The 144,179-nt window shown below is 35.6% G+C and overlaps 12 protein-coding genes, 1 long non-coding RNA gene and 1 pseudogene across 16 annotated transcripts; 6 read left to right on the top strand and 8 right to left on the bottom strand.

Annotated features, from left to right (window-relative positions):
- Positions 1 to 2,742: 2,742 nt before the first annotated feature.
- LOC140838517 (polyphenol oxidase I, chloroplastic-like) lies at positions 2,743 to 4,736 on the top strand (annotated as a pseudogene).
- A 6,629-nt stretch (positions 4,737 to 11,365) lies between these two features.
- LOC140838516 (uncharacterized) lies at positions 11,366 to 13,762 on the top strand. The gene is made up of 2 exons (XR_012119609.1): positions 11,366 to 11,849; positions 12,964 to 13,762. It is a non-coding gene; the product is annotated as an uncharacterized lncRNA (long non-coding RNA).
- Positions 13,763 to 35,205: 21,443 nt separating this feature from the next.
- Positions 35,206 to 37,587, top strand: LOC140838514 (uncharacterized). The gene has a single exon (XM_073204876.1). It carries the CDS (start codon positions 35,233 to 35,235, stop codon positions 37,585 to 37,587), a length of 2,355 nt encoding a protein of 784 aa, XP_073060977.1. The 5' UTR covers positions 35,206 to 35,232.
- An 829-nt stretch (positions 37,588 to 38,416) lies between these two features.
- On the bottom strand, positions 38,417 to 38,707 carry LOC140838065 (VQ motif-containing protein 1-like). Its single transcript, XM_073204154.1, has one exon. It carries the CDS (start codon positions 38,705 to 38,707, stop codon positions 38,417 to 38,419), a length of 291 nt encoding a protein of 96 aa, XP_073060255.1.
- Positions 38,708 to 42,455: 3,748 nt separating this feature from the next.
- On the bottom strand, positions 42,456 to 48,208 carry LOC140838515 (uncharacterized). The gene is made up of 18 exons (XM_073204877.1): positions 48,093 to 48,208; positions 47,355 to 47,652; positions 46,641 to 47,053; positions 46,093 to 46,165; positions 45,950 to 45,991; positions 45,744 to 45,806; positions 45,493 to 45,542; positions 45,398 to 45,425; positions 45,255 to 45,329; positions 44,841 to 44,951; positions 44,692 to 44,752; positions 44,315 to 44,428; positions 43,823 to 43,944; positions 43,636 to 43,705; positions 43,461 to 43,508; positions 43,334 to 43,374; positions 43,115 to 43,241; positions 42,456 to 42,741 (listed from the first exon to the last, which is right to left on the bottom strand). The coding sequence occupies exons 2-18, from the start codon at positions 47,580 to 47,582 to the stop codon at positions 42,623 to 42,625; spliced, it is 1,785 nt and encodes a 594-aa protein (XP_073060978.1). The 5' UTR covers positions 47,583 to 47,652; positions 48,093 to 48,208; the 3' UTR covers positions 42,456 to 42,622.
- A 13,951-nt stretch (positions 48,209 to 62,159) lies between these two features.
- On the top strand, positions 62,160 to 64,459 carry LOC140838512 (9-cis-epoxycarotenoid dioxygenase NCED1, chloroplastic-like). The gene has a single exon (XM_073204875.1). It carries the CDS (start codon positions 62,255 to 62,257, stop codon positions 64,064 to 64,066), a length of 1,812 nt encoding a protein of 603 aa, XP_073060976.1. The 5' UTR covers positions 62,160 to 62,254; the 3' UTR covers positions 64,067 to 64,459.
- Positions 64,460 to 75,059: 10,600 nt separating this feature from the next.
- LOC140837702 (uncharacterized) lies at positions 75,060 to 75,992 on the bottom strand. Its single transcript, XM_073203815.1, has 3 exons — positions 75,815 to 75,992; positions 75,651 to 75,726; positions 75,060 to 75,454 (listed from the first exon to the last, which is right to left on the bottom strand). Exons 1-3 carry the CDS (start codon positions 75,989 to 75,991, stop codon positions 75,150 to 75,152), a joined length of 558 nt encoding a protein of 185 aa, XP_073059916.1. The 5' UTR covers position 75,992; the 3' UTR covers positions 75,060 to 75,149.
- Positions 75,993 to 76,868: 876 nt separating this feature from the next.
- Positions 76,869 to 80,099, bottom strand: LOC140838511 (pyruvate dehydrogenase E1 component subunit beta-3, chloroplastic-like). 2 transcript variants are annotated; one of them, XM_073204873.1, is made up of 4 exons: positions 79,754 to 80,099; positions 79,002 to 79,100; positions 78,833 to 78,873; positions 76,869 to 78,113 (listed from the first exon to the last, which is right to left on the bottom strand). In XM_073204873.1, exons 1-4 carry the CDS (start codon positions 79,844 to 79,846, stop codon positions 77,141 to 77,143), a joined length of 1,206 nt encoding a protein of 401 aa, XP_073060974.1. In that variant the 5' UTR covers positions 79,847 to 80,099; the 3' UTR covers positions 76,869 to 77,140. The 2 variants fall into 2 exon arrangements, with proteins under 2 accessions (XP_073060974.1, XP_073060975.1); XM_073204874.1 differs by having other exon boundaries at positions 79,002 to 79,084; positions 79,753 to 80,098.
- Positions 80,100 to 80,593: 494 nt separating this feature from the next.
- Positions 80,594 to 86,219, bottom strand: LOC140838510 (bystin-like). 2 transcript variants are annotated; one of them, XM_073204872.1, is made up of 11 exons: positions 85,778 to 86,219; positions 84,939 to 85,065; positions 84,148 to 84,199; positions 83,686 to 84,013; positions 82,957 to 83,036; positions 82,220 to 82,267; positions 81,884 to 82,030; positions 81,558 to 81,630; positions 81,405 to 81,480; positions 80,907 to 81,008; positions 80,594 to 80,821 (listed from the first exon to the last, which is right to left on the bottom strand). In XM_073204872.1, exons 1-10 carry the CDS (start codon positions 86,111 to 86,113, stop codon positions 80,935 to 80,937), a joined length of 1,341 nt encoding a protein of 446 aa, XP_073060973.1. In that variant the 5' UTR covers positions 86,114 to 86,219; the 3' UTR covers positions 80,594 to 80,821; positions 80,907 to 80,934. The 2 variants fall into 2 exon arrangements, with proteins under 2 accessions (XP_073060973.1, XP_073060972.1); XM_073204871.1 differs by having other exon boundaries at positions 80,907 to 81,014; positions 85,778 to 86,218.
- A 1,682-nt stretch (positions 86,220 to 87,901) lies between these two features.
- LOC140838509 (probable sugar phosphate/phosphate translocator At3g14410) lies at positions 87,902 to 91,966 on the top strand. Of its 2 annotated transcripts, none has more exons than XM_073204869.1 (7): positions 87,902 to 88,161; positions 90,093 to 90,200; positions 90,280 to 90,314; positions 90,460 to 90,572; positions 90,693 to 90,954; positions 91,038 to 91,306; positions 91,523 to 91,966. In XM_073204869.1, exons 1-7 carry the CDS (start codon positions 88,060 to 88,062, stop codon positions 91,639 to 91,641), a joined length of 1,008 nt encoding a protein of 335 aa, XP_073060970.1. In that variant the 5' UTR covers positions 87,902 to 88,059; the 3' UTR covers positions 91,642 to 91,966. The 2 variants fall into 2 exon arrangements, with proteins under 2 accessions (XP_073060970.1, XP_073060971.1); XM_073204870.1 differs by lacking the exon at positions 87,902 to 88,161 and adding an exon at positions 89,964 to 89,984.
- A 2,137-nt stretch (positions 91,967 to 94,103) lies between these two features.
- LOC140837701 (serine/threonine-protein kinase WAG1-like) lies at positions 94,104 to 95,650 on the bottom strand. Its single transcript, XM_073203814.1, has one exon. It carries the CDS (start codon positions 95,608 to 95,610, stop codon positions 94,186 to 94,188), a length of 1,425 nt encoding a protein of 474 aa, XP_073059915.1. The 5' UTR covers positions 95,611 to 95,650; the 3' UTR covers positions 94,104 to 94,185.
- A 5,315-nt stretch (positions 95,651 to 100,965) lies between these two features.
- On the bottom strand, positions 100,966 to 108,895 carry LOC140838508 (translation initiation factor IF-2, chloroplastic-like). Its single transcript, XM_073204868.1, has 12 exons — positions 106,955 to 108,895; positions 106,833 to 106,865; positions 106,575 to 106,688; positions 106,263 to 106,412; positions 106,072 to 106,170; positions 105,929 to 105,991; positions 105,439 to 105,594; positions 105,296 to 105,361; positions 102,954 to 103,190; positions 102,132 to 102,407; positions 101,457 to 101,645; positions 100,966 to 101,372 (listed from the first exon to the last, which is right to left on the bottom strand). The coding sequence occupies exons 1-12, from the start codon at positions 108,413 to 108,415 to the stop codon at positions 101,223 to 101,225; spliced, it is 2,994 nt and encodes a 997-aa protein (XP_073060969.1). The 5' UTR covers positions 108,416 to 108,895; the 3' UTR covers positions 100,966 to 101,222.
- A 1,438-nt stretch (positions 108,896 to 110,333) lies between these two features.
- On the top strand, positions 110,334 to 117,569 carry LOC140838507 (uncharacterized). Its single transcript, XM_073204866.1, has 8 exons — positions 110,334 to 110,540; positions 111,369 to 111,618; positions 112,757 to 112,880; positions 113,777 to 114,117; positions 114,207 to 115,974; positions 116,344 to 116,600; positions 116,929 to 117,025; positions 117,254 to 117,569. Exons 1-7 carry the CDS (start codon positions 110,443 to 110,445, stop codon positions 116,998 to 117,000), a joined length of 2,910 nt encoding a protein of 969 aa, XP_073060967.1. The 5' UTR covers positions 110,334 to 110,442; the 3' UTR covers positions 117,001 to 117,025; positions 117,254 to 117,569.
- A 22,887-nt stretch (positions 117,570 to 140,456) lies between these two features.
- Positions 140,457 to 141,586, bottom strand: LOC140838506 (CASP-like protein 2A1). The gene is made up of 3 exons (XM_073204865.1): positions 141,295 to 141,586; positions 141,034 to 141,151; positions 140,457 to 140,836 (listed from the first exon to the last, which is right to left on the bottom strand). The coding sequence occupies exons 1-3, from the start codon at positions 141,510 to 141,512 to the stop codon at positions 140,594 to 140,596; spliced, it is 579 nt and encodes a 192-aa protein (XP_073060966.1). The 5' UTR covers positions 141,513 to 141,586; the 3' UTR covers positions 140,457 to 140,593.
- Between the last annotated feature and the right edge of the window lie 2,593 nt (positions 141,587 to 144,179).

Raw genomic sequence — 144,179 nt, 5'->3', positions numbered from 1 at the left:
CGTGTGGATTTCCATCCCAAATTTCTTTTTCGGCTGATTTAATGCATTCATACAATGATTTAATATAACTGTTTGGACTTTCAGGATCTTCAGGAACATTATTTATTGTTGGATTTTCTTCACCAAAATTCACATTCTCATTTTCTGGGTTCTCTTCAAAGTTAACATTTTGTTGAAGAAAATTCAAAAATTCCGGAGCTGTAGTTTGAGCAGTTGGTGGTGCTACACGAGACCTAGATGACGAAGGAACTTCCATATTAAAATTAGGAAAGACCGGGGGAATATAATCCTCTCCATGAAAATACCAGTTGTAATAATCCGGTACAAATCCATAACGACCGAGATGTACCTTCACAGTATCTTCATCTAAATATGTTTGGTTCTGACATTTTTTTCTATTGCAAGGACAACGGATATTTCCATCTAATAAACACTCAGGATGACTAAGTGCAAATGCTACAAACGACTCTACACCAACACAATATACAGCCGTTACAAATCCATTCTCCAACCGATGATACATCCAATTTCTATCGTTATCCATTTTATCCTACAAAATAAAAAGTACGATGTATTTTACTTTTCAAATTAAATCTTGTATGTAATATTAGTCATTTTCAAACAAATATGTATATCATATCACATTATTATAATGACGTGTCATAATTTATTTTGTTTAAAAACTTTATAGACTTTTATACTTGTCGTATCTCTTACCGGGAGTGTGGGATGTCGTCTTAACATCCTCCTAGGATTTATAACAAGTTTTCCAAAAAATTATTATATACATACTAACAGTTGAATTGCAAAAAAACTTACTTGAGTAGAAGCAAAAATCGTACACGAGAGAAGACTTGTTTATCGCTCGCAAATGTGAGCGAAGGGAGAGGAGAGGTGTGAAGAAAATCAGTTGAAGACGCGACAATTTATAGACACATTGCTAATAGCGACGGATTTTCAAAATCAGTCGCTAATAGCGACAGATTTTAGAAACCGTCGCCGATTCAGATCGGCGACGGTTAACTTTGAACGTCGCCAAAAGTGACGACGGTTTTTTTAAAAACGTTGCTATTTTTGAAGATAACGACGGTTTAATTAAACCGACGTTAAATATAGCTACGGTTTTTTTTTTCGTCGCTAATATAGCGACTATTTAATATTAAACTGTCGCTTCACACAAGCGACGGTGTTTAATAAAACCGTCGTCTGTTTAGTTTAGCGACATTTTTTGAAAATTTGTCGCTATAGTAGCGACGGTAGGACACAAGACCGTCGCTTTTGTTTAACCTGTTGCACAAAATAGCGACGGGTGTGTGGAACAGTCGCAATAATAGCGATCGGTTTTATAAAACCGTGGCTATTATAGCGACGGTCTTTTAAAACCGTGGCTATTACAGCGACGATTTTTTAAAACCGTGGCTATTTTAACGACCGGTTTTATAAAACCGTTGCTATAATTTAAAAAGCGACGGTGTATATAAGAACCGTCGCTATATAGCAACGGAAAATAAAAACCGTCGTTATTTGAGCGACGGTTTTTCATGAAAGCGTCGCTAATCATACCGTTTTTTTGTAGTGAATCTCGCTGGCCGAGGTTCACGAAAAGTAATCCATGTCTAATCTGCATCAACCCAGCACCCCGTCCGTTCGATAAAACCACCGGGGCCGTCGAACGGAAAACCATCTCCATGTTCCAATCTCGTACAGTCGTACTATAGCACCAGAGGAACCCGAGTATCGGAATTTAATCGGCACAAATTTTTCCCATTTCTCCATTGCAATCGCGAGACTTAACTCGTGTCTGAAAATTTGAGATCTCTCCAGCCTGGTTGCCTGGCTCTCATAGCGAGATGACATGTTTGATATGTGAGTGTTTTTATGTTTCAACGAACCGTCGTAGTCTATGTTAGAATTTGAGGTGATCATAAGATCTGCTACCCCACAACGCACGAAGTCTAAATAACAGCTACACTGTTTCTTGGTCAAGAAATCCATCGATTTTGTGGTTGTAATAGCTTGATTGCTTTTTTATGGCTGATTCTAAGTTGTCGTGGAAGAAATCGTCATTTTCTTGTGAATCGAGTTACTCGGGTTGTTGTAGTTAATGTATCCAAGAGTTCCAGCCTCCAGGTATTTCTTCAACACAATCAAGCCATTTGCATGCATGGTTTCCTCCTTTAGAAAGTATTCAGGTGATGATATTGAGTTCGACGAATGCAGAGCAAAGAAGAAAAGATTGTATGAAGAAGCAACTTTGGAGGTCATGATTTCAATTTCGACGTGTTTTACATCTTTCTTTTCATATATTAATGAAGTAATTGGTAGATAGAATTGCAAAAAGAATGATAAGATTAACCAGCATCGGAGCGTGATATATTCAAATAATTGGTTGGTTTAAAGTATCGAATTTTATGGGCCATGAGATCCATTAAGATTTGAGAAGCCCAAAGAAAGGTATCCATCCATACTATATGATTAAAAAATGACAAAAACTTGTGTGAGACGGTCTCGCGGATCGTATTCGTGAGACGGATCTCTTATTTGGATCATCCATGAAAAAATATTACTTTTTATGCTAAGATTATTGCTTTTTATTGTGAATATGGGTAGAGTTGACCCGTCTCACAAATTAAGATCCATAAAACGATTTCACATGAGACTCACTCTTACAAAAAATATATATTAGTATTAAACAGCTGACAGAAGCCCATTTCCCAAATCCTCTCTCATCCTCATTCCTCGTTGTATAAATAAACCGAAACTGAAGCGCATTACCTCATCCCAAGCCATGGCTTCTCTTCAACTTCCATGCACCCACTCCACTTCCTGCTCCGACCACCACCGTGCCTCTCCTCGCCGGATATTCCCCAAGCCATCACACTTCACTACCCGTTCAAAGCGCACCCACCGCCTGCAAGTTTCTTGCACCGCCGCAGCAAACGGTGGCCAAAACCAGAAAGAACCGTCCTTCCAAAATGTCGAAGCTGCTTCTGAAGGGAAGGTAGACAGAAGGAACATGCTTATGGGTTTAGGCGGCCTTTACGGCGCTGCCAACCTTGTTCCTACTCCGGCCGCCTCAGCCAATCCCATTCAAGCACCGCAACTAGACAAGTGTGGCACCGCTACCAACTTGAATACCGGTAAGCAGCTAGACACCAGTTGCTGCCCCCCTATAGCAGCGAGCATCATTGATTACCAACTCCCTCCAGTTTTTCAGATGAGAAGAAGGCCAGCTGCTCATAGAGTTACTCCTGAATACATTTTTAAGTACAATTTAGCCGTCGATCGGATGAAGCGTCTCCCGGCGGACGATCCACGTAACTTCATGCAACAAGCTAACATCCACTGCGCTTACTGCAATGGCGCTTATGATCAACCTGGGCAAGGCACACTGGATCTTCAAGTCCACAATTCATGGCTGTTCTTTCCTTTCCACAGGTGGTACCTTTATTTCTACGAAAGAATCCTTGGAAAACTGATTAATGATCCCACTTTCGCGTTACCATTCTGGAACTGGGACAATCCTAAAGGCATGACGATCCCACCCATGTTCGTAGATCCTAAATCTGCTATCTACGACGCGAAACGCAACCAGAAAAATTTGCCTCCCGCTGTGATAGATCTTGGCATGACCGGGAACACCGACCCTCTTCAAGTTGTGGCCAACAACCTTACTGTAATGTACACAGAGATGGTTCGTAGCAACTCTGATGCGTATGATTTCATGGGCAAGGCTTATCGGGAAGGAACTCCAGTTAATCCAGGTCCTGGTGCATCCGAGCGCGGCTCTCACACCGCTGCCCACGTTTGGGTCGGAGATCCGAGAGAGCCCAGCGGAGAAGACTTGGGTAACTTCTACTCAGCAGGACGGGACTCTTTATTTTACTGTCATCACGCAAATGTCGACCGAATGTGGACTCTTTGGCAATACTTTTTGCCTAGCATCAAAATTCCGGAAAAGAATATTACAGACCCCGATTACCTCAACACTTCGTTCCTGTTTTACGATGAGAATGCGCGGCTCGTTCGCGTCGCTGTGAAGGACTGTATAGATAATCTGAAAATGGGATTCGAATACGAGAGAATCGATCTTCCATGGTTGGACTACAGGCCTCCACCCCAAACTTCTAAGGCTAGAATCGCAAGAATTGCCTCTACGGCACCGAAAGCGGAAACTTTGTTTCCATTGAAGCTGGAACAAGTTGTCAGGTTCGAAGTCACCAAGACCAAGAAAGGAAAAGCCGACGAATTGCTGGTCTTGGAAAACATAACACTGGACACATCTAAATTCCTGAAGTTCGATGTATTTGTGAACGATGAAGATGACAATCCAGGGAGCTGGACAAGGCCGCTTATGCTGGAACTTACGCACAGGTGCCACACAAAACGAATACCCCATCGGCCACCACTTCAATCCGGCTGAAGCTCACGGATTTGTACGAAGACATGGACCTCGCAGATGATGACTCTATTGTTGTGACCTTGGTGCCTAGGCACGAGGGCCCTGGAGTTACCATTGGTGGTATCAAAATCATTGAAAATCCTACCAAAACAAGTTAATTATCAGGTCCCGGTTTCTTCTTTCGAAGGTTCCTTGGGTTATCGTTTGTATGAATAAAATTTCCTTGGCATGCACCATTCGCCCTGGGGTGCTCTTGTTTGATTGCGTGTATCAATCGTATCGTTTTCTCCATCTTTTTGCTATGAATAAACTTTGTATTATTATGTTCGAATCACTTTTGTCTGCTGCTCTTTTTCCTAAAGTTGAAATATCTCGAAAGGGGCTTATTTATTTAATAAACTGTAGAGTAGAACAAAGGCGAGTCCCGCATAGAGATGGACATCTCCAAGAGCTTCTCATGTCTGTGTGTCTAAAAATTACATTTAGTTCCTCAACCAAAACAAAATTTACAATTTGTACCACACATTTGTCTCCATGACCAAATATATATTGCTACATCAGATCTACAATATATGTATACTTTTGTTTTACATGAGTCATCTTCGAGTTTCCACGTAAATATGTTCGGTTTTGTTAATGCTCCTGTGTCCACTCAAGACATGATGCGTATGTTTATTTAATATGGATTAATATACATGATTTATCTCTCAAACACATGGAGACGGGAATATTAGTTATATAATTAACATACACGAAACATATTCAACTTTCTTTCCGGCAAAGTGTGCAAATTAAGTGTTTCTTTATTTATTATTCAACTTTCCTTCTTGCAAAGTGTACAAATTAAGTGTTTCTTTATTTATTATTCGCTTGGATGTACACTACACACACCCACTTTACAAATTTCATTTTTAATAATTTTGTGGTTGAAATATTAAAAATATGGGTCAAAAGTAGAAAAGTTTTGTAAAGGCGATCATATTTCGACAAATTCAAAACATTTCACGATAATTGCCCCCACGTGGTGTCAGTGGTGGAGCCACATGGATTGATACTCGGGATTTAGTCTGGATAGTACATTTTATATAATTTTAGATCAACATGATATTATTTTGAGTAGATTAATTTAAAGTATTAAAAAAATTTAGAGTTTAAAATTCTAATCCGAACAGAACAATATTTCTGACTCCACAAATGATGTTCTTGGCTCTTTGGTAAGATTAGGGCCATAACCCAAAGATCCCATTTATTCATATCATATTTAAACCAAAAGCTTACAGTACTGAAGCTAAGCTTAGGATTAATAAATAAATCGATTTTAAATTTCTTTGTCGACACATACTCTTTCCATGCTGGTTTAGTTACACTTACAATATTACGGTAAAGTTGTGTTTGCTTATGTAACGATGTATGGTTTGTTTTTATTCCAACTCAAAATATATATCTACATTTCCATATTCTAATATCACATGTCGATAAAATAAGAAAAAAAAAAAAAAACAAGTTCGTATATATAACAAATCAACTCTATGAATGTTTAGAAAAACAAATATGTATCTTATGAGAAGGTCTCGATCATCTTTTATTTGTCAGACGAATCAACTCTTCTCATATTTATAAAAAAAAATTGACATAAAAAATAAAATTTTTTAACGACTCGTCTAAATAAAAGAACTGTAACACAAAATGTACTTATAAACCATCTTACAACAGTTATGTATGGAAAATAACATGGCTATGTCTCGAATTTGAATGCAGGTTATTTGACTTAAACATATTTTTGTAACCTATACCAAAAAAAGCTCTAAAAAGTCGTCGATCCGCGTCGAGTTTCTGAAGCATTCTTCCACTTTTGTCTAAAAATTTAGCTCGTGAATCGAAGTGGTTAGGTGGTCGAATTTTGCATCGAGGGTAGGTGTGTGCGAATGGGACTCTGAGTCAAATTTAAAGGAGCGTAGAATATGAATTATGCATAATTTATTAATCTGATAGATGACATACATATGTATTATTATAAATAAATAATGTGTACTTTACGATACGTCGTGTTTCATGTTTTATTTTTTAAATTATATACAAATGTTCAGCGTAAAACTAAAATATGTTTGACCATATATTAAAATCATTAGAAACAGTCATATAAAATTTGGCATGGCAGAGAGTTAATTAAAATTTTTTATTCGTCAGATACGTTAACACCGTCGTATTATAATAAAAAATAATTTTTTCAACATAAAAAATAATATTTTTCAACGAATTAAATTTATCTTATAAAATCGACACATTTTTAACGCAGACAAAGTCGATATGGACTAAAATCTGAAAGTACTGCTATATCTTGGTTGATGTTGATTTGCATATCTATAGTATGGTACTTTATTGATAACGATATTTATAATTGGGTTAAGACTCGAGATAGGTGACGTACATTTAAATATTTGGAATTTAATTAAATTAATCAACTCTTGCTGCAAAAGGAAAACGATAAAAGAAAATATTTTATATTAATTATTAGCACGCAACTATTTTTTTAAGCTATCAATATATTTTTATTATTAATAAGCTGTAGTTATAATTTTTATGATTGAAATTCACAAAAGAACCTAAAATAAATTTGACCAATTTGAGAATTATTCGTTCTGGAAAATGTAGAGTGGATCAATCAAGGGGCCTGTTTCTTCACTTCTTCCAACCGCCAACGATAGGATTCGTGCCCATTATCTTAAACCAAACTTTCTGACCTTATCCATTCAAAGAATTTATTACTCGACTTTAATTAGATCTGTATATGTGAGACGGGCAATCCTATCTATATTCACAATAAAAAGTAATATTCTTAGCATAAAAAATAATATTTTTTCATGGATGACCTAAATAAGAGATATTTCTCACAAATACGACCCGTGAGACCGTCTCACACAAATTTTTATTTTATTTTTATTAATTAAAAAGCGTGAAGATTGAAACTTAGATAAAAAAATCAATTTTAATAGTCAGTTGAAAAAAAAAAATTGTCCAAATTTATTTATGCAACTTTCAGATATTTTATCTAACCAATGTGAGACAACTAACACTGTATGTCAATATATAAAACTCTAAAATATTTTATATATAAGTCGATATGCGACAAAACTTTCAATAACATGTCTTTCAAACTGTTGGAAACGAAATAAGATATTATTATTCAATTAATAAATAATTATTAATTGAACGGAGTAATTATATTAATTTAATTAAAAATTGTATACGGGACGTCAACCTAACTCCAATACATACACGTGACTGGTCGAAGTTCACCTAACTCCATCGCATATCGATCGATCGATCGTAATGGGCAATCGATTCGATTTTCAATGTACAGAGTTACTAGCAATCATTATTTTTTTTAAAATAATTATTATTCCATGTGGTCTGTCACATTGTTATTATTATTATTTTTTTGTTATAATAATTTATCTCACTTCAATCAAATCAATAATATAAAACTACGATATTATTCTTAATAAATAATATTATTAATATTCTATTAATATTTTAAACAATGACAAAATGATAATATTGTATTATCTCAAATTTAATCAATAAAATCAATTAAATCAAATATTATCTTAACTATCATTATTTATTTATTTTTTTATTACAAAATGTTACTTATCTCCATATTATATATTTCATACAATGAACTAAACGGTATCCTAATAGGTTGTAGGTCTTTAAAGTGTAGAGACGTAAGTATAATTTTGGTTTTTATGACGAGCTAAAACAGAAATATCAGGAGATAATGATAAACATTATCTATATATATGAGTCATGGTTCCCAGATCTCGCGTTATCACGTTTCCTATTCTCTCCCCCATTTTCTAGGATTCTCTAAAGAAAAGAGCGTGTAGATCTGAAAGATCAAGGCACAGTCTAAAGAATTCAAATATATGGTTTCAAATATGCTTCCGCTTAAGTTTTTCAGTCAAATTTTTATGATTTAGTACGATAAATTATGCAGTTTATGGGTTTTTCCCCAACAAAACCCGCCATCATTTGGCTCTCGTGATTGTGAATAACTCCTTCAATTTCGGTCAACTTGATAACATTACCGAAACGATTAAAAATATATTTGAGGTGGTCTTATTTAATATAAACTATGACTATCATCACCATCACACACAGTCATGCTGTTATATAAATCTCTTCATAAACATAAACAATTTTAAGTATTTTAAAGATAATTTTTAAAATAATTATTTAAAAAACGTAATTTGTTAAATTTTAAAATTTACTATCGTTTTGTAACAATGTTATGGAAGAAGCATGGTATTTAGTGTCATATATAATAAAGACCAAATCGATGAATAGATTTTCCACACCTTCTTGTAATAATAATAAGGTATAGATGATATAATGACAATGACGTTCACAAAATAAAAGATAACGAATTAAAGACAAGGATAATGACATGATCTGGTTGCATTTAATTGCGCTGAATTTATCCTTATCTCCTCCTCTTATTTGCATTTGGTTTGGAATTGTATAATTTTAATTTGAGTGATTCTCATGTGAGACCGTCTCACGGATCTTAATCTGTGAGACGGGTCAACCATACCCATATTCACAATAAAATGTAATACTTTTAGCATAAAAAGTAATACTAATTCATGGATGACCCAAACAAGAGATCCGTCTCACAAATACGACCCGTGAGACCGTCTCACACAAGTTTTTGTCTTTTAATTTTTAGAAATGTCTTTTAGTATGTATGATCAATTTTTGTAAAAAAAAAAAAATTGTTGATATTTTGGTTTTGCTTGACAAATATTTTAAATATTTAGAAAACTTATAAATGTGGTTGGATAAGATTTTATAAAACTTTTTTCCAAAAATAATTTTTTTTTAAAATGTTCTGCAAAGTAGGCAATAACTTGTGAGACGGTCTCACGAGTCGTATTTTGTGAGATAAATATCTTATTTGGATCATCTATGAAAAAATATTATTTTTTATTCTAATAGTATTACTTTTTATTGTGCATATCGGTAGAGTTGACACGTCTCATAGATAAAGATTTGTTAGACCGCATTACAAGAGACCTAATAATTAATGGAATTTTTTTTAATGTTTTTAGAATAATCAAACACGTTTTCATGTTTTTAGCTTAGTTGAATAAAATAATAATTGCTGCCAATTAAATAACTGAAAGATAACAAATGTTACTTTTTAGGAAAAAACAAAAACAAAATCCCGCATTCATGTTGTCCACAATTTGAAATGTTGTAAAAAGATTACACAGATCGAAATTCACTCGAGAAAGCCCGAAGAAAGCTATCGATCCATATTATATATTCTTTGGACTTTGAGCTCGTATTTGGGCCACCTAAGGAATTTCAAACGGACCTACTTCGAAACATCTTTTAGTTGGACTTATAAATTCGCTAGAATATATATATATATATATATATATATATATATATATATATATATATATATATATATATATCATAAATATGAAAAAAATATTTTGATACAATGAATTAAAAAAAACATAAAAAGACCAAAAACAATGAACCCATAGCTTGCAGTTTAAGAAATTGATAAATTTAATAATTCATGAACACTTGATAAATACATTTTTAGAAGGATAAAACATCTAAGAGGTGTGATAATTTTAATTTAATGATAAAATATACTACAAATTACTTAATTACCATCATTTATTTAAATGCATTTAAGTTAATGTTAAATGTTTATTAAATACATACATATATATACACACACAAATAGTTACTAGGTCCCTTCGATATGAAAAAGATTATAAAACAATAAAGAAAAAGGCAAAAATCAAATTTGACCGATGATCATCTTTGAATTAGGGAGAGAAATTGTTTAAATAATTTCCAAAATAAGACAAAAGAAACGAAAATTATTCTTTAGGACCTATATACATATAAATAATATATATATAGCGTAATTTAAGCATTGAGATATGCAATTACAAGATATTGATAACAATGAAATATAAGTTTTTGTGATAGGGTTAATTTTGTCATTACATGTCAATATATAAATTTAATCACTCTTGTTAAAATCATACAAAACATTCAACATATTATCTTATCATTATATTTATCCTTGATTTATCCTTATACTGTATATCTCTTACTTATCATATCCTATGTACAAAACTGTACCTATTAGTACATATAATTGTAATATCTTGCGCTACCAAATAATAATATAATTATATCTAAAATTTTAACAAATCCAAATATTATTAAAAAAATGTGTTAATTCGGGTGAGTTGGGTCGATTTAGGCAATAATACTATTCAAAAATTGCTCAATCGAATCCGAGCCAACCCGAAAACTCTCAATCCGAACCGAAATCAACCCGATCAACTCGATTTTGATTTTTATACTTTTTTTTATAGAAAATTAAATAAAATTCAAAAAAAATTTAAACACATAATAACAAATTTAACTAATATATATGATTTAAATTTGAAAGTGTAATGGTAAAAAAATAAAATATATTTACTAAATCAAATAAATAATTGTTTAAAAAATTAAAAAAATATGTTCAAAATAAATATTAAATTATGAAAATTTATGATATAAATATATAATAAATATTTTTTCAGACATAAAAAATATAAAAATGTAGGTAATATTAATTAATTATTTATTTTTAAAAAAAAAAATTAAAATTCGTGTCAACCCGAACTCAATCCAACCCAACCCAACCTGATCATTTTTTTTTCGGGTTAGCTATTTGACCCGAACCTGATCTAATCTGAACCCGAAAATCTCAAATCCAAACTTTATTTTTTTCCGATTAAACTGTGTCGAGTTTTGAATCGTGTCTAATTTTAACACTTTTATATTATAACTTGAAATTAATTATTTCGTTCACCGACGACTGATGATATGTGAATTTCACTATGCTAACTAGTTTATGATAGGACAAGTGTACTGCTCTATCTTGAGTACTGCAATCTTTACTTTGTGTGAGCATTGGTAGTACTGCTTGAAGTACAACACTTTTTTTCTAACAACTTGGTGATCAGATTCTTTGTCTATCATTTAATATTTATAAAATGGTCGGGGACAGACCCTCGATTCCTCGGACCCGGTGAACACCTGTCGCCGTAATACAGATGGCTTTGATGCGGCGGAGCTACCACTGTTGTTGGTATCAAAATCAGCGAAGAGGGTCTTTATAAATTAACTACGTTGACCTTGATACCATCAATGGTGGCGGCGCCGCCCTCCAGTACCCGGCCAGCGGTAGTGAATACTCATGACGGAAACCAGATTAGATCAATATATTATTTGTCCGGTTGTAGAATTTGATTGACGATTTTTGTTTGTGTTTTTGTTTGCTGTTTGCCGGGCAGGAAATTGAAGAATCAGAAAGACAGAAAGTGAAGCAGCCTGAAAGAGGAGAGACAAGGTCATACGGGTAAAGAGAATTCCCAATTTTATGTTTGTACTAAATAATTATATTCAATAAATTTGTCGTAGAAATTGTATCGAGGTCGATATATATATATATATATATATATATATATATATATATATATATATATATTTTGATCAAATAATGTTGTTTGCAAAAAAAAAAAAAATCTGCATCAACTTGCCAGATACGAAATCGATACAAATGAATAATTTGATTTTTATATTGAAACGATGTAGATCTCGATTTGATAGTTATTGATAAGAAAACTCGTTAACAACAAATTTAATATTATCATTATAAATTGATTTAATATTTTTACAATTGAAAAAAAAAAGAATGAATATGTTAAACTAAAGAAATTAAGCTAATGAAAATTGTAAATAAACAAATGAAAATAAACTACAATTGACTAATTTTATAGAGAATTTTAATCTGATTTTTCAATAATGAGTTGTGTGTAGTCTTTCTTATTATTCTTCATATTTTTGGAAGTAAGTCTCTTGTGAGACGGTCTCATAAATCTTTATCTGCAAGACAGTCAACACTACTGATATTCACAATAAAAAATAATACTCTTAGCATAAAAAATAATATTTTTTCATGGATGACCCAAATAAGATATTCGTCTCATAAAATACGACCCGTGAGATCGTCTAACACAAGTTTTTTTCTATTTTTGTTTGTATTTGTCCAAATGGTTTGGCCCATCTTTCATGATCACTAGTCGTGGATCATTGTTTAACTTTCTCAATGTGTACGGAGGTTCAACTTCTCGAAAAGTTAGAGATTATTTTGTGTGGATGAGGTTTGTGTGTTTAATGTTTGCTTTGTGATCCACCTTGGAATTTTGTCGATTCAACAACTTTGAAACTTGAAACTTAATAGCTTAGGTTTCTGCTTGAGTTCATGATTCTTCGAGTTGAATCTGATTTGCATTCATTTGATTATGCAATCTTGTGTTCAAAGAATGTCAAGTAAATATTTTTAAGAAAAACTCGTGCCTGGATATCCACTGCTTTCCTCAAGCTCATGACATATGTTGGTATTTTACCATTCGTAGTTTTGTTGATTACTACTCCTTTGATTTCTCAACTGGTTCGCATTTATTTTACAGGAATGTTAGTTGGAGAAATGCGAGGATTTGAGAACTTAAAAGTTCAATGCAAAAATAAATATCTTAATGACTGATAAAAATAAAGTAGATCTCCACATAGGAATGCCACTGGTAAGTCTAAAAGAAAATTATCAAACTTGGATGAAGATGTTTGCAAGCAGCAGAGCAGATACATACGGAGTTCCACACACATGGAGAAGAATTAATACAGATATACTAGGGTAGTAGTTGCACCAACACATTTTCCCATATATTGTGTTTTGATAATTTTTGGATGGAAAATGTGGCCTTTCCGACCTGTTTCCGGCCAGCATTCTAATTGGTTAATCTACAAATAACAATTTTGGTATTTCCAAAAATAATATATGTTGACTACTGGATGAATGAATGCGGACATTAGGCCTGCATTATTATAAAATCTCTCTGGTTATTGACTCATTGTGTTGTCAATATTGTGTTTTTTTTTTATCTATGTTTGATATTTTATAGGGAAATCTCTGCAAAAATTTCGTCAAAATTGCCAAATGACTTGTTTTATATAATGTATTACATAACCAATATACCAGTGTCCTTTTAACTATCATCAAACACAAATAACTTAATAACGAAGGTTGTGGCCAATGTATTATTTATACATTAAAATAGCTAAATCATCAACTTTACTTGAATTTTGTATTGGAAACACTCTTATACAAAAAGTGTCTTTGAAGCCTTCTTTTACAAAATATTCATCAATTTCACTGTTTAATATAGTTTGGACACTTTTTATAAAAAGACCAAGTAAAAATTTCCTCGAAAATTTCTCCTGAGCGCTTGCTGAGATTTGTTCACAATTGCCTGTCAAAAACTCCTATGAGTCATCACACAATATAGATTTGAACTCATTTGGCAATTTTATTGATCTAGTAGCACAATCAACTGAAATTGTTATCTGTCCGACCTAAAACCGGACTCTTTTGACTCCAGGAATCTCATCCTCGAACACTAGAGATCTTCATCATCATACACATTGTCTTCATTGGCTCTTCTACAAAATTTAGACTTGGGTTTTTGTGGTTCTACTGTCTGGACTCATCTTCTGTTTTTGTTTTCTGGTTAAAGGACGAAAGGATTTCTTGTATCTTACAACTTGCCACTCAACAAACTTCCTCAGTCGACAGTCTAGGTGGCAATACAAACCTTGGAACTGTGGTGGATATCCTTTGAATGTGAGGATGGACTCTCTCGTGACTCCTCTATTGAGATGACCGGTGATCCCTCATCAACTTCTGCCTTGGTGATCATTCTCCTGAAAATTCAATTATTGGCCTGAGATTATGTGATCCTCAAGTAGGATCAGGTGATCGTCGAACATAATTAAGCGATTCTCCATCGAGATTAAGTGATCCTCCCATATATGATCGGTTCCCTAACCTAAAGGACTTGGATCCTCGAGCGTATATGTGATCCTCCCTGGCATAAGGTATAATCCTCCGGATATAATCTTTGTAAACCCTACCATTCGTCTCAAACATCATATGCATTGGCACAAAACACTTTTTTATGACTTCTCTGATCCATCCATATTTTTTTAGGCAAAAACTTGTGTGAGACGGTCTCACAGGTTGTATTTGTCAGACGGATATATTATTTGAGTCATCCATGAAAAAGTATTACTTTTTATGCTAAGAGTATTATTTTTTATTATGAATATGAGTAGGGTTGACCCGTCTCACAGATTAAGATCCGTGAGACGGTCTCACATGAGATCCACTCAGAATGGCAAAAACTTGTGTGAGACGGTCTCACGGGTCGTATTTGTGAGACGGATCTCTTAATTGGGTCATCCATGAAAAAATATTATTTTTTAGGCAAAAACTTGTGTGAGACGGTCTCACGGGTCATATTTGTGAGACGGGTCTCTTATTTGGGTCACCCATGAAAAAATATTACTTTTTATGCTAAGAGTATTACTTTTTATCGTGAATACGGGTAGGGTTGACCCGTCTCACAAGTTATGATTCGTGAGACGGTCTCACATGAGACCCACTCTATTTTTTATGCTAAGATTATTACTTTTTATTGTGAATATGGGTAGGGTTGATCCGTCTCACATATTAGTATCCGTGAGACGGTCTCACATGAGACTCACTGTATAAGAATTCCCTGATGATTTTCCTAACAAGTAATAAATTTTTATGTGAGACCCAAATAAGAGATTTATTTCACAAAATTTACTCGTGAGACTGTAACAAAAGTTTTGTGAAAATTGAGATGTGTTTAATTTAAATATTTTAAATGGTGGTTTGCGTTTAATAATTTTACAAAACAAAATTATCGAGCAAAAAGTAGACAAAAAAACGAAAAATACTAGTAACCGATTTTTTATTTATTCAAAAAAGTGAACCAAATTTTTGTAAACGCAATACGAAGCCCACTTTTTATTACTATCAAAGCTCACCCTAAAGCTCTTATTAAATACCTGTATCATTTTTGACACCACATCGCTTTACCCTTAAACTGTAATCAAATTTGAATTGAGCTCATTTAATTTAACTTTTGAGTTTTAATAAACAAAAACTATATTATATAAACATATTTGGTTTGAATTAAATATAGAGTATGTCTCATGTACAACAGTCTTACGGATATAGATATGTGAGATGGGTCGATCCGATCTATCCTGCAGTGAAAATTAAAATTTTTAACTCAGGTCAATATATATTACACAATATACTTTTGACATAAAAATAATACTTTTTTTTTTATTCAAACCAGCATATATTATATAATATTATAATATTTATTTATCACAATATAACAAAAATAATATTTTGAATTGAAAAAAAAAATATTTTTAATGAATTGAGATAAGTAGAACATATGTCTCACAAATTTGACATTCATAAGTTTTTTTTATTAAATATATGTATACCTATTAATTAAGGTAGAGTAACTTATTAATTAAGGTAGAGTAACTGCTTTTGGTGTGGATGAGTATGACTCTTTATTTTTAAACTTCCTCTCACAAAGATTAAACTAAGATCAATAATTATTTTTAAAAATTTTAAAATTATTCATCATTGTATTTACTTTTTCTAATATTTTAGTTTTCATTATTTTTATTCGATTGAGTTTAGATTGTAAAAATATATATGTATCGAATTAAAATATATAAGTCAAACGTTGTTGCCGGTTAATTCAATTCAACTGCATTAGTTTGTTTTCTGTAATATTATAGCTTTCAGGTTTTATTTTGATCAGGTAGGTTATCGGTCAATTTATAATTTTAGTTGAATATTTGCATTTTTGTTTTTAATTTTAATTATTTTTCATTTATTTTGTGAAGTGACGCCAAAATGATCACATGATATAAAAAATTGTTGATGTTATGCTTAATATTTCTGACATGTCCGATGTAACGTACTTTGATGCAAAAGGCTGAAATCGAAAAAAAAAAACTTGCAAATTAATAGACTCAAATTATGAATCGAGTAATAACAAGACCAAAAATAGATAACGCAAAAATTATAAAACCAAAAATATAATTTATTCACGATAGTATATAATATAACTTGAGTTAAAATGGAAATAAAATTATCAAGATTTGAATTTGAGATATCCACACTTCTACATTTAAGTATCATTTTTCGAACATTAGATTAATTTCCTGACGCATACTCATGATAAATATTGGAGAAAATAATTCTTCGTTTTATTTTTTTTATGACGTAATTAAAAATATGCTGAAGTCATAAACTGTGTAGAAGCTTCATTGCATAGATATTTGCAAAATTACCTCTATTTTCTCATTTGGCCAGCTAAAGTTGGGAGTTTTTCAAGTTTAAATGTGTAAAAATGTTTTTTTATCTTTAGTGTAATTATAATTATCTCAAACCAATAAATAAATAAAATAATATACAAATATGATAAATTTAACTCTGATGCATTAATTCTTGTATTTATAAAAGCATAAAAATCTCAAAATTATAATATTTATTTGTTTTTGCAACTAGACCACATTAAAAAATATTAAATATTTATCAAATCATTATCAGACATGCTTAATAATAATTAAAATTTAAAAATAAACATCTAAATTATAAACCTAATATATTATTTTAAAATAAAAAGACATGCCTTCAAAATAAAATTTTAAAAATAAATAGATACGATTAATTGTACTTAAACACACTTAATTAAAGACTTTAATTACGCTTAATTCGGTCAAACTACAGTTTAACCGCTTTTTTCCGCTTTTTTTCGAAGCGGGGCGTTTTTGTCGAGAGCGCGCTTAAGCGAAGCTTAAACGGACTTTTTAGAACAATGTTAAAATTATAGGGCAAAATTTCACCAAGATTTTTATCACTTTAATATGCAATTAGGCAATTTTGCTCGGTTTTTGCCCCAACCAGCATTCGCCCCTCAACGTTGCATATGAAAATCCAATGAAAGTCAAAACTATGTTATATTTGTTGTATTCGTCTCAAATCAACCTATTATGTCTTCACAAAAAATTCAATCAATTGCAGAATTTTTTTCAATTAAATAACATATGTTTGTGTTTGTGAGATGAATTTGTATTAAGGTACCGTATTTTTTTTTTCCTTTTTTGATATAACTTTTGCATATATTTTTTATTCTCGATGAAGAAGATAGAAGGCGGAGGCGAGACTTGAGAGTTGGAGATGATAGAATGCAAACATGTAGTACCCCGTAGGCCGTAACCAAAAATTTTGAGCCTGAGGCTATAGACTCATTTGACTCGTATCAGGTACAAGTTTGGATAAATTAACATATACGAATAAAATTATGATTTGCAACTTTAAATAAGGATAATGGGTCAGGTTTGAGTATGATTTCATGTCCTATGTTCCTGTAATGCCCGAGAATTTAATTAACGTAATCTGAGATGATTTGTTGATTATGACTTGATATAATTATACCCGGGCCAGTTCGAGATCAAATTGGAAAAAATTATGAGGGACACAAGATTTGGGCCGAATGTCATTCGCCCGGGCGGGAGTTTATGACCGCCCGAGCGAGAGGGTTTAATGGTAGAAAGCCGAGAGTCCTTCGCCCGGGCGGCACTTTTTGTCCGCCCGAGCGCGCATGTAGAATTGTGAGGGCCGAGAGTGCTTCGCCCTAGCGAGCAAGTTTTGACCGCCCTAGCGAGCGACGTGCAGCATGAAGAATAAGCCACTTGCCTTTCATGCGAGATGTGTATATATATATGTATATACAAACGTAATTAACAAGAATCAGAAAGAAATAAGAAGGAGAAGGGAAAAAGAAGAAACCGAGGGAAAAGTTGGAGATTGTGAACAATCCGCCCGTCCGATTTTAAATCCGCCTACAGTACTGTGTTCCTATCAAAGCAGGCTTCATCTGGACGTAAGTTTTGTTACGTTTAGACCAGATTTGAATTTATGATATTGTCAGAATTGAATATGATTCAGATATAGTGTTTATACTACCGTAGATATTGTATAATCGAAGACAGATTTAAGAATAAGTTGGTTATACAATTGTTATGAATTTTAGAAGATATTGACTGAGACTTCAAACTAAATGGTAGTATTCTTGATTTAAGAATGAATAGAGGATTATTCTTATGGGTCTGGATAGGTTATTCAGTAGTTATGTGAAGTCAGATAGAGGAAATAATACCGTATGTCTGTATTATATATTTCAGCATTTCTGAAGATGCAGTTGTTAGACATTCATATGCTGGAATTAGAAGAATGATATTATGGTATTGACTCCAAGTTCTGATAGGTTATTTGTGATGTTGAGATTGTCGGGTTATCGACATGATATGATATGCCGTCTAAACATCAGTTGGCGCAGATTGGTCAGATTCAGTATTGATTTATGTTATATTATGATCTTGTTGATATCAATCAGATTGTGGTTTGTTCAGATATAGATCAGATTATATACTGAATTGGGTATTGTTCAGAACAGATTGTGATTTGAACTACATATTGATACAGTATATTTGTTATTGTCGTTTCAGATCAGAGATGAACAGATTCGACTTCGAGACGTCGTCTTCATCAGATCAGGAAGACAAAGGTATAATTCATGTGATATTCGGGACGCATGTAGTGACCCGTTCCAGAATCACCTACTAATCAAAAACTAAGCATGCAATTAACCTAATCAATTATAATCAGAGATAACAGCGGAAATATGGCCAACAACAATAGTTATACAACCCAATCGAAGTCTAGAATAACTCCAAATAAAATATCCAATACAACCCTATCGAATCAAATGGAAAACACTGAAAACTAAACCAACCAGCTACTCAACGTCCTCCTCCTGCTCCTCCTGAGCCATCCAACCTGAGGCCTGCCCCGAGGGAATGGGGTGTCCAAGAATAAACAAAACCGAGGACGTGAGCGATAAGAACGCCCAGTACAAAAGTATGAGTATACAAACCTATATGAAATGCACATGCTATGATATGATACCAGGGTAGTCAAGAAACAGGAATCACAAAGGATCTCAAAATGCTCAGTCTAGAGGCGCCAAGTGGATAGTGCCGCGCGGTCCAACCTCTGGGTCACTGCATCCACTACAAGACAGACGTGGACCTAAAATGTCCCGGACCACCGAAGCCCTCCCGACCCGTCGGCCACTGTGTACTCTCGGTGTCCATGCGTCCACAAGACAGGGCTGAGCGGCCCCAAGATATAGCTTATCTCGAAAGAGATACAGCTCAACAGTAAAGGCTATCTCGAAGGAGATACGGCTCAACATGATATGCAATATGCATCATAACTCGTGACATAATAGCATGCATCATATGACATATAACAATGCAGCAAATACTCATGCAATACATATAAGAATGTATACTCAACCAGGATATCTCGGATAGTACTTTCGTACCTCTATCACAACAAGCCTAGCCTTACGCAACACTGCTAATCAAGTCTAGCACAAGCCTACGCATCAAAAGCATACTCAATCAATACTACCATGCTCGACTAGCAAAACCAGTACTCCCTAGTACTACCAAAGGTTTAGGGTTTACCTTCGTCCGTCGACAGCCCTTTGATGTCGGTTGCCTTGAAACTCAGGCGCCGCTACGCTACTACTCCTGGCAGCTCTTGGCTATCGCTCGACCAACAACTAACCCTAGAAACCTTCCAAATCCTCTCAACTATGAGGCAAAACTCAAGAAATTGGCAAGTCAAAATGAGGAAATCCGAGCACTATTTATAGGCCATGTTCGGATCCTCCGAACAACACTTCGGAACGTCCGAACGCTACGTGTCCATTGGCTCTTGACAGCTCATGATCGGATCCTCCGATCATACACTTCGGACCGTCCGAACATGCATGGAAAATGACGTGTCGATCAACACTTGACACCTATGATCGGATTCACCGAACTACACTTCGGATCGTCCGAACTCTTCGGTGCTTCCGAACCCTCTTCGGTCCGTCCGATCATGACCATAGCCAAAATTACACCTTAAACCTTCTTAATCACCATTACTCCGTTAATTACCCAATTTGGAATTCGGGCTACTACATTCTCCCCCCCTTAAAAGATTTCGTCCTCGAAATCAGGCTTAGAGAATGAACAAAATGAAATAACAACATCATTAATACATCTCAATTGTTGTTGAATACAACTGATACTATGATTACAACTGAAAACACAAACTTATACAAAGCACAACTCAAAAGAGCTCTGGATGCTCCGAACGCATACGACTCTCTAACTCCCAAGTGGCTTCTTCAGTGCCTCGACGCTGCCACTGCACTAAGACAAGAGGAATGATCTTATTCCGCAACACCTTATCTTTGCGATCTAGAATCTGAACTGGTCGCTCCACGTAAGACAAATCCGTATCAAGTTGAACTTCAGATGGATGTAAGATGTGCGACTCATCTGCTACATAACGTCTCAACAAGGATACGTGGAACACATCATGAATATTTGATAGGTACGGCGGCAACGCAAGTCTGTAAGCTAAATCTCCCACACATTCCAGTATCTCGAATGGACCAATAAATCTCGGAGACAGCTTACCCTTGAGACCAAATCTCAAAATCCTGCGAAAAGGCGAAACTCGGAGAAACACCTTCTCACCTGGCTGAAAATGAAGAGGTCGACGCTTTGTGTTCGCATAACTAGCCTGTCGATCCTGAGCAGTCTTAATCCGCTTCTTGATTACTGCAACCTTATCTATAGCCTGCTGGACTAACTCCGGTCCCTCTACCTGTCGTTCCCCGACTTCATCCCAGAATAATGGAGTACGACAACGTCGCCCGTACAACGCCTCAAATGGTGCCATACCAATACTACGATGATAGCTGTTGTTGTACGCGAACTCAATCAAAGGCAAATGATCCTGCCAAGCGGGTCCGAAATCCATAACACAGGCTCGCAACATATCCTCAAGCGTACGGATAGTCCTCTCTGATTGACCGTCAGTCTCCGGATGATAAGCAGTACTCAGACTCAGTGTAGTACCCAAAGCTGACTGGAAACTACCCCAAAACCGTGAGGTAAAACGAGGATCTCTGTCACTAACAATACTGACAGGCACTCCATGCAAACGTACAATCTCCTGAATGTACAATCGAGCCATACGATCGAAAGTGAAATCACGATTATACGGCAGAAAATGAGCAGACTTGGTGAGTCGATCCACCACTACCCAGATAGCATCGCTGTTCCTCGAAGATAATGGCAAGTGAGTAATGAAATCCATCGTAATATGCTCCCACTTCCATTCTGGAATAGGTAAGTTCAACAACAATCCTCCCGGTCGACGGTGCTCTGCCTTAACCTGTTGGCAAACTAGACACTTGGAGACAAACTGATACACGCTGCGCTTCATCCCTTTCCACCAAAACCGCATCCTCAAGTCTCTATACATCTTGTTGCTTCCTGGATGAACACTTAACTTGCTTCGATGCGCCTGAGACAATATCTCGTCCCTCAAAGTGTCATCCTCTGGTACTACAACCCGATTAGATAAGCACAGAAGACCATTGGACTGATAATGGAAATTACTATCACCACCAACTAACCGAGCTAATCTCTGAGTCTTGAGATCAGACATCTGAGCTTCTCGAATCCGAGTGAACAAATTGGGCTCAGATAAAATGGTAGCAACACGAATGCTCTCCATACCTTTCCGATGCTTGAAGTTAAACCCCAACGAGCAACTATCCTGGATGGCACTAGTCATAGCACAAGTCTGAAGTGCAGAGGCTCTCACCTTTCGACTAAGCGCATCAGCTGTGAGATTCGCAGAACCTGGATGGTACTTGATCTCGCAATCATAATCCTTCAGCAAATCCATCCAACGACGTTGCCTCATGTTCAACTCGGCCTGAGTGAACAGATATTTCAGACTCTTATGATCAGTAAAGATTTCAAACTGAACACCGTACAAATAATGACGCCAAATCTTCAGCGCAAACACAATAGCTGCCAATTCCAGATCATGAGTGGGATACTTCTCCTCGTGAGATTTCAGCTGTCTGGAAGCATAAGCAATCACATGACCGTTTTGCGTCAACACACACCCTAAGCCTTGAGTGGAGGCATCGGTGTAAACACTGAAACCATCAGATCCTGACGGTAACGCCAAAACAGGTGCAGAAGTCAGAAGTCGACGAAGCTCTCTGAAACTATCTTCGCACTCGGATGACCACTCAAATGGAACATCCCTCCGAGTAAGTTGCGTCAATGGTCTGGCTATCTGAGAGAAATTCACGATGAAGCGACGATAATACCCTGCCAGACCTAGAAAACTACGGATCTCAGCCACCGTCGTCGGACGTGACCAATTCAGCACTGCTTCAATCTTGCTGGGATCCACAGAAACTCCTTCCTTGGAAATCACATGACCAAGGAATACCACACGATCAATCCAGAACTCGCACTTACTCAGCTTAGCATACAATTGCTTCTCGCGAAGAATCTGCAACACAATCCTCAAGTGTTGGGCATGCTCTTCCACACTGTGGGAATAGATCAAGATATCGTCAATGAAAACCACCACAAACTGATCCAGAAAATCTTGGAAGACTCGGTTCATCAGATCCATGAACACCGCTGGCGCATTCGTCAATCCAAATGGCATAACTAGAAACTCGTAATGCCCATAACGAGTACGAAATGCAGTCTTGGAAATATCATCATCTCTGACTCTCATCTGATGATAACCCGATCGCAAGTCGATCTTGGAGTAAACAGAAGTACCCTGAAGCTGATCGAACAAGTCATCAATACGGGGTAAAGGGTACTTGTTTTTGATCGTCACCCGATTCAGCTGGCGATAATCAATGCACAACCGCATCGATCCATCCTTCTTCTTGACAAACAAGACTGGAGCTCCCCAAGGCGAAACACTCGGGCGAATATAACCCTTATCAAGAAGATCCTGCAATTGCTGCTTCAGCTCTCTCATCTCTGACGGAGCAAGACGATAGGGGGCACGAGAAATCGGTGCAGTCCCTGGCATTAAATCTATGCCAAATTCCACCTCTCTAACCGGAGGAAAACCAGGAATCTCATCTGGGAAAACATCAGGAAATTCACAAACCACTGGAATATCCTTTAGACCAACACTACCTGTGGATGAATCAATCGCATAGATGAGGTAGCCTTCCCCGCCCGACTCTAAAGCACGACAGGCTTTCAGAGCGGATACCACTGGCATCGGAGGTCGCGCTCCCTCACCATAGAAAAACCAACTAGAGCTTTCAGTCGTACGAAACTGAACAAGCTTCTGGTAACAATCCACAGTAGCTCGGTAGGTAGTCAATAAGTCTATACCCAAGATACAATCAAAATCTTCCATCTCTAGGATCATAAGATTCGCAGTCAACTCGTTACCCTCAAAATCTAAAGGACAACCCATCACTAGACGCTTTGCTAACACCGAATGACCCATCGGAGTAGAAACAGAAAGAATGACGTCTAGAGAAACATAGGGTAACCTATGACGCTTAACAAATCGTGCAGAAATGAAGGAATGAGAGGCTCCTGTATCAATAAGAACAAAAGCAGGAATACCGCATAAATGAAAAGTACCTGCTATGACTCTCTCCGTCTCATCTGCAGCCTGATCCTGGTTCAGCGCAAAAACCTGACCTTGGGCACGAGGTCGAAGATTCGAACTACCCACTGCCTGACCCTGCCTCCTCTGCTGAACAGTCGTCTGAGATCCAGAACCGGATCATGCTCCACCTCGCAACTGAGGACAATTCTTCTTAATATGCCCCATCTCTCCGCACTGATAACAAGCTCCTGCGGCTACTCGGCATTGCTCCGTTGGATGGTTCTTCCCACAATGCGCACAAGACTCCTTCTTCTTACCAAAGCGGAAAACACCACTAGATCGAGATCCAGATCCAGAAGAAGATGAACCAGATTTCTTGAATGACTGAGATCGAGGCCTCAAAGTACTCGGAGGTCTAGAAGAAGAAAGAATAGCCCTACCACGCTGGAGACTGATCTCTGCCTGGCGACACCGGTTCACTAACCCATCATAAGAAGTAGGATTATCACAGACAGTGACTCGATCAAAGATCTCCTGATTAAGGCCCTGGAGGAAATGATCATACTTGGCCTCAGAACTGCCACTGATATGAGGAGCGAAGGGTAACAACTCAAAGAATTTCTGCTGATACTCATCAACAGACATACTCCCCTGCTTAAGGTTCAGGAGCTCAATCGTCTTGGCCTGGCGAAGGGCTGGAGGAAAGTACAGCTGCATGAACGCTGCACGGAAATCGACCCAAGTCGCTCTACCCTGCGACTGAACTATCGGCGCAGAAGTCGATCGCCACCACCTGCGAGCACGGCCCTCGAGAAGAAAACTAAGGGTCTCCATCTTCTGCTCATCGGTGCACTGGAATGCGCGGAAACAACTCTCCATGCGCTCTAACCAATCCTCCGCATCATCGGGAGTCTCACCGCCAACTAAAGGCTTAGGCCCCATCTGCATGAAACGATGCATATCGAAACGCCTAGGACCATCCCGACGATGACGATGCTCACGATGACGTCTATGATCGTCCTGGTCACCCCATCGACCTACACTCCCCTGACTACTCCCGTCATCAAAATGGTCAGCCATCGCTACAAGATAGAATAGGGAAAATGGTAAAATGGTCAACGGAAATCCCAAAACAGAATCTATATCCCAAAATCATACGCATGCTCTGATACCATAAATGTAGTGACCCGTTCCAGAATCACCTACTAATCAAAAACTAAGCATGCAATTAACCTAATCAATTATAATCAGAGATAACAGCGGAAATATGGCCAACAACAATAGTTATACAACCCAATCGAATCAAATGGAAAACACTGAAAACTAAACCAACCAGCTACTCAACGTCCTCCTCCTGCTCCTCCTGAGCCATCCAACCTGAGGCCTGCCCCGAGGGAATGGGGTGTCCAAGAATAAACAAAACCGAGGACGTGAGCGATAAGAACGCCCAGTACAAAAGTATGAGTATACAAACCTATATGAAATGCACATGCTATGATATGATACCAGGGTAGTCAAGAAACAGGAATCACAAAGGATCTCAAAATGCTCAGTCTAGAGGCGCCAAGTGGATAGTGCCGCGCGGTCCAACCTCTGGGTCACTGCATCCACTACAAGACAGACGTGGACCTAAAATGTCCCGGACCACCGAAGCCCTCCCGACCCGTCGGCCACTGTGTACTCTCGGTGTCCATGCGTCCACAAGACAGGGCTGAGCGGCCCCAAGATATAGCTTATCTCGAAAGAGATACAGCTCAACAGTAAAGGCTATCTCGAAGGAGATACGGCTCAACATGATATGCAATATGCATCATAACTCGTGACATAATAGCATGCATCATATGACATATAACAATGCAGCAAATACTCATGCAATACATATAAGAATGTATACTCAACCAGGATATCTCGGATAGTACTTTCGTACCTCTATCACAGCAAGCCTAGCCTTACGCAACACTGCTAATCAAGTCTAGCACAAGCCTACGCATCAAAAGCATACTCAATCAATACTACCATGCTCGACTAGCAAAACCAGTACTCCCTAGTACTACCAAAGGTTTAGGGTTTACCTTCGTCCGTCGACAGCCCTTTGATGTCGGTTGCCTTGAAACTCAGGCGCCGCTACGCTACTACTCCTGGCAGCTCTTGGCTATCGCTCGACCAACAACTAACCCTAGAAACCTTCCAAATCCTCTCAACTATGAGGCAAAACTCAAGAAATTGGCAAGTCAAAATGAGAAAATCCGAGCACTATTTATAGGCCATGTTCGGATCCTCCGAACAACACTTCGGAACGTCCGAACGCTACGTGTCCATTGGCTCTTGACAGCTCATGATCGGATCCTCCGATCATACACTTCGGACCGTCCGAACATGCATGGAAAATGACGTGTCGATCAACACTTGACACCTATGATCGGATTCACCGAACTACACTTCGGATCGTCCGAACTCTTCGGTGCTTCCGAACCCTCTTCGGTCCGTCCGATCATGACCATAGCCAAAATTACACCTTAAACCTTCTTAATCACCATTACTCCGTTAATTACCCAATTTGGAATTCGGGCTACTACAACGCATAACTCAAATTAGATTAATTTCAGTTTCCCAATAAAATCACATACTAGATTATTGTTTATATTGTTATCTGATTATGCTTCGATTATAGAATCTGTATTCAAGCAGGTAAGATAATTGTGATATTCAGTTATGAATATGATTATGCTTTGTTTACAGATTGTTATTCATTGCAGTTAAGATAGGAAAGTCTTTGACAGGCATTGTCAAATATCTAGACGTTTCGGTGTATCTCAGCATAGGAGTAGGTATTACTCTTATTGCCGCCGTTGATACAGCTCAGACCGAAGTCTAGGAATGAGACGTTCATTACCCCGATTGGAGGGTAGGTAGTGACGTCTTATTCACACCGGGATCCCTAGAGTTCTAGTCGAGTCAAGTCTAGACGTGATTTGATTAGGACTGCATGCTTATATGGATGTGGTTCCTAGATCATAGGACCCATCATTATTGCTTCCAATTGTGCTAGCATGTTTTTATGATTTAGATTGATTATATGCATGGTTGGTTGATTTGAAGTGCATGCTTGTTGTGTGATTAGATTTCATAGCTTATGAAATCTAATGTTTCGATTTTATTCGTAACAGCATGTTTCATGAATTATTTTATGTATATACATGTTTACCATGTTTTATACTGGGATTTATTCTCACCGGAGTTATCCGGCTGTTGTCTTGTTTTGTATGTGTGCATGACAACAGGTGGGGCTGGATCAGGGTCGAGATGACGATGAGAGAAGACGAGTTAGCGTGGTGATTCCGGACTTACAGTAGATTGGGTTTTATTACTTGAATTTAGTAGTTGAACCTTAGATTAGATTATTGTATGTTAATACTGAAATGTATTTTATACAGATATGTATATTATTAAATGCCTTTACCTTCCGCGGTTATATTTTAAAAAGAAGAATTTTTAGACCCTGTTTATCAGAATAGATAATTACATCCCAGTGATGATTAAGAAGATGATTAGCGTCCGGGTCCCCACAACAGGTGGTATCAGAGCCGATAGTTCCTTTAGCGATAGTTCCTTTAGAGATAGATCTTTTAGATTGAGATAGTAAGGACTGATAGATCTTTTAGACTGACTCAGATTAAGATAGAAGAGAATGAGCGGGGTAGATGAATTTTCTTTCCTTGCATGTCTGTGCTAGCATGAGATTGATTTTCATGTTGATTGACATTGTGTGCTAGCATGAGACTATGTGTTATTGCTTTAAGATACATGCTTACCTGATTATATGATTTGAATTGGGATTATGTATTCTTGAATATGAATCGGATCGGATTCATGATCAGCAGTAAGATGATCATGATCAGAAAAGATTGGCACAGATTTGTATTATTGGGTTACTAATGTGTGTGGTAATCAGATGTACCTCCCAGAAGGATTGTGGAAACAGGCAGTACTTCGTATGATCCGCCATACATACCAGAACCGCAGATAGATGTGTCAGCGACTCCGATGGAAACTAAGTTGGCAGAATTTCAGTTATTTGAGCCGCCGATTCTGAATGGTACAGAGACGGCTGAAACGTGTCAGCACTGGGTTGAGGACATAGAGATATTGTTTGATCTACTGGATTGTACAGATGACCAAAGAGTTAAATTGGTATTTCACCAATTACAAGAGGTTGCCAGAAGTTGGTGGATTACAATCAAAAGTGTATTAGCACTACGGGGTACCGTGATCACGTGGGAAGTCTTCAAGACTGAATTCTATCAAAGGTTTTTCTCCGCCTCATACCGAGAAGACAAGAAAGCAGAATTTGAGAATTTAAGTCAAGGTCAATTGAATATTGATGATTATGCTGCTAAATTTTCTACTCTGTTGCGTTTTGCTCCTCATATGGCTAGGGATGATGAAGCTGTAGTGAATCAATTCATTAGAGGATTGAATTCGGAGATAGTTGCATTCATGAATCTACAGCGACCCTATCACTTTGCTGATGTTTTGAGTAAAGCAAAGAGAGCAGAAGAGAGTCTGATTCGGCAATTAGCAAGGTTGTGTGTGAAGCAACCCCAGACACCACAATTCCCTTCGAGATTCGAACGTGGCAGCACGAGTGGAAAGCAAGATTTGCTGAAAGCTCGGAAGAAACAGTTCAAGAAGTTAGGCAGTGGTTCCTCCAGTTCCAGTGGTTCCAGTCCGAGTTATACTGGAGTTTATTGCGCTAGGTGTGGAGGGAGACATCCCACCGAACAATGCCAGGGAGTGACTGGTAGATGCAATGTCTGCGGACAACATGGGCATTTTGCTAGAGTGTGTCCTCAGAAGGGTTCCCAAAGATTTTGGGGAGCAGGACCATCGGGTGGCAATGCGTGAGAAACAAACCCAGAAACTACCACAGGTACTATTCTTTATGATTATACTGCAGATGTATTGATATATACTAATGCATTCGCCATGAGTATCTGTGATTGAGTAGCATGATGATATGCTATATTTATGGGGTCTGTTTGTGCTGTAGTATTGATTTCCTTACTGTTTGGAAGAATATGTTGATATCAGAGATTTCTGTGACATGTTATATACTACAGTAGAATGAAACCGGGATTGGGCTAGATATGATGTACTGGTGTTATATGATTTCGATCTCAGTATGGATATGTACTGCTAAACAAGTACAGAAATATTGTAGCATGTGTTCTGGAAATAGTTGATAAATGAGGATTCTAGATCTAGAATTCCTTAGATCATTTTACTGTTCTTGACTCGATTAGTACAGAAAGGAATAGATAGTATCCTTATGTATTCAGTAGATCCACTGAAATCGAGTCTAGCAGTAACACATGGGCTAGTAATCTAATAGTTGACTGGTGTTGGCCTAGATAGGATGTCAGATGTGTTTTATATCAGAATGAACAGGAAGAAGTGACAGATTAAAGTATGGGCTAAGGAATCCAGTTGATTGTGTATTTCTCTGGAAGACATTTTAGTTGGTTTCTAAATTGACAGATTATGTGTTCAGGGGTATTTTGAAGAATTATGCTTGTTATATCTATGATTCCGGGATATATCCATAGCATCTGATTGTTTATATTGAATATTTGAAGACTGGATTAAATATTCCGAGAACTGTGATTATTGTATACAGCAATGGGTCAGGTATGGATCCGAATGCAGTTATTGATACAGGTTTATATTCAGACTATGTGGTATCAGGAATGTCAGAATTAGCAGAATGTCAGATATGTCAGAACTTCCTTATCTGATTTGGACAGATTATCTTATTCTGATTATCTTTTTCTTGTATTACTTTACATCTGCTGAGTATTGTTATGATTCTAAATCAGTATTTGAGACATCTTATATTGGTTGGGAGTATATTCTATTTGCAGATGAAATATAGCAGTTGATCTGGACAGTATGAAGATTGGTCAGCCAGCCAGAATCTATTATGTTATGAGTTTTCTTAAACTCACTAGATCAGCATAGGATATTTATATTCTGAGTTTGATTTGGTGTTATTGTAATTATTATTAAGTGTGTGATACTATGCAGTTCCAATTGTATCAGAGTTGTTTGTGGAAAATACAGTAGTCCCGAACAGTGATCCGAATTTTCAGACCTGTATTTTGTCGATCAGATCAATTTAACAGCTATATGAATTTGCATTTTATATGGGTTTGGTTATCGTGTGTTATCAGAATTGTTTACAGCTTTTGGTATTGATAGTCAGAGCCGAATACCAGGTAGGTATTTCTTCGTTCTTTTATGTTATTAACTGATCTTGTACAGCATTAGTTCGAATCTGAAGTCACATGTAGTGTCAGAACTGCACTGGGGTGGATTCAGGTTTCATTCAGCTATTTCAGAATGTAAGATATTCGAACAGATAATGTGGCATAGATAGATGAGATCAGTTGGGACAACAAATTATGTTGTAAGATTGGTAGAAATGGTACTGATATGTTTGAATTGAGAACAAAAGAAGCCAGAAAGATATGAATCAGAAGATGATTACCGATTTAGTATATTTCTGAATAATAAAATGTAAGTATGGCTTTCGGGGTAAAAGTACCGTCAATTCTACAGCTTATGATATGATATGATTATGATTGATAGAATATTCAATCTATATCTATCAGTTTGTACCAGATTACGTACAAACAGAACCAGATGACATAGATCAATGTCAAAGGAATTGTCAGATTTACTAGAATGCTGCATTAGATGATATCAGATTGTGATTTGGATGGAGCGGTACTTGTGACGGAAATATCATGAGTTCTCCCTCGCAGAGTTGTTACAGATTGACAGGTAGTCAGCGTGTAGTAACCAGATATTGGCGGATATGGGTAGAACTTTAGTACTAGATGTTAGTACTAGCTGTTATGAATGGTTGTCAGGGTATGACTTACGGTATGACCATAACTTTCCAGCTAGATTAGAATGAATAGATGTAAGAAACCAATATCGGATGATGACGATTGGTATTGGGAGCCGAAGATGGAATAGCAACTACAGGTGGTATTGCTTTGTTATAAATTGCAATTGGCGTATACAGGTGTTATATAGCCAGTAATATGGGATTGATTCGGCTAGTGAAATGAGTTTGGATGTTAAACTCTGTCATATATTTCTTCTGACAGATTTGGTTTTGATGATTGGTGAGTTCGAGGACGAACTCAGATCTAAGAGGGGGAGAAATGTAATGCCCGAGAATTTAGTTAACGTAATCTGAGATGATTTGTTGATTATGACTTGATGTAATTATAGCCGGGCCAGTTCGAGATCAAATTGGAAAAAATTATGAGGGACACAAGATTTGGGCCGAATGTCATTCGCCCGGGCGGGAGTTTATGACCGCCCGAGCGAGAGGGTTTAATGGTAGAAAGCCGAGAGTCCTTCGCCCAGGCGGCACTTTTTGTCCGCCCGAGCGCGCATGTAGAATTGTGAGGGCCGAGAGTGCTTCGCCCTAGCGAGCAAGTTTTGACCGCCCTAGCGAGCGACGTGCATCATGAAGAATAAGCCACTTGCCTTTCATGCGAGATGTGTATATATATATGTATATACAAACGTAATTAACAAGAATCAGAAAGAAATAAGAAGGAGAAGGGAAAAAGAAGAAACCGAGGGAAAAGTTGGAGATTGTGAACAATCCGCCCGTCCGATTTTAAATCCGCCTACAGTACTGTGTTCCTATCAAAGCAGGCTTCATCTGGACGTAATTTTTGTTACGTTTAGACCAGATTTGAATTTATGATATTGTCAGAATTGAATATGATTCAGATATGGTGTTTATACTACCGTAGATATTGTATAATCGAAGACAGATTTAAGAATAAGTTGGTTATACAATTATTATGAATTTTAGAAGATATTGACTGAGACTTCAAACTAAATGGTAGTATTCTTGATTTAAGAATGAATAGAGGATTATTCTTATGGGTCTGGATAGGTTATTCAGTAGTTATGTGAAGTCAGATAGAGGAAATAATACCGTATATCTGTATTATATATTTCAGCATTTCTGAAGATGCAGTTGTTAGACATTCATATGCTGGAATTAGAAGAATGATATTATGGTATTGATTCCAAGTTCTGATAGGTTATTTGTGATGTTGAGATTGTCGGGTTATCGACATGATATGATATGCCGTCTAAACATCAGTTGGCGCATATTGGTCAGATTCAGTATTGATTTATGTTATATTATGATCTTGTTGATATGAATCAGATTGTGGTTTGTTCAGATATGGATCAGATTATATACTGAATTGGGTATTGTTCAGAACAGATTGTGATTTGAACTACATATTGATACAGTGTATTTGTTATTGTCGTTTCAGATCAGGGATGAACAGATTCGACTTCGAGACGTCGTCTTCATCAGATCAGGAAGACAAAGGTATAATTCATGTGATATTCGGGACGCATAACTCAAATTAGATTAATTTCAGTTTCCCAATAAAATCACATACTAGATTATTGTTTATATTGTTATCTGATTATGCTTTGATTATAGAATCTGTATTCAAGCAGGTAAGATAATTGTGATATTCAGTTATGAATATGATTATGCTTTGTTTACAGATTGTTATTCATTGCAGTTAAGATAGGAAAGTCTTTGACAGGCATTGTCAAATATCTAGACGTTTCGGTGTATCTCAGCATAGGAGTAGGTATTACTCTTATTGCCGCCGTTGATACAGCTCAGACCGAAGTCTAGGAATGAGACGTTCATTACCCCGATTGGAGGGTAGGTAGTGACGTCTTATTCACACCGGGATCCCTAGAGTTCTAGTCGAGTCAAGTCTAGACGTGATTTGATTAGGACTGCATGCTTATATGGATGTGGTTCCTAGATCATAGGACCCATCATTATTGCTTCCAATTGTGCTAGCATGTTTTTATGATTTAGATTGATTATATGCATGGTTGGTTGATTTGAAGTGCATGCTTGTTGTGTGATTAGATTTCATAGCTTATGAAATCTAATGTTTCGATTTTATTCGTAACAGCATGTTTCATGAATTATTTTATGTATATACATGTTTACCATGTTTTATACTGGGATTTATTCTCACCGGAGTTATCCGGCTGTTGTCTTGTTTTGTATGTGTGCATGACAACAGGTGGGGCTGGATCAGGGTCGAGATGACGATGAGAGAAGACGAGTTAGCGTGGTGATTCCGGACTTACAGTAGATTGGGTTTTATTACTTGAATTTAGTAGTTGAACCTTAGATTAGATTATTGTATGTTAATACTGAAATGTATTTTATACAGATATGTATATTATTAAATGTCATTACCTTCCGCGGTTATATTTTAAAAAGAAGAATTTTTAGACCCTGTTTATCAGAATAGATAATTACATCCCAGTGATGATTAAGAAGATGATTAGCGTCCGGGTCCCCACAGTTCCCGTCTTTATTTATAATATTCATCTTTATTATCATCATCACCTTCATAGAGTATTCAATTTCATCTGCATCCTCATACCCGTTGAAAGATTGTACATTCATACTCTATCCATATATTTTATCACTACTTATAATTACATTTTTCAAATTTGAATTATTTCGAATAACTTATGGATATTTACTAAATTGTTGAGAACAAAAAAGAAAAAAATAAATATAAAACTAGAAAATTAAATATAATAGAAGAAATAACAAAATATTATAAACAATTTATCTTACAAAATAATATCAACTCTATACTATTAATTTTCTTCATTTTATTCAACTAATATCATTCAACAAAGCATATTAGAACTAATATAATAGCCAGAAATTCATATATATATATATGGCAAAAACTTGTGTGAGAGGGTCTCACGGGACGTATTTGTGAGACAGATCTCATATTTGGGTCAATGAAAAAATATTATTTTTTTATGATAAGAGTACTACTTTTTATTGTGAATATGAGTAGTGTTGATCCGTCTCACAGATTAGGATCCGTGAGACGGTCTCACATGAGATTCAATATATATATATATATATATATATATATATATATATATACTCGTCTCTATCTTCATACCCGATTTACACTTATTTAATCGGACAACACATCTCCTCCATTCTGGTCGAATATCGGATTCTCTGTCGAGTTTCGGAGAAAATTTGCATCCCCAACTATAATCCTTTATAAATTTGAGTAATTCGTAACACGAATTAAAGATGTGTAATTAGTTAACGTCTAATCCTTCGCATCAAACACATAATCAGATGAGAAACTATCAACTACTTTGTTCATCGAGAATATATATTTAAGATCAACTATTTCCAACATTATCAAGACTTCGAGGCAGAGGCGAAGCTTATTAAGGCCCAGTGTGGGCTGCTGCCTACACTGGGCCAAAAAAAATTAATACTAATTATAAATTTGGGCAAAAAAAAATTTAATAGTAAGTGGTTCAATTTTAAAAGCCCAGCCCACACTGGACATCGATTTAGAAAACCCTTTTGACAGAATGGAGTTGCACGAAATTGTTCAAGTAGCCCTTTCTCAAAGATATTCTGATTTCATCGAGGCATCAGCACTTGTGGTTGAGGCTATAGAACTCTCTGGCCCGACTCCCGAGGTAGAATTCCACACTTCTTCTACTTCTTTCTATGTATTGTTTATTGTATTACATGTAAAAAAAGGTTACGAAAATTTTGTACAAGGTTCCGTTCCTTTGTTGTTCATTTAAAGCGTTTGAATGATTTTGCCCCACTGTACATGTGATATGCTCATAGAGACGTCGTGTTAGGGTATTGCGAAATTTGATATGCTCATAGAGACGTGTTGGAATTTTTCCTGCCTTTAAGTTTAGGGTTATGGATTTTTTTCTGCGATTTATTTTGATTTGTGGGGTATCTCAAGGTTTGATTTTGCACTATATATTGCTAAACTTCTTTTCCTACATTGACCGATTTTTGTATCTAATTATGTTGTTTGAGCTGGAACCTGGAGAAATGTACACGCAAGTTCCGCTAATTAAAATCCTTGTTCACAATTGTGAGGTTTTGAGTGCTTTGTATTATATGCTACTAGACATGGTGATGTAAGCTAGCGTCGTATGATTTTTTGGGGCAATTTATGTATATTCAATGTATTCTATATATTGGTCCATAAAAAAAAATCAATGCGAGTTGTTTTATAAATATATATATATATAAAGCTAAACATTTATATTTTTTTATTTTATCAGGAAATTAATATTTACAATGCATAGATTTTTTAAAAGAAAAGATCCAGAACCAGAAGTACAAAGCATCAGAGATGTTAGGGTTGAAGAATTTGATTTCTCACAACTACCGGCAGATCCTGGACTTAGGACTCCAATTTGTGAATATAATGTTAATATTAGGGATCAAGTTCGAAGGGCATATTTGCAAAAAGGTCCATGTCAACCTTCAGGCTATGAATTTCCAAAAAGAAAATTTGGAGTAAGCCAATGTAGACGGTTCAATCCTTCATGGTTTAATGAATTTGGTGATTGGTTGGAGTATAGTGTAGAAAAAGATGCAGCATATTGTTTGTATTGTTATCTCTTCAAGACAACTAAGGGAAAACAAGCGGGAGGGGAGACTTTTGTTAATGAAGGATTCACAAATTGGAAGTGTAAAGATAGGTTAAATATTCATGTTGGCCAGCATGACAGCGAACATCATAAAGCTCGAATGAATTGTGAAACTTTGATGAATCAAGATGAGCACATTCAATCAGTTTTGCACAAACAGTCAAATCAAATGCGGAATGATTATCGTATCCGTCTCAATGCTTCAATTGATTGTATTAGAGTTTTGTTGCGACAAGGGCATTCATTTCGAGGTCACGATGAAACTGAAAGTTCTCTTAATCCAGGTAACTTTCTTATCCAATTGGAATTTTTAGGTGCTCATAATAAAGAGATTAATGATGTGATATTGAAAAATGCTCCTAAAAATTGCAAGTTGACATCACCTGATATTCAGAAGGACATAGTGAGTGCTTGTGCCACTGAAACGATTAATGTTATTATCAGAGATATTGGTGATTCCTTGTTCTCTATTTTAGTTGATGAATCTCGTGATGTGTCAACAAAGGAGCAAATGTCAGTTGTTATCCGTTATGTGGATAGTAGTGGATATGTAAATGAACGTTTTATCGGGATTGAACATCTTACCAGTACTACATCACTCTCACTTAAAGCTGCTATTGATAAGATGTTTTCTAGACATAATTTGAGCATGTCTAAGTTGAGAGGACAAGGTTTTGATGGAGCAAGTAATATGCAGGGTAAATTTAATGGTTTAAAAGCACTCATTTTAAAGGAGAACCCATGTGCATTTTACATACATTGTTTTGCCCATCAGCTTCAAATAGCTCTTATAGCTGTGGCCAAGAAAAATCTTCCGATTTCTAATTTCTTTCGTGTTGTTGGTGATGTGTTAAATGTTGTTGGAGCATCTTGCAAACGTTCTGATCTTCTTCGGGAGAAACATTCAGATTTTATTGTCGAGGCATTGGAGAGGGGTGAGATTTCAAGTGGTCGGGGACTTAATCAAGAAACTACCCTTCAACGTGCTGGGGATACACGTTGGGGGTCACATTACAATTCTTTGATAAGCTTGATTTCCATGTTCTCTGCTGTCATTGATGTGCTTGAAATAATTTCAGAAGATGATTCCAGTTCTCCTGATCAAAAAACTGAAGCATTTAATTTATTGGAGTCAATACTTTTATTTGATTTTGCATTCAATCTACACTTGATGAAACATGTCTTAGGAATTTCGAGTGAATTGTCGACAGCATTGCAAAAAAAAGATCAGGATATTGTGAATGCAATGGATTTGGTACAAATATGCAAACAGCGACTCCAAAAAATGAGAGATGATGGTTGGGATTCATTTTTAGAAAAAGTTCACCGGTTTTGTGAGCAACATTACATTGATGTTCTCAAAATGGATGATATGTTCACACGTTGGGCACCACGTGGTCGTCCCCATCGTAATCCACCAAAAGTGACAAATTTGCATCATTATCGTGTGGATTTATTCTATGGTGTTATCGACATGCAACTTCAAGAGTTAAATGATCGTTTCTCAGAGGCAGGTACAGAGTTACTCCTTTGTGTAGCTTGTTTGTGTCCACAAAACTTGTTTTATGCTTTTGACAAGAAAAAATTGATGCAACTAGCTGAATTTTATCCACAAGATTTTTCAAGATTTGATCTCCTCACACTTGATGATCAACTTGAAACTTATATATGTGATATGCGTTCTAACAAAGTATTTCAAGGATTGAAAGGACTTGGTGATCTTTCAGAGAAGTTAGTTATGTCAAAGAAAAATATGGTGTACCCATTGGTTTATAAGCTTTTGACATTGGCATTAATTCTACCGGTTGCAACGGCGACAGTAAAGAGGGTGTTTTCTGCCATGAGAATTGTGAAAGACAGGTTGCGCAATCGAATGAATGATGATTGGATGAATGATAGTCTCATTGTCTATGTAGAGAAAGATATATTTCTGACCGTTGATAATGAATCTATTGTACAAAGATTTCAAAATATGAAGACCCGAAAAGAACAATTGTAAGGTAGTTATTTTGTGATGTTTTTATGATTAAAAGATTTTTTTTGTTTTATTAATCATAGCATATCATAGCCTACACTGAATCTTTATTCTAGCTCCGCCCCTGCTTCGAGGTATAGGAACAAAGTACCAAAACAAAATTCACACATATCTGTATCAGTAATCTTAAATCTACTCATTCTCATTTTCATTCTAAATGAAATTATAATCAAACATGGTTGAATATTATATTCACTATCCTTTCCATTTGTGCAAGTTCATCATTCAAGTCTTGAAGCAAACTTTGTAAAAATCTAATCGCAGGCTCGTTCCACTAAACGGTATACAGTACAATCTCTGCCTGCCTTCGTCTACTTAGTTAAGAGTATTCTCAAATCCCAAGTAATTTCGGGATGGATAGTAAATACTCAGAGCATTGAGTAGCAAATTTATTAAATATCAAGACTCGATCGAGTTACTGAATCAATCGTCATTAGTCATACTCAGTTTCATTAATTCGTAAAAAAGTTTTCGAAATCTCTGAAATGGCAAAACACTAATGAATTAATGTTTGCATAAAACTGATCAGTTTTTCGCCTTCACCTCCGATCCCCTTATTAATTTTATGTATTTGACATTTATCTCCGTTTTGAAATACAAAGTCTGGGAGGCGAGCGTCAAATACATAAAATAAAAGGGAGAAGAATACAAAAAAACCGAATAAAATATACGCAACAAAATCTGATCATATAGGCAGCCAAACAGAAACTCAAGGAAGAAAACAAATCACCAAATTATTTACACACATATGTATATAAGTACATAAACCCATAAAATATAAAATAAATCTCAACTATTCAGAGCAAAGCCTGTAGAGTTCTTCAAGTGGAGGCAACTCCTTAAACATCCTATCGAATTCCGTGAACGACAGCCCCCGCGACAAAACCGGCTCCATTGCATTACGGGAAACTCGACTGTCTGGTTCAAAGATCTGCTGTTCTCTTAAAGGAGCTACGGCGGAGGGCACGGGGGTTTCTTTTCCGGTGAGCCGTTGAACGACGGATTTGAAACTGGTTGCATCAGTTTCCACGTATTGCGTGTTGATGATGATCACCTTGACGCCATCTCTACTCCCACCTGCCATTGATGTTATACGTATGAATATTAACTAATTGTAGGGTTTTTTGTTTGTATATTAATCGTGAATGATTCGAGAATTTATAAATAATTTTCGTGGTTCCGTGGAGAGTTGAAAGTAAGAGATGAAATAAGTTGACCGTTATACGTGAATAAAGATCGAGTCTTTAAGATTTTCTTGATTCGGTCAATTCATGCAATTTGGAGGAAGCATCAGTGTTCTAACTGGGGCTACTTCATTTTTCTAGCCTTAATTATCATTGTACGGACTGTTCTGTCCGATGCTTGCAGTGTCTTTAATTTTTTTTTTAAAATTTCTTTAGAATTTATTATTTTTTTTTTTTGTAATGAGCTTGATTTACTATAAATTAATGTTCATTTTATAATTATTGTAAAAATTGTATTGTACTGAAGTGGGAAAAATAAATAAAAAGGGAACCGAAAACAATAAAACTCAAACAGCTACACCACCGTGCTAATGGAAGGCGTATAACTTTAACATGCATAAAAAGAGTTTATTTATCGTGTACGTCTATGTCAACATTGATGATATTACATTCATTTATTAGATGTATAATCTTGATATGTTTTATTACATCGAATGAATAAATGCCACCTCATCGATGTTAATATAAGTGTTCGTGTCCAGCACACACGCATATATATATAAACATTGATGATATGACACTGATTTATTAGATATATATAATTTTAATATGTTTTATTACATTCGATTAATAAATGTCATTTCATCGATGTTAATATAAGTGTTCGTGTTGATCATATTAAAAATAAGGGTTTGTTTCAACCTACCCGTGCAGGCAGTGTCTGCACGAGCAATGAACGACCCGGATAACTCCATATGAGTGATCTGGGCCCACCTCTATGTAAAAAAAAAATATATTGACTCGAAAAAATCCGAGCCGTTGGATAGATCTTTGCGAGCAGTGTCCGCAAGGGTAGGGTCGACTTAAACAAAAATAAGTGCTTTTATATATATATATATATATATATATATAAACAGTTGATCCTTGGAAAACACCATTTAAAATCCGTACTTTGAAAAATGTACCTGTCATGCTACGAGAAATTTGTACGTCTCCTGGTTCATGCACTAAATCCAAATTATTTTCACTGCTTGTTGATAAAGTCTTGATGAATTTTATACATTTTAAACTCTTTAATTTAATTATAATTTTGAAAGCTCTCTTTTCTCTGTCAAAAGTGTTTGTAACATATAAAAAAATTATTATTATTATTTTTAAAATTTGTAAAGAAGATCTAAGAATCATTTTTTTTATAGAGATTACAACTATCAGTGTGAAAATTTAAAGATAGATTAAAAAAAGTATCCTAACAATTTTGTTTTTAATATAAAAAAGTGTATCCCCCTTTTCTTATTATTATTTATTTTCATTTAGTTCAGAATTGACTAAAACATTGACTAATTCGCCAATTGTATGAAATTGGAAAATGTCGCGTGTTCTAATATCCACCTCAAGTTAATACACGTAAATTAATTAATGCATGTGGACAACTTTGTGCAAGTTTGATTTTCGCCTATGAAGGTCAATTTCTCGTCGGTTAGCTAGACGTCAATATATGGAAATTTTAATAAAAAATGAGAGTACTTTTTAACATGGTAAAGGAGAAAATTAAATTTATCGTAACGTAAATTTTTTAATCCTAGCGTGTAGGACCGAGCGCTCGTCGCTTTACCAAAAACTATAGCTGGTGGTAATGGTACAACTCAAATCTTTTAAACCGCACAGCAGCTCAGGCACAACGGTTCTATCGCTATATCAAGCAAAGACAATTATTGCACCCAACAATCTCTCTTCAAATAATTGCGCTCCTTGCAATCAATGGGAATCGAACCCGTGATCTTGGCTCTGATATCAATTGTAAGACCGAGCGCTTGCCGCTTTACCAAAAACTATAACCAGTGGTAATGATGCAACTCAAATCTTTAAACTGCACAACAGCTCAACCACCTTGGTTCGATCACTCTACCAAATAAGGACAATTATTGCACCCAACATAGCATGTTATTCATTCTTGTTCATTGTCAATTAGTTCATGATCAAATATTTTGTATTTTTTTCGATTTTAGCAACTTTCACTCGGATGTTGAGTCGAAAATATGATGAAGTGATGTTGAATGTTGCTGAAGTGTCTGATCCACTCCGGTGGAAAAATGATGAAAATCGTAAAATGTTCATATTAATGTAGTAAGACCGTAAATTGATCAACAACGTGATTAAACATACAAAATATGCTTTCCACTTTCGGTTAGAGATCGATTTTTCAAATTTGATGAATATAGGAGCTAAGCTATAGATGGAAGAAAGCAAAGGTAAGATCCAAAACAAATAAACCTTATATTGAGGATGGTATTTAGGTCCAAAATGCACTAATGATTTTCAGTCAACTCATATGAATGTTTTGTAGTAGGGTTCTTGATGATGCTCCCCAAAAACTGAAACTTCCAATTCTTCAAGCTTTTGTAAAGATGAATTTCATTTTCTTTTATTGAGTTTATTCAATAATGAATTTAGTTTTAAAAAAAAAGATGAAAATTAAATTCATAAATTTCAAATTAACCAAACCAAATGCAACCAAAATCTAAATATACATAAACTTATTAAAAATAAGAAAATAAATGAGTGACAATAGTAATAACTATGACGATGATACATCAATATCACAATAATAACAAGAATAAAAATGTGAAATTTATCGATATATGACATTTGAGTTGTTGTATGGTTTAAAAAATTTGATTTGAATTGCGTTATTACCACCTGCTATCATTTTTTGTAAGCAAACATTTGATCATTCAATTGGTATCACTGTCAAGGTCAAATATTTTAATCTCATACTTGCAATAAAGTGCAATTATATTAACTAGTTGATCACGCTAGTAAAGCGATCGATAGGTGATGATTGAACTTTTGTATACTTCAGATTAAAGATGTATCGTTATCATAGTAATAACTTAATAACAATAACAAATAATAATAATAATAATAATATCTTCGTGTATATCGCATTGACTTTTGTACAAGCTCTTTAAATGCTATTTATTGCATATAACTACGTAATTTCTAAAAAATGAAGAAAATTAACAAACAACTTGAATACAATGATACTTTATAATATTATATTATATATTTTTCCTCGTTTTTCTTAATCGCAATTACATGTGAGAAAACTTTAGTCAAATAGATCAATCAATTACAGTTAGAATTTGGTTCAGCATATTTGGTAATTCAGTTTTTTTTTTAAAAAAAATGTATTATTTAACACATATAATATTTTTTTAATTGTAAAAAAATAATAATAATTGTAGTTGGTTGGAAGCTAAACGTAACGATTGAACCTCTAATCACACAAATTAGTCAAACTAACCCGTGTAACCAAATGAATCAGAATGTCGAATAATTCAACAATTTCCCGATTTTAAATCATATATAATTAATAAGATCTATATAGTTTTGATATGAAGTTCACCTTTGTGTTCACCGATGAGATGTCACATTCCAGATAAATCAGAATTAGACCGTAAGTTGAAAATGGGAATTAGCTTTGTTCATACTGTCTGAGGCAAATTTCCTTTGGTGGCAAGCCAAATTAAATTCCCGTAATTTCTCCCCACCCGGCATTTTAAGAAAATCAATTTTCAAACTAATTTGACAAGGAACCATCACATCAGACAAGGAATAATATTGCTCAGAGAAAAGGATTTTTTTTTTAACTTTTCTCGATTTGGTGGTACCTATACCCATATATTTTTAGACACGTTTAACGGTAAATACCATTTAATATCTCCCGATTCGTACAAATATCAAGATTTACAAGCACATCTTGATGTAATACTTGCAAGAAAATATAAAAAGCAAATCTTAGCCATATGTTCGTTCTAAGATTCGATTCCCAGAAGCGTTTTTTGGGTTGAGTCTGAATCTATCAATCTACGAGATTCTTCCCACAACTTGGTCTCGATCCCCAGCTTCCTTAGCTCCATCAAACCACGCTCGACTGTGATACAGAAACAAAGAAATAGGTTATGTTGTTTGTGAGTTGTAACGAATATAAGTTTACAATATCATGTCCCCGGCCAGGGTCCTGGATTGATACATGGCCCTCTTCCAGACTTATTCATTAAAATGACCTGATATTTCACACGCCACAACATGCATTTATGTTGATTGATTCATGTCAATCACTGCAAAGTTGGCAATGGGAGAGACGGAGAAAATGTGACAGGGAAAAACCTGGGATGGTCAGAAAGAAATACAGAAACAGAAGCATTCTCCATAGGCAATAATGCAAAGGGAGTTCGGCGAGAGGCATAAAACAAATTGAAGTTATTTCATAAGGAAAACAAACGTTGCAAAAGGGAGCATAATACCATCCACTGCATCATGTGAATTAGGTGTCACATTGTCTTGGTTGATCCAGAACTGCAGCCTTTCTTCAGCAATATCGGGTTCCAATCCATGATTTTTCGCTCTTCTCCAAAAATACGTTATCCACGCCTGAAAAAATAGGGGGATTTAATAATACAGTATTAAAATCAATCCGTTGTTTTAAAAATAAACTCTTTTCCCTTGGTAGTGTGACAAAATACCTGCTTCAGAAGAACATCTTCGGACTCCTCTTCACTTAATACTGAAACAAAGGATATGATTTGAAAATAACAAATACATAATACGAACATTAATATATTATTGAAATTATCTTGTACATAAACTTACCAAATGTTTCTGAAAAATTCTGACCTTCAATTGGCAGATTAATTTCATCTACATTCGCAAAAAGGACATGATCAAATAATTGATTTTAAAAAAGACATAGTTCTACTAGAATAGCTGGTGATAAAGTACAACAGAATGCAATCTAGAAGATGAAGAACACTCCTTTAATTTTTACCTGTTAAATTAGATTTTGCTATGCTGGGGAAACGGTTTTGAGCCATTGATAAGGTTACTGCCTCCTCTACCTTCAAAAATAATTACACAAACTTCATCCTACTCGAGTGTAAATAAAATGATTAAAATTTCCGTTTTGTTTTTCAAATAAACTTATCAACGTTGAAACAACGCCCGTATATAATAACCTTAAGTGCATTAAGTTCCCTGAGACCTTTATCAACTAAAAGCATACTTTCGACGTTGGCTTTTTTCAAGACATCGTCCAGGTGGTGTAGAACTTTCTCCCTTTCTTCGAGATCATTGTTAACTGCAAAACATACAGGAGGTAAATATAATCAAGGAAGATCAGTATAGCAACATCTTGTAAATTTCAACCAAAAGAATGAAGAATTATTAAACAGAAATGGTTTGCAAAATGAAAGCCTGGCAGCATAACTAGACTTGATGGTCATTTGACTCATCGTCTGTTGACGTTTTGAGGAAAATCAATGAATATAGTATGATTGTATGAGTCATTATACTTTTACAAAGGCCAATCAATCCACTGCGGCCCTTGTTTATCTGGCCTGCCAGGGACCGGCAAGGGAGAATAAACTTTCCACAGGCCAAGTTTTGGTATGTGATTTCATTAGCATTATTGAGCACTAAAGTGAATCCGACTACTTAGGGAAACGTACTTGATGCGTTTTCATTTTTTGCCTTCTCGCCGGCACCCAGTATCGTTTCGAATGGACGAGATGTAACAGATGACCAATATTTGTATCTCGCCCCAGCAATCTCAGAATAGATACCTGCAACGTATAGAAATACTGAAAAAACTTTCTGTTTCAGTTATGTAACTATGGTCTGTAACATCTTTAGTCTTCCCTGTGTACGATTATCAATTGTAGCCTTGTAACTATTTGCTCTCCAAGAATCAAATTAATTTTTTTATTTTTTGGAAGGGCAGGGGCAACCGTCAGCTCAGCTCAAAACTGGTTGCCCCTACCTGACAATGAAAAGGAAAGTAACAAAGTATTTCTGGTGAGAATGTTTATGGATAAAAGAAAATTACCATGGCGAAGACATAAACTCCAGTACCGAGCAAGCCAACATCTTTTGAGAACAACCTCTTCCTAAAGTGAGGGACTGTCAATGACACAAGTATGAACAAAGAAAAGGGATCAAGAAAATATAGTAAGAAAAGTTTTTATTTGCTGATACCATTTCTTCTTGAGTTAATATCATTCTTTGTGCCACGATCCGAAGTGATTTAACTTCAGATTCAGCACCATTGAGCTGCTCCAAAACTGATGTAGCTTCATTCCTAGCAGTCTTGTAAAAAAAATAATAAAAAAGAAATGATCTAATTCACATTCTGAAATACCCCTTCTGCCATTGTCAATCACTAAATTTAAGGCTAAAGAGACGCATGGCATAACCAAGCACAAACTATGGAAGAGGTGAGCATGACAGATCGCCAGATGTATATTTGGTTAAATTGTACAACAGTTAAGTGCATATCTGATTACTGTTATATAGAACAATGAAATCAATTATTGCCCACATAGACCAAACCCATAGAAACATGGTATAGGAACAGGCGAAATATAAGTTGGAGTTGAATATTCAAACCACCTCAGCTTCCATTCGTAGGGCAGCAATCTCCTCATCACTTCCACCATAGGTTTGTGCTAAAACTTTAAGAGCTGCCTAAAAAAATTGATTCAAAGTGAACATGAAAACATGAGTCACTAGATGAAGATTCTTATTCTACATACCTCTCGTTTCTGAAGATCGGCTTCCTTCCTGCCAGGGAACAAAATTTAGATCTGACATTCACTGTGTTTTGCAAGAGTGTTCTAAAATAATTTACCTGCTCAGAAGGCGGGCTTCTAAAGATACGCCTCCTCCAAGAGATGCAATCTAGAATAGGACCAAGAGAAATCACTGAACTCAAAGTTCAAATTCTCCTGAATTCAGAAATGAAGGCGATACGAGCATGCATTTGTTGGAGATCAAGGGTGAATTAAAAATGATGCAAGGCGCTTACTTGTCATAAAGAAAAAAATGTAACATAAATTGCAGCTTTTACGTCGAAGCGTTTGAATACACTTGCAGGATTACCTGTTGCTCGAGCTGCATCGTTCTTGCTTCAGACTCCTCACACCTTTTCTCCGTAATACGCAACTGAATAGAAGAGGTGAATGTGAAATGCTAGCTGATATATGATATTACAAATTCTAATCCAAATGCCAACATGTGAGACGAGACTTGCCACACAAAATAAACAAATCACGAGTTCATAAAGTTATAAGGTAGAAAAAAATCACCTTTTCCAATAAATTGTCGTTTTCTTCTTGCAGCGTGTCAAGCTGCAATTTGATGTACCAATTGTCAATTGTAAACAGGATAAAAGAGGCTAAACGAAAGATCACAGAAACTGTAAAAATCATTCTCAAGTGCATAAATGTACCTCATCTTTCAAAGCAGAAGACTGGTGGTCGCTAGGCTCTTTGTATTTGAAAGTTCCAAAGTCCAGAGATAACCTGGAATTTGAAGGATCATATATACTAGCTCCAACGCACAAACTAATATATATAAAGGTGAAAAGAAATAATAAAATCTAATTATATAACGAGGAATGATTCGGTTTCAAGAAATTAGGCAGAGTGAGCTTTTGAAAACTTGCATTTGCGGTTATTGGCTCAGTCGCTCAGATCTATTTTTTTAGGAAAACGATTAAGATAAGTTGAAGAACCAAATTGATATCACAAGACAATGCAAGACTCTTGTTTTTCACTTACTTAAGCGAGGTAAAGTAAGTTACTACCATGTTCATTCATACAAAGTTGAATTCAGTGATATTGAGGTATCGAAAGTCGGGTAAAATAAAAAACAATTTAGAACCTTAAAAAAATAAGATGGTGAATGGAAAGGGGATCCAAATCAAACATTTTTCCAATATGATAAAATATTATTTACAAATTCCTAGTCTATGCAAGGTGAATGAACTCAAAACACCTTTTATCCTTGTATCTATACAGTTGCATCTCTGCTGGAATTCCTGACACTACTGGCTTATGTGATATAGGTATGCTTGGTGGTACCATAGAAGCAGTCTTGACCTCTAAATTTCGACCGCTGCCTGACTCAAAACGAGCTGATGGAGGCTGTTCTTCCTGACTAATATAAGAAGGTGATCTTCTAACAGCCATAGAATGAGCAGATGGTGCATTTGATTCTTCAGCATAGTCTTCTTTGGGTTGAGGGAAATGTCTTATTATAGGATCTACCAGCCTAGATTTTGATGGTCGGAGAAGAGAAGCTGAGCGAGCTGATAAAGGCTGCTCTTGCACTGAACCAACTGTCGCAGATGGTCTGGAACCAAACGCCGAACGAACAGATAGTGGCTGTTCTACTGTGGTACGACCTGTCTAGAAAGCAATATAAAATGGGTTTTATACTTGTACAGATAGGAATTATTACTAGGCACACGTACTGTAACTAATGCTCAATAATACTGTCCGGAACTAATATGCAAGAGAACCCATGGGAAGTTCCTCTAACAGCCCAGTTTGGCACTATCCCTTGACCTCACCTCAAAAAGCCACCTACTCAACCACTTGAGATAGTTTTTTTTACCACATATTGGTGGAGATATTCAACCAAGAGATGCAACATAATCACTCTCTGAAAATATTTCATATAAAACATATGTATGATCAAGCTTCTTACTGTTGGAGAACGATTTCTAGTTTTCTTTCCACCCGCAAGTCCAATGCCAACTGATGGAACAGCCGATTCAAAACCATACAATTCATCCTCATCATCTTCGTCATCTGCAGGTTGGTGAGCCATAACCTGAGCAAGCCTTTGAGCTGCCACTTTGGTGTTCTGTGGTCTCCTCATATTTGCAATTCCGGTCGAACCCTGCCGCGCATGGCGATGCAATGGGGACGTCATACTGCCAAAACACCTTCTTGATGTTCTAGATCTCTTTTGCTACAAATATAATGGCCTCACTGAAACGTTTCTGCAAACATAACAAATGCAAATGACAACACCTTAGTCCAACTCATAACAAGTCAATCATTATTGTTATTTTTTAAACGAAGCATACAAAACAACTTCACAATAAATTAACTTTGATGTATTTAGATATTCCACTCTGCCCGGAGTCAAATTAAGCCTCCCGCATTACAAGGAAATTCATCGAACTCGGAAACGCAGAAATTTAAAACAATCAGATATCAAATTCGACCATATTTCAGCGAACTTATACGAATCAACAATTGGATCTTGGTGCAAACGTAAAAAAAAAAAAAAAAAAAAAAAAAACTTAAATTCCCTTATCAAAAGCCACGAGAATGCCATATTCGCGTATGGTGCAATACGTCGGTGAAGAATTACAACATTCGAAAAAACAATAATTTGCGTGCACGTGATGCTAAATTACATGAAGATTCATCATACCAGATAGATCGATCTGTTAGTTATATTTTGGCTCTTTTACAAATCTGTAAAATAACATAAATTCGCCAGCCGTGTATTTCGGTACCCGCTCCGACACCCATTTGATATGGTCAGATTACATCAACGAGATGCTTACAGTCAGACATTATATGAAAATATAATAAATTTGTAATATTTATTTTACAAATTATAGGATTTTGGAAATCAACGTGAATCAAAATTGCGAATAAATATTCTAAAAAATATATTTGAAAGAAACAAAAATAAAAATTTTAATAATTTAACGTTATGTTTATTTTTTTTTTAATAAAAGTTGAACAATATATACAAATTCCTTTCGTCCGATCACATTACACCAACATCGTTTTACATTTTTTTCCTTAAAAATAATCTTTACTTCCTAAAATTAATAGATAAAATCGACAAAATTATACTCGCTATCTTCACCAAAATCTCATGCCAATGTCTTCTCATCCACTATGCAATTGCTCTCACTCCACAAATACATTTCTTTTTCATTAATTTCTCATCACACAACAATTGCTCTAACTTCGAATTTTTTTGTCTAACATATATGTAAAATCTTTGTATATACATGCATAATGTATGTCACGATTACTGGTATAAAATAAATATGTGTGCCCAATTCAGGTTTATCACTCAAATCAAAGAGTGTATCTCTTCTGAAACGGTCTCACGAATCTTTATCTACGGGAGACGGATCAACTCTATCGATATTTACAATAAAAAATAATATTCTTAATATAAAAAATAATATTTTTTTCATTGATGACCCAAATAAGAGTTCCGTCTCACAAAATACGACCCGTGAGAACGTCGAACACAAGTTTTTGACCACATCAAATAGTCTGTTAAATTTATTGATAAGAATGATAGCTAGACATTTCAATGTAGGAGGAAAATGAGTACAAGTATAAATTTTTACACATTTTACTCTTTTTTCTATATAATAATGTTGGTTTTATTAATTCTCTGGCAAAATGTTTCAACCAGCCCATATTATATATAACCAAGCCTCTTCTGTCCATGAGCACGAGGCCTGATATGGTGCAAAGAGGATTGTAGCCCAAGTCGAAGCCCATTTATTCCCACGAATCCACTTTTCCTGGATTTACAGCCCAATGTTGGCCGATGCACATCATTCATTCTACGGTACTTTTCTTCAAGCAACATGTACCACTGACTTTTAAATTTCTTGGTATTTTTAACCCTTATATTTGTTTCATACATTGTTGATCGGAGCCCTAGGAACAAGGCAAGCGTAAAAGCTCGTGAGACGCTATACTTACCACACGACTAATGGTTATCAACGGTCTAAATTAAGTTCGTGCTCGACTTCACATAAAAAAAAATAATCAATAATGATCATTTAATTGATCTGCGGTCGTTCAAATCGAACCAAGTCGAACCAAATCGTGATCTAAGGTTGATGTTACATTTGTTATTTAATAAAGCAATATACTAGCTAGATTTGGTTATGATTTCGACAACAAATTGTGTGAGACGGTCTCACAGGTCATATTTTGTGATACAGATCTCTTATTTGAGTCATTCATGAAAAGTATTATTTTTATACTAAGAGTATAACATTTTATTGTGAATACCGGTAAGGTTACACCGTCTCACAGATAAAGATCTGTGAGACCGTCTCACAAGAGCCCTACTCTATGACTTTTAGGTCTATTTTTTTTTCAAAAATCAAATCGGATAATCCGCATTTGCTAATGGGATTGCTTCTAATTTGAACACTATGAGTTTACCGAGCCCTACGGGGCGAAAAATGTGGTGGTGAGGCGAAGATCAAAGTTAGGAAACAATGAACGTGGTCACCAAAAAGACCCACCAAATCAAAATTCTTACACCTTTTGCAAATTAGTCAATTGGCAGCATGCATGCTTAGGTAAGTGCTTACTCAAACGTCGTCCCTTTTTCTTTACGGAATCATTCATTCAACCTTAAAACGAACAAATATTTGCTGAATATATAAAAAAAATTATTCTAAAAAAACACGAAGACTAATCCGCCGTCGTAGGTTACGTAAGACTATCGACGTCCAATCGAGGTTTTACAAGTGGGGATCATGTTATTACCGGTGGAATAAAAACTTGAAAAGAGCAACCATATATAGAAACTTCGTTAGGGAAGACTATTTTTTTTATCGATATATAGTGTTTTTCCAAGTAGCTTGCAGCTTACGTAATGAGGGGAGAGAGACGTATCGATTTCCTAAGTAAGAATTAATCACGTTTAATTAACTGTGTGTTTGAGACGGTTTTATGGATCTGTACTTAATTGTGAGATTTGTTAACTCGATCTATATTCATTTTTTCATGTAATAGTTTTAGCATAAAATGTAATATTTTTATACGTTAGGTCGGGTCGAAGATTTGTCAAATAAAATTGATCAATAAGACGATCTAACGAGGGTTTTGGTGATTTATGTACCGTACTTGTGTTGAAGGGAGAAACTAATTAAATTCTTACTACCGATCGAAACAATTCAATTAAGTGGACTACGTAGAAGCACTCAAACGGAACATCGTAACGAGTCAGTATGAAACACAAATAATTTAAAATTGGTCTCCTAAATGGCAAAAACTTGTGTGAGACGGTCTCACGGGTCGTAGTTGTGAGACAGATCTCTTATTTGGGTCATCCATGAAAAAGAATAATTTTTTATGCTAAGAGTATTACTTCTTATTGTGAATATGGGTATGATTGATCCGTCTCACAGATTAAGATCCGTGAGACGGTCTCACATGAGACATACTCCTCCTAAATACCTTTATCCCTCACGGATCTCTTGATTCGCTTACAACTTTATCCTAAAAACTTGAATATATTTCAAGTTCGAGATTCGTTGTTTTATCTTATGATATAAAAAAAAAAACCACGTTGATCATTTTTATCTATTTTTATTATGATTCAACGGCATTTTTTTATTTATATCGTATGTAAAACCAGAAAAACTAAAACAATAAATATAAGTATAAACAGTTGAGATTATAGGATAAATGTACAAATTCAAGTGTCAATCGAATCAAATTAAATATATAATTATAATTTTTTATGTATGAAGTGTTAACACTTTTTTAGGACAATAAGGTATATGATACCCACAGAAAATTTAGGTCCGATTCCAGCAAGTGTCACTAGTCCAGACGCAGGTTTCGAGATTATCCTGAGCCTGAAATCATGAATAAAACCATTAAAAGGGGGTCAGGAGGGTGTCCCGACGTAGCCCCTCCGACGCTCAAGTTAGAGACTGATGATATAAGTAGAGAGCAGCTAAGTGTGCTGCTGAAAAATAATATAGTGAATGAATAAATTAGGCACTCAAACCTCGTATTTATAGGAGAATACATGGACCTGTAATGAGCCTTCTACCTTGGTTCTGGATAAGCCATGAAATTTGGGCTTGACTTTAATGGGCTCGTCCATGGGATATCAGTATATATTAATGAATATTACGTTTATATATATATATATATATATATATATATATATATATATATATATATATATATATATATATATATATATATATATATATATGTCAGTTACAAAGTGACTTAAATTGAGTATATGTAGTATAATATTTGGATTTTTAAGTTCGGAGATTTGAAATTAAAAATATTTCAGACCAAGAAGTTAAAACTAAGTTTTTCTGATACGAGAATTGAATTATAACTTATATTTAGGCAGAAAAACCGTTTCTAAGAGTCCATAAATCATACCACATTGAGAGAAATACGGATTGTGGTATATAAACATTCATTATTTTACGCATGACTTTTATATATTCACATATTTAATATTATATATATCATTTATATAAAGAAACTACTTTATTTTTTATTTTTTATGATCTAAACGCATGATCGCATGTGTCACAACATATAATATTATCGATATAGCGTAGTCAAGCCCGCATAGGCCTAGTTCAGTTGGTCAGCAACAATGAATATTGGAGCAATGACCAAGGATCGAGTCTCGCAAGCGGCAGTGTGGGAGTTGAATTCCTTCCAATGAGGGAGAGCTCCTTGTGCGCGGTGTAGCATAAGATCTAGCTGGTGCTGGTTGGCTGAGTCACCATGTTTTGCCTCCTTTCACAATCCTGTCGGGCCAGAGGTGAGGGGCGCCTAAGGTGGGCGATTTCACTTTTTGGAACGATATAGGGTAGTCGAAGTTTAGAAAAAAAATAACCGGCAAGTAACTTACAGCTTACGTAACGAGGGGAGAGAGACGTATCGATATCCTATGCAAGAATTATTCACATTTTAACTGTGTGTTTTGATCTTAATGCTTTTGAAAGTAAAGCTTTGAAACAGCAGAAAAAAAATTCTTAAAAATAATTATATTATCATTCTATAATATAAATTTACTTTCGATATTTCGAGTCGGTTATTTGTGAGACGGTTTTACGAATATGATTTCGTGAGATATGTCAACCATATTCATGCTGAAAGTGAAACGTAAATTTTTTTCAAGAATCCGATCAGATTTTGGTGATTTTTTGTTGTGTTGAATAGAATAAAACTAATTAAATTCTTAGCCAACCAAATCAATTCGATCAAGTGGACTATGTGGAAACACTCGACGGAACATTGTAATGAGTATGTAAGAAACACAAATAATTTAAAACCGGTCTCTTGAAAACCTTCCGTGTAGGTTTATTGTGAGACGATTTCACAGATCTATATTTGTTAAACGGATCTATCATATCCATATTTACAATAAAAAGTAATATTTTTTCGTGACTGACTCAAATAAAATATACATCTCACAAAATTGATCGCACGAGAGTTTTTGTGAAACCTTTAACCATGTTTACACGGGTCTCTTGGTTCGCCTACACCTTTTATCCCAATACTTGGAATAGATTCGAGATACATAATTTTATCTTCGGATAAAAACACAAAAATAAAAAAAAAACTAATCGTCTTTATCTATTTTTAATGCGATCCAACGTCAAATTTAATATTTTTTCAATAAATATAATTAAAATATATAATTTAATAAACTCCAAACTAGATCTTAATTTCAAATATTTCTGTATTGGGAGCTTATAAATTTGGGGCCGCAAACCATATCGTCAAAATATAAGAAAAAAAAAAGGGCTTTACTTCAACCGCGTTAGGTCCAATCGACGTCACTTTGTAAAAGAAAAGGGCGGTGTGTTTTCTTTTGTTCACAATATTTCCGGATAAATGTTTTTCAGAAAATATAATTTCAAAAAATCAATAAAGGAATAAATTGTAGTTTGTTTTTTTTTTTTTTTTGTAAAAACTTGTGTGAGACGGTCTCACCGGTCGTATTTTGTGAGACATATCTCTTAAGTTAATTCATCCATGAAAAAGTATGACTTCTAATGCTAAGAGTATTATTTTATTGTAAATATCGGTAGGGTTGACCCGTCTCACAGATAAATATTCGAGAAACCGTCTAACAAGAGACATACTCTTGGTTTTTTGAAAAAATAAAATTTGTAGAGAGTGTTAGCTTTTTATGCAATAATAATTAATTATTCAATATATGATATATGGGTATTTAAAATTTTATGCCTCAGCTCCACATTTATCGGAAATTTTAGACTAAGAATTTTAATTTTCTTTTTATTAAAAAATTGTCAAATTGTTTTTGGTATTTAAAGTGCATAAAGTCTAGCAGAGCTGTAGAACAGTAGAAGTGCATATTCTTTCTTGTTTACTTTTCCCACACACTTACCAGAATCCCAGTTCCCACCTACTTGTATTGTTGTACATAACACAAACATGAATAACACAGTACATATCATCGTCTGATCACACACGTATCGATAAATATATATACGTATTAAAAATTATCAAAAAAACTAGAAATTTCGCTAAATCGATAAGATATAAAATATTCACGTGTTTCTACCAAAACGTCGAATAATTGATAGAAAAAAATTTAGATTTCTAGCAAGTAAATAGAGAAGAATGGGCGAAGAAGCAAAGTTAGGCGTGAGATCTTTCTTACATCGATCACATGGATTAAAAAAAAAGAGTTGTAATAAATCAAAAATGATGGATGTAGCATGTCAATAGTCTTTTCTTGTGCAATTTGTTAATTAAGTCATCTAATCTAATTAATTAGGTAGTTAGGTAATTTTGGGATTCCAAACATTATAGGAAGATCTAATTTGGGCCGACATTATCCATTCTTTCTTATCTAGAACTACATCATGTCTAATATTTAATAATATCACAAGAAATAATACCACGAGAAATCAACTTTAGTGTATTTCGTGCAAGATTAAATTGGGTAATATTTTCTCATTTTTCCTTCGTCTTCTTTTTTTTCGCGTTTCGCGTGTTTTATTTTCGGATATGTTTAGTCATTGATTTTTTTAAATTAAAAAAAAAGAAAATTATGGCGTGTGTGTTTCTAATTCTATGACGATGATTCAAAATGGAAGTGGCTAGTTATCGTAGTCAACATTTTCTACGTGTAGGGAGAAGTCAGCTTGATCCCAATAAACGTGGGTAAAAAGATTGGAAGTGGGCCCCCAGACAAAAGAGTGACAAGGACAATACCTTTCGGCCCAACTCATCCTAAATAGAGCCCGAGGGCGGTGGAAATATTTATATTTTTCATGATCTTTTTTAATCTTTCCAGGTGAGTTTTTGACGTTGTTCGTACGGGTTAAGATCATGATATGTGTCATTTTTTTTTACATATGTCATAATCTTAATCGGATACACAAACTCGAGGCTGAGCAATGGCGTTACATGAGTCAAAAAATGATACATGCCGTGATCTTGGCTCGTAAAGACGATGTCTGGATGGATAGAATCAACAAAACGGCTTGTGACTCCAATTATTGTATTGTTGGAGTTGAGCTCCATTCTTATTGGAGAACTTACCACATTCACACGTAAAACATTACTATGTCATATTATGTAATTGTACGGTATCATAGATCGATTTTATTTATATATATATATTTTCAAAACAAATATGTTGTAATTTATTTAATTTTTTATAAAAATCTAACGGAACCAATCATCCATAAACGATATGAGTCACCTACTAAAAATCAATGCTTGGACGCATTTAATATAAAAAGTAGCAAGGTAATAAATAAATATAAAAAGGGTATGGGTCCAAGTGGCATAGTTTCAAATTGACGGGGTCTACGCCAAGACCAGTTTGTCTTGTTGCATTATTTAGACAATTTTTTGGCTTCCTGACGTTAACTTTGACGACAAACGTGGCATCCATATGGTATATCTCCAATATGTCCAATTCTTTCGTAATTACGATGCGAAATACTATGTTAATTATTTGGATCCAACATGAAACATATTCTTATCTCTAAAAATTATTTAATATTTATGATATATAATATATATGTGTGTGTCACGTCCTGAACCCGAGCCCGCGCCTGCTCCTGCGTGACTGTACAATGGGCTCTTATAGCAAATACTTTGTATTCGTTCTCGCTTTACGAAAATGATTAACCCAAGTTGCCATAGAACTTCATTGTAAGTCATTATAAACTCATTTTAAATCTTTTATTTTTAAGATGTGGGACAAGGGTATCACAGTGTGTGTGCGCATCAATTTATTACATATTTTTTAAATTATAAAAATTTATAGATTGCTGAACTTTTTATATAAATTTGGAAAAAAAAAATATATGATTGTGATTTCTTTAAACTACGTCTTATTCGAGTGAGAATAATAATGACAAAAAAATAAAATAAAAAATTTTCAAATATATCACGCAATGGTAATTGAGGAAAACTAACTAAAAAATTAATTTATTTCCAAACACATGTAAAAATCATAAAGCATGATTTTATCTTTTACCAAAATTACTTTAGACAATAGGCTTCCAAAAATCTTTCAAGACTTTTCGACTCATGTCATGTCAAAATATCATTTAATTAGCTTATGGGTCCAAAACAATATACAGCATCTAACATTTAATTTGCCTTGTTATTTTTGTTTTGGACAATATTGTCTTCATTGAAAAGTTACAAAATTTCAATGAAAATTAAAGAATGGATTGAAAACGGTGTCATGGAGGGAGGTTGATCATCTTCAATAAAAGACTAAGTCTTTTGTGAGACCGTCTCACGAATCTTTACCGGTGAGACGGGTCAACCCTACCGATATTCACAATAAAAAGTAATAATCTTAGCATAAAAAGTAATATTTTCTCATGGATGACTCAAATAAGATACCAGTCTCACAAAATACGATCCATGAGATAATATCACATAAGTTTTTGCCTAAATAAAAACTTTTTATTTTTTATGTATCATGAAATTCAAAATCAATGTTCGATTAAGTCATCAGACATTAAGATTGCAAATTTGAAATAAGACGTAAGATTCGAGATCCAATTATAACAAATTTCTCGGCTTCATGCCATGTTCCCACCTCTTTTTGCCAAATATGAAACTGCCTCACATTTGCACGTGCAATGTTATGCTTCCATGTGCCTTCTTAGATGATAAACCTTTGGGAATGGGCCATCGTTTGAGTGCAAAGAATATAATACAGCCATATGTTCATAAAGTTTGATTGAAGTCTTGTCATTCTTAGATTGTGGTCATTATTAATGTACCTAGAATATGTTGTCCGATCGACGATATAAACAGACGGTTCACAAACAAATTGTTCGATTATCATTTGAGTATGTGAGAATGACGCGAGGGCATATGCCTACCCGTATATTATAAAAAATTAAAAAAATAGATATTGATGAGAAAAGAGGCATATTCCGATTAACCTATGGAAAAATGACTAGGTAAAGTTGCACTTATAATTATGTCTCGTTCAGTTTTTGGCGGTTTTAGTCTTTGTTGATGTGGTATTGTATTACGTATATATCAACACCATATCATAATCACATCGTGAGTAAAAAATATTAAAATTAACAGTGAAATTTGACAATGTAAGAAATAAAATTTGCAATAAGATAGATTTAAAAGACTGATAATACAATATTCTACTTGACATCATATTTGGTTCGAATGATGAAATTATTGAATTATTAGTAAACCAACGATAAAAATGATAGATAACTCCTGTCTTCTCGGAGACTTTAGCTGCCTTTTCATAGTCATTAAAATTGAAAACCTAAATTAATCACCACTGTTAGAAATTGATCACGATTCAGCGCCGCAATTAGTTCATTTGGACCGGAAGACATGTGGAGTTTGGTACTACGTTTTTTTCAGTTAACAATTATTTAAATAATATATATAAATATATATATTAACGTTCATTTGGACCGATTTTATGAAAAATCGGTTATTAGATAATTATTTAAATAATATATATAAATATAACATAAATTTTTTGGTAAAGTGATAATTGTTTGATCCCACGATAGATACCAAAGCAATATCTCTTGTTCGATTTTCATGTATTGCAACGAGTGCAGTTATTAATAAAAACTGTTATGATTACCAATTTACCATTACTAAGAGAGTGATCTGGATATGGTGTTTGAGTTGTTACATGATTTAAAATATTTAATTTGTATTGTTATCATCATCTATGATGTATTAAAGTGTTGACCTATCATGGAGCGTGCACATTTTTTAAAAAAATACATTTATTAATATCTAATTGTTTAGCCCAAATCTTGAAAGTCCACTAATTATAAGAAGTCTGTAAGATGTGGAGAGGCCCAATAGACGAGCCCAAGAAGGTGTCAGTTGAAGACCACGATGGAGGAGTTGATCCACGACATATCATGGACGATCGTGGAATATGGCCGGAACTGCTCCACAGCGTGTAACAAAAACAAAAATAAGAATAAGAATATGACACAAGAAACACATCCAACAAAAGCAGTACAAAACTTTTTAAAATTTCTCTAAATAGTTCATCTATATCCAATTTCTAGTATTAGTTTCTTCAGATTTCGCATATTCCTCCAACTTTCTAGTGATAATGTCGTTCATGTTCATAACAACGTAATTAAATTTGATGTTGTTCATGAATTTTCTCTATAATTTCATCATAGTCCTCGGTTTATACTTTTTGCTTTGAAACCATGCCGAAAGAATTAGAACTAACGGTCGAATCGGAACACACAACGCTTGATAAAGAAATCGGATCATTTCACATTTGGCACGATCACGTGTCTGATACGCCTCACAATTTTCGTGAAAAACACTAACCATAATATATTTATGGGGAAACACAATTTAAAATTAATTTAAAGTTTCCACAATTATGTTTGACCAAAGAATTGGAGATCATGCTTTGGTTAGAATTTATTGATGTTAGGCATGTGGTAACATGCTTAGCATGGAGAACATGGGAGATCTTTAAGAAACTAGTTGGGGGCTTGTCTTTCCCCATAATGAGCAAACAATTTTTCATCAGATTTCATGTTGTTATATGGCCTTCTCGTTGATTGAATAATAAGTAATAAAAACAGTTTGATGTATTTACATGAATAAATAAATAAATAAATAAATAAATATATATATATATATATATATATATATATATATATATATATATATATATATATATATATATATATATATATATATATATATAACGTCCTTCTCTAACCCATAAAATTTTAATTAAATTAAACGAATAAAAACTTCGAATGCACTAGCATTACATTTGGATAGCTGAATTTGGAGTAAAAGATTTCAAATCCATAATAACAAATCAATCGATATATTTCCATAAATCTACTTGAAAATGAATGGTAAATTTCAACTATTTATTTTTTATTAAGTCATTGTATTGAACTTAATACATCCAAAATCGAATTATTTCAAACTCTTCCTTCAAATATTCTTTAAAATGCAAATATTTGAATCCGAACACAACTTAATTCGTTACCAACTAATTAAACATATTTAAAGATATATAAACCACACAAATAATTATGGTGATCATAATCAGCGCTTAATTAAACATACGTCAAATTTTTGTGGGAATATAATTGCGTAATCTAATAATAATGAACACGTGATCTCCTACGTAATACATAAGGTGGATTAAATTTAAAATAAAAATTAAAGGTTAATTAATTTAATTAACAAATTAATTGCTAGGAATTCGACACGCAAATCCATTTTGAAAGGGAACACGTAGCCATGTAAAGAATGTCTAGGTTTTATGATTTTGAACGTGGGATGTGACACTTTATATATCAAAATTAATCGTATCATTGCTGGATGTTAAATGTCAGGGCTGGAAATTTTTGAAATATTAGGCATGAGTTTGAATATGTAGCCTATATTATATAAATTATATTTTATGGAAAATCTCTATTTTCAAAATTAATGTTATTTATTTTTAAAAGCTGTTAACTTAGACAGAGGAAAATCTCTGTTTTCAATAAGTTTTTTTTTTCTCTATATTTTCTGTAATTTTTTAGTTTCTTAAACAAAAAAAAAAATATTATTACAATCCAACCAAACATCTTTGAAAATGATGATCGTTCAACGTAGCACTATGAAAACAGTGGGGTAGGTTCATATGCAGCCCGTTGTTTCGGTGAATGGCAAAATTACTAATCCAATTCCAATTTGCGTATTTTAACTGTCTGGACAAGTCTATCTAATTTTGCGTTGAATTTGACGGAACTAGATATTGTCGATATAACTCAATTATTTTAAATAAAGGGGAATAAATTGGCGAATACGTTTAATCTTTTTTGACAAATCTATTGAAATACAAGTTTTTTTTAGGAATAATAAAATAAAGACAAAAATTTGTGTGAAACGGTTTAAAGGACGTATTTTGTGATACAAATTTTTTATTCTGGTCATCCATGTAAAAATATTAATTTTTATGCTAATAGTATTATTTTTTATTGTGAATATCGGTATGATTGACCCGTCTCACATATAAAGATTCGTGAGACCGTCTCACAAGAGACCTACTCTAAAATAAAAAAAAAAACTCATATATTGAAATTAAATATATACAAATAAACTACATACACAGACACGCACACACATACCTAATTGAAATTACACTGTAGACAGAAAAAGTTCACAATAATTTATAATATTAGGTTCAAAAACTTTTTTAAAAAGGTCTTAAAACAAACTAAGATACAGTTTAAAGTAATGGATAAAGAATGTATACTTCTATTATTATTTCAACCAACATTTTGTTTAAATTTTAATATACTTTCAATTTATCATCTTTGTTATAATATTACATATTATTTATAGTCTCATAAAAAAATAATAAAATCGAGTTTATCTGTGTAAGCATGCGAAGTATATGTATATTCACTACAAAAAGAACACAATTTTTTTTTATTTAAATTGTCTCACATTTCAATTTTATGAGATATATATCTTATTCGATCATACTTATATTAAATTTTATTATATTTTTTTACTTTTCAATATGAACAAGGTATATACGGAGAGAAAGGAATATGTATATTGGAGGGGACAAACAAGCGTGTTGGACATTTGACTTGACAGAGATTTAGCTCAAGACTTCTAAGCAAACCCGACACGTGTTAAGCAAGTCACTCTCCTTATTTTTAGAGGCTTCAACGCGGGTTTAAGACCACCTATGTTATTCAAATTAAACATTATGTTTATATATGTTTTATTATTATATTAATAGCAACATACTTTTATATATAGAAAATTGTTTTGGAGATTGATACTCACGAGAAATTTAGGGTCCGATTTCAATAAATGTCACTAGTTCAGACGAAAGTTTCGAAATTGTCCTGAGCTTAGAGTCAGACCGTTAGAAGGAGGTCAGAAGGGTGTCCCGGTGTAATCCTTCCGACGCTCAAGTCAGAGACTGAGTATATAAGTGGAGAGCAGCTAAGGGTGCTGTTGAAAAATAATATAGTGAATCAATTAACTGAACACTAAAACCTGGTGTTTATAAGAGAATACCTGAGCCTTTGATGAAATTGTTTTCTATTTGGGTTAGTGATGGACCAGGGATAGTGAGCCCATCTATGAAGTAACAGAGATATATCAAAACAATTTTCTGTTTGATTATACTAAAAATATAATGTAAAAGCTATAAAATTTTGTCGTAAAAGGTCAACAAAAATAGAGGAATAAATAAATGTCTAGGCAAGTATAGCACAACAAAATTAAGCCCGTTCAATTGATCACATGCATACAATTTGAATGGATTCAAATCAAATCAAATCAACTAAATGGATTCGAATATAACTAATGTTATATTCGATTCAAATCAAATCAAATCGACTCGAATATAGCTAATGTTAAATTCGATATGACTAATGTTTCTTTCTATACGTTATATTTTTTTCGCAAAATTTTTCTTGAATGACATTAGATTCCCTCCCAATCTTTTATCAAATTAACTTTCACACGAGACAGCTCCATATATATTTAAAATAAAATGACATTAGACTTGATCTAGATGCAAAAAAAATCCTGAATCCATTGCAAATATCAAGAATTATGAGTTGGGGCGAAGAAGACAAGGATAGTCATGTCAAAGTTCGAAGAAGCTATATATGTATATGGTCCACTCCGACAACCTCATTCATTCACAATTAATTGGATATTCAAATCCATTATATTATTATTTCCTGAATCGTAAAATATACACACACAATTTGTTTTAGATAGTTTGTGTGACGTTTTAATAAAAATTATACTTACTGATAAAAGTACAACTCTAATATTTTAAAGCTTATGACAGTTTAAACATCACGTTTCGATTGTTCTATTAAACATAGATAATTATTCATTGGAATAAATAGCTCCGTAAGATCGAACGCTTATCATTTGACCAAAAATTATAACGGATGATAATGATATAAATCACATATTGTAAACCTTGAAATAACTCAAACACACCAAACTTCAGTTTTTTGTTTATTAGGACATATTTAAAATAAAGTTTTGTGAATATATATTTCTCAAAAAATAACCAAAATTGTAATATTTACCAACAAAAAAAGAGTGAAATCAATTGTATTTCCAAATAGCTTACACGTGGGCTCTCTGACATTCATGACTTTTGGCTGTATATATACCCCTCCCTCTCCTACCACTCGACGCACACAAACAGAAATCACTCATTTTCCATTCTATCTTTTGATTAAAACCCGAAAACTTTCAATTAGACCACTTTTAACAGTTGTGAAATAAGGAGCATTAATGGCTAATTCAAACGCTTACGCTGCCACAAGTTCATGGATTAAACCTAAATCGCGCGCGCCATTAATACCCGAGTTGGGCTCCTGCAAAAGATCTTTGTCCGTCAGCCAGCACAATCTTTTGCCGCACAGAAAAGGCAAATTCGACATAAAATCCTCCCTCCAAGCTCCAACGATCCGTCTCCCGAACCAAACCCAAATCCAGAAGGCTAGAAAACCAGCTACTATCGAAAAGCGGAAGTCGCCTTCTTCTCCAATGAAGCCACAATGGAGTTTGCTTCAGAAAGCTGCGGCAATAGCTCTGGATGCAGTGGAGAGTGCACTGACTGCTCGAGAGCTGGAGCACCCTTTTCCTAAAACAGCAGACCCTGTTGTCCAAATCGCCGGAAACTTCTCCCCTGTACCGGAACGGCCAGTGAAGCGCAAACTCCCGGTCACTGGGAAAATCCCGGACTCCATTCAAGGTGTGTACGTGAGAAATGGGGCTAATCCGCTCTTCGAGCCGCTCGCAGGACACCACCTCTTCGATGGCGATGGCATGATTCACAGTGTGAAAATTTCTGATGGCTCTGCTAGCTATGCCTGTCGGTTTACGGAGACACAAAGACTGATCCAGGAACGGGATTTGGGCCGCCCTGTTTTTCCAAAAGCTATTGGAGAGCTACACGGCCATTCAGGCATAGCTAGGCTGCTGCTTTTTTATGCTCGCGGGGTGTTTAAGCTGGTTGATCATGACCATGGAACCGGAGTTGCGAACGCTGGATTGGTGTACTTCAACAACCGTTTATTGGCCATGTCCGAAGATGATTTGCCTTATAATGTACGGGTGGATCCGGATGGGGACCTCGAAACAGTGGGAAGGTACAGTTTCAATGGTCAGTTAAAGTCCCCCATGATTGCTCACCCGAAGCTCGACCCAGTCTCTGGCGAGCTCTTTGCTCTGAGCTACGACGTGATTCAGAATCCTTACTTGAAGTACTTTTGGTTTTCAAGAAACGGTGAGAAATCAGAGGACATCGAGATCCCGGTTTCTGAACCGACAATGATGCATGATTTCGCTATTACAGAAAATTTCGTGATCGTGCCGGATCAGCAGGTGGTGTTCAAGTTGTCGGAAATGATCAGAGGCGGCTCTCCGGTTGTGTACGATAAGAAAAAAGTCGCCAGGTTCGGTGTGTTGGACAAGTATGCAAAGAACTCTTCTGGGATCAAGTGGGTGGAGGTGCCTGATTGCTTCTGTTTCCATCTTTGGAATGCATGGGAGGAGCCTGAAACAGATGAAATAGTTGTCATTGGTTCATGTATGACTCCCCCGGACTCAATTTTCAACGAATGCGAAGAAGGATTAAAGAGTGTTCTGTCCGAAATAAGGCTAAATTTGAAGACCGGAAAATCGACACGAAGGCCCATCCTGTCATATGAACATCAGGTAAATTTAGAAGCAGGAATGGTGAACAGAAATAGGCTTGGAAGAAAAACCCAATACGCATATCTTGCCATTGCAGAGCCATGGCCAAAAGTCTCCGGGTTCGCAAAGGTAAACCTTTTCACAGGCGAAATCAAGAAATTCATTTACGGGGATGAGAAATTCGGGGGAGAACCCATGTTTCTTCCTGCAAGCCCAGATTCAAAATCCGAAGACGATGGCTATATCCTGACATTCGTCCATGATGAAAAGGCTTGGAAATCAGAACTCCAGATTATCAATGCCATGACAATGAAATTGGAGGCCTCGGTTAAGCTCCCATCAAGAGTTCCCTATGGTTTTCACGGTACATTCATCAATGAAAAAGACTTGGCAAACCAGGCCTGAATCCTGATCCCAATTCAACCCATTTTTTTACTATTTTCCATGGAGAATTTCCAGTGGGATGGTTAGATATACTTCTCCCCGGAATCTCTCTCCTGGAGTCCTGTATAATATTATTCATTCTTTCCATCTTTTTTGCTAAAAAAAATACTGAATATGTTTTCACGTGGTAAGTTTCCAGGGCCAGCATGGTAGCTTTCGGATGTAAGGAAGCTCGGCTGGTTTCTCACGATTCTGTCACGTAGTATGTAAAAATCAGACAGAATAGGCACATAGTTTCCGTAGAACAGTTTGATAATGTTTGTATATTAAAAAAAACAGGCCTTTTTCTCTGTTTTTTTGTACATGTTTATAAATGACATGAGATTGCGTTTGTTTTTTCTTTTCTATATTAGAATTTTGGAGTAGCCCAATTCATTAAATCATCTGAGATTGTATTAATAAATTTTATTAAGAGGCATGCTTCAATATTCTGTTCCTGGAGTATCCCCTATTCTTGGTGTTGAAAAACAAGTGAGAAGTTCCTTGAATGAAGCACATTTGGCACAATATATCAAATATTAAAAGTCAATAATAGGCAAATATTCCCTTGAATTGTATCCCCTGATCAACATCCTTAAATCACTGTCGCATCGTTTGCCCAGTTCAGCTAGATTCCTATATTATTTTATACTTTTCAAATTAGCACATGATTATACGTACCATGATAATTAATGTCACATATACTTACATAATTCTAAATAAACTATTTAATTAACTAGATTTTTTTTCAAAAAAAAAGTTGAATGATTTGTCCATTGTAGTAATTTGAGTAATAAAATGACGCAGTTAGTAATGTAATATGTAAATGAGTGTGTGGTTATGGATGGTATAGAATGATGCAATCCACAAATAGAGAATGATTTTTTCGCTTTTACGTGCGCATCTCCATCGAAAGGGAAATGTTCTTGTTGCTGGCACGAACCCTAATTTTCTTGAGAAACTAATTTACGGAATCATGAGGTGCTTTGGATTTGTAAAGTTATGCTCGTAATCGTACGTAATTAACGTGGGTTTTTGTTTTAAAAAAGTTATCAAGATTCACGATCTTTTAATTAATGGAAAGTTTGTTTTTGTGATATATATTTTAGAGAATATTGCAATTTTCACGGTCATATATTTTAATTTGTTTTGTAATTTTGATTCTCTACGTTGTAAAAACTGATTCTTAATCATGCATTATTAATTTTTGATACCTTTAATCATTTTTCATCCTGTAATGTTGATATGATACTACTATATATGATAACGATCAAAAATTGAATTTTTGACAAAGTAGATGACCAAAAATCGCAAATAGATTCCCCTATAGTTTACACATTGGTTAATAGATATATCAAAACTAGTAATAAAACAAGAATATTGAACAGTAACTACTTTAGGGAAGTCGTTTTCTTAATTCAAAAACTGTTGTTTCACTTATTTAACTATATTATATATTTAATTTTGTAGAGCATGCTTTGTAAAAAAAAATCATCTTAATAAATTAATCTTAGTAATTTTTACTTTTGTTGAGTATTCAGTATAGTCACTATATCTAAACAAAATATGTACAAGTATTTACTCATGCAATGTGTGTGACCTTCAAGAATTTTTTTCATGTAACAAAGTAGCATGAGATTAATATTTTACTAGTTACTTTGCGCACACGTTGCGTGTGTGTACAATCTTTTTTATCACTATCGATGGATTACAGTGAAATTTGACAAATTATGGAGGGACTAAATTGATGTTTGAATTGTTGAAATAAAAAAAATAAAAATAAATGTGTGTGTTGAAATTTTAAAAAAAAACAAAAAACAAAAATGTAATATTAGTATCATATAAGAGTAAAACTGGAAAAGAAAAATTGGTGTCCTATATAAGTAGTTATTATATGTCATCGCACTTAATAATATAGTATAGATAACAATAATCAGTTGTAGAGCTTGAGTCAAACGACGAGTTAACTAGGAAATTAGAAATTTAAAATTGAGGAGAGGGCGCTAATATGGACCGTAAGGTGTGAGTAAATTTGGCCTGGAATGGGCAAATCCAGCATGCATATTGGGAAGAAAGGGAAACCTGGTATCATTATTACCGTAACCAATAGGTTTATTTTCTTTAGCTGCAGGAGGGTCGCTTTTCTTACCAATGCTCGCGGCCATGTATAGGTTCTCCGAGCATTGTCCGAATTGGAACCATAGGAGCGTTACGCGGCTCGATCTCCCGATTTTCTTCAAAAGTCTCTTCGGATCGCCTACTCCAGATATCTCCACAACACCATTTTGATCCATTTTGAAGCGTGCCCCTATGTTCATGAATTAATAATGTTCAGTTTCCACCACATTTTGTTAGTAAATTATACAAAGGAAAAATAACGTACAAGTTTTTCTATATAAAAAAAAATTAAATAAACAATGTTTGGTTGAGTTTTTATTTTTGAAAAATGTTTAGAATATCAACAGGACAAACCAGAAACATGACTTTCAGGGCTTCTTCTTCTTCGTTTTATATACGAATGTACAATTATTATAATTGATACCCCCGTAAGAGCCCGGGTCATGGATGACCCGGAATATCAAATGGATTCCCAAATTCGAGTAAGTCTGCAGGTGGATTCTTCTGGAGCCGGGCAGGTGGAAGCCCATGCTCTACTCTCCGGGCAGTCATAGGCTCGGGCTCTTGTATAAATCTCTTGTATAAAGCATTCTACCCGGGCACCTCGATTACAGTGTCGCATTCAAGTGGTTCAGAAGATAAGATCTTGTCTCGAGAAGCGCACCCGACATAATCCTATTGATGTGATACGATGGGAAAATAGGACAGCTTGACAGGAAGTCAACATCAAATGCTATGAGTGGTAGGTGTACACGCAAATCGAGGTCATTATTACTTCTCCTACTATAAATACCAGGTTCTCTCTTTACATATAGAGATTCATTCATTTACACCAATCACACAGCCATTACTTGGCTACATTGGTTTCTTGCTTGAGTACCCTGCTGACTTAAGCATCGGAGTGGCCACGCCGGACACCCCTCCGGCGCCCATTCACGAGTTCATTTCATTGTGTGCAGGTGACAGCCGAAGCCATCTACTTTGCTCATCTTCCTGAAATAAATTATTGATAGCAGATCCTGTGGAGCTCTCGACCCGGCTCGTCCATTTCACAAGGATCGCATCATTGGCGCCGTCTGTGGGAACTTGAGCTCAAGACGTAGATATGGTTTCCATTCGAAGCAAGTCCGACCTTGCTCAGCACCACAGTAAGCCCAACTCTGCTTGGCAAACATAGAAGTCCGACCAGCTCGGCATTCAGATCTTATATGTGAATTTTATATGAGCTCGAAGCTCAGCAGTTGTTCCGGATTGACGAGGAAGAGCAAATAATCCAAATTCTCATATTACACAAGCTTGATCGTGACATTTGGTTGCAAGGTTTCATATATCTCGAAACTGGGTCTTGCTTGCTTGATTCTACATCACGATTTCTCCCATCTTTGCTATCGGGCCTTTTGGCTATCAGGCCTCTACATCTCTGTAAAAGGGGCTAAATGAAAGGAGAGTTTTATGGGTACTCTTGTCAATCGGCAGGTTGGAGCTTCTATACTTCTCAACCTTGGGAATTTATCAAGTTTATCGGAAAAGACTCATTACTAACTTCATCTATGGATGTCGTAGCAGGGAAGATTTAAAACTTTGTTCTTTATATATCTTAATATTACATTTGTTTTTCGCCTTATATTTAACTTATCAATATGCTTAAGGATGTTCAATGCTTGCAAACTTGCTATATTTTTTGAGTTGTTAACATCGGGCTCGGGATGCGCTACATATCTTCCTACATGCCTTGTCTACGGTTATAACTCATGTCCTTTTATTATTGGGCACTTTAGCTCGAGATGAAACTTCGACTTCCAGCTCCGTGCAGCGCCTCAGTGCATTTTGCTATGCTCGGTGATTATTCTATTTAATTGACAGTGGCTTACTCTACTGATCATTATCGATTATTGATAATCTATTAGCAACAACTGCTTGGTTTTCTCGATTTTGAATGCATCGGACCTCTAACTTCGCGGTCCATGATGGGGTCTGGTATGTCAACTGACTTGTGGTAGATTTCAATACAATCAACGGAGGAAATTTCAGCTAGCGCTTCTTTGGGATCCATTAATTGCATCAACAGTCACTCTACATGGCTTCCATAGCTCCCCCCATTGGATATTTCTACAGCTCGAACATACAATCTAGCAGTAAATCCCACTCTGTTTGGAAAACCTACAAGTCTGACCAGCTCGGCACTCAGATATTATATGTGGATTTTATATGGGGTCAAAGCTCAGCAGCTATTCTGGATTGGCGTGGAAGAGCATTTGCAATGCACTCAGTAGCATACAGCTGTGAGAAGCAGATTATCTTAAGTCCGGAGATACGAGACCCCGGCACATTCTCTTAAGTCCGGGAGATACGAGGCCCCGGCACATTCTCTTAAATCCGGGAGATACGAGGCCCCGGCACATTCTCTTAAGTTCGGGAGATACGAGGCCCCGGCATATTCTCTTAAGTCTCGGAGGTACGAAGGCCAGGGCTCCGCACTCTGGTTATCTATTAAGCCCAGGGCACTACACCCTGGCTCGGGGCTCCGCACCTCGACCATTCCAAGTCCCGGGACCTACTCCCCGGCCCAAGGCTCCGCACATTGGTTATTGATAAGCCCAGGGCACTACACCCTGGCTCGGGGCTCCGCACCTCGACCATTCCAAGTCCCGGGACCTGCTCCCCGGCCCAAGGCTCCGCACCTTGGTTATTGATAAGCCCAGGGCACTACACCCTGGCTCGGGGCTCCGCACCTCGACCATTCCAAGTCCCGGGACCTGCTCCCCGGCCCAAGGCTCCGCACCTTGGTTATTGATAAGCCCAGGGCACTACACCCTGGCTCGGGGCTCCGCACCTCGACCATTCCAAGTCCCGGGACCTACTCCCCGGCCCAAGGCTCCGCACCTTGGTTATTGATAAGCCCAGGGCACTACACCCTGGCTCGGGGCTCCGCACCTCGACCATTCCAAGTCCCGGGACCTGCTCCCCGGCCCAAGGCTCCGCACCTTGGTTATTGATAAGCCCAGGGCACTACACCCTGGCTCGGGGCTCCGCACCTCGACCATTCCAAGTCCCGGGACCTGCTCCCCGGCCCAAGGCTCCGCACCTTGGTTATTGATAAGCCCAGGGCACTACACCCTGGCTCGGGGCTCCGCACCTCGACCATTCCAAGTCCCGGGACCTGCTCCCCGGCCCAAGGCTCCGCACCTTGGTTATTGATAAGCCCAGGGCACTACACCCTGGCTCGGGGCTCCGCACCTCGACCATTCCAAGTCCCGGGACCTGCTCCCCGGCCCAAGGCTCCGCACCTTGGTTATTGATAAGCCCAGGGCACTACACCCTGGCTCGGGGCTCCGCACCTCGACCATTCCAAGTCCCGGGACCTGCTCCCCGGCCCAAGGCTCCGCACCTTGGTTATTGATAATCCCAGGGCACTACACCCTGGCTCGGGGCTCCGCACCTCGACCATTCCAAGTCCCGGGACCTACTCCCCGGCCCAAGGCTCCGCATCTTGGTTATTGATAAGCCCAGGGCACTACACCCTGGCTCGGGGCTCCGCACCTCGACCATTCCAAGTCCCGGGACCTGCTCCCCGGCCCAAGGCTCCGCACCTTGGTTATTGATAAGCCCAGGGCACTACACCCTGGCTCGGGGCTCCACACCTCGACCATTCCAAGTCCCGGGACCTGCTCCCCGGCCCAAGGCTCCGCACCTTGGTTATTCAGTAAGTCCGAGAGACAAAAGGCCTCGGCATCTTATCTCAAGTCCATGAGGCACGATACTCCGGCATTTCTTCTCATTTCTAGGAGACATGAAGCCCCCGATGCTTTTATAGAACAAGATTGATTATCTCTTTGGGAATCCAAGCATGACTGATCGGGACAGCGAGTATGACTCTAGCCCGACTATTTAAGGGATGTGTGATGATACCCCCGTAAGAGCCCGGGTCATGGATGACCCGGAATATCAAATGGATTCCCAAATTCGAGTAAGTCTGCAGGTGGATTCTTCTGGAGCCGGGCAGGTGGAAGCCCATGCTCTACTCTCCGGGCAGTCATAGGCTCGGGCTCTTGTATAAATCTCTTGTATAAAGCATTCTACCCGGGCACATCGATTACAGTGTCGCATTCAAGTGGTTCAGAAGATAAGATCTTGTCTCGAGAAGCGCACCCGACATAATCCTATTGATGTGATACGATGGGAAAATAGGACAGCTTGACAGGAAGTCAACATCAAATGCTATGAGTGGTAGGTGTACACGCAAATCGATGTCATTATTACTTCTCCTACTATAAATATCAGGTTCTCTCTTTACATATAGAGATTCATTCATTTACACCAATCACACAGCCATTACTTGGCTACATTGGTTTCTTGCTTGAGTACCCTGCTGACTTAAGCATCGGAGTGGCCACGCCGGACACCCTTCCGGCGCCCATTCACGAGTTCATTTCATTGTGTGCAGGTGACAGCCGAAGCCATCTACTTTGCTCATCTTCCTGAAATAAATTATTGATAGCAGATCCTGTGGAGCTCTCGACCCGGCTCGTCCATTTCACAAGGATCGCATCAATAATTTTATTTTAGACATGCTATTAATGGTAGTCACAACATTTTTGTAAAACAGTCTCACAGGTCAATTTTGTTTTACGGATATTTTATTTGGGTCGCCCAAAAAAATATATTATTTTTATAATAAATATCGATAGAGTTCACGAATAAGAATCCATGAAAGTGTGTCATAGTACCTTTGATATTTTTTAATGCTACTAATACTCCTTTTTGCCATCCCAGTCTGCTGGAATCCACCTTAATAATAATTGTCTGAAAAGACAACAAAGTATAAATCATAAAATCATTTCGAAAAAAAAAGTAGAAAAAGAAAGAAGAATATATTCTATATATCTATGTAAATCACCATGAAAGCGCCGAGGTTGAAATTGTGAAGGTCTGTTAAAAGTTTTTGCAGGCAGGTCGCCATGACGACTTGCGACGTCGCTCGGACTATGGATCTCAACAATGTTTTGAACATGATCTTGCCAACTTTAACAGTACTCCTGGCCGATTTTTTGTATACATTATCCAAAAAATCGATTGATGAGTGAGTATTGATGAACTGCTTCTGAAAATATAATAGAGATCAGTATTCACATCAACCGAGATGCATAAAACATGATTATATATATTGTGAGAATCAAAATTTTTGGACATGTAATTATTTGTTTAAATATAGAAATGTTTAAGAATTTATTTTCGAGTTATGAATGTAAAAATAATAAATTCGAAAATATTAAATAATACATGATATTTAAAATCCAAGTCTAATAAATACATGAAATTCAAAATACAGTACAAATCATGTATCGATTTCGAAATAAGACTAGATATCAATAAAATTTGGAAGGAAAAGCATCTCAATATTTGTGGAATGAATATATTGTAGTTTGGTCTCAAAATAGAAATTTAGTTAGCAAACGGCAAAATATTTTACTTATTTTCATTTTCAATATATGAAACAAATCTAATAATTTTTGCAAAATCCCGACACAGATCTGGCTGATAATTTTCACACAGAATCAAACTGCATTTGTAATTAAAATGCAAAAAAGAACATGTCTGCAGCAAAACCAACGATAAGAACAATCACAGGTATAATTGCCACCAAACTGAGTATTAAGTAAGCCCAATCGTGTGTCTCCGGGTTCGCAAAGGTAAACCTTTTCACAGGCGAAACCAAGAAATTCATTTACGGGGATGAGAAATTCGGGGGAGAACCCATGTTTCTTCCTGCAGGTCCACATCTAAAATCCGAAGACGATGGCTATATCCTGACCTTCGTCCACGATGAAAAGGCTTGGAAATCAGTGTTGGCTTCTCAAACCGAATATATAAAAAAAAATTATATTTGACGGAAGATTGGAATAGATCGAATCGTATAAAACAATATTTTTCACCAAAATGTTGAACGATCGATACCTATATTATTTTAATAAATAATCAAGAAGAGATAAAATATACCTTTATCGAATGAGGTTACAATACTTTGAGTTAAGATACTATAATTCTTCCACGCCTATTCTCTCGAATCAACGAATTAACGTGTGGGCGTCAAAAAACTTTTGTTATGTTTCTATATTGTTTCTTCTTTCTTTTCCACTCTTACCGGCACAATGATATATTTCTATATTTATAAATCTCAACCATTGAGAAAAATCAAGAAAAAAAATATATTATTGTGTACATTATATCTGAATTTGTCAGTTCAAAAAAAAAATTATATCTGAATTTGTTTAGATTTTTCATCACAAAATCATATCTATGATATAAAGACAAACTTTTATTTAAATTTAATATTACTTTCCTATTTTTAGGGAAGTGATCTATGTGATTGAAGTGGAGGAGACATGATCTTCTCCGCTACTCAATCTATTGTTATATTATTTATAATAAAAGTCAATAATAGGCAAATATAATATTCCCTTGAATGGTATCCCCCTAATCAACCTCCTTAACACTGTCGCCTTGTTTGCTCACTTCAGCTATATTCCTATAGAGTGAATTTTATGTGAGATCGTCTCACGGATCTTAATTTGTGAGACGGGTCAACCCTACCCTTATTTACAAAAAAAGTAATACTCTTAGCATAAAAAAGTAATACTTTTTCATGCATAATCCAAATAGAGATCTGTCTCACAAAATACGACCCGTGAGACCGTCTCACACAAATTTTTGCCATTCCTATATTATTTTCTACTTTTAAAATTAGCATGATTGAATTATTTATGATTATACCATGATAATTAATGTTACATATAATTACATAATTCTAAATAAACTATTTAATTAACTAGATTTTTTTTAAAAAAAAGTTGAATGATTTGTGCATTGTGGTAAATTTGAGTAATAAAATGACGCAGTTAGTAATGTAATATGTAAATGAGTGTATGGTTATGGATGGTATAAAAAAAAAGTCGTATGATTTGTGCATCTCCCTCGAATGGGAAATGTTCTTGCTACTGGCACGAACCCTAATTTTCTTGAGAAAATAATTTACGAAATCATGAGGTGCTTTGGATTTGTAAAGTTATACTTGTAATCATACGTAATTAACATGAGTTTTTCTTTAAAAAAATTATCAAACTTCACTATCTTTTAATTAATGGAAAGTTTGTTTTTGTGATATATTCTTTCATATATGCACCATATATATATAAAAAAATATCATAAATATCTTTTTGTAAAGCGAAATATATTAAAAAAATATTTAATTAAACATTCATTCTCTTCTTATTCAATTTTCTATCCAAATTAACCTACTTATACCAACCTCTCGTCCAAATAAAGATTCGCCTCAAATCTCTCCATCTTGGATTTATATTTACAATATATGCAATGTGTGTGACCTTCAAGAATTTTTTTCATGTAAGAAAGTAGCACTGAGATTATGGGATTTATTACTAAATTGAGTAAGTCTCATGTAAGTCCGTCTCACGGATCATAATCTGTGAGACGGGTCAACCCTACCCATATTCACAATAAAAAGTAATACTCTTAGCATAAAAAGTAATACTTATTCATGAGTGACCCAAATAAGAGATACGTCTCACAAATACGACCCGTGAGACCGTCTCACACAAGTTTTTGCCTACAAAATTAGTAATCTTTCAACTTTAAGCCACGTGATTTAGGGATTATTTCACCCTGCCCGTGCAGGCACTGCCTGCACGGGAAGGGAACGGCCCGGATCACTCCACATGAGTGATCCGGGCCCACCACCATGTATAAAAAAAAAAAAAATTGGCTCAGATTTTTCCGAGCCGTTAGATCTACCCTGCGGGCAGTGCCCGCAGGAGTAGGGTCTACTTTACCGTGATTTAGGACGTTTTGTTGTGCGTTTGTGTATTTCTACTGACAACAATTTTAAGCAAAACAATAATATACGTTAATTATAATTTTCCAAAGGGAAATTTAATCCTTATAATTCACGACGACAGAGACGTGATAGAGCCTCACGAAAGGAGACAGTAGTGAATCTTCCAGTTTGTAACGTAGATTATACATTTTTATTTTCTCGAGATATTTTCATATGAAGAAAAACATTATCGACTAAATTATATGTCTTATCTATGTAACAGTTTGCGGGGAGGAATAAAATTTTGAGTGGGTCTCATGTGAGACCGTCTCACGGACTTTAATCTGTGAGACGGGTCAACCCTACTCATATTCACAATAAAAAGTCTTAATTAGCATAAAAAGTAATATTTTTTCGTGAATGTCCCAAATAAGAAATCCGTCTCATAAATAAGACTCGTGAGACCGTTTCACACAAGTTTTTGCCTAAAATTTTTTCAGCGATTGTTGCGTGGAAAAAAATCAAGGAAAAATAAAAGTTAACATATTAAAACCAGTTGACCAAAACCCAAAATTGAACGGTAAAATATATTGGACGAGGGAAATTTTATTACACGAGCTCATGTTCACATTCGTTTTGAACAAAAATAGCCATCATTTTAGTAAAAGAAATGTCTGATAGAAGTATTAGTTTGTGTAATTAGAATTAAACTAAAATTAATTTCATCAGTAGACAATTTAAATAAAGTGGTATAATAATTTTTATGTCATAATAATTTTCTTTAATATTCTGCATCCAATTTCTAATTATCCATGTTCGTATTTTTCATCTTAAATTGGATTAATTAGTTTGATGAAATAAAAAATAAAAAAATCAATGCATTTCATTTAATAATACTGCAAATAATTAATGCCGGAGGTTCCTGTGTACACATATACAATCACTAAGCTGTCTTTGTAGACATCATTTGACTCGTTGACGAGGATGATGAACTATATATAATATATGGATGATATATTCGAATAATATAATATTTTATAACAATAATCATTTGTAGAGCTTGAGTCAAACGACGTGTTAACTAGAAATTTAGGCATAGAAATTGAGAAGAGGGCGTTAATATGGACCGTAAGGTGTGAGTAAATGTGGTCTGGGATGGGCAAATCCAGCATGCATATTGGGAAGAAAGGGAAACCTGGTATCATTGTTTCCGTAACCAATGGGTTTAATTTCTTTAGCTGCAGGAGGGTCGCTTTTCTTACCACTGCTCGCGGTCATGTATAGGTTCTCCGAGCATTGTCCGAACTGGAACCATAGGAGCGTTACGCGGCTCGATCTCCCGATCTTCTTCAAGAGTCTCTTTGGATCGCCTACTCCAGATATCTCCACAACACCATTTTGATCCATTTTGAAGCGTGCCCCTATGTTCATCATGAATTAATGATGTTCAGTTTCAACCACATTTTGCTAGTAAATAATAAAAAGGAAAAATAACGTACACGTTTTTCTATTAAAAAGAAATTAAATAAAGTATTACTTTTATTATCGATATAATTGATCTTTTTAAAAAATAAGAATCCATGAAATTAATTAAACTGTGTCATAAACTCATAATACCTTTGCAATTCTTCAGTGCTACTAATACTCCTTTTTGCCATCCCAGTCTGCTAGAATCCACCTTAATAATAATTGTCTGAAAAGACAACAAGGTATAAATAAATCATAAAATCATTTTGAAAAAAAAGAAAGAAGAATATACTCTATATATCTATGTAAATCACCATGAAAGCGCCGAGGTTGAGATTGTGAAGGTCTGTTAAAGGTTTTTGCAGGCAGGTCGCCATGACGACTTGCGACGTCGCTCGGACCATGGGTCTCAACAATGTTTTGAACATGATCTTGCCAACTTTAACAGTACTCCTGGCTGTTTTTTTGTATACATTCTCCACAAAATTCATTGTTGAGCAAGAACTGAGGAACTGCTTCTCAAAATATAATAGAGATCAGTATTCTTACCAACTGAGATGCATAAAACATGATTATATATATATATATATATATATATATATATATACTTCACAATCGTTATCACAAAAAAACCCTAAAAATGATATTACCCGATTAGGAAAGATCCGGTAAGGAAGGAAGATCTTGAAGAAATATGAAAGAAACTTTTGAACAGGTGATAAAATATGTGTGTGTGTGTGTGTAATTAGTTTATGAAATGATGGTGGTAGTATTTTCATTTGAAAATTAATTTATTTGATTAATGAGATAAAAGTATTATTCTAATTTAGAAAATAGACACGCCAAGAGACAAAATAAATTCTTTATATATAGTATAGATTTATAATTAAAAAAATCTTTTTTATTGTTTTCTAAATATTATGGATTTTATTTCACGGCCGTTTTGAAACACAACCAATTTAGGAGCTTTACAATTGACTGGAATATAATTTGGATCTTGCCAAGATAGCAATATATTGACCTTTTAATTCTTTATTGACATGGAATATATGTTGTTATTAATTAGGCAAGCAAATTTTCATTTGATTAAATTCCAATTAGATTAGGAATTTAACCGATTAATTAAACGCCAATTCATGAATAAAATTGTGGAGCAATATATATTTTTTTAAATTTTTTTCTATGAGAAATGTTATATGTACAACCAAATTCTGTACAATGATTCCTAGGCACAAAAAAAAAAATCAATAGAAAAAATTTATTTATCAAATATCTTTATATATTGAAAATAAAATCTTATTATATAATATCGAAATCTCACGATATAATAGCAAAATCTCATAATATAAATGTTATAAATGTCGCTAGTGGATCCAAATGCAATATTTGCATATATACCAAGAATAAATGACAATATAATCCAAATTTACAACAAAATGATCACTAAACATAAAAATTTTCCTTCAAAAACTCTGAAATACGTATTGATGATATCCACGTATATTAGTATCTCGTCCAATAACAAAATCCATGGAAGTTGAAACTCGAAAAATTATTGAATATAGGAAGAAAATTACCAAGATTCTGATTCAAAGTGAAAAAGCTGAAACTTGTTTTTGAGTTGAACTCACCCCTACTGCTTATTGACAGAGCTGTTCCACTGCAGTTACAATCTGTGCCGGTTGAACCACTGTCCATTCCTCCAAAGTCCCGGCATAAGGAGTAGGCACGTCCTGAGATGAAAGGCAGATGATTGGAGCATCTAAATAATCATGGAAATTCTCATTTATCGCTGCTGTAAGACTTGCTCCGATGCCACCAGTTCTCATGCACTCCTCAACAATAAGCACTCTGTGTGTTTTCTTGACCGAATTTCCAATAGTATAGAGATCAAAGGGCTTCAAGGACCGGATATCAATCACCTCGGGATCATAACCTTTGTTGACTAGAGTCTTGGCGGCTTGCATCACATGGTATCTCATCCGAGAGTAGGTCAAGATTGTAACATGCTGGCCAGGCCTCACCATTTCTGCCTCTTCGAGAGACAACACATACTCTTCATCGGGAATTCTCTCCTTGAGGTTGTAAAGAAGCACATGCTCAAAAAGAACTACTGGGTTCTCACTACGGATTGCAGCTTTCATGAGACCTTTGGCATTATATGGAGTCGAACAAGCAACCATCTGTATACCGGGAATTGACTGAAAATAGGATTCGAGCCTCTGTGAATGCTCAGCCCCGAGTTGGCGCCCAACCCCTCCTGGTCCACGAATCACAGTTGGAATTGTGAACTGCCCGCCTGAGGTATAGTGTAGCATGCCACAGTTGTCTGATATTTGGTTGAAGGCCAATAGAAGAAATCCCATATTCATGCCTTCAATTACAGGTCTTAGCCCTGTCATGGCAGCCCCTACAGCCATGCCTGTAAAAGAATTTTCGGCAATGGGTGTATCAAGCACTCGAAGATCTCCAAATTTCTTAGCAAGGTCTTTTGTGACTTTGTATGACCCTCCATAATGGCCCACATCTTCACCCATCACGCAAACTCGAGGATCGCGTTCCATTTCTTCCTCTAATCCTTCTCTAAGAGCTTCAAACAGCAAAAGTTTGTGCCTGAAGAAGCAAAACATTAATGTGGCACTTCTCAAGTTTCCATAAGTGCACATAAAACTATTGGAAAAGAATTATACGATTTAAAACTTAAATGGCATGCCACAACATATTTCTGGGTTGACCAAGTAGGGCAGAGAAGTAAACGTGATTTTTAATACTTATATGTAGATAAAGATGCACCCATATTCCAATGCGCAAGACATGATGTATTTTAAGTTACTATGCATTTTTCATTAAATAAAAACTAAGATCCTCCGAGCCAAGTAATATCAAAAGCCCAATTCGCCACAAGATTTAAATTGGTTGTTTTCTAATGACAACCTAGACTACCACCACTTTGGTATACCAAAAACAAGTCACGATGGGATCTCTCTCTTTAGTCGTTCCTTCAAACATGGTATAAGTGGCTTGTCCTTTATGGACGTCAACTCGCAATTGAAACCTCGAGTTGCACAAAATGTGGACCCTTTGGGATGAAAAGGTTTACCCGCAACTAAGAAAGCTTATGCTCACGTGGTCTCTGATACAAATCTAGACTAGTTTGTAATCAAATTGAGTATGTTTCGTATTGTCCGTCCGAACTCCGTCAGCTCATTATCTAAGACGTAATTTTTTCTCACATTCCAGCTGAGACAATCCAAAATTGGAACATTAAGTGGAAGTACATGCATGAGAACAAGAAGATTTTCAGAGTTGGGAAGGGAATTTCAGAACTTCACCCAGTTTTTGAAGCCGCCAAGGTAGGATTTTCAGCCTGCGCCTGAAAATTCAACAAGCGATACAAAAGCCAACTTCAGATAAGAGAATCCATTGGTTAAACTATCAAAATCACAGGAAAAAAAAAAACAAAACAAAAAAAATCAAAGAGTTCATAATCATCACGCTAACCACAACTGCTTTAGCAATCATTTTTCCCGTCTTGCGAGCTCCGTGAATCCGACCATTAACAAACCTTACATCAAATCGGGTAGCTGATGGAAACAAAGCGGATAACAAACACAAAATGAACACTAGGCTCTGTCAATTTATTGTACACACTGAAAAAGAGAGGGAAAGCACATAATTATGAAATTCAAAGATCATGAACAAACCCATGATTCTTTAGAAAGCACAAAGCAACTAATTCATTAAACAAGTTCAATAAAACCACGTAGAGTTTCATATTGTTATCAAGCAAAAAGTAAAATAAAATCATTTTTAATTATCTAGACAATTCTTGGATTGAACCTTCTTCAGGGAAAATCACATTTGGTTCCTTTATAAATACTCTAGTCTTTTGGGATTAAATGAAGCAAAATGCCCAACAAACTAGGATAGTGTAGTTACTATTCGTTTCAAAATCCTTGAGAAAAGCCGAACGAGAATTGACCACGATCTCTGTCCAGACCAAAACGCTTTCAGTAAATTACAAAGATCCCCAACCAGAATGTGCGCTTGGGGGGTTCAGTCTCCCATCTCTGGGTTGAAACCAAAGATTGAATCTTTTGTAATTAACACACGGGTTTTTAGCCAACATTTTCTCTTAGGAGTACTCAGCACATTTGATGTCTCACAGGGTTCTAAAATCAAATCCCATCACGACTGAAATTGTGCAAAACAAATCCAATGAAACAGAAACACAAAAGAAAAAGCAAGATACCCGGAAGAGAATAAACAGAGAATCTATTAGAAAGATCCGACATAGTAACTGAAGCTGGAGATGCCATTCCAACAGATTGCAACATTGCAGCCATGATGAATAAGGCACGGCGAGTGAAAGAACAGGGAATGAGAAATGGTAAAATGCAGGAAAAAAATGCTTATATAAAAGGGATTGCAGAGGGAAGAGGGCGGATGAATCGATGTGAAAATGGGGCAAATTTCAAGGGAAGGAGAATTTGGAATGACGACGGAACCGAAGGATCCATCCCTTTATTCTTGCTTGATTGTGTTGTGTGCATCAGCATGTGTCGCCAACTTTACCAATACTCATCCAACCTTATTTTATCCCTCAAGAAATCCATAATTTTGTAACATAATACTTCAATTTATTTGTATTTAAAATAATAAATGTCAATTATATAAAAAAAGTAAAAATTTTAGTTCATATATCTAAAATTATATTTGGATTGTGTTTAAGAAACTACAATTTGAACTAAAAAAAATTTGGATTCACTAATAACATGAAAATATTATAATTATAAACTAAAAATTTATAACATATTTAATATATAGTAAATACTATATATATATATATATATATATATATATATATATATATGCATGTGTGTGTATACATACATGCTTACATAAACACTCATCAACCATAACATTGACATCTCGATTACACTAACTTATTTTTAACTATATATTGATCAAAGATTTTAATTTATTAACCTTTTTCTCGTCACAAGGAAGACTGGATAAAACCCCTTTTTGCTTGACAATCACTTGTGCTTTCTTCAAAAATTATCTCTCATAAAACTAACCAAATTTGTCTATTGCGTAAAATAACAATAAATCATTTCATCTTAAAACGTTCGCATCTTTAATCTACATATAGACCCAAACAAACTATGAAAATCTTCCTACTACACTGGCAAACAAATATGAAACTTCTCCCGAATCTTAGCCATCGTACACAGCATATTTATCTTCCCTGTGTCCACACTAACTCGATGAATGTGTCGACTTACCGCTAGACTTTCTTGATGAAAATTTTTTACTGCCTGCATAAAGAGATTGAAAATCATGAAAGTTTCGCTTGATAGCTACAATCATTAGGATGAGGAGTTAGTAGGGAAGACCATTTACCTGCAAGAATCAAGCAATGGTAAGTTGCTCAGTCCTCTTCCATAGGTACATCCGGAATATCAAACCTATCTTCTTGAATTGGTTTAGTAACTGTGGAAATAGGTGTCAGTGATAGGGAGTCAAGGAATGCGTGTAATCAATAAAGAAACGGAGCCAGGGGCATACAGCACAAAGAGAGAGACCATATGACTTAAAAAGTTTCAAGGCTATCCAAATCTAAATTCCAGTATCATATTGAGAAACTAAAAATTCAAGGGTATTTATGGTTAGGAAACGGTTATCAGGATTAAAAACAGTGATAACCAAGCAAGCATAATATGGCATAGACGAACAGGATATTGAAAATATTCTTTTATGGGGCGTATATTCATTCGTGCATAAGGACGAAAGTTGCATCGCGATGCTAGCAGCCTAGCACTGATTTTGTTTCCAAAACAGATAAACAAAATATAATGATAAACTCATTTTATCATATTTCAATAGAGAAAAAAAGGATATATATTGACATAAGATCATCCTCTTTGTCCCCGCGGTTTCGACTGTTGTTTAATTCCCTTAATATTTCCGGAGTAACCTGTATGTGAAGAGAAAAATGAGTCGATAAATCACTTAAAAACTTCCATCAAATAGTAAGAGCTCTGGTCATCTCACTAATTTATGTCTTTGCCTATCAACTAGAGTGTTGAGATTAGCTTTATCTTCCTTTGTCAACTCATTCTTGTACCTGCATCAACACAGCAATCAAACCCAGTCTTTTTTCGTATGGAATGTGCACACAGACGAGCAGTTTTGTGAAGAATTTAGGCTTCACTGTTAGAAGAGAAAATTTCGTAAATTTTTCTAACTAATAATTGACAATTAGAGGAATCAACATCTAAATAATATATTTTACTGGCATCGGGGGGAGACATGTATAGATGCTAGGGGAGGAGAAAAAATAAAAGGAGAAGCAAGAAAAAATAACCAAAAGAACTAACCTCTGAGCAAATGCGAGAAGTGACTGGTGCCAGATCACAGGCATTGCTCTGGAGTCTTCATGAAATTTCATAAAATGAGCAACTAAAGCATCAAGTACACGATATGGCAATGCATATTTCTTCTCAATTAATAACTTTATGAAATAACTGCAACAAACATAAAATCTAAAATCGTCAACATATACTTTCTGATAAGCTCTTGTGAAACATTGTGGCAAGTAAAAAATATCAAGAGCATAATACAAAACAGAATGAGTCATCAATAATATCAAGATCTATATGAAGTAGTCCATGTGGGATAATGAAACTCAGGAGTCACTGCACAAGTATAAATACCTTGTTGTTCCACAGTACTCCAGCTCTGCTAGTTTCAACAATGCGACACTGTTACATGCAACAAATATTAAACATGATACATCACAATTCGCAAGTAAGCAAAATGATATGGATTAATAACACGATGAAAATAATACCATAAAAACCAAAAATCCCCCTCCCCCTCCCTCCCCCCCCCCCAAAAATAAAAACAAATGTGTTTTTCAACAATTAACATGTTTCAAACAGCTTGAAAAGTTTGAAATGCTTGATTGCCACTTTCAAATGTCTGAGACATTTAAAAGTGGCAATCAAGCATTTCAAACTTTTCAAGCTGTTTGAATCAAATGTAATCAAAGAACACCGAGCAACCATGGTGAAGAGCTCATATTAATAAAACAGAGGCTGACAACCTCAAAATGAAATGTAAAAGGGATTCCGAAAGGTAATATGAATTTAGCATCAAAGTAAGCAGCTCTGCATTCAATAAAATCTCCAATGATGTAGCGAAATTATTCATGGAATAATGGAAACAAAATGACAGATTTTTCTCGTAAGATTTTTTTCCCATTGTTGACAGAAATTTGATTCTTGGTCACTATATGATTATATCAGATCAATAAACATTTAAAATTTTGCCTAATCATGTGGAATAGCTATTATAACACTAAGAGCATTGATGCAACTGCTTTTAGGGCGGTATATTTGTGATCTAAAAGTGAAAAGTAGAGCGATTTAGATTAAGGTCACAAGCATACCTAGAATGAAGTGGAGGGATTGAATTTTTCTCAATAATGCTCCCAACAATGACAGCCTCCCTTAAAGAGCATGTATTTGACTGGAAAATAAAAGGTTTCTCTTAAAAATCAACCGATGTTCATATGAAGAAAACTGTGGTATGCATTCATGCGTAAAATTTTTTTAATAGTAACACCCAGAAATTGCAACACAGAAAGAGGTGAAAAAGTTTCTAGAAAATGTAGGCAAATGGCTCACTTCTCTCTTCAAAATTCATCCTGAAACATAAAAATCAGCAACCTATTATCCATGGAAAAGAATGGCAAACGCCTCAATTGAAGCCCTAATTGACACTTGATAAGTATCCATTATACGAACCATTGCAACCCGGAGCATGAAATCAGCAAGTCGGCTCACTTACATTGAAATGAACGTTATGACACCAGTGACATTTTATTAAAGGTGCGGTTGTTATCACTGATATATAAAAGGTCATTTCTTGCTTTTTTGCCTGACTTAGCCAAATTGTCGAACTAAATGCACAAAGAACATGCTGAACAACCAGAGGTTAAGGTTTTACTTATCTAGTAAAATCATATGCCAGTAAAGAACTTTGCACGTGTAACAGGCACACTGGCACAAGAGGAAACTCAAGTGTGCTTGAGGATAAATTGGGCCGTCAATCCAGTTATCAAAATCAAGAACCAATTATAATGAACTAATGAATCAATTGGCGATGTATTAGATACCTCACATAACGGAAGTAAGATTCCTTTATTAAAAGCAGCTGGTTTATAGAGAGCCTTTTTTAAAGATTGATACAAAGCAAAGTGCAGCCTCTTATTCTTTCGAATGTCTTCTCTCACACGTGGCAGCAAGACAAACTTGTAGAACCGTTCCACTTTCTTGACACCCAAATTAGAAGCAAATATTCTAGTGGTTTGATACATTGCATTAGGAGACCATTTCTCTGGTTCAGTCAAGTACAGGACTTCTTCCCAGAGTTGCATAGAAGGTATATGCTTGAAGGCTTTTGGCACCTTACCAGAGGTGTATTTACTGAGTAGCTTGCCCACCCTGCAGAAAACACATATTACCGACATATTACCGATCACTGTGGCACCAAAAAAGGAAAATAATAATAATAATGGAAAAGAGAAGGACGAGACATCCAACAGTTTAACATTAAAAGAATAAGATAAATGGCATACCCCTTGTATAGTTCCACAATGGAATCATCTAATTTAGGCATTGCCTGCGCTCCTACAACCAAACAAGTGAAACCGAAAATAGTAAAAAGTTGTCATGACTCTTTTCATTGTACGATAAGCATCCCAACAATGTAACACTGGTAAAGTGTCAAGGTCAATTGAAACTACATCTTCACCTCCTACATAAAACAAACTAAAACAAACTGAGAATGTGACACACGTTTGACTATGTTTTCTTAATAACATTTTTTGTTGTAAATATCATGTTTATTTAAAATTCACTGGGGTATTTATATCTTAATCAATAATAAGAGGATTATATTGATTCCTTATTTCAGGGAAAATCATTCAGTTACGTTTCGGAATGAGACATTTTTTATTTTAGATTAGATGTCATGTTTTGATGCGTAGACCGTTCAGTTTTTCCTATGATTATTTCATACTAATAAATATGGAGTATTGATTCAATACAGTACAATAATAGATTAGTTTTGAGAGATATCAATAGCAATATAAAATATTAATTGTATTTGGGAGAGTGAAAATGTGTTTTCAGAAAGAACAATAAATTTTTACAAGGATGTGTTTATTATTTGTGTTTATAGGAAATGTCAACATTGCCAAAACACTCCCAGAAAAGATAAACAGACATGGCCAAAGGCTTCCGAAATCTTACCACAGTATATTAAAAATTAAAAATCAATAAAAAGAGAGGCTAAAAAATCATTAAGATATACAGGGGTAATTATATAAAGATCAGGAAAGTATTCGTGAGGATACTTGAATCAGACCTGAAGAAACTTGGGCATCTTTTTCTTTGATCTTCTCGACAATGATGTCGGCCAATGTGTGATGAGGACGATCATCTTTAGAAAAGAAGGCCTCAAGCAGCTTTTCATCTTCTTCATCAATCTTATCCTATTTGATCAAACAAATAGGATAATTTTAAAAGCAAATGTAACAATTTACTAAAAGTGATTTCAAGGATAAGAAAAAAAGGAATATGACATAAATTTATTCTATAATCAATCAAAGATTCAAAAGACAGCTAAGTTTTATGAACGAATATCCTATGGCAAATAGACTGACTGGCGTCCCTTATCAAAATATGAAGGATTGGGAAATATATCGAATCTGCAATGAAGTGCTGAAACACATATACATACCGTGCAACAGAGATATCCATCGAGTCTTTGAATTTCAAATTAACAAAGGCCTTTAAAAATAATTGGAGGTCAAGAAAAACAATTGTTCATCTCTCAGAAAGAAAATCAAGAAATAAATCGAGCATTGAGTTCAAATTTTAGCTGAAATGAAGCTCCACTCCTGACAGAATTAGGAAACGTGCATTTCGGATATTATGAACACCTTCCTCCAACAAGATTCAAATGACAACAGTCAATTCAATCTCTAAAAATTATAATGAACCGCATACGAAATCAAAAAAAGAAACCAAAAAGTAACGACTAAAGACATGATTAATTTGCTCACTGAAATAGATGAAGAACAACAAAGTGACAGATTACAAAATCAAAATTCACGGGTAATTTCAGTAAAAGAATTTTAACCATGGCTCCACTAAATCCGAGCCCCGCGGCTACAGATATGTGAAATAAAACGAAGAGAAAACCTCAAAATCATGTTGCCCAGACTGGATCTCTGATTCGGAAAACCCTTTAAAATAATCCAAATCTTCTTCCTCGTCTCTGATACTGTTTTTAGGGTCGTCCACTTGAGAAAACACGATGCCATTATTCTGGGCATCATTGTTATCTTCTTCTAGTTGAATTTCCTTCTGCTGAATAAGGGCTTCATTGAGAATCTTTGAGCTGACAGCCGACGGCACGAGCCTTTGCTGGAGCTGGTGGTGTTTTGGTGGCTTAGAACGTCGCTTGTAAGAGACGGAATCGGAGGTAAACGGTGAGAAGGGCTCCGGATTCGCGATTCGAGAACGCTTTTTCGACATCGCAGCTGATGGTGGCGGCGGAGCTGAGCAAAAAACCTAGTCTATTGATATTGTTTTGTAACGACAAGAGGCGGAGAGTGGGTTTTAGAAAAGCCAGTTAATTTGAGTTCGGCCTATTCCTCCAATATTTAAAAAAAAATTAATATAAAAAAATAATATATTTAAATTTTAAATTTTAAATATATAAAATATATATAAATAATAAACATATATTTAATGAGATTTTAAAAAATTAATTAGCTTTAATACTATTATAATGTTATTTTAACAAATTTCAAAATCAAAAAATATCGTGTATATATATATAACCAAAAATAAAATAAAAAAAATTGAACTAATCCAACTGTTTTTTAATCAGTTCACCGGTTCAATACTGATATGAACGACATATAATGATTTTTGAAAGTTGTTCGGACATGATCTATAGCCAGCGTTCAACTAGTTGGTGTCATCCGATTCTGAAAACACTAGTCAAAATAACTTATCGATTTCGTTAACTATTTAAAATTTTTAAAAAAGTTTAAAACTTTTATAACGTGATTTGATAGTAATTTCATTTAAAAACTATAGAATATTTTTTTCTTAGTAGATTAATTGTTTATCATGATTTTAAATTTGCACCATTTTTATCTTTTTGTATTTTATAAGAGTTAAGATAATTTTATTCGGTGATTGATCAAATATTTTGGTAATTATTGATGAGAAAGAGTTAATAGATTTAATTATGTTTGTTTTTTGAATATGTCTTCTGTGAAACGGTCTCACGAATATTTATCTGTGAGACAGGTCAACCCTATCGATATTCCGATAAAATGTAATATTTTTAACATAAAAATAATACTTTTTCATAGATAAATCAAATAAAATATATGTCTTACAAAATACGAACTTCACCCAAATTTGTGTTTTCTTTCTTACAACAAAAAATGGTGGGACACTACACGCAGCTGGCAATCCCACCAAAGTTGGTTGGGTCGAGACTTGTTCAGACCGTCAAATTGTTGACCAACTTAAAGGCAGGTGATATTATAAAATTCACCTACTTTTCATTTTTCTTTTTTACTTCTATTTAAAAAATTGTTACTATTTATTGTGTCATTATTATAATATCATTACAATTTATTTTTAAATAATTTACATTAATTACGTGATTTAATATATACACATGCATATAATATAAATATGCCGATCTCGCTCGGAAAAATTAGGTGAGTTGAGTGGATAATTTTTTTGAAGGAGATATGTTTTTTTTCTGCATATGCTTGTGATCGAGCAAGATGAATCCGAGCTGGATAATATGTTTATCTGATAACAAAGAACATTACGTGACCACACTGACATTCAGCTATGCACTTAAATTAAAGAAAATGTGTTTAAGTAAATATGTGAAGATTGTTTGTGAGAATGAACAAGTAATGTCTTGATTTTATCACAATTTAAGGTATTTATAGAATAATCGGTGACTACTTCGAGATGCTCGGGTGATGGCTACCATGTATAGATATGGTCCATGTTTTGACTTCCGCACGATTTGTGAACCGGTAGGAGAGGACAAATCTCTTAATTATCTATGGACATAATCAATGATCATCTAACTTGATTCTCTTGTATTAACCAACGAATGTTTTCCCGGGATCAGTTATGGACTGAGACTCTGGTTCTTCCTTCATCCGGGATCCAGACTCCCCGGTACTTTTGACTGGACCCGCTCGATTGTCCTTTCCCCGCCCGGGCTCAAGGACCCAGACCCGCATATATATATATATATGCGGGTCTGGGTCCTTGAGCCCATATATATAATCTGGAAGCAATTTCTTGTTTTTTTTCTGTTTCTAAAATCCCCTTCAGGTCAAAATTATGTCCGCTGTTCTCCCCTCGAAACTACGATTTTTCTATCACACTTCTCGCTGAATATTTCTGGGTCTGTGGGAGTTTCCGGTGCTGCAATGGCGGATCGGAGTAGAAAATGGGTGAGAGAAGAGTTCGTCACATATGCTTACATTCTCATATACATTGCTCTATCCAGCGGGCAGATCTTCTTCAACAAGGTTATTTCATCTCTACTGTATTTCTCCTTTTTCCACTTCCTACAGTGTACGTTTATGTGAAATAGTCGAATCGATGATCGCGTACTTCTAATTGGCACATTGTCAAACAAGTGATGAGATTTGTGGGTTGTGGATGATGATTTGAATGTGATGGGAAGGATTATATCCGAGGAAATTGTGTTAGGAAGAGCAAAGGGTCGACAATTTAAGCTCCAATTTGGCTAGGATTTCATGGATTTGTTAATTGAATTTGCTTTGAGTTAGAGGAGTAAATGGAAAGCATGTTTCTTGATATGAAATTCGTTTTATAGCGTGGGCATTCAGTTGTCGCAACTTTAAAGCTTGAGTATGGTCGAAGGCAGGAGTAGTTTACTGTGTTAGATGTGCCTTATTTTCACGGGTGATGACAACTCCACAACCGAAAGCCATTGCTATGGTTGATGGAGTTTCTGATAATTTCGCGAGACTTTTTCTCTCAAAATTTTTTTAGGCAATATATGTTGAAGTGTCCTTGTTTTATTGGTTTAGGGAGCTGATATTGAACCATATAATTATATTTTGGTTGGCGATGTCACATGAAATTATATGAAGTATTTTAAATTTGTCACTAGAGTTTATTGAAATAGAATATATAATAGAGTATTTTTTTTTGGAATGATATTTAATTAAAGATATGATTAGACGTGTTTGGGGGAAATTGGGAATAAAAGTGTAATGTTTTGGTTTCATCCAAAAATAAAAAAAGGGTTTGGAAAATGAATCCCGACATCCAAAGTTTCTTTAGGTGATAGAATGATGCCACACAATCACTTGCATAGTAGATTTTAGGTGCAAAATGTTCGCCACTTGAGATCGAAACCACAATAGTCCATAATGTGAACACTGATTGCTTTAGTTATTTCCATTTTCTTAGTCTGCGTCCAATTTCTTAAGAACATTAACATTAGGAGATGATCTTTGCAGGAGAGTCCTATATAAATACTAGCGAATTAAGTTGGACAATATCTCGGATTAACTGAACGCTGCAAATTTTGTTCCATCAAAGTACAACTAACGTTAAATTAGTGTAAATATCTATGAAAGAAAAATTATACTGCCTGTTTTTCACCTCACAGATGTAAGATTGATGGAGCTTTAGTTTTTGTCTCTTTTTTGTTAACAAAAGTGAGACCACTGCTAGATATTTAATTCAGTTTTTGAGAACTGTAGCATAGGTTTGGTTTTGATGGCAAGTGACATTTTTCTATGAGAAAGTTTTATATGTCCATACGCTAAAAGGAGTAAACTTGTTGCCCTATGTGCACTGTAAGATACATCTTTGTGCATCTGTGATGAAAATGGTGCTACATGCGATTGTTTGTAGGAGATCTGTGATGAAAATGGTGCTACGTGCTATTGTTTGGGCTTTTTTTTTCGTTCTACTCTGTGAAGAAAAATATCCTAGATCTCATTTCTATTATCCCATGTAAACACTATATTTTCTGCATTCTTTGATTGCAATTGAGACAAATGATAATCATTATTATTTTATGGTATAAATTCTGAACTTAAATGGGTTTTCCAGTATGATAGTTATAGACTCCTAAGAGTTGATGTATATTTCCATTGAGTATAGGATTTCTTGTTTTTTTTAGCAAAGTTCCATGGAGTTTTTATTTTCTTTTTATGTGCTATTTTTAGGATTTGAGAAATCAATTCTTGCACCTATTTATTGGAGTTCTTGTGGTGAAGTTTCACTACATACATGAATCACATGACTAGAATGAGGCATTGCTAAGTTGCATACTTTTATCAATTGCATAGAGTGCCTACTTATTGGCTATGTAAGTGAAATGTCATTTATGCACTTTCTATAAGCCTTTGGAAGTACATTTCAGAAGTCACGAAATTGTTCTGCCAAATTTACCTTGTCAAAATATTCTTGAATGCAGTGGGTGTTGTCGTCAAAGGAAATAAACTTCCCGTATCCTCTTGGATTGACGATGCTTCATATGATCTTCTCCTCTGTCTTATGTTTCGTTCTTACCAAGGTTCTCAAGGTAATATATGCACAAATAATACCCATGATCAGGATTTGTCGATTATTGTGTTTTAATATAGATTCCCCCCTTTTTGCAGATTATTAAAGTTGAGGAAGGAATGACTTTGGATATGTGAGCTAGCCCTACCTTTATAGTTATTGTCCTCAAATTTTTTCATGTTTCACCATTTAATTGCATTTATCTTGATCTCACTCGATTTTTTATTCTAGCATCATGGTTTCATTATTGCTAACAACTCAAGTTTTTTATTCTCCAGATATATGTCGTCAGTTATACCTATTGGTGCTATGTTTGCAATGACTCTCTGGCTAGGGAATACTGCTTACCTCTACATATCTGTTGCATTTGCTCAAATGTTGAAAGCAATCAGTAGGTGTTTACTAGTTGCTTCATTGGTGGAACTGTTTTTTAGTCAATGCAACTTTAGTGGCTAAAATTGATTATGATTTGGCCCTCGTACCATTGTTTTGATTTCTGCTACATCTACAGTGCCAGTTGCTGTTTTCATTCTTGGTGTATTCGCTGGACTTGAGGTTATGAGTGTCAAAATGCTTCTTATAATGTCGGTGATCAGTTTTGGTGTTCTGGTGGCTTCTTATGGCGAAATAGATATCAACTGGATTGGTGTTGTTTACCAAATGGGAGGTGTAGTTGGGGAAGCTTTAAGGCTGGTATTTATGGAAATTTTTGTGAAGCGGAAGGGGCTGAAACTGAATCCTATATCTATGATGTACTATGTTAGCCCCTGCAGGCATGTACTTTCATTCTTTAGAATTCCGAGATATGTTCCGATGTTATTGCTGTCTTTGAATTGAAATTGGGTCCATGATGCAGTGCTCTTTGTCTCTTAATTCCGTGGATCTTCCTGGAGAAGCCAAGGATGGATGAACAAGGGACTTGGAGCTTCAAACCGCTCATTCTTATTCTAAACTCTCTTTGTACTTTCGCCCTCAATCTTTCAGTTTTCCTTGTCATCTCGCATACAAGTGCTTTGACCATTCGTGTAGCTGGGGTCGTGAAGGACTGGGTAGTAGTTTTACTGTCAGCCCTTCTTTTTGCGGACACAAAATTGACACTGATAAATCTATTTGGTTATGCGGTTGGTAAGTACATCGTTTGCATTCATGCTTCCCCGCTTCCAACTGTTGTAAGGGAGCCTGAAAACGTGATAATGAGTCTACTTTCACTTATTATACTCGATTCTGGATCTTCTACTGATTTTGTTAACTTCACCTTCAGAATTGCTTAATAATTTATTTGAACTTCAACAGTAGCCTGGCATTTTGATAAAATGATGAGAGAAACCTGGACGTTTGCAGCTATTGCAGGGGTAGCTGCATACAATAACCACAAGTTGAAAAAGGAAGCTACTCGTGTTAACACAGAGGAGCCCAGTCAATCAGTTCCGCTCGTTTCATCCTTGTCCTCAAACGAATGAACAAGAATGTCTGCTGCGTCTCGACCATGCTGCTTTAGGTTTGTTGGAAATTTCTGGTGCCTCGCTGCCTAAAGATGGAAAGGGATAACACAAGATTTACTTATGCGGAGAAGCTGCAGCTGACTGGTTTGATTCTTGTTCAGTATAGTGATCTTTGTAGTCTGTCTTCATTGTGTCCTATAGTTTCCAAGATTGATAGTCATCGGGTCAGGACCTGTACGTAAAATTGAGATCGATGACCGTTGTTTTTTTCAGTTTTAACACGAAAAAGGTTGTACACATTTACGATATCAGCCTTCATATGTATGGAACAAACTTTTATAAACGAAGTACGTACTCTTTCTTCATTCTGGATGTTCCAGTTAGCTTGTTAGATAATTTAACAAATCCAAAGAAAATAAACATATAAATCTCTCTAACTACTATCTAACAAAACAAAAATTTTGTCAAATAACCAACTCTGTTTTCTGATATGACGTCTACCAAAAGATTGTCGGTTGTGATTTATTTGAGAAAACTAAATATTATAATTTTTTCGTCGAAAAACTAATCTGCTCGTTTTTAGTCATTAGCCTGTTCGTTTCACAGCTTAATTTCATATCAGTTACAGAACCACTTGCTCTCCCCACATAACTTCTAGTGTCCGTTTGGCTTCGCCTCGTAGTTGCATGCTTCATCTCCTATAAAGCTCTGCATTACTCCAATCCAGTAATACGACAATTCAAAAACTTCCCAAGAAATTAACAATTTGTTAGTCATGGATTCCAATTCAAATCTCCTCCTCGTAATCTTCGTTTTATATTTCTTGGCATCATCTACAGCCGCCTCTGCTCGTAATCTTAGCTTAAAAACGTCCCTTTCGACCCGTCTAAAGTTAGCTGAAGATGGGTCGTCCCCGTGCTGGGATTCGTTACTAGAGCTGCATTCTTGCAGCGGCGAAGTGGTGCTGTTCTTTCTCAATGGAGAGACACATCTCGGACCCAGCTGCTGCAATGCCATAAGAATCATTCAGCACCAGTGCTGGCCTTCCATGCTGGGCTCGCTCGGGATCAGTACGGAGGAAAGTGATATATTACGTGGTTTTTGCGATGCTACTACTGCCAAAGGCGTTGGTGGTGGCTCCGCCAACCCGCCGCCGCCGAGTTCTGGAAGTGCTGCCACCTCCCACGTTTAGTCTCCTACGGATATCTACATTATGTAATGTGAACTGCCTGTGTTTAGCGCACTTTCGCGAATGATGGGTAAAAATAATTATTTTGCATGTCTCAAGTTATTATGGTTTTAATTTATAATTTGATACTTTAAACAAACGGAATCTTATGCATGACTGAAATAATATTATGAAAAAAAAATGAAAAATAATATAATACAAGTTAGTTTTTACGAAAATACTTTATTATTTTTTCTTCATAGTTTCCAATTATTATGTAAATTTTTAGGAAAATATAAATTATATTTTTCCTAAAAATTTACATAATAATTGGAAACTTCATTATATTTTTCCTACAAAATTACATAATAATTGGAAACTATGAAGAAAAAAAAAATTATGGCCCAATTCGAGCTACTGATGATCATAATCATGATTCATATACATAATAATCATCATTTTACACACGAATTGTATGTGTGCGTAAGCTAGTACTGTATAAATTTTGATCATCCTAAAACACAATTTATCAATATCCTATTATTTTCATAAAATTTCATTTTCCGTACAAATGTGAACGCATATTTTGTAATCCATGTTTTTTTTCACATCAAAATTTACTCAAAATTTTTAGTAATTGTTCAACGGCTCACGTTCTATTATTTTCAAAGAAATGTAAACTTACACTCCTAACAAATTTAAATAAATATAAAATTTAAATCTTTTTAACTATATTTTGGCAATTAGCAGTTGGATTCTTGGTAGAACAATGCTTTAATATGATCTGACGAATATATGATGACTGACACGAGACAAAAAAAAAAAAACTAATGTAGCAACTTGTGGAATCATTTGATTTTATTAAAATTAATTTCATAATATCGATTAAAAATTCTAATATCTAAGTGGTCGGTTGGTGCGGATGAAGTGGTCGATGAGACGAGAACTTTCCCTAAAAAGTCTAAATTTTATGTTACATCAAATTTCAAACAATCAATTAAATAAAGACAAAAACTTGTGTGAGACGGTCTCAATCGTATTTTGTGAGACAGATCTCTTATTTGTGTCATCCATGAAAAAATATTATTTTTTATGGTAAGCGTATTACTTTTTATTGTGAATATCGGTAGGATTGACCCGTCTAACAGATAAAGATTCGTGAGACCGTCTCACAATAGATCTACCCTTAAATACGTTAGTTATATTTTTTTTTAGAAAAATGACCATAATAATTACAAAAAAAATAGTATTTTCAATAATTTTGATATATTACATAGAATAGGTGTGTCGATATATTAAAATTATATATATAAGATGTCATTTACTCCAAAATTGTGGTATTTGGACGATTTACAAAGCATATGCTATATTGTATTTGACAAAAATTAAAACATTTAACTACGTTTCTTCATTTTATGATAGTCTACATGAGAATAATAATTGTAATTAGAATTTAATCTGTATTTAGATGCTTTTATTCTCAACAGACAAGCCACCTTCTTCCAGAAGCAGCGCCGCCATCTAGGAGAAGAAACTCCGCCAACGTGGGCCCTGCTCTTACTCCGTTTCACCGCCAGTCCACGAACCTCCGGCGGCCGGTAAGTTCGGATAAGCGGCCACTTAATAACTTTGAAGAATGGATGCCGCTTGACGTCCGTTGCACCCCTGGCACATCCCAATCTCTTCCGAGGGTCCTTCGCCAGCAATTTCTCAATCAAATCTCTGGCCTCCGCCATTCCCGGCTCCTCACTCTCCCCTTCCGCCGCCAGCAAGCTCACCCCTCTGCTGGATGCTATATTCCGCAGTGTGGAATCTTTGCTCCCGCCCTTGAACGGCGTCGTGCCGTAGAGTAGTTCGTATATCAAGATGCCGAACGCCCACCAGTCAACTCCGTTTCCATGGCCGATTCCGCTAGCTAACTCTGGCGATAAGTATTCGTGAGTGCCTACGCACGATCTTGAAAAAGCTGACGTTGGCTCCGCCACAAATTCTGTCACCCGTTCAACACGCCGCCGTTGGACGAAACAAGAACAGGACGCCGTCTTGATTTGTGTCCTATTCTCCAATATCGGCGAAACATCTGACTGAAAACACAGATCAAAATCCGATAACATGATGTGACCATCTTCACGGATCAGTATATTTTCCGGTTTGAGATCCCGGTACACAATGCCACGCGAGTGCAGATACTCTAGAGCCAGGAGAACTTCGGCAGCGAAGAACCTGACAGCCTGAACAGGTAAACGGTTCATGGGTTGCTTTCGGAGCAAGCCATGGAGGTCTCCATGGGGACAGAAGTCCATCAAAAGACAAGTGTAATGAGACACTTCTAAGTGAGCGTACAACGTCGGAAGAAAAGGGTGGTCGAGAGAGGAAAGAATTTTTGCTTCCGTCTGCACCTGAGAAAGTTTCTTAGAAGTCAATGAATCCCGGTCGACAACTTTAAGGGCGAAGTTTGCATGATCATAGTCGCGTAAGCGGCAGAGAAAAACGCGGCCAAGGTTCCCTGTCCCAACCAGTCGGAGGAGCTTGAGGTGGCGTAGATGGAGAGCGCCATCATGTGACAATGTGGTGGCAGCTTTGATAGCAGCCCAGTTGGGATTGTCATGGCGGCGATGTGGACGGTGGTTGGTGTTTGGGATGGCGGTGGAGGAAGAAGTATTATTGGAGGTGCTAGAGAGACGCGACTCGTTGAAGCTGAGGGTTAGGCTGCTGCGAGCTAAGCTGCTGCGAGCACTTACCGTGGTGGCGGTGGTGAAGCTCAGATCAAGCTCGGAATCTGTTAAATTGTAATAGTAAAGGGAGTCGTCTTGCTCCATTTTTTGGTTTGAGTTTACATGAATTGTATATGCTGTGTGTGTATATATATATATACATTCAGGCAACGACGGTGGTGGGGAACATAAAATTAATTTTGGTAACGTGTTTGGTTGAAATTATTTAATTTAAATTTAATAGAGTTGCTATTAAATTCAAAGAAGTTGATAATTGTTTACTTGCATTTCGCGCTATCCGAGGATGTTAGAGAAGAGTAGATTAAAATTCTATTACTATTCGAAACATCCAAGTGTCTATGATAGAATTAAGAGCTCAAATTTAGTCATATATATATCAGATCCACTAATTTTTTTTAAATCAAATATGTGTGTAAATCTTGTCCATCCAAACTATATGGAGATAATGTCCTCACATATAGCATCGAACATACCATGTTAAATAGAGAAGATTATTAATTAAAGTTAAACTTTGTACTAACGAACATTTGATATTGGTTTGTTGGTGAAGTTTTTTTAATAATTCAAAAAATACATTTTCAATTCCAAAATATTAAATCTATATATTTCACATTTCTATTTTCATTTCATTCATTGTTGTGTCGGTCAATGATACGAGGGAATGAAACAAATATTTGAAGATAAATTATGTGTTTTAGGATTATATATTATATTTTCTCCTTCGGAATTATTCTCTAGCTTGCATTCATACAAATTAATTTTCGAGACAGTCTCGTATGAGTTTTTATTCGTATAAAAATAAGAGAAGACATTTTCTAGATATAAATGCACAAATACTTTCTAATTTTATAAAAATACTTTCTATTTTTATGCTCGGAAGACATACATGATACAACGTACCTGAACAAAATGTGGGAAACTGGGGTTCATGCATGGCCGATAGCTGATTTTAGAAGATACGAATTTGAATCCCTCGTCAATACATTTGACATCATTGTTCGAGATTCGAGACTCGATTGTAACGAATTGATTTCCCAACGCATAATAATTCGAAATAATGCTATCACAATTTTTTTATTATGATATATAAAATATATTTTTCACAAGCTTAATAAATATATAGTTGATGAATTTCTCGCGAGTAATTTATTTGTCAACAAATATTTGAACAACTACAGCATTAGCGAGACAAATCGAAGCATTTTGTCCCTTTTTATTCAGTTTACTGGCCGATTTGCTTCAAATCAAGCCAAACGACGATTACGAATCGGTCCAGAAAGTATAAACTAGTGATTATTTGATCTGCGCTTATTTGTGACGCAAAATGGGAAATAGCATGAGTAATTATATAATCACAACAATTCTTGTGAGACGATCTCACGGATCAATTTCGTAGGTCGAATTTCTTATTTAGGTCATCCATGAAAAAATATTATTTTTTATGCTAAGAGTATTAGTTTTTATTGTGAATATCGGTATGATTGACCCATCTTAAATATTCGTGAGACCGTTTCAGAAGAGACATACTCTTATCTAATTTATTTTTTTAAAAAAAAAGTGTTCGCCTGATCGACTTTGACTGGGACCCATGTGCAGAGTTATTGCAGCATATGCCTGCCACGTGGTCGTCGGCCAATTGTTGTTGCTCTCAATTTTTTAAAAAAGGATTTATTATTGTTACTATATATATAACTTTGTATATGTGTTTATTGAGTATTTCCCCTCAAATAATTGATCAGCAATGTCCATACCAATAGAGTTAATGCGAGATAATTCATGCCCATAATAGTTTAACTTAAATAATAGAACCAATCGTTATGACTGTAAATGGCACGTGATAATGGGTCGATATTAAAAATCGAGCGATTTATCGCTATCATCTGAAATCGAACATCTAGATATGTCACATTAAAAATACATGTGTGTGTATATCTACATGCATTACGTTTAACCATGCCTAACATTAATATTTAGAATTTTTTTTTCAACTCTAAGAAAATATATCTATCCTTTTCGGGCCCCTTTCTGTCTTCTGATGAGAGTAGTAGGTATCTTGTGAGACGATCTCATGATATCTATGATACGGGTCAACCTTACTAATCTAATATTCACAATAAAAAGTAATTTTCTTTGCATAAAAGGTAATATTTTTTCATTGATGTCCCAAATAAGAGACACGTCTCACAAAATACGACTCGTGAAAAAAGCAAAATAAACTTTTGTCAGTCGATCAAACCTATGGTCCCTTTTTCAAGAAATTAATCAAATGTACCGATGCAAATTGATCGTATACGTATATCACTGCCATAGCTGGCAGAGTTAATAGTGTATCTATTTCGTTGCGCAAAAAGAATATATCCATCGATTTCGATCGGGTCCATTTTATTTAATTTTTATTATTATTATTATTATTATTATTATTATTATTGAGTAATTGCCAATGTTTCATTCCCAGATATATCCACTTGAAAAGAATTAATATGAATTGAAGAAACATTACATGTGACCTCATCATGTATACATTATTAACATAATTTGGTTGATTATAGAAAGAGACATGTGATGTTGTTTGTTCCAATGGACTCACATGAGACGGGCCACACAATTTGATCTTTTTCTTGCAATTGTTATTTTTATTGATATTTCCATTTGATTACATCTCAAACTCTAATTTTTGAGTTAAACGTATACTAGGATGGATGATCTCTTGAGAAATTCTCGTACCTCAAAGGCTCAAACTGCTGACGTTGTTGCGTCTCTTGATCTGGTTGGTTGGACGGACCGTAAAAGAATGACATATTGACATTAGATCTTAACGATTAATAATGTCTTTGATGGTGACATGACGGTAGAGAAATGATATGACTGATCATTAAAAGATCTGAAACAGTATCAACAGCTAGATACGCACATATCCAGACTCATGAGTCTAACAATGCAATATATTAGTATCCAAATAATTACTTTGTTCTGCCATAAATATAAAGAAATAAATTCGCGTATTAACTAGCATCTATAGTTTATATTTGTAGTATAAACTCTTGGGGATTTTCACAATGTCTTTAGTTCCTAACATGTTTTAAAAAAAATGGAAATTAAGATCAGATCTTGAAACCTTAATCCCTACATAGAAAGAAGTGATTCCAAATTTTAGAATAAAATAATATACTATTTGACTTAATAAATTGTCTAACAAGCCAAGAAAATGCACAATGATTTGATTGGGAAACATCCACTATTTCTACTTTTGTCTGTAGATGCATTGTATGATTCTTGATTTGGCTTCATCAATAAAATCAAATTACAATTTAACAAAATTAATTATTCTGGCTATTAATTTTAAGTTACTTAAATCTTGCAAGTTGTCCCTCTATTCTCCACATTGTCACATGCATTGTTCCATTACTTATTGCATATATCACATAATATTATTCCAGTAATTTATGCATTTTTCCCGAATATTCTTAAAAGTTTTCGAAATTATAATCAACTTTTCTGTGCTATCTAAAAGTATAATTTGAAATTTAACCTCTGGGATTGGATGGATTTAGTCGATGCTACGCATATGAATTATGGTCTCGTAGATGTGTCATTGGGAATCGAATTATCCTCGAGACACGGTCGTATTGATTATAGTATGATTAATTAATCAGATATATATCACGCGTCAATTTTATGAGGCTGGTATCTTATTTGAATCATCCATGTCTTTTATGTCAAAATTATTACTTATTATTGTTAATATAAACATGATTGATAAAGATCCGTGAGATCGTCTCACAAGAGAACTACTATTGACTAAATCAACAATCAACTAAGAAGATGCTCCATTTGTTAGGGGGTATTTTTTCGACTCCGGTCAACTAATTTTTTTAAGAAACTGATTACCAGCAAATGCTAATAATCAACATTGGAATAAAACAAATTGCAGTTAAAAAAAAATTATTTTTTTTGACAGCAAAAAAAAAAAAAAACAAATTGCATTTAAAAAAAAATTATTTATATGTACTAAATTGATGAGAACCACCCATCTTGCGAATGCAAAACCAGTAATTTGGAGGCAATTTGGTTGCACTTTTCACCCAGCTCAATTAAAAAATTCGGAGAAAATTATTGAAATTGATTTTATTACTATTTAAAAAAAAATCAAGTTACAAAATCCTAAATGTTCTAAATACATCTTCTCATCATAGAATGACTTAAACTTCTCTACAGGTGATAGCAAAAACTCCACTATAGATAAACAAAAAAAAGAGTGAAGATCTCTTGTGAGACTGTATTATGTATTCCATAATCGTTAGACGAGTAAATCCGACACATGCTTAAAGAGAAAATTACTATTTTTAGCATACAGATATTAGTTTTATAAAATTAACCATTGAAACCGTCCTACGAGAGTTTTGTGTAAAAAAAAAAAAAAAACTATCCGAATATAAAACAAGAATCTTTTTATTTTTATTTTTATAAAAAAGATTAATGATGGAGAAATTGAGATAACAAATAGCAAATAGAAGCTTAAGGGTTCACGACAAACTAATAATTGTGATTATCATCGGCCTAAAATGCTTTAATAATTATGATTATAAAAACAATAAAAAATTTTAAATAATGCCAATTGCCATGTTGTAATATAATCAACTGAGGTTATAAGAAACATGAATAGCTGTCTGATTTCTTGTTATGGCAAAGGAAGAAACATAGAATCATGTCAAATTCTGGTTTTAGAATCTCCAACCGAACTAATTTTTTTACTGTATAATAAATATATTAATTATTATCGGAGGAATTAATCAATTAAATATGTAGATCGTGAGCTAATTGAAATCCATAAGGCATAAACTAAGTTCTAGTTTAGGTTAGTCCATAAAATTAGATGCTAATTTAAAAAATGGAATAAATTTTGAAATGAACTCTTAAGAGATAATATAACAAATATATAAAGAAACAATTCACTTACATACAACGATTTATACAATTGACGCTAAAATAAAATCTATGAATAGACGACAAGTTCGTGCACTTGCGTCCACACACACCACAGAAGCAGACGTTGCAATTTTTGCGGCGTCCGCTACTACTTTTTGTGTTTTGTGATATTTTTGTACTATTTATTTTATTTTATTGTACTCTTGAATTTTTTTTTACAAATATTAATTATAAAAAAAATCCACTAATATAGGTGTATGCATTGCATGCATATTCAGTTGATTTTTTTAATAAGTACACTTGATCATAAAAGAAAATTGAAAAATTAAATTAAAATTTAAAAAATTCTGATTTTAGAAATATTTTTTTCATAAATTAAATTTTTCATGAAAAAAATGGAACCTATAAATATGTAGCATATATATATTATATGTTCTGTGTATTCTTTTGCACAAATCGTTTTTCTATTTCTTTTTTGTGAATAATAATATTACACGTATACCTCAAATTGAATGGTGAAAACTATTTGATCCCACTCTTCATTTTTGCTGTGTGTTACATTTGTGAATTCTGATTACCGTTGAATGATGTGAATCAACACAAATGCTATAAACAAAATGGAGCTCGATTTCTAATATATATTCAACTATTTACAAAGAAATAGCCTAGACCAAGGGCCGAATCTCCAAGGTTTTGATACTCAGCATGGTGACATTTTGTACCGGAATGCGGCCTCGAAAAATATCCGGCAACCCGCAACCATTTCGCCTTCACAGTTGTTCGGTTGCAGCTGACATTGTGGCAGACGCCTCTTCCAGTGTTCTTTTCTTTTGCACGGTGGTAAATGCCTCGACAAGATCACCCTCCTCCCAATCATCGAACTCATCACTTCCAATACCGCATTCAAGTCCAGCATTTACCTAAAGGGAGCATTCCCAAGAAAAAGTGTGTCGCATTAGCATTGATAGAAGAAAACATCCGTAGAAGAACCAGTTAGCACTAACCTCTTTTACTATCTCCTTGACCCGTCTCAAGGAACCTAGGACACCAACATGAACTTCTTTGCCTTTTCTGCGCACACGAATCCCACAATCTTTCACCAGTTTTCCCTCCGTCACCATGCATCCAGCGACACGGCCACTGCCACTACTAAATACTTGCCTTATCTCTGCTGAACCAATCGGTACTTGCTCCTACAGATTTTTTTTTTAAAAAAGACATTAGTTACTGCTTTCTCAACGACACTTATAACAGGACATAAAGGGATTTATTAACAAAATTTTCGTGAAAGATGCATCACGAGCCACAAACAAGATATTTAAGATTTGAACCATCAAAATCTAGTGTTACATAATGATAGTTTAGCATGAACTGAGGATCTTCCTAATGCAGTTTCTAGAAGATCAGGCAAGTTTATACATATGTTACGTTTCAATATTTTTATCGAATTCCAGTTTTGCATGGACATTACCAATCCAGGAAACATGCCAGAAATTGATAAAATAAAAAACAGAAACTCAAAATTCGTGTTTGTCTCTCTCAACTTAAGTGCTATCTGCACCTGAAATCAGATCGACTACCAAACAAGTCCATGGATCCACTACATAACAAGAAACATATATTTTTACCCGCAGGTTTTAATACTAAACTCTCTAAAACGAATCAAAACATATGCTTACCTCAACAAGATCCAGAAGCCCCTCCATTGCATTGCGCACGTCATCAATAAGTTCATATATAACTTTATAAAGACGGATTTCAACATTTTTGTTATCTGCGTAACTCTTCACTGAACCAGGTGTTTTGACATTGAAGCCAAAAATAATAGCTTTGCTCGCCACAGCCAAATCAACATCACTGGTGCTCACATCCCCAGTAGCTTGCAGCAGGAACTTCAAAGTGATGTTTTCTTGAGGAAGCACTTGCAAAGCTTGCTTTACTGCCTCAATGGATCCCTGGTCAATATTAAATTTTTTATCTTAAACACATTATCTGTATCACAGGTTTACTCATAAATTATGTGGTCATTTCTCAATCTTGAAGACAGATGAAAAAAATAGCATTAGATGATTTAGTACAATTTCATATAATTTCAGATTTGAAAGCACATATGTCTATCTTGTTGCCTCTAGACAAACATATCTTAGCTCTTATATTTGTCAGTCTGTTGAGAAATTTGTGGATTTGCATCCGCATTTACTTTCTTCACATAGAGATTTTTTCATATCAATAAATAAAACATGTGAGAATGTTATCATACCTAGAATAAATCTTTCAGGTGAGAGCACTCATGTTCAAGGCAATAGTAAACACATAGGATTGTGTAGCCCAAATTCTTTTCGAGCTAATCACAGAATATTTAGTCCATTTGTGATTTAATATACCAACAATAGGAGAATCATTTTGGCCAGTCTAAAATAATTCGATTTTAGGTATCTGTAGGTATAAAAGAATTGCATTATCTAACTAGTCATGGTTCCAAAGCATATTGATAACCCCACCTGAACATCAACCTTCAATATTATATTGAGTTGGTGCAGATCTAATCCAGCATTCTTCCCTGATGAAACAGCAGATGCTAAAGAAGAAAGCGTAACTTTCCCATCTCCAGCCTTTTCTGTTATACGTTCATCTCGCAAATACTCTGCTCGCAACTCTGCCTTTTCTCGAGCAATATCAAGAGATGCAACGACCTCAAACTCATCACCAGCTAAAGGAACATTGCTCAATCCAAGAACCTGTCAAAGTGTTCACAGCAAATAAATTCAGTGGAAAAAAACAAAGTTAATGCTTCATGGTGTATTAGGAAATGTAAAGGTCATCTCATGAAATAATTTATTAGTTTATTGATGACATCATATATATTTTGTTATTTTAATGGTATATAAATATTTTAAAATTTAGAGTAAATAGTTAAAATATAATAATAGAGTATTTTTGGGGAGTGGAGTTGAATTAAAAGTAATGATTATGCTGGGAGATCTAAAATTGAAAGAAAATAGAGTTTTAGGAGATTGTATTGGAATATGATCACTTTATTTTATTTCCACAAACCAATTTCTCATTCCCTAAAAAAAATTCCACGTTTTCCTTTTCCCAATCAAATTTTCACTCATTTTCATGCTTCCCAATATAATCATTAGTCCTAAGTAAACAATTTCATCCTTTCCCAAAAACCTCGCACAATACAAAATATACTATTTTCACATTTTATTATAATTTATTCAACCATTTTTGACATGATTGAACACATATAATAATAACATTATTTTCTCAAATAAAAGCAAACATATATTTTATTTCCCAAAACATTCTCCCAAAAAATTTCCCATAACTATTTTCCCAAAACTCCCAAAATAAAACCAAATATTTTGGCCTTACTTAGGGAAAAAGGAACCATTTTCAAAAGGCTTCCTATATCCAAGCTTAAAAAAAAAAGAGCAACATAAGCAACTGTCATGCGATTTAAGTGATGTAAGCCGGGAGAAGGGGAGGGGTGGATTGAATTGAAGAGTGAGTAAAATTTAGCAAATGGAACACGAGAGTGAGTTAAATTACAACAGAAATCCTGTCCAACCACCCCATCAGAAAAATCAAGACACCTCCAGGTAACAACAACAGTCTGTCAAGAAAGATTGGTTTGTAACATAGGTCATGATTGGTACGTTGGAATGAAACAAGCTAGGAATAAGATCAACTTTGGAATGAAATAAGAATGACTATTTCATTCCAATGATTGGTACCAAAAGAAATGAAAAATGAATAGAATGAAATTATTTTTGATAATCAAATATTTTTTACTAAAAATCCAAAATAATAGCTACTCAAATAATAATCAATAATAATTATTGATATTCTATTAATTATTATAAAATTAACATTATCATATACTAATATTACTATTAATTTTAACATTATTATTTATTTATTAAAAATAAATATGCTTCAATAAAATATTATAATAATAATTATAGAAAATTATTTTATTTATGCTGTTTATTTTTATTATATATTTATATTTTAGTATTATCATGATTATCAACTTATTATTTTATTTATTTTAATTATGAATATTAGCATTAGTATTAAATCATCATTTTATATTATTAAACGATGATAATAATAATAATAATAATAATAATAATAATAATTAGCACATTCTTATTTTTATGATTATATTATGATTGTTATTTTAGGTACTTTTCTTTTTAAAATAATCAGATAATAATTTATTTATTATATATTATTTCATTATTACTAATATAATTATTATATTATATTTTATTTATTATAATAATAATTATAAAAATAAAATCACCTAAAAGTAATAATTATAATATATATTATTTTATTTATATTATTATTATTATTATAATTATAATTATAATTATAATTATTACCATAAATATATAAATTTAAATTAGTTAAACTAAACAAGATAGAGATTTTGTAATGTATATAAGAATGAACCGTGAGAATGACTATTCTCATTCAAAATAGATAGAATGACTATTCCCATAATATTCAAATGTCCTACCAAGTATGGGTACCGGTCCACCTTATTCTCTCTAATCAAACAAGAGGCATTTCCAACATCCGAATTGGCGTGTTCGCAAAGCTTCTAAAATATCAACTTTTCCTATTGAAATGACACCATGTACCAAAGAAAAACACGAAAAAAATATCATTTCTCACACAGTGAATCGCAAGTTGCAACAGCCATTCAAGCACATGAAATAACTGACAAAACACTCATGTGTGATTACAGTAGAAGATCATATGCAATTATCCTATTAAATAAATATACAAAGTTATGACATCGAAAATAAACATAACAACATACCTGTACTGGAATAGAAGGACCAGCTTCATCTACCTTTTTCCCCTGATCATCAAATATTGCCCGCACCTGAAATTTTTGAATAAGGAAATCTATCGGACAACAGTGGCGAATTAATACAAGACACTAAGGTTTCATGCACAAACCTTTCCAAACGCTTCACCACAAACTACTGTATCTCCTCTTCTGAGAGTCCCATTTTGCACAATAAAGGTAGCCACAGGTCCCTTGGATTTATCAAGACCTGCTTCAATCACTGTTCCTTTAGCACTCCTATCTGGATTAGCCTTCAGGTCTTGCAACTTAACAGGAACATTACAGCCAAAATTCAGAGCTATTGATATACAAATATAAACAAATAATTCAAAATATACTACAAGTATTTTCCATGTTTAATCATCCACTCTCCAAGAATCAAGCAGTAAAGTGAAGGGGAGTTTGAATACAAGGAATTGAATCACAAGTATGTTTGCCATCAACCATAATTATAAGCATATTAAGAGGTCCTCATTAGAGAAGCATATATCAAATGGGTGGAACAAAAAGGGTCAAGAATATAAACAAATGGAATAGCGACATATACTGAGAACCTAAGAGCTAATACTGTCATAAGCAAAAGAATAGAGTCTCAAGTACCTCAGCAACAAGCATGACAGTTTCCAGTAAATCATCTACATTCTCTCCCTTAAGAGCACTTATCTGGGATGAATGATTGAGTATTAGCATCTATGCAAAAAAAAATTTAAGCCTCACACAGAATCCCAAGACTGTTATGTCACCTTGACCATTGGTACGTCGCCACCCCACTCTTCAGGCATCAAACCAATGGAAGAAAGTTCTTGTAGAACTCGATCTGGGTTAGCTCCATCCTTATCTATCTAGAATAAGGGGAAAGAAAATCAAAAGTTCTGGGAAAAAAGAAAGTACCACGGAAACTTATAATTATCAATGAGCGTCAGTATTAAGATACCTTGTTTATAGCTACCACAATTGGCACCCCAGCCGCTTTGGCATGGGCAACAGCCTCACTTGTTTGAGGTCGGATTCCATCATCAGCTGCCACTACAATGATGGCAATGTCTGTCACTCTGGCTCCACGAGCTCTCATTGCCCCAAATGCCTGTATAAATATATTTGATGAATAAAATACAAGTTTACATGATTAAGCACTAAGCCTCATTAAAGTGATCCAGTGGCACTCTTTTTAGAGCATGTATCATATATTGAGAGAACAAGAAAGGAAAACTGCAATAGTACCAGAATAAGACAGAGAAAAAATTACCTCGTGTCCAGGAGTATCAAGAAAAACACATGTTTGTGGCTTGCCATCTATAGGTACTTGAACCTTATAAGCCCCAATTCCTTGTGTTATCCCACCAGCTTCAGATGCTGCCACCTACAATGTACAAGAGTTAGCACTGATTTTCCTAGCAACTGCACTCATAAAAGTAGAGCATGTTCACAAACATGCATCAAATCGTCAGACTTGACAGTGATAAGTCATATTAGCCATTACAAAGCCTTCAAATTGCATGCATACCTTGCTCTTCCGTATGTAATCCAAAAGCGTCGTCTGCATGAGAACAAACCTGTTAGATGGAGCTTGCATGCATTGAGCTATCAATTCAAATACCAAAGAACAAAAATGATGCAGTTCCTAACCTTTCCATGATCAACATGACCCATTATGGTCAAAACAGGAGGTCTATCTTTTAAGTTGTCAATGTCGTCTTCATCAAAAATCTCTTTCTTTTTTGCCATGTCTTCCACCCTCACAGGGGTAGCATCAATGACTTCCACCTCATATTCTCTGCATACCATCTTTACCATGTCTTTGCTCAGCTTCTGAACACCATCAGGTTTAATTCCTTTGGAGTAGAAATACCCAAGAATTTCACCTTCACTGACGACCAAGTTGTAGGCCAACTCTTCGATCAACATGCCATCTTCACCAACTTCCATCATTTCTACTTTAACAGGAGCAGCGTCTTGGGCTGCTCGGAGTCTAGCAGCTTTTCGGCTTGCTTTACTCCATTTTCTTCCTTTTCTCAAAGTGGCAGCCCCAGGAATGGAAACATTGAGTTCTGATGCATCCTCGTCAAGAATTTCATTGTCATCATTAACCATGCGTCTTCGAGACCCTTCCCTGCCACTTTTTTTTCGAAATTCATCCTTAAATTTTCCAGGTACAGGGCTCTTCCCTGGCTTTGGAGGGGCTAAAACAGCTTGAGCAATCACAGGATCAACCACAGGTTTCTTAGCCGCAAATTTGTCTATTAAAATTGGTTTGCGCTCTTTCATCTTCATGCCCGCATCAGACTCATCAGAAACAGGAGACTTGGCAGCTGCGTTAACATCCTTCAAGACAACGGGTTTATTGAGAAAAGGCGGGGGAGCTACAGAGGGTTTTGCCTGTAACTTTGGCTGAACTTTCTGAGGAGGCTGGGGGACCCTAGGTGGAGAAAAAGACCGAGATCCAGTCACCTCTCCTCCACCTATTATTTTAGGTTCCTGTTTCGGAGGTTCCTTCACAACTTTTTGCACATTCGTCACTGGATTACCCTTCCTCCAAACGCTCTTCACAGTCTTATACTTGTCCATCTCATTAACCATTTTGCCGTTTTTTTGCTTGGATATTTCATTCTTTGACTGATTATTCATTGGCGTATCCGCCATCTTGCCAGTCTCTAGCTTTTCTGCCTTCTCCAACACCTCCCCCAGTGACTCGATCATCTTACTTCTCTCATTGTCATTCACATTCTTATTGCCTAAACCTTCGCGAAGTCTGGGCTCATCCCAAGACATACTCTGGAGGGGTTCAATTCCCGATTTTAGAACCGGCCTGGGGGCTGCCCTCAGAAATGTCTCATTGCCATTGTCTTTACCATCTGCGTACGTGGAATCAAGAGAAACCGAATTACCTTGTTCTGCAACGTAATTAGTACTTAAAGAAAATCTACAAACACCAGCAGACCTCCATCTCTTACCAATCCAAAACCTTCTACAACTACAAAGGTTCCTGTGAAAAGATACCCTGCTAACTAGACAAACAGAACCATCAAAATTACCAAAAGACTTCACATTCACGCTTCCCAAATTCGTCAGGGAAGCTAAACAAGTCATTGTCAAAGCTTATGCACCATTAACCATCCACGGGAACCTTTTTCAGTATCAATCAGCACTTGAACATAAACCAATGAAATCTTCCAACACCCAACAAAAACAAAAATATGTAAAGATATCCAACCTTTATATCAGGCCTCCACACCCTCCGCTCACCAATATCGTTCAACCCGGCAAAGAAAATCCAGCAATTGGAGAAACCCACTTCAGAAAGGCGTCAATTACATACGAGGAGTCAAAAATTGACAGTATATACCTACGAGCTTCGGAGTGAGTAGCTACCAATGTTAGATTTGGCAACAGTAGTTTCACGAGATAGGAAAATAGCAAGGGAACAGAGATGGGTTGAGTTGTGCTTGTGTGGCTATTTCTTTTCCTGTCAATTTTTGGTTACAATTTGCATGATAAGGCTTTGGCTGAGATTTCCGATTTTCGTTTTTCTTCCTCCCATTTTTTCCATTCCTTACACATCGTTTTTTTCTTTTATCGTTTTTTGTCCTTCGTCTATCACTACAACATTTTCCTATACCACAATTTTTCTCAGCCTCACATTATCCACTTTACGTGTCTCGCTCCTCTCGTGTCAAATGTGATATTCTTCATTTGTTCCTAGTTTTATTTTTTTATTTTTCAAAAATATTACACAAAAACTCCTACGAGAGTCTTCAATAGATACGATGAACTCGTACCAAAATATCATAGTTCAATCCCTCCCTTCATATGTCATATCTGTTTTGTAAGCTACTGCGTTGAATATTTAGGTTTTACCAAAATTAGCGACGGCGGGTTCTCAAAGTTAAAAAAAACTAACATGAGACTATCTCAAAGATCAATTTTGTGGCTTCAATCCGACATTGTTCATAAAAAAAAATTTACTTTTATATTAAAAACATTTTTTTTTTGTAAATATGAATTATAAAGTTATAAGTCCATCGGATCGTTTAACAGGAGACTTACTCAAAAAAACTAAAAACTATAGCCCGAGACGACGTGTTTTTAGGTGGTGTGGTAAATTTTTTTCCGCGGATCTATTTATGAAAATTATTCTCACGGAATTTGCAAAAGCTTTTATAATTCTAACACACCAAAAAGCAAAAAACCTCTAAATCCAAACTTCCTACATCAAATTCACCAATTCAATCCGTGAGAGATCCGACTCTGAATATGGGCTGATTTGGCCTGTGCCCGAAAACAAACACCGGCCGGCCCAAACGTATGTTGGGCCTTGATTTCTGCTCCTAATAACTTAGCTGATCACGTGCCGACCAATCCCCATCTCCAATCGTGTCTTCTATCTAATTTTACACATTTTAGGAAATTATACCCATGAGGGGAAGATTGCAAATAATACAAATACACCCTTTGTACAATATTACACAAACGCAAAAATGTTTGAAAGAAACATATATTCCTTGCCAAAACTTAGCCATCAGTTAAATATAATTCCGCACTTTTATTGGTACAATGATCGATTTTTCCAAACATATTTATTGTTAAGTAAGTCTTTAGCAATCCAAAAATAATACTTTTAACGTAAAAAAAAAATATCTGATTGAATTAGATTTTTTGTATTCATAATTTAGAGAATGTTCATATATACACAAAAATTCGAATAGAAATCGAGATGTCTCAAACTTGAAACTTTATTTTATAAGACAAAAACTTATGTGAGACGGTCTCACGATTTCTTATTTGGCTCATCCATTAAAAAGTATTACTTTATTTTGAATATCGGTATGATTAACTCGTCTCACAAATAAAAATTCATGAGATCGTCTTACAATCCTGCTCATTTTATAAATACAATATATCTATATTCAAAACATAAAATTATTTGTTATGTGTTGTTATTATATAATAAAAATCAATAAACAACAAAATGCATATAATATGATAATATATAATTTCCAGTGTTTAATTTTAGATGCACATGAATCTCACTACACTCTGCTCTCGGCTCGGTCTCTTTCTCGCGGTACGTAACCGAAGTGGAAAGAGGACACACACAAAATTCGCTGCATATACGTATGCACAGGGACATCATGAAGGACGAGGCTATAAGCTCCACCGGTGACCCGCTGTTGCCGCCCAGATCTCCTCCCCCTACTCCGACTCCCGCCGCCAGGTGAATTTACTTGACTGCCCTCGCACGCCCTTTCTGCTCCCAGTGTTTATCACGCTTTGTGGGTTTTTTTTTTCTTCAGAAAGTAGTGAGTGATCAATTAAGTTTGAGAAGGTGATTGAGTTGTCTGTTTAGATGTTTTTTCCGTTCTATTTTGAAGATTTGTGGTTTTAGAGCATGAGCTTTTTGCTTGTGTGTGGAGTTTCTTGGTGATCTTTGGATTGATTTAGTTTGATATGGGGTTTTTTTGCGTTTTGATACAAATTCAGCTTTTTGGTTTTCGATTATTCTGAACAATTAAAGCTAACATGAATTCCATTTGGTCGACTCTTAAGATAAAACCTTGTAGTCTGAGAGGAATTTTTCATTTCTTTTTACCCTTTCCTCAACTTGTGTCCAGGATCTCTTAAATGGGTAACTTTTAATGTCAAAACGGAGATTGAAGTTAATTGCATATGGTGATATTTCAAGTTTCATGATTTCTTAAAACGATCAGGTGTGGCTTTGTTGTCATTTTTAGTTATGCTTTAACTAAGACAAACTTTGACACGCATTTGGAATGAGTTTTCAAAGTTTGCTCATAGTTTGTTGAGAAGCTTTGCTCCTCAGTTATTTGGTGAAGGAGTGGGTTCTTTGCCTAAAGCCCTGATCTGACCGTGTTGGGGAGATTGATGGTGAATTGTTGAAAAAGGAGGAGATGAATTTGGCTATATATTCTCGTTAAGATTGCATTTATTGAATAGTTTGAGTGCAAGCTACTAGCTTTCTCGAATTGACTATGGTTTTTCTTCATCATTAATTAATATATGTTTTGCTATTTTCTTTAATCAGTTCCGCTGGGGCATCATCTCCTGCTGTTCCAATCAATGCTGGAAGCACAGACTGGTTTGATCAAGGGCAGAATTCGAAAGGGGGATCCCTTTCTCGTGCAGGTTCACAGCGCATGTACACATCTTTGAGCACGAGTGCTGGTGGTTCTGCTCTTGGTTCTTCGCAGCCTTCCTGCAGGCCCTGGGAAAGGGGTGATCTACTAAGGCGCCTGTCGACATTCAAACCTTCTAATTGGTTTGGAAAGCCTAAGGTTCTCACTTGCTTGCTTCGCTATGTTGTGGTTGGCATATTAAAAGTCCTGGTCTTTTTCTCATACTTCTCATACTGTCAATTGACCGTGTTTTGCCCTTTTCATTTAATATTTCTTATTTGTGAAATTGCATTTAGAAACGTGCATTATTTGATTAAGTAAACTTTGATACAGACTATAATTGTAATTAATTACAACAAACCTAACATGTCAAAGTTTTCCAAATTTCTTCTTATTTACATAATTATATTGTCAAGATGACGAATTCTTACCTTACAGATGAGTTGAACTCGGCACAATTGTGGCTTCTAAGCATAAGCTACTTACTGTTTTTCCCTTCTCACTTCATATTTATTATTTGTGAAACTTGGAGATTCAGAAATATATATTATTGATTTGTAAACGATAAAAGAGATAAATTTTTACACAGGCTGTGATGCATGACTGTAAACTGAAACAAATCAAATAACAATTCTAACACAGTTAGGATCGTCATAATTAATTATAACGATCCTAATGTGATAGAATTTCCAACATTTATCCTTATTTACATTACTACATTGTTGAGGGGGTGATTGTTTACCTTTTAGATAAGTTGAACTAGGCACAATTTTGGATACAACCATAGGATCCATGTAATGAGTATAAGAAATCACCAATTATATGCCAGAATGATTTGACAAGTATTGTTTCCTCAGCATATTGTTTCATTTGTGTAAGTTGGAAACTATGTGGTCTCAAAAGAGAGATTCGAAGTGGGAATAGATTGGTGGTTTTGGTCCGAATCTAGTGAGGATATTTGTTAGGATGTGGAAAATCAAGTGATTTTGTCTTGGTCAATGAGGAAAACATCAGATACGTTTCTAGTTCTGTTAGGCTTGCAGAAAATATTACTTTGGAAGTAGGATGATCTACACGTGTAGTTCAACTGTCCTTGTGTTTGGGGCACACGAAGATACTAATTTCTAGTGAACTTAGCAGATTAAAAATTACAGGGACAGATGGAAAATTAGCACTCTCCCATTAAATTCCATTTTGACGTGGTCTTCTCCACGTATAGTGTTCCTTTATGCTAGCCTATTTTTTCTGTGTTCCGTTTTTTATCCCTGAATTTTTTTTTTTATCAACCTTGATTCAGGCTGCTGGTTCTCTGGACTGCGCCCGAAGAGGCTGGGTGAATGCAGGAGTTGATAAAATTGAATGCGAATCTTGTGGTGCAATTTTGAAGTTTGTTTCATCAGCAACCTGGACTCCTTCTCAAGGTGATTCATGCTGTTAGTTTTTTACTATATAGATGCCTCAAATATGCAAGATTTAAGATTGTTATTCAGACTCTGTTGTTGGTAGTAGACCAGGTTCAAGTATATTACGACGTCCGAGGATTCATTTGAGAAAGTTTTCTACAATTTGATGATCTCAATCTGAATCATAGAAGTTATATTACTTATTAGATATTGAACATATATCTGCCAAGTCCAATTACTTTATATATATTGAAAATTCATAAGTCCTCCGACAAAAGGAAGGAGGAAAAAGGAGAAGTATTTGATCTACGTGATATTTGATGATTTATTGTGCAAGTTCTTGGCTAAAACTATTCTCACAATTTTGGGAATCAGTTTTCTGTGATTATTCTCTTAGATGTATAACCGACTCTAAGGGTTTCGAACCAGTCAAACAATCATCATGGAGGAAGTTCATATGGGCGTAGCAACATAAATGTATTTAAGCCTAAATTTTCTGGTAATCATTAGCTGTATTTATGTATAATTCCTGAAATGTCGGACATTGTCTGGTGATGGTTGTCTTGAAGATTTTTAGATTTTTTGCACCAAATTGGCTTGCCTTTTGGTTTGTAACATCGAATTTCTTTGAGTTTCCCTTTATAACATAGTTTCAAGATTCCAGTGGTCTACAAAAGTACTGTGAGGATAAGGGATGGACTTTTATGTTTATATCTTCCACCCAAGTTTTGTTATCATATGAATCATATTAATCAAGGATATTCTCGTTCTGTGTTGCTCGTTATATTTCTTAGCAATTCATCATCATCTTTACCCTTTAGTAGACATCTGTTGCTTCTTTTAGCAGACACAAGATTTTTTTGTTGCTGTAATTACTCACTGCTCTACTCTCATCTTTCTGTCTTCTGTGGTAGCTGGTGGAGCTGGGGAAGAATTTGCCAAGAAACTTGATGAAGGGCATAGAGTTACTTGTCCATGGATAGGAAACTGCTGTGCAGATAGTTTAGTGCAGTTCCCTCCAACTCCACCATCAGCACTTATTGGTGGTTACAAGGACCGTTGTGATGGATTACTCCAGTTTACCTCACTTCCGGTTGTGGCTGTATCTGCGATTGTGCGAATGCAGGCATCAAGGGGCCCTGAAATTGATCGTTTAATGGCTCACTCCCTGTTTTCAGGCAGTGAATCTGGCATTAAGTTGGAGATTTTATTAGGAGCTGACAACTCCAGAGAAGATTTTTTCACATACACTCGAGTAATTAATGAATGGAGTTTTAGGGTTAATTTTTTTTATAAGCTCTTCCCGACGAATAGCTTTTGATTGACGTTATGCTAATATTGTAGGCTCAGAAGTTGATAAGCCTGTGTGGATGGGAGCCGAGGTGGCTTCCAAATGTTCAGGATTGTGAAGAACATTCTGCTCAGTCAGATAGAAATGGATACTCAATTGGTCCATCAAAATATCGCGGTCCTCCTCGCGATCCTGGCCGTGGAAAAAAAGCATTATGTTCTTCCTCTAAAAAGGATAACAAAATAAATGAAATGACTGTTAACAAGTTTAAAGGTGTATCAAGATCCCCTTTGTTGGATTGTAGCTTATGTGGTGCAACAATTAGAATCTGGGACTTCCGCACTGTCTCACGCCCTGCTTGTTATGTTCCCAATAATATTGAGGTTCCTGAAACCAGCAAGAAGATGATACTGACGCGTGGAATAAGTGCAGCAAGTGGCATTAGTGGATGGGTTGCTGCAGATGGTACCGGAAAAGAGCATGCAGAGGACCCTGATGAGGCTGAAACTGATGAAGGAAAATCATTGTCAAATATCGGAGTGGATCTGAATCTCACTATATCAGCTGCGGTGTCATCTTCACAGTTGAACATGGCCGTTATGTCTAATCAATACCAAGATGTGCATATAGGCAGAGATTTATTGATCAGTCAGCCCTCTAGCAGTGAGGTTGGAGATCGTGCTGCCTCATATGAATCACGCGGTCCCAGTTCTCGCAAGCGGAACTTAGATGAAGGTGGTAGCACAGTTGACATTCCACCATTATTTATGCAACAGGCAGATAGCATCGAAGGGACTGTCATTGACCGTGATGGTGATGAAGTCGATGATGGTAAACAGTACTCTGCTGGCCCTTCAAAGCGTTCTCGTGGCTCTGATATCATTGAGCCCCGCATGTCATCATACACTAAAGTTTCTTCTGGTGCTGGTCCTAGCCAGTTGTTTGGTTTTGATTTAGGTGATTATGCTCCTAAAGATGAATTTTTTGACCTTGGACACAATCAGGTAATTGGTAATCCATCCACTAGAGATTCAACACGTGCCTCCTCTGTTATTGCTATGGACACTATCTATCACAGTGCAGATAATGATTCTATGGAAAGTGTTGAAAACTTTCCAGGAGACTTTGACGACATACATTTACCTTCTACATCTACGGCCAAGAACACAGATCCCCTTGAGACATCTGAATTGAACTACAGTAATCAAGCACAGCAGAGTACTTGCCCAGCTGTTGTAAGAAGTGCTGGTGAAATGGTTGTTAGCAGCACGAACGAAGAAGAAGTCGTGAATGCAGATACTGCTACTGCACAAGGGAGAGATGGTCCCAGCTTTGGAATTAGTGGAGGAAGTGTTGGAATGGGCGCTAGCCATGAAGCTGAAATTCATGGAACGGAAGCTTCTGTCTACCGAATTGATAGCATTGTTGCTGATGTAGAACCTGTTGCTGAGATAACAGATGCCCAGGGTCAGACAGGGGAATTTGCTCCAGATCCCGGGGTAATGGGTGATTTTGTACCTGAGGAAATGGATCGCGAGGATCCTCATGGTGATAGTCAGGATCTGATGTCTCGATCTATAGGAAGGGCGGATAGTGGCTCCAAAATCATTGGCTCGGCCAAGGCAGAATCTGTTGAGAGTGGTGAAAAGACCAGTAGCATGAGGGCCACTCCCCATCAGAACAGTCCCCATCCTTCTGTTTCTTGCAATGCCATTTTATGCTCTGGGTTTGAATTATCCAAGGAAGAAGTTACCCAGGCTGCCAAAACAACTGATGATGGTGGATATGTTGAATCTGGCTATTTGGTTGCAAGTGGGACGGGTATGTTGTGAAGCTTTTGATGAATGAGCTTAACTGCTGCCTGTGTAATATATTGATCTGATTTTTGTAGGATTCTGTTGATAATAGAATCAATTATCTTCACGTTTTAAGGCAGCCAATTTTTACTTTTTTTAAAAAAAGTGATTGCTGGTGGTGGGTTCCACTTTCTGGATACTCTGTGCTGTGTTTGGTGTATGATCCCGATCTTCTGCATCATGCTTGTGAATGGTTGCGCTAAAGCCAATTCTTCATATGCTTCAGTTATCATTTGCTTACTTTTCATATTATCATGCTAATTTTAGGAACCTTTATATCTGTAGTAGTTCAACCTTAGTAACGAGGTGTTTTGTTAATTTGGATTGTTGTTAGGGCCTCCCAATGGCGAAAGTAACTATGATGAAGCCATTGAATTCGATCCAATTAAGCATCATAATTACTTCTGTCCTTGGGTGAACGGTAATGTTGCAGCAGCAGGGTGTGGTAGCAGTAGCGGCTCTAGTTCCACCGCTGGTTCTTTAGCGCTTTGTGGTTGGCAGCTGACTTTAGACGCTTTGGATGCTTTCCAAGCACAGGGAAACATTCCGGTCCAAACAGTGGAGTCAGAATCAGCGGCTTCCATGTATAAGGTTTGAAAAATCCTCTTTTTGGTCTGCTTGCTGTTCCCCATCTATTTATAGGACCTGTAAAAATTTCGAGAAATTACATATCTATTTCTCAAAATGATAGGATGTGAAAATAGAAATTTGCATACACCATACTTATCTGGGGTCTCTCTCTTCATGTTATTTACTCCACGTTCTTCATTTGCCTGCATTAATGATTCGATTTTTTAGCCTTTTAAAACTGGATTCTGAAAATTATATATACTGTCGAGTCTGTCTTAACCAGGCCTTTCTATATGTCATCATCCTCGTATTTGTGGGAAACTACTTGATCACCAGGCACAACTTGCAGGATGACCATCTAGCTCCTGGTCGGAAACTCTTGGCTCCCCAGTCTCTCAGCAAGAACCGTGGCAAAAAATGAATTTGGATCAAAGATGCAGAACTTGGTAACATCCTCGTCACTGAATAACTACTCAGTGAAAAAAACTAGATAAAAAAAAACCGAATTATTTTCTTAAATAATCCACTAACCATCCTCTCTTTTGCCTTAATTTTACCTTTTCTTTTGTCTGCCGTTGCATTGCAAGGTAACTAGTGCCACAACTGTACATCAAATATTTGTTGCATTTAATTTGTAGAGAAGCATGATGAATATAATTTTTACGTGCTTGCAGTTAGTGATTATCAGACATCAATCGGAGCTCGTGACGTCTAGAAGTTATCTGTTGCTTTCGTGGTTTTTTCTTCAGTCGAAACCAAGATTTGATCAACTGTTATTTGTTTCAGATACAAGGGACCCTTGTCCCTCACCCCATCTCAATTGCTTATTTTCTTTTGATTCTGGAGCTTTGTCAATAAAAGTTTGGTGTATTCTTCAACTAGGGAGAGACATGCCACTTGTTTTTGTGAACTGTAATCCAAGACTCCTGGTTTCAATCCCCAAGTATTTGTACGATTTTATTTAAAATATGAAGATATTTTTTTGCTGTAGTTTCGCTGTCCGTATTTTTTTATGTTCTTTTATAAAAATGTAATTTTTATGACAATTGTAGGCTCGATATTGTTTTTACAAATCAAGCATTTTTCTGAAACTTCCATCTATTAGCTCAAAAAATTAATTTTGAGCTAAAAATTGATTATATATTTATATATGTTGTGAAAAAGTAAAAATTTATGGTAAAAAGTAAAAATCTCAAACTCTCAAAATTTATCAAATTACACACTTTATAATATTTTTCTCTCTATTCAATTGTGTTTTTTTTTTCACAAATGAGAGATCTATTTATAGAGTTTCATTACACATAATCAAAAAAATAAAATACATCATTACCTACATCATCACACACAAATTTCTAATTTTACAACTCTTATTTTCAACATTCAAATATTCAACTATTACTTTTCCATATTCAAATCATTTATTTTCAACACTCCCCCTTGTGATGATGATCATGATACGATGATGTCTTCATTATGTGTTTTGTACTACCTCGTTAAAAACCTTACTTGGAAAAACCCATTGGGATAAAAACCATAGTAAGGGAAAAAGAGTGCAGTCACGTAAACTCCCCCTGATGTTGACATAAACAATTCTTCACAAATTTCGTAGATTGCGCATCCCAATATTATATATGTGCTTTCTGAATATTGACGTAGGAAGTGCCTTTGTGAAGAGATCTGATGAGTTTTCACTTGATTGAATGTGACGAACATCAATACATTTATTCTTCTCTAGCTCCTTGGTGAATGCGAAGAACTTAGGAGGAATATGTTTAGTTCTGTCGCTTTTTATGTATCCTTCTTTCATTTGAGCAACACATGCAGCATTATCTTCATATAGTATCACAGGCTTCTCATCGAATGATAATCCGCATGAAATTTGGATATGTTGGGTCATTGATTTTAACCACACACATTCACGACTTGCTTCATGTAGTGCAATAATCTCGACATGATTTGATGAAGTTGTTATGATCGTTTGTTTCTGTGAACGCCAAGATATTGCAGTGCCTCCACGAGTAAATACATATCCAGTTTGGGAACGTGCCTTGTGTGGATCAGATAAGTATCCAGCATCAGCATAACCAATTATACTTGGATTAGCATCTTTTGAATACAAAAGTCCCAAGTCTGTCGTTCCTCGTAGATAACGGAATATATGTTTAATTCCGTTCTAGTCTCTCTTTGTTGGATATGTGCTAAATCTTGCCAACAGATTCACGGCAAAAGATAAATCAGGCCTTGTACAATTTGTAAGGTACATAAGGGCACCGATGACACTTAGATAAGGTACTTCTGGACCAAGAATATCTTCATCATCTTCACATGGACGGAATGGATCTTTTTCTATGTTTAATGATCTAACAACCATTGGAGTACTTAAAGGATTTGATTTATCCATATTAAAACGTTTAAGGATCTTTTCTGTATAATTTGTTTGGTGAACAAACATTCCATACTCTTTTTGTTCAATTTGTAAACCCAGACAATACTTGGTTTTTTCAAGATCCTTCATTTCAAATTCTTCCTTCAAGTATGACACAACTTCTTGAATTTCTTTATTCGTTCCAATGATGTTTAAATCATCAACATATACATCAATAATTACGCATCCGGATATTGTTTTCTTAATAAAAACACAAGGGCATATTGAATTATTTACATATCTCTTTTTCATCAAGTGATCACTTAGTCGATTGTACCACATTCGACCTGATTGCTTTATCACATATAATGATCTTTGTAATTTCACAGAATAACATTCTCTGGGTTTTGAACTTTGTGCTTCAGGCATCTTAAATCCTTCAGGGAATTTCATATATATATTACTATCAAGTGATCCATATAAGTAAGATGTAACAACATCCATAAGGCGCATTTCTAAATTTTCATATACCGCCAAGCTAATCAAATACCGAAACGTAATTGCATCCATCACAGGAGAATACGTTTCTTCATAATCAATTCCAGGCCTTTGAGAAAAACCTTGTGCAACAAGTATAGCTTTATATCTTACTATTTCATTTTTCTCATTTCGCTTTCGAATAAAAACCCATTTGTATCCAACAGGTTTTACACCTTCAGGTGTAAGGACTATAGGTCCAAAAACATTACGTTTATTTAGCGAATCTAATTCAACCTGGATGGCATCTTTCTATTTTATCCAATCCTGCCGATTTTTACAGTCACCAAAATATTTTGGTTCATTATCTTCGTTATCATTTATGATGTCGATTGCCACATTATAAGAAAATATATCATCAATTTCATCTATATCTTTTTGGTTCCATATTTTTCCAGTATTAATGTAATTGATAGAGATTTCATGATTCTCGTCAGTTTGTGGTTCTGACAGAACATTTTCATCATCATGTGTTTCTTCAGGAACACCATTCTCTATTTTGTGATCATTATGTGTTTCTTCAGAAACATCATTCTTTATTTTGTGATCATCGTGTTTCTCTATGGATTTTCTTTTTCGAGGATTTTTATCCTTGGAACCGACTGGCCTTCCACGCTTTAGGCGTTTAATGACATCATGAGTATCTTCCATTTGTTTCTTTGGAATTTCAATTCGAGCAGGGGCATTTGCAGCATGTATATATGATTTAGTTACCCCCCTTTTTGTGTCTGCAAATGCATCTGGTATTTGATTTGCTATTCTTTGCAAGTGTACAATTTGTTGTACATCTTTTTCACATTGTTTTGTTCTTGGATCCAGATGTAACAATGATGATACATACCATGTAATTTCCTTTTTGGTATGTTTCTGTTCTCCCCCTAACATTGGGAAGATTTCCTCATTAAAATGACAATCAGCAAAACGTGCTGTGAACACGTCGCCTGTCTGAGGTTCAAGATATCGAATGATTGATGGACTATCATAACCGATATAAATTCCAACCTTTCTTTGAGGTCCCATTTTCTTTCGTTGTGGTGGTGCAATAGGCACATACATCATACATCCAAAAATTCTCAGATGAGAAATGTCTGGTTCTTTACCAAATGCAAGCTGTAATGGGGAGTATTTATGATATGCACTTGGTCTGATGCGAATTAATGAAGCAGCATGTAAAATTGCATGCCCCCATATAGAAATAAGGAGCTTTGTTTTCATAATCATTGGTCTAGCAATCATTTGCAGACGTTTAATCAATGATTCAGCCAATCCATTCTGTGTATGTACATGAGCAACATGATGCTCAACAATGATTCCCATAGACATACAATAATCATTGAAAGTCTGAGAAGTAAATTCACCAGCATTATCAAGTCTAATTTTCTTGATTGTATAATCGGGAAACTGATTCCTCAATTTTATTATTTGAGCAAGTAATCTTGCAAATGCAACATTTCGAGTTGACAATAAACATACATGCGACTATCTGCTGGAGGCATCAATCAATACCATAAAGTATCTGAGTGGTCCACAGGGTGGATGGATTGGTCCACAAATATCATCCTGAATACGTTCAAGAAACATTGGTGATTCAGTTTGGATTTTGACTGGTGATGGTCTTATAATAAGTTTTCCAAGAAAACATGCTTTACATTGAAACTTATTATTCTGAAAGATCTTCTGGTCTTTCAGTGGATGACCATGTGTATTTTCTATAATTTTTCGCATCATTGTTGAACCAGGATGTTCCAATCGATCATGTCAATTGGTTAATATCGAAGAATTATCAACTATCATGTTTGATTCAATGGGACTTATATGTGTATAATGCAATCCAGTAGGGAGCATTGGTAGTTTTTCAATCACATATTTCTTCATTGATTTATATGTGATAAGACACATATATTTCTCATTCCCTTCATTCATTGTTTGAGTATCATACCCATGAGAATATATATCATTAAAACTCAACAAATTTCTTTTCGATTGTGGTAAATATAAAGCATCATTGATCAAAAATTTTGTACCATTAGGTAACAAAAATTGTGCTTTACCACATCCTTTAATCAAGTCAACAGGACCTGATATTGTATTCACCGTTGTTTTTGTTGGTTTTAGTTCCAAGAAATATCTTTTATCTCGTAGGATAGTGTGCGTTGTACCACTATCGAGTATGCAAACTTCAGCTTTGCTCATAGCATTTTCCATATTTGAACTTCAAAAAAATATGCAATGAAATAAATTACTGGTAATATATATTTAAATATAACACATATCATAATTATACAATAAAACATTATTCTATGAATACATGAAAAATAAATTATTGTACATTTATATTCTACCATTATATTGTTCATTTTCAGATAAATCGTTGAGAAAATCTGCAGCATCAATATTGTTCATTTCTATCCCACCAACATATTGATCATTTCCAGAGAAATCATTCATAAAATCACCAGCATCAAAATGAGTTGAATCACTCAAACGGTCACTGCGTTCAGTGAAGTTGGTCTACTTTTCTTTCCCCTTTAATGATTCTTTATAAAGTTTACAAAGGTGCTCAGGGGATCGACAAACTTTGGACCAATGTCCTGGAGTACCACATCTGTAACAAGAACTTTCATATCTTTTTGAGTGATTCTCATTAACACTTGTATTCTCATGATGTCTTTTCAGTGGATGGTTTGGGACGCTCTTTTGAGATGAGTTATAAAAATAACTATCTCTATTATTTTCAAAACCACGGCCGCGTCCACGACCACGACCAATTCCACGTCCACGTCCACGACCTCGACCTCGACCAAAACCTTGTCTTTGAAATTGATTTTGGTTTCCAGGTTTAAATTCATTTTTACTTACAGCATTTACTTCTGGAAATGCTGTTGATCCAGTGGGTCGGGACTGATGATTTCTCATTAATAGCTCGTTGTTTTTTTCCGCCATAAGAAGACAGGCGATGAGTTCAGAATATCTCGCGAATCCACATACTCTATATTGTTGCTATAGAGTAATATTTAATGCATGAAACGTGGAAAATGTTTTTTCAAGCATCTCAGATTCTGTGACCTCATGTCCACAAAATTTTAATTGCGAGATCATTCTATACATCGCCGAATTGTAATCACTGACTTTTTTAAAGTCATGGAATCTCAATGTATTACATTCATCCCGGGCGGTCGGAAGTATAACTTCTCTTATATGTTCGAATCTTTCTTTTAATCACTTTCACAAAGCCATGGGATTTTTTTCAGTCAGATATTCACATTTCAATCCATCGTCGAGATGTCGACGCAAAAATATCATGGCTCTTGTCTTTTCTTGTGACGTGCATATGCCATTTTCTTTAATGGTCTCGCTTAGACCCAATGACTCAAGATGCATTTCTACATCTAGAGTCAACGGCATATAATTCTTTCCCGTGATGTCGAGCGCAACAAATTCGAGCTTTGTTAAATTTGACATGGTGGTACTAAAAAAATTACGATGCATTTTATTAATTAATAAATATTGCAATACAAAGTAACGGATAAACAACAAGTACAAGTATTTGTAGAAATAAAGAAAACGCACGAGGATGATATTCTCCGATAAATACAAGACTCGTGAGTATGATAACCAAAATAATTAAAAATATCCTTGAGAAGGCCATATTCTTTTTTCTTCGAAAAATTTGATGAAAAATAATTTTTAGAGAAGAAGAGAAAGTTGGAGTGATTGAATGTGTTTGTGAGATGATATTTATAGGGCAAAAACTTGTCGTTTGTTGCCGTTTATGACCGTTGGTGTACAAAAAATAAATGTATGTATTTCTATAATTTTATGGTAATAATATGATGTATATAATATTAGACATGTTTAAATAATTATGTATATCATATCACATTATTATAATAAAGTGTCATAATTTATTTTATTTAAAAATCTTGTAGGCTTTTATACTTGTCGTACTCCTTACCGGGAGTGTGGGATGTCGTCTTAACATCCTCCCAGGATTTATAACAAGTTTTTGAAAAATTTATTTTTATTATTTCTAATAATAACATTATATTATATATTAAATAAATACACAATAAATAAATAAGAGTAAAATAAATATTATTACTTTTGTTACTTTTTTCTTCTGTTTGGAACTTGGAAAAGTATGTAGGACTTTTAGAGCTTCGTGCTGATAACGTGTTGTGAAAAAGTAAAAATTTATGGTAAAAAGTAAAAATCTCAAACTCTCAAAATTTACCAAACTACACACTTTATAATATTTTTCTCTCTACTCAATTGTGTTTTTTTTTCACAAATGAGAGATCTATTTATAGAGTTTCATTACACATAATCCAAAAAATAAAATACATCATTACCTACATCATTACACACAAATTTCTAATTTTACAACTCTTATTTTCAACATTCAAATATTCAACAATTACTTTTCCATATTCAAATAATTTATTTTCAACAATATATATATATATATATATATATATATATATATATATTTTATTAATTAAAACTAAACTCTTACAGTAATTTCAAAATTATAATACACACATACTTTGTATTCAAATTTGTGTTAGTTTTGATTTCAGCTTGATTATCAGATACTAATCTATTTTGTGATTGAGCTACGCTGAGTCTCCGCTTGAGCTTAATATTGAGCTCTTTCCAGCTAGCTTTTTGTATGGTTCGAACACGTATGTGGGGACCCGGGCTCTAACTCTGTTCTTTGGGATTAAATGGATCATTAATATAAAAAATGGGTCAAATTTTTTGCTTTACAACATTACTTCTAATGTATGTATACAAGCACAAGTCTTATTTATATTACAACACACAAACATATCTTGTTCTAGTACATTCATCCAACTAGTGTTTAATACAAAAAAGCAAATACAAATAGTCCAAGTCTACTAAAACAACCACTAGTCCTCTGATGTGCCCGTAGTCTCCACGCTATATCAATCTCGTCTCTGTCTCGACCCAGATCCTGCCCCACCTGTTGTTATGCACACATACAGACATAACAACAACCGGAAACTCCGGTGAGAACAAATCCCAGTATAAACATGTATACATGCATATATCAAACTAAACATGAAACATGCTATAATGAATGTCATCCATATAAATATGCAATGCAATGCGAATCAAACCATGTCTGGACTCGACTCGACTAGAACTCTAGGGATCCCGGTGTGAATAAGACGATCTATCACCTACCCTCCCAATCGGGGTGACGGTATGTCTTATTCCTAGACTTCGGCCTGATCTATATCCACATCTACAATAAGAGAATGATCTTCCCCTAAGCTGTGATATCACCGAACATCTAGAAGTTTGACGGATCTGTCAAGACTCCCTATCTTAAATGCAATGCACAACAATATGTAAACAATGCATAATCATCTCAAAAGATTTGAATACAAGTCTATAAACAAATCACAATCATAATTCAAGATAAACAATAAATCTAGTATGTGATTTTGGTTGGGAAACTCAAATGTGATCTCATTTGAGTTGTATCTCCCCAAAAAAAACATGCATTATACCTTTCGTTGCACAACTCGGTCGTAGTCGAAGTCTCGAAGACGAATCTTACCGATATCAATCTGAAATGGTAATGTTGATACATATTCTATCAATCTCTAACTCAACCAAGACATTTATACCATCTATATCTAGTCTTGATACAAGTTGACGGCATAACAACGTGTTCTCGTGATACTAACAAATTCGAATCTCAACATATATCAACACATTATCAATCTAAACTCATCAACTCATAATCATCATTAGAAGCACATGATATTACTCAAAATCTGAATATTTTACTTCTAAAAATTCTAGAAAATAGCAACAATAGCATATGACATCCGTTCTTTGATCCGTTTGTGAATATACTATGCTTACTATGTCAAGAACACAATATAATCATCATATTACAATTTCCCTAATCTACAAAATCTGAATCATGGTAGAATTGAAGGAAACTTACATCACCTTGAAGCTCTTACTGCAAGGATCAATAATCTAAGCTCGGATTTGAAATCAGATAGCTAAATCTTGCACAATCTAGTTTTTAAGGCATGAAAACTTAAAGCTTTTCCATGGAATTCTCGGTTCTCTCTTGCTGGAATGAAGAAATGGCCGAGTCATGCACCAAATATATATATATATGCCATGTGTCAAGTTAAGAAGAGATGGTGGACTTCTCGCATGCAGCACCGCGGGTGCGATCACGTTAGCACCGCGGGTGCGCTATGCTCTCGGCAACCCTATCATTTTCACAAAATAGCGACCGCGGGTGCGGTCTCTGCAAGACCGCGGGTACGGTCTTTACACCGCGGGTGCGCCTTGTCTAGACCGCGGGTGCGGTCTCGAATTGTCAAAAACATGCACCCTACTGGACATCTACCGCGGGTGCGGTGTCTCTTAGCACCGTGGGTGCGGTGTGGCTTCGGCCTGCCTTGCATAAATTCATAATTTAAGACCGCGGGTGCACTCTTGTTCTGGGTGCGGGTGCGGTCTTGCAAAACCCTCATTTCTCATGTCTTTTCTTCCCTCATTGCATGTCATGCGTTCTCATATCTTCCGAGTCTCACGTAAATGACAATTGATAATCTCGAGCCTTACAATGTAGTGCCCAAATTTAATACACGTATAACCCATGCATTCATTTAATTATTAAATCATTTAAATTAATTTTAAAAGAGTTTAGTCATGCATAATTTATTTAAATGCATTATTTTAAATTATTTATGTTTATGTGATGCACGTTAAAATGTCTTTCGAGTCTCATGTTTCAGGCGATCATTCGAGGCGGGATTGAGGAAAAGACCCGGTGACGATTTTTGGCAATTTTAGATATGGTATTTTATTTTAAGTTGAGTTTGGGGGCATTTTAAATAATTTAGTGAGTGTTAGCATTTTTGAATCCTAAATTTAATTATTTTGTGAGTTTTGATTTGAGAACTTTTAAAGTCTAGTATGGTGTGTGTTATATTTTAATTAAAGAATTTTATTTAAAAGTGAGTAAAATTAGTATTTCTTTTTGTAGAGGTTTTATTATTTGGGGGAGACTAGCATTTTAGATTAGTTTAGTAATTATTTTAATTAGCAAGTTAGTCTCCTAAATATTTAAAACACACGCACACACACCAACACACTTTTACACACACTAAAAATCGGTTAACACACACACACATTCACAAATCAGAATTTTTATTATTTATGAGAGCAAAAGCTAGGGTTTTTGAGGAGTATAGCAGCCGCCCCTTCCCCTTGTCCTTCCATCCGGTTTTTGGTGGGTTTTATTGCAAGAAATCGGTGTCACGTTCGTCCCGGATCAAGCCTCTCTCTATCTCCGCTTCGGTGTCGTCTTTCGGTAACGTTATCATCAAAAAGGCACGTATACTCTGTTCTTGCTGTGTCGATCAAGTCATATTATGCGTTGTGTCGATTTTTATGCGTAAAAGTTATGTATGATGATAGTAGTTTGAGCGGATCATGAATCGGATCAATTTCGAAGGAAAATTTTTAGATCAAAAACTCGTTTTTTACTGTTCATGTCAAAACTGCGATTTTTCTGTTCATATTTTGGGAAAACTTTCAACGGCAAAAACGTGTAACTTTTCGATACCTTCGATTTGATATATGATTCGAAATTTTTGGACAAATATTGAGTGAGTTATGGCATTTTTCGTGGGACTGCTCAAACTGCGTTTCAGAAAAGTTATGATTTTGATAATTCTTGAAGTTTCAGTGTTGCAGGCTTCGTTGGAAACTGACGGGCGATCGTTGCTGCGTATAAGCATGCTAGTTTTGAGGTTTGGTGTATTTTTAAGATTTTGATGCAAGTTGTTAGGCGTTTGAATGAGTTTAAAGTTGTAGGAAAGGGATTGAGGTTAATTGCATAATTGGTGTTGCGTTGTGTAGTATAGTGGACGTCGGATTGTGAGGTGTTTGTATAAGTTTTGATGCAATGTTATGGTGTTCTAAGAAGAGTCCTAAGATGGTAAATTTCGTTCCATTGATGTGCAATTGGGAGATTAGGCAGGTGCATAAGTTTTCTCGCAGGTTTCGAAGCAACGAGCGAACAGGGACCCAAACACGGACCCGGGCACGGGGCCCGTGCCTTTGTTATTCCTTCAGTGTCAATTTTGCGAGACAGCACGGACCCTTGCACGGATGAGGGCACGGGGTCCGTGCCTTTGGGTTTCACTTAGTGTTTTTTTCCAGTATCTACACGGACCCTTACCCGGACCCTGACACGGGGTCCGTGCCTTTGCTTCCTTTCAATGTCTTCTTCCAGAGTCTACACGGACCCCCATCCGGACCCGAGCACGGGGTCCGTGCCCCTTCCGTTTCCCGACACACTCTAGGCAGTATGTACACGGACCCTCTCCCGGACCCAAACACGGGGTCCGTGTACCCTTATATTGGGAAATATTTGTAAGTTCATTTTAAGTTTGATGTTATGGGTTAGTGCAAGGATTATTAAGGGCGTGTCTTGGCAAATCGTAGAAGGTCCTAAGGTATGATTGAGCTTGAGAGTAAGCATGTGTTTTCTATGTCTAAGCAATGCAAGTTAAGTATGAAATTCACGTTAGTAAGTTGCAGCAACGGCCCCAGTCGAAGTCCAACGAATCCCTCAACGCCAAATAAGTATGTTGACGTGCAAGAAAACATTTTTTTTAGTTTTTGAGGTATGCTAAATGTCTTGTGACCAAATTATGTTAGGATTGGAAAGCGTTAAATTATGAATGGGGACCAATCCGCCCGTTAAATTATGAACGGGTTAGATCGTGGTTGTGAAGCGTTAAATTATGAACGTGGATCAACTGGCCTGTTAAATTATGAACATGGATCTTATGTATGCGGCAGCGGATACGTCCCTGTCAGCCCAGTACTGTGGTATAGTCTGATCAGGCTCATTTATGTTACGGGTCACTCGCTTTGAAACATCCTCTACGCAAAATGATGAAGTTATGTATGTTAAAGTATGTTCAAGTATGCAGCATGTTTATGAAAAGTTTAAGTTATGGCACGTCGAAGTATGTATGTACGTATGTTCAAGTTTATTATGCAAGTTCAAGTTCCAAGTATGTATATCATATTTTCAAGTTGCATGTGGTCTTATTACGTATTACTCGTTATTTCCAGTTTATACGTGTTGAGTCTTTAGACTCACTAGACTTGATCGATGCAGGTGACTATGTTGAGGAGACAGGAGGTGATGACCAAGGGGCAGGCTTGGGCTGAGTGGCAGGCTAAACCCGAGGACCGCAAGTTTAGGTTTATGCAAATTTTTAAAATACCCTGATGTTTTGATTTGAACGTGAGACGTTTTGAGACAGTTTATTTTAGCAAAATTTTATTGGTGACGGATGATGGTGAGATTTATTTTTATGAATGTTGAGTGACGACCGTATGAATGATTTTATTTAAGAAAATTTTTAATTCTTCCGCAAATTTTAAGTAGTGTAGAATACGGTTCGTTACAGTTGGTATCAGAGCGGTGTTCTTGTAAAGGGTTACGCCTACTGCCAGTCGCAAGAAGCTCTCGAAGTCACACCTCAAGTCTGTAAGTTTTAAAGTTTTGAGTTACGCTATGTACTATGCATTAGATCATGATTTCAGCATGTTTATGTTTTAAAGTTCAAATTTTGTGCATCTTATGATATTGGTATTATATTCATGCATGTTGGGTTTACGTGTTGGGTAATTGTTGGAACAGTATGCCTCCTAGACGTATGGTTAACCAGGAAGATAGGACTGAGGACAGGGAGCACCGAGAGGAGGAAAGAGCCAATCCTCCACCTCCACCACCACCTCCAGATATGCAGGCGCAGATGCTTGCAGGCATGACGCAGTTCTTCGCGCAGTTTGCGAGGAACCAGACTGCTGTAGGCCCCGAGGAGAGGCCTAGACCTGAGGCGGTATATGAGAGGTTCCGGAGGATGAGTCCGAAGGAGTTTGCGGGTACCACTGACCCGATGATAGCTGAAGGGTGGATCAAGTCCATCGAAGTGATTTTCGACTTTATGGAGCTGGCAGACCCTGATAGGGTACGTTGTGCCATTTTCTTATTAACTGGAGACGCCAGACTATGGTGGGAGAGTGCGTCAGTGGCAGTCAATTTACAGGTGCTGCCTTGGAATGGTTTTAAAGAGGTTTTCTACTCCAAGTACTTCACTGAGGAAGTACGAACCCGACTCACCAACGAGTTCATGACGCTGCGGCAAGGAGATAGTAGCGTGGCAGAGTTTGTGAGAAAGTTTGAGAGGGGGTGTCACTTCGTGCCCCTCATTGCGAATGATGTCCAAGCAAAGTTGAGGCATTTTCTGAATGGTCTGCGGCCGATCCTACGCCGTGACGTGAGAGTAGCTGGTCCCACTTCTTATGCAGTCGCCGTATCTAGAGCATTGGCGGCAGAGCAGGACCAGCGAGATATTGAGGCAGATAGGCAGGGCAAGAGGCCCTACCAGGCTCCACCGCAGCAGCAGAATCAGAGGCCTCAGTTTAAGAGGCCGTTTCAGGGACCGCCAGCGAAGAAGCCATATCATGGACCGCCTAAGGGCAAGGGATCCAGTTCAGCAGCAAGGGGCGCCTCAGAAGCCCGTTGCCTTCCCCGTGTGTCCTAAATGCAATCGTCAGCACCCGGGACAGTGCTTGTATGGATCAGGCAGGTGCTTCAAGTGTGGAGCTACAGATCATATGCTGAAGGAGTGCCCACAGTGGAAGCAACCAACCCAGGGCAGAGTATTTGCCATGCATGCACAGGAGGCGGACCCAGACACCACCCTACTGACTGGTAAACTTTTCTACCTAAGCTCGGTATTATATTGTCTTGCATGTGGAATTTTTCTTCTTGGGATTATTAGCGTGCTATTAATACTTTGGGTACCTAAGGTTATTGAGTTCTATTGTGCTTAAGGTTTATGGTATAAATTTTGAGATATAAGTTAGTTTGTGTTGTGCTAACGCGTCTCAGGAAACATTTTCATTAAGAGACTATCCACAACCGCGTTGATAGACTCAGGAGCCACTCACTCCTTCATATCAGAGACGTTTGCCAATCATTTAGACCTCAAGTCCATCGGCCTAGACGTGAATTTTTCGGTAGTAGTCCCATCAGGGGAAGAGCTGTTAGCTACCAGTGTGGTCAGAGATATCGACCTAGAACTGCATGGCCACCTAGTGTATGCAGATTTAATCATATTGCCGATGCCAGAATTCGACATTATCTTGGGCATGGACTGGCTGACTAAGAATAGAGTTCTGATAGATTTTCAGAAGAGGTCAGTTTTAGTTAGACCGCCGGGCATGGAGCAATTTCTTTTTGAGCCAGCCAGATGGAGAAGCTTTCCTCGCATGATTTCATGCATGCAGGCGAGGAGTTTGATCTCCAAGGGATGCCAGGCCTTTTTGGCTAGTATTATTTCAGCTCCTGACGTGTCCACTCCATCCTTATCAGAGGTGCCAGTAGTCAAAGAATTTCCAGACGTCTTTCCTGATGACGTCACCGGTCTTCCACCAGAGAGAGAGGTGGAGTTTGCAATCGATCTCGTGCCAGGCACAGCGCCAATCTCCAAGGCGCCATACAGATTAGCTCCAGCTGAGATGTTAGAGCTCAAACAGCAGATTCAGGAGCTCCTCGACAAAGGGTTTATCCGCCCTAGTTTCTCACCGTGGGGCGCACCAGTGCTTTTTGTGAAGAAGAAGGATGGGAGCATGAGACTGTGCATCGATTACCGTGAGCTGAACAAGGTAACAATCAAGAACAAATACCCTTTGCCTAGAATCGAAGACTTGTTCGATCAATTGCAGGGAGCCACCGTGTTCTCTAAGATAGATCTTCGATCAGGGTACCATCAGCTGAAAGTGAAGGATGCAGATGTCCACAAGACAGCTTTCAGGACCAGATATGGGCATTACGAGTTCTTGGTGATGCCATTTGGATTGACAAATGCTCCAGCGATTTTCATGGACCTCATGAACCGAGTATTTCAGCCGTTCCTCGATCAATTCGTCATAGTATTCATTGACGACATTCTTATTTACTCGAAGAGCCATGAGGAGCACAACCAGCATTTGAGGACAGTTTTGCAGACCTTGCAGAGTCGCAAGTTATTTGCGAAATTCAGTAAGTGTGAATTTTGGCTGCAGAAAGTTGCATTTTTGGGGCATATAGTATCCAGCAGTGGTATTGAGGTGGACCCATCGAAAGTAGCAGCCGTTAAGGAATGGGTTGAGCCAAAGAACGCATCATAAATCCGCAGTTTTTTGGGTTTAGCAGGCTACTACCGTAAGTTTATCAAGGGATTTTCGTCCATAGCAGTGCCGCTCACCTCACTAACCAAGAAAAATGCAAAGTTTGTGTGGAGCGAGGAATGCCAGAAGAGCTTCGACACCTTGAAGCAAGCTCTTATTTCGGCGCCAGTGCTAGCCATGCCAACAGGGCAAGGTGAGTTTGTGCTTTATACCGATGCATCTAAGCTCGGATTAGGCGCAGTGTTGATGCAACAGGGTCGAGTTATAGCTTATGCTTCCAGACAGTTAAAGGTGCATGAGAAGAATTACCCGACTCACGATCTTGAGTTAGCCGCCGTTGTCTTCGCACTGAAAATTTGGAGACACTATCTATACGGCGAGAAATGTCAGATTTTCACCGATCACAAGAGTCTCAAATACTTCTTCACGCAGAGAGAGCTGAATATGAGGCAGAGACGGTGGTTGGAACTTGTGAAAGATTATGATTGCGAGATTAGCTATCATCCGGGAAAAGCTAACGTCGTGGCAGACGCGTTGAGCAGAAAAGTGGCAGTGATAGCTCAGTTGACAGCTCAGAGACCACTACAGTCGGAGATTCAGAAGTTTGGGCTAGAGATTTATCGTGATGGCAAGGCTCCTAGGCTGTCTAATCTGACAGTCAAATCTGGTTTGCTAGACCGAATCCGAGCAGGTCAGTCTTCAGATGAGCAGTTACAGAAATGGAGACTGAAAGACGAAGCCAAGGGCAGTGTGCTGTACATAGTTTCAGACGGCATTGTGAGATACAGAGGTAGAATGTGGGTGCCTAGTGTTGGTTCGATCAGACAGGATATTTTGACAGAGGCACACGCATCTCCGTATTCCATTCACCCAGGAGGCACCAAGATGTACAAAGACCTTCAGTTATTGTATTGGTGGCCAGGGATGAAGCGAGACATCCGTAGGTTCGTATCAGAATGTCTCACTTGTCAGCAAGTAAAAGCTGAACATCAGAGACCAGCAGGGTTGGTAAAGTCACTCCCCATCCCCGAGTGGAAGTGGGAGAACATTACTATGGATTTTGTTGTTGGGTTGCCGAGATCAGTCAGAGGATCGAATTCGATTTGGGTTATAGTGGACCGACTCACTAAGTCAGCGCATTTTCTGCCAGTGAAGACGACTTTCTCTATGACGCAGTATGCGGAGCTTTATCTCAGAGAGATAGTTCGTTTGCATGGATTTCCAGTCTCTATTGTGTCCGACAGGGACCCGAGGTTTACATCGTCCTTCTGGAAGAGCTTACATGCAGCCATGGGGACGAAGTTGCTTTTCAGTACAGCTTTTCACCCGCAGACAGATGGCCAGTCTGAGCGAGTGATTCAGGTTTTAGAGGACTTGCTAAGGGCGTGCATGATTGATTTTCAAGGAACGTGGGAATCTAGACTACCTCTAGTGGAGTTCACATACAACAACAGCTTCCAAGCATCTATTGGTATGGCTCCCTATGAGGCGTTGTACGGGAGGAAGTGCAGATCACCAGTTCATTGGGATGAAGTTGGTGAGAGAACAGAACTTGGTCCAGAAATAGTTCAGCAAACTGCAGACGTGGTGGTCAAGATTCGTGACAGAATGAAGACCGCCCAGAGCCGTCAGAAGAGCTATGCAGATAAAAGGAGGAGAGATCTCGAGTTTGCCGTAGGAGATCACGTTTTTATCAAGATAGCACCTATGAAGGGTGTTATGAGATTTGGAAAGAGAGGTAAGTTGAGTCCGAGGTTTATTGGACCGTTTGAGATCTTGGACAGAGTTGGGACGCTAGCGTATCGTGTAGCCCTTCCGCCGAATCTGGCCGGGGTGCACAATGTGTTCCATGTCTCGATGCTGAGAAAATATTTGGCTAATCCTTCTCATGTTCTAAGTTATGAGCCACTGCAGTTGACTCCAGACCTGTCTTACGAGGAGAAACCAGTCCAAATCCTAGACAGACAGGAGCGCAGACTTCGGAACAAGACGACTAAGTTGGTCAAAGTTCAATGGCTGAATCAATCGGTGGAAGAAGCCACCTGGGAGTCAGAGGCCGACATGAGACTTCGCTACCCGGAGTTGTTCGGTAAGACTTAATTTCGAGGACGAAATTTTTATAATTGGGGGAGGAACTGTAGTGCCCAAATTTAATACACGTATAACCCATGCATTCATTTAATTATTAAATCATTTAAATTAATTTTAAAAGAGTTTAGTCATGCATAATTTATTTAAATGCATTATTTTAAATTATTTATGTTTATGTGATGCACGTTAAAATGTCTTTCGAGTCTCATGTTTCAGGCGATCATTCGAGGCGGGATTGAGGAAAAGACCCGGTGACGATTTTTGGCAATTTTAGATATGGTATTTTATTTTAAGTTGAGTTTGGGGGCATTTTAAATAATTTAGTGAGTGTTAGCATTTTTGAATCCTAAATTTAATTATTTTGTGAGTTTTGATTTTAGAACTTTTAAAGTCTAGTATGGTGTGTGTTATATTTTAATTAAAGAATTTTATTTAAAAGTGAGTAAAATTAGTATTTCTTTTTGTAGAGGTTTTATTATTTGGGGGAGACTAGCATTTTAGATTAGTTTAGTAATTATTTTAATTAGCAAGTTAGTCTCCTAAATATTTAAAACACACGCACACACACCAACACACTTTTACACACACTAAAAATCGGTTAACACACACACACATTCACAAATCAGAATTTTTATTATTTATGAGAGCAAAAGCTAGGGTTTTTGAGGAGTATAGCAGCCGCCCCTTCCCCTTGTCCTTCCATCTGGTTTTTGGTGGGTTTTATTGCAAGAAATCGGTGTCACGTTCGTCCCGGATCAAGCCTCTCTCTATCTCCGCTTCGGTGTCGTCTTTCGGTAACGTTATCATCAAAAAGGCACGTATACTCTGTTCTTGCTGTGTCGATCAAGTCATATTATGCGTTGTGTCGATTTTTATGCGTAAAAGTTATGTATGATGATAGTAGTTTGAGCGGATCATGAATCGGATCAATTTCGAAGGAAAATTTTTAGATCAAAAACTCGTTTTTTACTGTTCATGTCAAAACTGCGATTTTTCTGTTCATATTTTGGGAAAACTTTCAACGGCAAAAACGTGTAACTTTTCGATACCTTCGATTTGATATATGATTCGAAATTTTTGGACAAATATTGAGTGAGTTATGGCATTTTTCGTGGGACTGCTCAAACTGCGTTTCAGAAAAGTTATGATTTTGATAATTCTTGAAGTTTCAGTGTTGCAGGTTTCGTTGGAAACTGACGGGCGATCGTTGCTGCGTATAAGCATGCTAGTTTTGAGGTTTGGTGTATTTTTAAGATTTTGATGCAAGTTGTTAGGCGTTTGAATGAGTTTAAAGTTGTAGGAAAGGGATTGAGGTTAATTGCATAATTGGTGTTGCGTTGTGTAGTATAGTGGACGTCGGATTGTGAGGTGTTTGTATAAGTTTTGATGCAATGTTATGGTGTTCTAAGAAGAGTCCTAAGATGGTAAATTTCGTTCCATTGATGTGCAATTGGGAGATTAGGCAGGTGCATAAGTTTTCTCGCAGGTTTCGAAGCAACGAGCGAACACGGACCCAAACACGGACCCGGGCACGGGGCCCGTGCCTTTGTTATTCCTTCAGTGTCAATTTTGCGAGACAGCACGGACCCTTGCACGGATGAGGGCACGGGGTCCGTGCCTTTGGGTTTCACTTAGTGTTTTTTTCCAGTATCTACACGGACCCTTACCCGGACCCTGACACAGGGTCCGTGCCTTTGCTTCCTTTCAATGTCTTCTTCCAGAGTCTACACGGACCCCCATCCGGACCCGAGCACGGGGTCCGTGCCCCTTCCGTTTCCCGACACACTCTAGGCAGTATGTACACGGACCCTCTCCCGGACCCAAACACGGGGTCCGTGTACCCTTGTTTTGGGAAATATTTGTAAGTTCATTTTAAGTTTGATGTTATGGGTTAGTGCAAGGATTATTAAGGGCGTGTCTTGGCAAATCGTAGAAGGTCCTAAGGTATGATTGAGCTTGAGAGTAAGCATGTGTTTTCTATGTCTAAGCAATGCAAGTTAAGTATGAAATTCACGTTAGTAAGTTGCAGCAACGGCCCCAGTCGAAGTCCAACGAATCCCTCAACGCCAAATAAGTATGTTGACGTGCAAGAAAACATTTTTTTTAGTTTTTGAGGTATGCTAAATGTCTTGTGACCAAATTATGTTAGGATTGGAAAGCGTTAAATTATGAACGGGGACCAATCCGCCCGTTAAATTATGAACGGGTTAGATCGTGGTTGTGAAGCGTTAAATTATGAACGTGGATCAACTGGCCTGTTAAATTATGAACAGGGATCTTATGTATGCGGCAGCGGATACGTCCCTGTCAGCCCAGTACTGTGGTATAGTCTGATCAGGCTCATTTATGTTACGGGTCACTCGCTTTGAAACATCCTCTACGCAAAATGATGAAGTTATGTATGTTAAAGTATGTTCAAGTATGCAGCATGTTTATGAAAAGTTTAAGTTATGGCACGTCGAAGTATGTATGTACGTATGTTCAAGTTTATTATGCAAGTTCAAGTTCCAAGTATGTATATCATATTTTCAAGTTGCATGTGGTCTTATTACGTATTACTCGTTATTTCCAGTTTATACGTGTTGAGTCTTTAGACTCACTAGACTTGATCGATGCAGGTGACTATGTTGAGGAGACAGGAGGTGATGACCAAGGGGCAGGCTTGGGCTGAGTGGAAGGCTAAACCCGAGGACCGCAAGTTTAGGTTTATGCAAATTTTTAAAGATACCCTGATGTTTTGATTGGAACGTGAGACGTTTTGAGACAGTTTATTTTAGCAAAATTTTATTGGTGACGGATGATGGTGAGATTTATTTTTATGAATGTTGAGTGACGACCGTATGAATGATTTTATTTAAGAAAATTTTTAATTCTTCCGCAAATTTTAAGTAGTGTAGAATACGGTTCGTTACAACGTACATTTTCCATTATATGAAATTTAATCCGATTCGCAATTGTCTGCGAAATGGTCGGTCTTTTATGATGCTTCTAGCTCTTTTCATATCCTTAAATTTGTTGGGGGGTGAAAATTAGTTGCCGGTGATGTTTTTCGATCAAGAATATTATTTTTAAGTGTTGTTTCGCTCGGATTTTATATGGTGACGATACATGCAGTTGTCCAATATGAAGCTAGTTTTGTTAATGTACAACGGTATCATATATCTATATGTGTGTGATTGGTCAACTCAATCTATAACTAGAGTGAGGACTAATGCTTTTGACATAAATGCAATATTTTTCACTCAAATCAATGAGTATATATATTATGAATATAAAAAATATTATTTTCACACAAATCAGTAATATTATAAAATATTTCTTAATAACATGATTAACAAAAAATGATATTATTACATACAAAAATAATAATTATACATTAAATGTAATGGTTTTATTGGTCAGGTGAAGTTGACTCGTGAGGCATTCTCAGTAAGAGATCACAATTTTGAAGAGATTAAATTAGTTATATTTCGATATTTAATTGATAATATTTCTTTGTTCAAATTAGACAGACCTCTTTGTGACCCTAATTTTTACTATTTAAAATGGAATTTATTAAAGAAACAATGCGTTGAACCCGATGGAGTCATTGGGGAAACATCGCGTCCCCCTAAAATAATATATATCTGACTGTGGAATTCTAGTGCCTATTACGAATAATTTAAATTTTACAAAAACTGATACAAAAAATATATAACTTCGTTATTTTTTTATAAATGAATTATCTTTTTCCCAAATTATCAACCACGGATAAAATAAAAAAAATTATTAGATATTTTATGGTATATAACTATTCATTGTATTTTCGCTGTCTTTTTCGTCAATTTTGCCATACAAAACTACAGAATTTTTCGTTACATGAAGATGACATTCCACTATCACCATAAATTCGTTGTCTGCTAATTTTGCCGACGGCTTTTCGATCACAAATTAATGATGACTTTTATCTTTCTAATAATTTAATAAAGCACAAATTATTAAAATACTTACTTTAATAAATTTGTTTTTATCTTCCATCATGCACACGTCAAGGATAACATGATTAATGACTTGTTATCTAAATAAAAAACATATATAAAATTAAGGCAAAAACTTGTGTGAGACGATCTCACGGGTCGTATTTGTGAGACGGATCTCTTATTTGGGTCACTCATACAAAAGTATTACTTTTTATGCTAAGAGTATTACTTTTTATTGTGAATATAGGTAGTGTTGACCCGTCTCACGGATTAAGATCCGTGAGACGGTCTCACATGAGACTCACTCTAAAATTAATAGTATTTTAGATTTTGTATTTTAAAATATTAGACATAAAACTCTTTATTTTTATAATATACTAGTATTTAACCCGTGCGATGCACGGGATGATATTATTAAAAATTAGTGAAAAATGAATAGATATTTAAATTTTAAAAAATAATACAATTATAAAAAATAAAAATAAAACTATTTTTTCACTAATTTTAAAAAATTTCTTATATACAACGCATGTCGATTAATTTTTTTGGATAATAATCACTATCATATATCAAAATTTTAGATCGTGTTAGCCTAAGGCAATAACATGATGTTTATCGTGTTTAATGTATTGATGTCGGCCATCAACCTTAATACATATTTAATTATTTACTTTTCGAGAAGTTATGTATTATTATTTTTTAACATGTGATAAGAAAATATTTTTAATTCACATTCAATAAAATTAATAAAAAATACTTTTTTAAAAAATTAAGTAATTTCGTCTAAATCCACGTTCACAAACAATTTTGTGACATGATACGTGTTTGACACATTTGAATGATAACAATAATTTTTTTCATCAATATCTTTATCCAAATGGGTTGTGATTTAATTTACAAAATCTCTTCGTAATATACATAATAGCCTATTACTTCGAAAGAAAATGAAACGTTTGATCATAAGTAGATTATGTATAAATCAGAAAATTTATTTTATTAACATTTACTATATGTATTCCAAAATAATGTCAACAAATTTTAAAAGGTGTCTTCTAATAAGATGTTTGCTTTCTTTAGAATTGGTCTAATCATTTCCATTACGGGACATTATACTATCATGTATCCATGAACTTTGTAATACAAAAAAAAATTATCACATTAGTAACAAATAATAATTAAAATTTTGTATAAATAGAAGAATAATATTTTTATTTCTTGATCATGAAAGATAGATTTCAAACTTAATGTCTCGTTGTTTCTATATGTAGGTATTTCATAACAACGAACAAATCTAAATTTAAACGAACATTACATCTTGAAAGGATTCAACTCATATATGATGCTGAAAAGAAGAGCCATTTCAGAATTCAATTTTAGAATAAATAAATTTAATAAGATAAATTTTAATAAAATTGGTTTCTAATATAATATGAAATATTGTATTATTTATAATTTAAAATTCAAATAAGACATCTCAAAGGACAAAAAGTATACATTGGATGCTTTTGACAGAATTACAACGTACATTAACTCTTTCAAATTATGGAAATCCCGAATTGCATGCATTGAGTGTCAAACTTTTCTGATTATTGAGGATAATATCGAAAGTAATTTAATGTCCATTTGAAATTCTTTTGAATCTATCTCTTTTAATTTTCTTGTGCTATCTTATTTGAATTTTTAAGAAGACAAATCAAGATATACAATATACATATGATTTTGGAAGAAAACTACAATGCAATAATTCTTTAAAATTAAGGTAATTTCGAAATAATATGTATTTGAGATAAAAAATTTATGATTATTAAATAGTACATTAATGTCCATTGGAATACTTTGTTGTAATGATAGTTTTTAACACTCAACCAATTTTATTTTTAGAAAATTTAAATAAACTAATTAAATATAGTATTTCTTTTTTAGTAAGTATTTTGATAAATAAATTACTTAAAATGGCAAAATTTATTTTTGGATGATTTACTTCATGAGTGATACTGAACATTGCAATCATTTTTATTTTAAATTTATTTATATAGTTTTTACTTAAACTGATTGATATAATTAATGCAAAAAAATTTAATATAATTTATTTTTTCAATATAGTTTAGTTTTAATTTGAGTAAAAAAATAAAAAAAATATTTAATATTTAAATTACATTTGAATTAATATAAAAAGTAATTAATTCAAAATTGAATTAAATGAATTGATATAATCAATGTAAATAATAATTGAAGTGATCATTTATTGTAGTCCACATATTTCAATATTGATGATAAATTTTTCCTTTTATAGAAATGATATTTTGGCGGGAAATTACTATTTTTGGCAAAACTCTGCTTTTATATATATAGATATAGATGATTGAAATTTGTTTTATTTTTTTTTAAAAAAATAATAATTTATTAACTTATTAATACTTTTAAATCGTTTCTTTCACATGCATAAGTTTGCACAATTAGCACATCTTTTCATATCTTCCCTTCTCTCTTTTCTATGAAAATTTCCACATGTTTTCCTGACCCTCTCCGATCAGATTTAACCCCGTCAACTTTCTTCAAACACGAAACAGGTAACAAGTTCAAATCTCTTTGCTGTACTCGGGATATTGCAGGTTGGTGTGCTCTTGTAATTAATATCCAATTTTCAAAGAGCAAGAACTGAAAGGTATGGTTTCTTGATTTCATTCACACATATTTTAGAAGCAAATTGTTTGTACAACTTGCAAATTCAATTAACTAAGGCACACAAGTTTTATTTCATGGCGTGGCAATCTCAATTCCCTTGGTTAAACTTACAATTACTGTGTATAAGCAAGGGGTGCTTCATATTTGGTGAAGAGCCTGTAGGAGGAAATCAGTGAGACCCCTACATAACAAAGCGTGGCGGAAAATGTGATGGCTACCGATGCGGTGGCCTTCCGGCAGAAACCATCGTACGTGTCACAAGCTTCACTCCATGTTAGGTCTACATCGCCTTTATATGCCAAGTACACCACCTCCGCAGATACGGCTCCGGCTGCTAGTATAATGTACGTGAACAGCTACAACAAAAAACCCACGAAAAAGGGGTAAATGAAAATTAAATAATGAGAAAAAAGAAAGCGGTATCTTCAGAAAAGGATCAATAAATGGAAAATGGTTGAAAAGTCTTGAGGAATCTGCGTTGGTCTCTGTGTGTGTGTGTGTGTGTGTGTGTATAAACTTGTTTATTATATTTATGATAATTTGTAGAAGAAACCTGGTCGAGGAGAAAGAAGGTCCAAGCCCAGGACATTGTGGAAGGGCGGGGCATCGCCGCCGCGACAGCCGACAGCAAGGAGTAGCCGGCACAAATCCCACTCGCATGCACTAAATATCTACAAAAGTGAAAAAAAAGATTAGTTAATCAGCAACGGTGACATAATTACCTATCAATTGATTAATTATGTATCATGAAATTAATCGTTTCTTTCACTTTATACTAGAGACAGATCGTAGGAACCCAAAGTTATATACATACTTGAAAGATCCAAAATCAGAATAAGACAAGGTGCCATATTCATTAGTATGAGAATTCTTGAGCATTATTACAAGCGATGCTATGCAGAGGGCCATCGGCAGAATCCTCAGCAGCGTCTCCGTCGTGCGCATGGCGGCACTTCCACTTTCATCCGCCGCACCTCGACCCATTTCCACCGCAGTCGAGCCCGAGGAAACTGCACTAGCTTTGGTATCCATAATGCTACCTATTGCTATTATCAAGAAAAGTTGGATTAGTACTAGACGAGGGCTAACTGCTTCAACTACATAATTAATACTCGCGCGCAACTTAGGTAACGTTTTAGGTACATTGAATTAATAGACATTAATGGCGGCCACACTTTCCCATGCAGGCCCCTTTAGTGCATGATACGTACGTTCTGTCATTTTTGTATCTTGTCTCATTCATTTGCCATAATCAGGATTGAAAATTGTTATTCTTTTTAAATTATAAAACTATCAGTTTGCAGAATATATCGAGAAATAATTATATTTCTTTTCACGTCAGCATAGTTCATGGCCACCTTCCATCTTAAGTTAGATATCAAACTTTTTGGATCAAGAAAGCGTTAGGATTAAAGGCATGAGCTTTTAGGTTTATGGGTTTTCTATGTGAGTGAATGAAAATTTGGAAAGGTGGATTTATCCCACATTGAAAAAATGAAGTGGTATAGAAAAGTTTATATTGTGTTACACTTTATGGAGGTGTAACTATGATCGGTCAAGAGGCTCTCTCTCGCGCACACATGCGCAAGGGGTGCAAATCATGGGCCCGATTTGCAGTGAAAAAAAGGCTTGACTTGTGTACGAGCGCGACCTGAGCGCGTCGAATGTCGGACCGATTAAGGCAAAAATTGCCTAGCAGTCTATGTCATCTTTTGTTTTTTTTTTTCATTTGAGACCTTTCACATGCCTTGAGACCTTTCGCATGGCATAACTGTTGGTGTTTCATCTCTCCAACTGTTGTTGCTCATGGCATAACTGTTGGTGTTTCATCTCTCCAACTGTTGTTGCTTCATCTACCATCTGTAAGGCATATTTAAGGCAACATGTGGCATTTCATATGGAGGGGATTGACATATATAAATATGGGATGAGCATAGCCTAGAAAAGAGACCGAAAAATTCACTTTCTCCTGCTGTTACAGTTCTTCTGCTATAGTAGTACTTCTGCTACAGTGCTTCTGTTCTGCTACTGGTTCTGCTACAGTACTGCTTCTACAATACTTCTGCTTCTGCTGCTACAGTACTGCTTCTGCTGCTACAGTACTGCTTCTGCTCTGCTCACTGATAAAGTTCAGGTACTGATTTTGTTCGCTAGCATAGTGCTTTGTTCTGCAACTCTGCTGGTTTGCCCGTTGTATCCTGGGAAACATACGTCCGCTGAATCCTCAAAGCACATATCGGAGAGGGCGAATCTGTTTTAAGGAAACTATACAAGCTACAGGCCTCGGTTTGATTTACTTAAACATTGTATTACTGTTTTGATTAACTACACTGATTTGTTAGTTTTACACATGACTATCTGTTCTGGTTTTCCATATATTTGAACAACAGAAAGTTGAGAAATCAAATAAATTAAAATTATTTTCATGTAAAAGTTCAGTTTGTCATTCCTCATTTAGAGCATCTGATTTTAGCCCTGCCTATCCCATCCACAAGGCGAGTTGGCCTTGTTCTTCCCTCATGGTTCAAGTGATCTTTACATGATCACACGCCCTTGAAGAAAGTAGGCCCCAATTCATATTAATTTTTCCATTACTGGAATCTCTCTTTGTAGATGTAAATATAATATTATAATATAGATATTGAAAAATAACATTATTTTATTATGTATTTATAAAATATTGTTAAAATATATTATATTTGACTATATAATTTTTAAATGAGATATGTTTGCATCAATTAATAGTTCTAGTTAACTACAAAAATTATACACTCTTTTATCAAAAATATAAATTTTAAATAAATATATTTTGTAAATAATCTTGAAAATGAAATATGTATTTAATTGAATTCAGACTAAAAAAATTTAGTCTAAAGGTACGTAAAATTGACTTTTTAGTTTAATCATTTATTAATCGAGTCATTTACAATAATTCATGTATCAATTTATCTATTCATCATTAATAGTTTCGTATACAAATTATTATTATTATTATTATTATTATTATTATTATTATTATATATGTACAAGTTTGATATGGTGCACACTTATCGTGCACATTTATGCGAGTATCGATAATATATCACTCACCTACTAGATACGCAATATATAAAACAACGAAGGTATTTAATTAATGAGGACAAATTCTAAATTAAAGTATCAACACAGCTCTTTTGACACATGACAGGTGGTTAGTGGGTGATCGTCTCGTTTGGAAACATTAATATTAAAATTGACTTGTGTTTTTTTATATATAAATAATAATAATTCTTTACAAGTGACACATGCACATGATAAATTATATTAAATATAGTTAATAAATAATTTGAGTTTCATAAATTTTTAAAATATATTTTATATTCAATTTAATATTTTGCTAAATAAATCAAAGTAACTAACTTATTTTCACCTTTGTAAATTTTACATTGTCCATGCGAAGACAATACAATATGGTATTTGTATTTATTTTCTTTTTTTGAGTATACACACGAGGAGGGCGAATCGAACTAGGGGCGATAGTTAATCTAAGTAAGAGAGTGAGACCAGATGAGTTACAAGTCCGGTCTCGGGTAGATTTTTTTTTTTTTTTTGAATGGTACTGGATAATGCTAATTTTTTAATAATTTGTGTATATATGCATCGTGTTGAGAAAATTGTAGCACAATATATACGTGTGTGTGTGTGTGTGTGTGTGTCAAT

This window comes from Primulina eburnea, chromosome 8 (genome assembly GCF_022965805.1).
Source record: "Primulina eburnea isolate SZY01 chromosome 8, ASM2296580v1, whole genome shotgun sequence".
Classification (NCBI taxonomy): domain Eukaryota; kingdom Viridiplantae; phylum Streptophyta; class Magnoliopsida; order Lamiales; family Gesneriaceae; genus Primulina; species Primulina eburnea.
This window is presented reverse-complemented; position numbering and strand designations above follow the sequence as displayed.

Bases quoted from the DNA above. Each gene is read 5' to 3' on its own strand.
- LOC140838514 (XM_073204876.1), top strand. From the start codon at position 35,233: ATGCATAGATTTTTTAAAAGAAAAGATCCAGAACCAGAAGTACAAAGC.
- LOC140838065 (XM_073204154.1), bottom strand. From the start codon at position 38,707: ATGGCAGGTGGGAGTAGAGATGGCGTCAAGGTGATCATCATCAACACG.
- LOC140838515 (XM_073204877.1), bottom strand. From the start codon at position 47,582: ATGACGTCCCCATTGCATCGCCATGCGCGGCAGGGTTCGACCGGAATT. The intron at 45,330-45,397 runs GTATGTAGAATA...CAATTTTTTTAG, and splicing joins CCGATCTTCAGAAACGAGAG to GCAGCTCTTAAAGTTTTAGC. The intron at 43,706-43,822 runs GTTATTATATAC...TTATTTTTGAAG, and splicing joins GGGAACTTAATGCACTTAAG to GTAGAGGAGGCAGTAACCTT.
- LOC140838512 (XM_073204875.1), top strand. From the start codon at position 62,255: ATGGCTAATTCAAACGCTTACGCTGCCACAAGTTCATGGATTAAACCT.
- LOC140837702 (XM_073203815.1), bottom strand. From the start codon at position 75,991: ATGAATTTTGTGGAGAATGTATACAAAAAAACAGCCAGGAGTACTGTT. The intron at 75,727-75,814 runs GTGATTTACATA...TTGTCTTTTCAG, and splicing joins TCAACCTCGGCGCTTTCATG to ACAATTATTATTAAGGTGGA. The intron at 75,455-75,650 runs GTATTATGAGTT...TGATGAACATAG, and splicing joins AGCACTGAAGAATTGCAAAG to GGGCACGCTTCAAAATGGAT.
- LOC140838511 (XM_073204873.1), bottom strand. From the start codon at position 79,846: ATGGCTGCAATGTTGCAATCTGTTGGAATGGCATCTCCAGCTTCAGTT. The intron at 79,101-79,753 runs GGTATCTTGCTT...TGTTTGTTATCC, and splicing joins TCTCTGTTTATTCTCTTCCG to GCTTTGTTTCCATCAGCTAC. The intron at 78,114-78,832 runs GTGAAGTTCTGA...TTGCTTCTTCAG, and splicing joins TTGGCGGCTTCAAAAACTGG to GCACAAACTTTTGCTGTTTG.
- LOC140838510 (XM_073204871.1), bottom strand. From the start codon at position 86,113: ATGTCGAAAAAGCGTTCTCGAATCGCGAATCCGGAGCCCTTCTCACCG. The intron at 84,200-84,938 runs GTCTGATTCAAG...GTTTGGTTGTAG, and splicing joins AGATGCCCAAGTTTCTTCAG to GAGCGCAGGCAATGCCTAAA. The intron at 81,015-81,404 runs ATATCCTTTTTT...ACTCCCTATCAC, and splicing joins GGATGATCTTATGTCAATAT to TGACACCTATTTCCACAGTT.
- LOC140838509 (XM_073204869.1), top strand. From the start codon at position 88,060: ATGGCGGATCGGAGTAGAAAATGGGTGAGAGAAGAGTTCGTCACATAT. The intron at 90,573-90,692 runs GTAGGTGTTTAC...CTACATCTACAG, and splicing joins TCAAATGTTGAAAGCAATCA to TGCCAGTTGCTGTTTTCATT. The intron at 91,307-91,522 runs GTAAGTACATCG...GGACGTTTGCAG, and splicing joins TCTATTTGGTTATGCGGTTG to CTATTGCAGGGGTAGCTGCA.
- LOC140837701 (XM_073203814.1), bottom strand. From the start codon at position 95,610: ATGGAGCAAGACGACTCCCTTTACTATTACAATTTAACAGATTCCGAG.
- LOC140838508 (XM_073204868.1), bottom strand. From the start codon at position 108,415: ATGACTTGTTTAGCTTCCCTGACGAATTTGGGAAGCGTGAATGTGAAG. The intron at 105,595-105,928 runs GTACTTGAGACT...GTTCCTGTTAAG, and splicing joins CTGTCATGCTTGTTGCTGAG to TTGCAAGACCTGAAGGCTAA. The intron at 105,362-105,438 runs GTTTGTGCATGA...CAAAAATTTCAG, and splicing joins GTGGTGAAGCGTTTGGAAAG to GTGCGGGCAATATTTGATGA.
- LOC140838507 (XM_073204866.1), top strand. From the start codon at position 110,443: ATGCACAGGGACATCATGAAGGACGAGGCTATAAGCTCCACCGGTGAC. The intron at 111,619-112,756 runs GTTCTCACTTGC...ACCTTGATTCAG, and splicing joins ATTGGTTTGGAAAGCCTAAG to GCTGCTGGTTCTCTGGACTG. The intron at 114,118-114,206 runs GTAATTAATGAA...CTAATATTGTAG, and splicing joins ATTTTTTCACATACACTCGA to GCTCAGAAGTTGATAAGCCT.
- LOC140838506 (XM_073204865.1), bottom strand. From the start codon at position 141,512: ATGGATACCAAAGCTAGTGCAGTTTCCTCGGGCTCGACTGCGGTGGAA. The intron at 141,152-141,294 runs GTATGTATATAA...TCACTTTTGTAG, and splicing joins TCTGATTTTGGATCTTTCAA to ATATTTAGTGCATGCGAGTG. The intron at 140,837-141,033 runs GTTTCTTCTACA...TTTTTGTTGTAG, and splicing joins CCTTCTTTCTCCTCGACCAG to CTGTTCACGTACATTATACT.